At 41.3% G+C, this 121,896-nt stretch overlaps 4 protein-coding genes and 1 long non-coding RNA gene across 9 annotated transcripts in view; 3 read left to right on the forward strand and 2 right to left on the reverse strand.

Moving 5' to 3' along the window:
* LOC144529678 (thyroid hormone receptor alpha) overlaps positions 1 to 18,396 on the forward strand; it is a 106,349-nt gene extending 87,953 nt beyond the window's left edge. For all 4 annotated transcript variants that reach the window (XM_078268910.1, XM_078268908.1, XM_078268911.1 and 1 more), the window contains 6 exons: positions 1,875 to 1,996; positions 4,838 to 4,985; positions 6,678 to 6,883; positions 10,844 to 10,990; positions 14,452 to 14,710; positions 17,160 to 18,396. In XM_078268910.1, coding sequence (XP_078125036.1) covers positions 1,875 to 1,996; positions 4,838 to 4,985; positions 6,678 to 6,883; positions 10,844 to 10,990; positions 14,452 to 14,710; positions 17,160 to 17,410 — 1,133 coding nt within the window. In that variant the 3' untranslated portion in view covers positions 17,411 to 18,396. The remainder of the gene's footprint in view (positions 1 to 1,874; positions 1,997 to 4,837; positions 4,986 to 6,677; positions 6,884 to 10,843; positions 10,991 to 14,451; positions 14,711 to 17,159) is intronic.
* Positions 18,397 to 38,869: 20,473 nt separating this feature from the next.
* Positions 38,870 to 43,398, reverse strand: LOC144529679 (dual specificity protein phosphatase 3-like). The gene is made up of 3 exons (XM_078268913.1): positions 43,223 to 43,398; positions 40,025 to 40,257; positions 38,870 to 39,069 (listed from the first exon to the last, which is right to left on the reverse strand). The coding sequence occupies exons 1-3, from the start codon at positions 43,396 to 43,398 to the stop codon at positions 38,870 to 38,872; spliced, it is 609 nt and encodes a 202-aa protein (XP_078125039.1).
* Positions 43,399 to 46,734: 3,336 nt separating this feature from the next.
* On the reverse strand, positions 46,735 to 52,637 carry prl (prolactin). Its single transcript, XM_078269422.1, has 5 exons — positions 52,595 to 52,637; positions 50,601 to 50,713; positions 48,497 to 48,604; positions 47,786 to 47,968; positions 46,735 to 46,926 (listed from the first exon to the last, which is right to left on the reverse strand). Exons 1-5 carry the CDS (start codon positions 52,635 to 52,637, stop codon positions 46,735 to 46,737), a joined length of 639 nt encoding a protein of 212 aa, XP_078125548.1.
* Positions 52,638 to 59,267: 6,630 nt separating this feature from the next.
* On the forward strand, positions 59,268 to 73,635 carry LOC144530630 (uncharacterized). 2 transcript variants are annotated; one of them, XR_013503136.1, is made up of 4 exons: positions 59,268 to 59,425; positions 62,618 to 62,756; positions 71,647 to 71,758; positions 73,294 to 73,635. It is a non-coding gene; the product is annotated as an uncharacterized LOC144530630 (long non-coding RNA). The 2 variants fall into 2 exon arrangements; XR_013503137.1 differs by lacking the exon at positions 59,268 to 59,425 and adding an exon at positions 60,353 to 60,373.
* Positions 73,636 to 84,376: 10,741 nt separating this feature from the next.
* brsk1b (BR serine/threonine kinase 1b) lies at positions 84,377 to 121,589 on the forward strand. The gene is made up of 20 exons (XM_078270218.1): positions 84,377 to 85,113; positions 85,555 to 85,649; positions 89,133 to 89,218; positions 89,833 to 89,973; positions 93,750 to 93,866; positions 95,647 to 95,680; positions 95,811 to 95,879; positions 97,191 to 97,337; positions 100,737 to 100,768; positions 101,784 to 101,948; positions 103,773 to 103,870; positions 104,776 to 104,926; positions 105,948 to 106,008; positions 107,827 to 108,433; positions 109,242 to 109,290; positions 111,233 to 111,356; positions 112,911 to 113,012; positions 113,604 to 113,712; positions 114,582 to 114,668; positions 114,775 to 121,589. Exons 1-20 carry the CDS (start codon positions 85,026 to 85,028, stop codon positions 115,014 to 115,016), a joined length of 2,604 nt encoding a protein of 867 aa, XP_078126344.1. The 5' UTR covers positions 84,377 to 85,025; the 3' UTR covers positions 115,017 to 121,589.
* The last annotated feature ends 307 nt before the right edge of the window (positions 121,590 to 121,896 follow it).

Raw genomic sequence — 121,896 nt, forward strand, 5'->3', positions numbered from 1 at the left:
ATTGTTTGAAATGGTCTTTCCACCCAGACAGCAGTTAATAACTATGAAAGGGGAGAGAAAAAGATCTACCATTTTTAATATTCAGTGTTTGCTTGCCGGTGAAGTGAAATTGCGGCGCTTTCTTCGCTCTGATCTGAAGAGGCGACACAGCGGTCAAGGGTTAGATGGAGCGCTGATATTACATAATATATCTTTAATCAGAGATGAAAAAACTGATAGGTCCTTAAATTTAATAAGAGCCATCCTATTAAATCAAAGCAATCAATACTGTTAAACCCTATAAAACAAGGATGTATTTACGTACTAAACATTTTTATGTGACCTCCGGCTGAAGAATCCGCATTTGTTCACCTGATTATAATAACAATAATAGGCGTTTTTACTTGTGTGCTCACAAACATTACCTATCAGCGTAGGAAAATATCATGAATCATATGAATTTATTTGTTGTTTAGTGTTAAAAGCCCTGACAATCATTTTGAAAGGTTTCAATCCAATTCTTTTGTTTGTGTTTAAATCATGGATATGGCCTTAAGTTAAAAAATGGAAATAAGTTAACCAGTGACAGGTAAACGCAGTGTTTTCTTTAGTGCTGTACTAGTAGTATTAACTCTTTTTATAGGTTGGTGTGAATACAACATGTAGCCCTGTTTTATTGTTATTTTTCGACACATTTTGAAGCCAAATAAAGGGCAGGCCAAAGACTTGGTGAAAGTATATACAGCAAACAATGAAGCATTAGGCATTTGCCCTGTTCTTGAACTCTACAGTATATTTATCAAAGGTCGGGGGACTATATTTAAGAATGCTTTACAGAGACAATTTCAAAATAGTTAAATAAAAGTTCTTCCCTTTAAGTGTCCAATGATTAAGCAATTAATGCCTCTTAAACAGCAAAGCGCATATGAGACTATTGATGACTTGATAAATCACATTTATGCTTTGGTTAGAATTAGACACAAGGATTTATCCTACAAACTGTATATCAGCCCCATTGTACATTCTTCAAAAGAATATCAAAATTGAATCCTTGATTAAAGCCATATCAATATCATTCCAGTCTGTAGACCTTTTATTCTTACATTTGCTAACAACTTCAAAATTGTCTTTTTTATCAGCTGCTTTCAAAAACATTGAGCTTGGGTCGCTGTCAAAAAACTGCACAACCTTCCCTCTCCTCCTGGCTGTGAATTATTAATTCCTTCTGCCAGTTTTGGTCCCACACTTACAAAGAAATTGTTAAACCCATTAACCACATCATTCATATTGCAACAGTCCTATTATTGTCTATAAAATACTGAGGGTAGTTTATATTCATTGATCCATTACTCATAATATTATTTAACACATTCCATATGTCCTTGGTATAATGTTTACTATCATTTCATATTTAATAATCTTTCTTACATATCCTCATGATACTAGTCAATTTATTTTGGTATCTTTTGTACTGTTTTCTGCTTCTATAGTTCTGTATTGTATAAATTCTTTGTACAAGGTATTCTTTTCTTTTTTTGGCATGCATTTTGTAGTCCCTTTGTCATCCATCACTGTAAACCTCATAAGCTGTTATGATATCAGGTCTGTATGTGCATAAAAGTGCCAGTCTTAGATATGTTCTATCCTGGATCACAGTCTCTTGGGGCCCAATCCACAGGAGCTTCGTTAAGGCCCCTGTTATAACACTCAGCTCCCTTCCTTCCTCTCCTCCTCCACTCTTCCTTCCCTTCATTCCCGGCCCCCTCCCTCATCACTCAAACCCTTTATCATACCTCATCATGCTCACCGTCCAACCGATGTCCCTCGCTCTCTTTCTTTCTCTTTCTCCCATTCCACCCGGTCTTCCTCTTCAACCTCCTCCTCCTCTCCTATAGCTCTTAGTGTCTCTGTTCCAGGGTACATCCCCAGCTACCTGGAGAAAGATGAGCCGTGCGTGGTGTGTGGAGACAAGGCGACCGGCTACCACTACCGCTGCATCACCTGCGAGGGTTGCAAGGTACAGTACATCATCTCCCTGTTACTAAATGATCGTTGACACAGATGAGACTTGAGTTGACTGTTCCCAACCAGGGGTACTTGTACCCCAGGGGGTACTTCTGAACGTGCCAGAGGGTAGGGGGAAAGATTGTGGAGGAGCTCAACTAATTTGAAAAAGTAGACATTTTGATTTGATTAAAAGAAAATATCCGCTGTAACGTCCGCTGTAAACTAATGAATACATAAATGGTAGAAATAAATAGCAAGTATTAATGCATAAGCAGCTGCAATAGTTAGCTAAAAGTACTGACAAAACAGATCAAATAGTTGGCTAAAACTAATGAATAAATGGTAGAAATAAATAGCTAAAATTGCTGACTAAACAGTTCCAATAGTTAGCTAAAACTACTGACTAAACGGTTCAAATAGTTAGCTAAAGCTACTGTTAACTACTAAAAGTAGCCTAATGGATAAAGGGTTGAAACATTCAGCGCCACTCCCAAGTAGTAGTAGTAGTAGTAAGATTGCTGACCAAACCAACCTAAATATTGACAGTTTGGTTGTATGAAAAAAATATCCACTTTTATGTAATGAATTGTGTTAAAAAAACAAACATTGGGAATTGATTAAGTGGTACGTGAGTTCATCTGACAGGACTGTGGGGGCACCTCAGACCAAAAAGGTTGGGAACCACTGCAACAAACCACTCCCCCAATAGTGATTGTCCAATTCTAGCTTAGCATATTTAGGCCCTTTTTCAAAACCACAAATACACAATAAAGTCAGCTGGAGACTAATAAAACTAATAAAATCGGCAAAACCAGATTTGAAAGATGTGGCTCCAGCTCAAAATGTCTGTGACTATTTTGGAATTGCATCCTTGATGTTCCTTTTTGCTGTCACAGTACCACCCTTTGAACCTCGAGGCTAATCAACACTGGCAGAATTGTCTGAAGCTTTTTTTAGACATCCGTCTCACGGAACAAATTTACTTCAATTTCAACAAACATATCAGTTCATACCGCCTTTCAGAAGTGCCGTTGACACACAACAATGTGTGATGCTCTTAGGTGTTCAAGCTCCAAGTCTTTTGTTTTTGCACAGTATAGTCAAAGCTGAAGAGAAATGTGAAAAGTCCATTCAATAAAATGTATATTTTCATGAGCTGGTAACTAGAAGCTCCATACGAATATCAAAGATAGTAACAGGATTATATTGGTAAACAGAGGCCATGGCCAAATGAAATTGTGAATGCCTAGTCAGCTGACTGAGTTAAAACAGGAGGCAAGCTTATTAAAAAGTAATCTTCCTGTCTGAACTTCTGCTACGCATCATTTATTGTTGTGTCTAACTTAATTTTCCTGGTTGAATTAACCAATTAAAGGCCCTTACAATAGCCTTTTGTATTCGCTAGAATGGAGTTTGTAGGTTTTGACATGTCTCCGTCCGTATCTCAAAACTTTCTGTCTTCCCTACCCTGTCTGTGGTGCTCAGCCCCAGGCCCACTGGTTCTGACTGAATGTGTAAGGGTGAGTTAAAAGTGCGTCACAAATATATAGTTAAGTTTTAATAAAAGGATCAGTAATTTCCTATAACAGCTGGGCACTGTAGGATTTGGAAAACATGATTCAAACAGAAGTAAACAGCGAATTTTTGGGGGACTATTTTCAGCCACGGGGTAAATACACATTTTGTGTACTAGCCTAGTAGGCTATACATATGTGGGTTTGGCTCAAAATAAACTGCATTTCACACATCCACCATGCTTATTTTACCCAGTCTAGATTGATTTGCATACAGCTATTTTTTATACAGTTCAGTAGCCAGCTGTTTAAATAATAATTCAATATTTTGACAAATCCGCTTATTTGCTTTCTGGCGAAACGTGGAACGTCTATATACACGATGTTCCACTTCAGGGATTGCTCAGTTACCGACGGAAATTCCGCCGATGGTACCTCATTTCGGCCGGATGTCCGTTACCTTGGGCTTTCTTTGGGTTGGAATTTTAAACTCCGGTGCAGAGCACGTTTTTCTCCCATCCCGGAATGCTGTGTGGACTAGCCAGACCCTCCTCCGCAGCGCTGTGGAGGAAGGTCTGGCAATGCAAACGTTAGATGAGAAGATGGATACTACTCTTATATCGGTCTGTCAGTTAGCTTAGCACTATCTGAGCAGTTGCATGGCAAGTAGAGGAGACTCCTGGAAATGACATTGTAATGAAATAGTGCGGCACACAACCCCTCTGTCTCAACAGAGTTCAAGTCTTTGAAAGCTAATTTTGAACAGAAAACGGCTGCCTTGAAGTTAGAGAATGTCAGCAGTTGTTGCTGACTTGTCCGCTGAGCGGAGCTTTATTATCCAATGATTGGCGTCCCGTAGAGCACCCTGTCCCTGCTCTCTAAAAATGGCCTCTGCCGTACTCCTATGGAAAATGAGGCACACTGGAATCCTGCTGTGGTGTTATAAAGCAGAAATTAACTTCAGGGGATACACAAACCAAGAGAGTCCTATTGATATAGATACATGTTTTTCTTCCTTGCGGTGCAGTTTATATTTATGTATCCAGAAGGATTATACAAAATGGTGACTAAAATAGAGCCACTTTTCTTACCTGCCTCCCTGGCACATTCTGCTTAAACATGTCTTTGTAAACCACTTAATTAGTGTCATTCTAACTAATTCAAACTGCAATCATCAGCCTGCCATGTGATATAAGCCAATGAATGCACTTGTTTTATGCTAATCAAATCACAAAAAGACTTAATTGGTGGATTGCATTCTAAAATTATGGAGTTGCATGTTTCCCTCAATCTCTGACTGCTCGTTCTATCTCTGTGGTTTCCTTTGCTCTCTTCAGGGTTTCTTCCGCAGGACCATCCAGAAGAACCTCCATCCAGCTTACTCCTGTAAATATGAAGGCTGCTGCATCATTGACAAGATCACCCGCAACCAGTGCCAGCTGTGCCGCTTTAAGAAGTGCATCGCTGTGGGCATGGCCATGGACTGTGAGTTATTCAAAGCCCATGTATTCTTATTACTACCTGTATTTACTAAGAGATCCATGAGGTTAAGGCTGCTCCTGTCACTACGCAACTGTTGAAAACATATTAGAAATACTTTTAGCCATATAAGCAGGGTTATTATAGTAAACTAAAATGAAAATAAGCAGTGAGAAATATTTTGTAGTAAAAACAAAAAACTAAAACCTTCACAGAAGAACTCTAAACCCAACGCAGCAGTTTCCACTTATATTTAGGTTTATAATGACAGTTCCCTCGAGTGGCTGTAGTAATTATGACAGAAGCAAAGCAGAAAGTAATAAGTAATAATTTCCTTATGAGGAGACCGGTTGGGGCAGTGGATGGGTCAAACAAACACAGGACTCCCAGCCAGGAGACCGGCGTTCATGTTCTGTTTAAAAAAATAAAAGTTTTTTTTTTTTTTACTTTTACGGAACAAATGGAACAAACGGAGCTACGTCACATTCTTCGTGATGTGCGTAACCAGAAGTAAAGTAACGTCTGATTTTATTACGTAGTCCTGGTGCCTAAATATAAACGGGTAGTTATTGCCTAAACCTAATCAAACTGCAACCGTTTCACAACGTTAACGACGTGTTTCAAACTGCGACCTTACTGGTTTAGATATGAGGACAAAAGTCCTGTTGGTCATATTAGAGGGTAGGAATAAACAACCTATGTCGTCATATGGTTTGGAGGACTCATTGATGTAACTATGTGTACATAAAACATCTAGTGTTACGCAACACAAAGATGGGTTTCACATATTTTACATTTAAATTATTTTATATAATAATAGCTCTCTTCACAACAGAGTCCTTATATTTCCTTTTAGCATTCATATTACATCTGACATTTCATTCTGACTTCCCGTCAATATTTCACTGGATGTTTTAAAGACCATCCAGCTTCAGTTCTGATAATGTTGAATGTCTAGTAACATGTCTTTAATATGAATCTGTTCTGTTGTCCTATCAGGACCAAATTCACTGACAGTCACAGGTTTAGTCTGTGTTTCTGCAGGAAATGTGAGGTGCAAGTGATTGTATTTTTTAGTGATGTAAAATATGCACAAATCAGAGTGAAACAGGGTTTTTGCAGGGTCTTTAAAGTCTAAAATTTCAAAATGTTAGGCCTTAAAAAGTCTTAGATTTGCTGTAGTATTTTGTTCTAGGTCTTAAATAATTTTTAAACGGGTCTTAATTTTCCTAAGTCCATGTCACGCTACTCACGATCCCACGCTCATTGAAATGCTCCCGCAGCGCTTTAGAATAGAAAAATATGGTTTGCTGTATTACGACTACAAATGAGACCAACATGCAAGTTACTGTATCTTGCAGCCAATCAGCTTTCGTGTTATTGGCGCGAGTCTCTTTCGGATTGTACCGCGGACATAAAACAGATTTTATTCTTTAGGTATGGGCAAGTGCAAGTTTAGCGATACTTCGGTCTTAAATTTAATTTATTATGGTAGTATTAAATAGTCGTAAATTTGACTTGGTGAAACCTGCAGAAACCCTGGTAAGAGCAATCAAGTACTCTGATAGCAGAGTCCTGCGATTTAAAAATACTGAATGATTCATCCAGTCACAGTGCATAAATGACTGTTAGCCATGTCATTTAGCCTCGCTGCATTAACTTGTCTCGATGTTCTCTTCGCCCGTCCCCGCCGATCAGTGGTGTTGGACGACTCGAAGCGCGTGGCCAAGCGGCGTCTGATCGAGGAGAATCGACAGAAAAGAAAGCGGGAGGAGATGGTGCGGACGCTGCAGACGAGGCTGGAGCCAAACACGGCAGAGTGGGAGCTGATCAGGATGGTAACCGAGGCCCACCGGCAAACCAACGCCCAGGGCGCCAGCTGGAAACAGAAGCGCAAATTCCTGGTAAGCTTTTAGTTCGGAGCAGACAGCCTCCCGGCACAGCACTGTTGCGTAATAATGAATAGAAATGTTTGACAAACAAAGTCAATAGGTGGGACATGTTCGGTTCATGGGTGGCTTAGTATTAGTTTAGACTTAGTATTCTTTGCAGAAAGGTTTAACATCATGCTGGCCTGTATACCCTGTGATCTTCTCACGAACAAATATATTTCTTATGTCTCTTACTATCACCTTACATTATCAAATTCTCTTCCTCCCGCCCAAAGAGGTTTTAGCCAGCCCCAAAGGAAAATTCCCAGGCATGATGGAGAAAGACAGCAGCAACGAAATCCTGAATGGAGCTTTTTATTTATCAAAACTCCCGGACGGCTCGTACACAAGTCGAAAGCCATACGCACATTGTGTAAAGCCGAGTTAAAATATCACCGAAGCATGTCAAGCTTGAGCTACCACCTAGCAGCTACCACCTTGAGCTACCACCTGCAGTAGCGGTGGCCGAAGCGGGCAGCGGCCAGAGCGGGCGATCACGGTGAAACGCGAACGGGGGCTGGAGTATAACCTAGCTAGGTGGCAAGCTAACGCTAGCCGGCCACCTGTTCCATCAATCCTGCTTGCAAGTGTCCGCTGTCCTGTGTTAACACGGTGCAGAAATGAGCTGCTCATTAACCGGTGATCACTGGACGTCAGTGAGTAATCAACATTATTTAGGAGTTACTAAACACTATATTGACTCTAGTAAGGATAGGGATTTTTAGTTTTTTAGTTAGGTACTTGGAGGAATTGTGCAATAATGACAGATTCACACATTTTTCTTTTGTTTACAGTAAATAAATAATTACAAATCTTAAAATCAAGTTCATAAAGTAACTTTCTTTGCATTCATTTGATTCCCAATCAAGATACACTGCTAAGAATTGCTTTCGATTGTTAATATGTACTTAAAAACATGTTCTGAAATGCAAGATAAAATTTTTATCGTGATAAAATATGCGATTAATCACGATTAACTATAGAACTTCAGCGATTAATCGCGATTTAAAAAAAAATATATCGTTTGACAGCCCTAGTTTTTATGAAACTTTTTGGAAGGGTGTAGCATGGGCCACGGAAGAACCCATTACATTTTGGAGCTGATCCGAATAACGGGGCAGATACACAAACGATTTGTAACTTTCGTTAACATAGCGAGATAGGGCATTTGTGCTGCATTCATGTGGTGTCTGAGAAAATGAGTTCCCCGACTGGGAGAGTTCATTAACATTGTGAAAAAGGGCATGCCTTGGCGGCGATCCATTCTAGTTCCAAAATGTTCCACCCACATTATGTTCAAAGTTGCTTTCACTTCAAAAACCAAGCGAATGCATGAAAGAAGGCGACTACTTTTCATTTTCAAAAGAAAGCATTTTGACAGCACTCCTTTTTATCAGCAACTCGCTCTGTGCCGTCCCATGTGAATCGGTGCCACGAGCACATGCACATGTCTACACCACAGATACCTTCAGACACTGTCAGATGACAGTTACCAGGCAACCAAGGCAAAGATACTTTAAAAGGAGATGACTGTTTGTCTGCACCAATCACCAACTTCCACATGAAATAAGGCAAAATTACAAAACATTCAATCACATTTCTACAATTGTAGATTACACGTGTCAAACTCTGCCCCTTGCAGGTTTTTATCCAGCCCGCATATCAACTTAGTTTCACAATAAATTGAATCTAGTTGTGCGCCAAACCCCAAAAGACAGGAAACTGTTTTTCAAACTGTAATTACGTGACACTCAAAGCAGAAATAGCAGATTTGCCGACTTTGAAGCTCAGAAATTCCCCAAGAAGCAGAGAGTTTTCACATTCAGGCTGTGAAAATGGTTGCTCTGAGTCGGCTGTGTGGAAGCCTGCTTTTAAAAACGTCATCATTGTTTTGCTTGATTTGCTATGGAACTTTTTTGCTGACTTCTGTAAAAATGCGACAAAAGTCGGTAGAAAAGTGTCAGAGAAAGCAAGAAAAATGACGAAAAATGCTACAAATGGCACAAAAAAAAGCGACATGCAGTGATACAGTCAAAGATATTTGACTTTTCTCAATAAAAGCATGTCAATAAACTCTACATGTTTGGCCCTTGATGTGATTTTCATTGTCAGTACCTAATTTAATAGATGTTACAGCTTTTTTTTATTTTTTTTATATTTAATTTGGTTCGTCATCCATCATAACATCTTGCTGATGACCCCCCCCCCCCCAAGTTCAAAACCAGGTAGAGTTACTGTATATTCAGTTCAATTCAAAACACTTTATTTATCCTAAAGTTAACTTTAAACTCCAGTTGCATCGAGCAACATTAACCGGAACCTGTGAGCAACGTTACAGCCTGAAAATGGCAAGTACCAATGAAAATTTGGATTGTGTAACAAGGCGGCTGGGTTCTTTCAGGGTAATGATTGTAAAGATTTACAAAGAATATGTTTAAGGCATTTCCTCTCTAACTGGGACGTTTTGGGAGCGATTGGTGGGATTGTGAAGAACAAAATACACACGGTGATACTCTGGTAAGAGCAAATGAGGTTTAACCATGCATCCAGCTAATTTAAATAGCTCACGTTACTGTATTGTGTGAACAGTTAACCTCATTTAATAGTGTATGTGGCTTTTTCTTTTGCGGGGTGCAAATGTTCCACTAAAAAACAAGTTCCTTCCCGACCGACGATTGTGATAGGTTTAAAGAAATGCAAACAACCCAGAGCATTTTTTCTCATTTCAGGAATGTTGTGTGAAAAGCAAGAATAAACACCCTTGCAGTCATTCAATCAACCAACATGTCAGTAGCAGCAGATCAACAAATGGGTAGCCCGGGCAAGAGCAGCGAAGCACATACAGGTTGCCGGAAATAGGCTAAAAAATATATATATATACACACACACACACACACACACACACATACACAATATATAATATAATACAACAATAAAACCAACTTAAGAAGTAAATAAATACATAAATCAAAGCATTATGCTTCCTATACCTGCATATTGATATTCATATAATATGCTACTATTGCAACAACCTTCTAAACTGACTACACATGTCCACTTCGTACTGCAACATGGCTCTTCTAATCGTCTTTACATTACCCTGTCTTACCATCTGAAGTCTTTAGGGCTGCCCCCTCTCAGTCCATTAGTCGACTAAGAGTTTCAGATATTCTGGCCAATAAACAAGCAACCGTTTCAATATTGTGACGTGTGTTTACAGTGTTTGGTGCGTTTGACAAAGTCCAGTGTGAAAGCCAACCAAACCAAATGAGAAATGAAGCCATGTTGCAACTTCACCCCCGAATCGTCTGCCGAACTATAGGTGTGAAAAGGCCCTTAGTCGACGAGAATTTCTTTAGTCGTTTTTTTTTTTTTTATGCTTTTTCATGCCATATGACTTATTTCCAAGAAACTTATGAGCACGTTTCTGGTAAACATGACTCTTTGTGGAGAAACTGAGTTGTACAGATGGTAAATGGACTGCATTAATATTGCACTTTTCTCGTCTTAAACGCCCACTCAAAGCACACAGATCTGTCTATTAAATTGAAATTGATTAGTCGACAAAGTCTTGAGTGTTGCGGCGCCCTGGTAGCTCACCTGATTGAGCGTGCGCCCCATGTACTAAGGCTCAGTCCTTACCACAACGGCCGTGGGTTCAATTTCAACCCACGTCCCTTTGCTGCATGTTGTCCCCCCTTTCCTTTGCTGAGCCAAAAAGCCCCCACGCAAACATTATCAAATGTCAGGCTTTTCTTCTAATAGTCGGTGTTTCAGTTCAGCCTTGGACAAACGTAATGTTAAACAAATGTAAAGAAATTCTAAACTCAAAGGTCAACTCACAAGTTATCATTCAGCAAACTTGCTCAAATCTATGATTCATTTATATTTTCCATGAATGGTTGTGTGAACCGCGTGATGTCTTGTTTCCAGTCGGATGACATCGGCCAGGGTCCGATGCTGGCCACCTCCGAAGGAGATAAGGTGGACCTGGAAGCCTTCGGCGAGTTTACCAAGATCATGACCCCCGCCATCACGCGCGTCGTCGACTTTGCCAAGAAATTGCCCATGTTCTCAGAGGTAGGTTCAGTGGCTGGGTGGTTTAAACCTTTTTAACACTCATGTTTCTCTGCTCTAATATAAGCTGTGCCACCCCGGGCCTCCCTTCTAGCCCCGCCCCTAACTGAGTTACTGCAGTCAAGTAACCTAGTGTTACTTCCAGGCCAAGGGGCACATCATTACCTGTACCTGTTTTTGTATCTTGTTGTTTGCACCTTGTGTTTCATTCGTTTGTATTGCACCGGGATCCAGGGAAACCCAATTGTGTTCCTCTATGTACTGTACTGTATACAGATGGATGACATTTAAGTCTCTGTTGTCTAACTACCTCTTCTGGGATTACAGGTTAAGTTTGAAAGCCAAAGCCAAGTTAATTAATAGCACATCCACTGTGTAGAGCTCAACAGTGACCGCCCACTTTTTGAACGGCTCTAGTTCCGGAAGTGATTTTCCCCGTTCAGTTGCTCCATTGACGTTTCATTAAATGCTTATATAAAGCGTTTTAAGCCTGGAACCAAGCCAACCAGCTACAAGATGAATCATGACCATAAAACATTTGGCGCAAAAAAAAAAAAAAAAGTCAAAGGTACAAGACTGAACAGAACAAGGTTATTATAGTTTAGCATTTTTCATTAGTTTTTATTTTCATTTCGGTTTTCAAATTTGATTAGTTTTAATTAGTTTTTAAAGCGGGTTTGCTAGTTTAGTTTGGTTTTTATTTTTTGAAAAAGCTTAGTTTTAGTGTTTATTAGTTTTAGTCTTTTTTTGTAATATGGGTTATTTGTCGGAGGATTCAAAAAGATCAGAAAAAGAAACAAAAACATCATACAATTTTAGAAATATGTATTCACAATGTATTCAACAATAACACCAGTACATAAATGTAGCCTACATATGGTCATAAATATGTAAACAGTCTACACAAGACGCAGTATGTGCAAAATGTGTAAGTGACGTGTTCCAGGAAAAAACCTAAATAGCCAACAGACTAAAGAAGACATGAACAGGTGTTTTAAACTTTGGTTTGAGTAAAGTGGTGAACTTTTTGAAGTCTATCGACTCACACAGTTGTGTAGACATCCCAATATTAATCCACATACCAACCCTCGCTTCCTCCCGCTTTTGGTGTTCCTGCGTATTTACTAACCAGCAGCTATCGGGTCGCCGGTGAAAGCCCTCCTGTAGTGTTCTCTGTCCTGCTGTTGTCTCCGTCATGCTGCCTGGCCCTGTACCCATACATCCATGCCCTGTACCGGGGTTAGCTTCTGTTTCGGGGGAAAGGGGGCTTTGCGTTCTCCTTTACCTTGTTAAGGTAAGCTAGGTTAGCCTCCTAGCTTGTGTGCGCTTCTCAAATGTACTTTCAAATTCGTGTGATTTTTCCCTGTAATAAATTGTCCACATATTTTACCACCTTCCACTGCGAGGCGCTTTTATCTGACACAGTCATAATCAAATAGGACTGCCGCTTTCTTCCGACTTTCGGTACCGCCATGATGCCAGGCGAGAGGCACGGAGCCACAGACATGTTGTGTTCAATTTGACGTGGAATGTCGGAATTTCTGGGTTCCCAGTCGGAAACTATACATGTCTACGGGAAATGTCATGGTCGGAAAGATAGAACATTATTTGCTCTAAAAACTGAGGACATTTACTCGATAATTTTATTTTAGTTAGTTTTGCAGACAGACATTACAGTTTTAGTTTAGTTATCTTTTTTTTTTTTTTTTGTAATGCCTCGTTTTTAGTTTTATTCCAGTTAACGACAATATTTTTTCCCACCTAGTTTTCGTTATTTCATTCGTTTTCGTTAACGATTCTAACCTTGGAACAGAAGCGATCATAAATTTCCGTGCTAGCAGCTCGCTCTTGCCGTTCTGAGGTTCGCTGGCTGCACTAAACATTTCCATGGTAACAGCAAGCTTCACTAATCAGAAGTCACTGTTATGCTTAGGATTGTGGGTAGTGTTGTTCTTCTCTATGACATCATGAATAAAATACTATAAAACGCGTCTTTCTTAAAACAAGGTTGGTTTCATACAGACTTGTGGCTTCTAAAGGGGCATAAACCTTCATTTCACAAGCTCTTAGGTCGTGGTAAGGGTCTACCTTGGATAGATTGGAATAATCAAAATTCTTATAGGGAAAGAATAAATGGGATTTTCCCTTCACACCACATATTTGGTATAGTATAGTATTCCCCCGAACACGTGGAAGACAGCTAACGGCCTTCCTAGATGTTACTATATCAGAGTGTAGGGTAACGTTAGCAAGTATGTTTTTGGATTTGAAGAAGTTTATACTCAGTTTATACGCCCCACCCAAACCTTCGGGATTGTTCAGGTGCTGCCGGAAAATCCGCCTGTTGTACCATTATTTAGGCCAGATTGTGTTGGCATTTTAAAAACCAGAGCACGTTTCTCCCCCATCCCAAAATGCTGTGTGGACTAGCCAGACCCTCCTCCACAGCACTGTGGAGGAAGGTCTGGCAATGTGAGACTAACTCTACACTGCAACCCAAGAACATGCTGTTTCTTTGTGTCCATGTATTCTACATGGTGAGGATGCTGGGACATGCAGCTTTACCATCAGTCTTTTGAGCACAGAGTCAAGTGCATGTTAGGAGCCTTTAACAGGGTTCTCATTGAAAACGAGTCCATATCAAAGGCAGCAAAAAGTTTAAAAAAACAATCTCTGGTTCCTTTGTGGTCATTTTTTAATGCACTTTATTGTTCAACTTTGGACTCTTAAATAAAAGACCAACACCAAGTAGGGAAAGCAGGCAGTGATTTCGGACACTGTTGATTGGGTACTTCCTCTTCCTGCAGCCTTTGTCATGCTGCTTGTCAGCGCTTATTGCACCAAAACATAATGAACCCCTTTCCCATCTTTCCACCTCTCTCTCGCTCTCTCGCTCTCTCTCTCTCTCTCTCTCTCTCTCTCTCTCTCTCTAAGGATGTGATGACTCATCGCTCACTGATATTGCTCTGCTCTCTACAGAAACGTGTGCGTCCTCGTCTGCGTTTTCACCAGACTGAGTGCAGCCCTCATGTATAATGTAGGGGCAGTTACATAAAGTGTGGCAGGGGATTTGTTTAGAAAACAGAAATAGAAAATAAGCTTTTCTTTACAAGGAGGTACTCCAAGATAGCAGCACAGCAGGCTGTAAAAGTTAACATCAACACATTAATCCTTCATACAGGTTATTTGGTGAACCGGGTTCGCGAACAGTTGCCTATTTACACATCCAGCAACAATAGGAGTGCAGCTTTTGCATTCACTTGGAGTCATGTTTCTGGCCGCCTGAATCCAATATACGCTCTCCTTTTTGCTTTGTTTTGGTCTCCTCTAAGTTGTTTGGTGTAACAACCAGTAACAGAAGTGTTTTCAATCAGTAGCGGCCTTTTAGATTGAAATTCTGTCCATGTCATTTTCTTGTTGATCCATTATTTCCTGATGACCTGGTGTGTTCCGGTGTTTCCCAGCTGCTTTGTGAAGACCAGATCATCCTGCTGAAAGGCTGCTGCATGGAGATCATGTCGTTGCGCGCCGCCGTGCGCTACGATCCGGACAGCGAGACGCTGACGCTCAACGGCGAGATGGCTGTGAAGCGCGAGCAGCTGAAGAACGGCGGGTTGGGCGTGGTGTCGGACGCCATCTTTGATTTGGGCAAGAGCCTGGCTCAGTTTAACCTGGATGACTCGGAGGTGGCTCTGATGCAGGCGGTGCTGCTCATGAGCTCAGGTGAGGAATAAATAATTGGTGTCACATGGTGCTCATGGAGAGACTTAAAGATCTCGATATTTAAACTAACCTAGTTTTCTTATTCACGTTCCCGTTACTTCTGATGTTGTTGCTGACAATCGTGGTCGTACAAGTTTTAGTATTTTGGGTCTCTGATTCTCACATCGCTTCTTTACAGTAGAGGTTTGAATCTTCACTGATCTCCCGATTCGATTACGATTATCAGGTCTTCAATTCGATATCTCGATGCATCACGATGCTTCAAAATAATTTTTTCTATTAAAGCCATATAGGATATTTGACTTGACAAACTTGCATTGTCAAGTGCAATGCCCAAGCTGCAATACGTAACTTCAGACTGGAATGATGAAGTGTTTGGGTTAATTTCTTTAAGGTAGCTCCCACGAAGGTTTACCTATTCTGGATTAGTCATATGCCACCCTACTTTTAACCAGCAAATCTATTGTGCTGTATTGGAATAACTGACCCAGACAACTATTTAACAAAAACGGTACTGTTTACTGAACAATAACTTAAATGTACAAATAATATTTAGCTGTTAGATTGAATAACAAAAAAAAACATAACACAAATCACACCCTTCAAATATGCTAACTGCAATATTTCTTCAAATGATATTACACACAACTACCCCTTTACCCGTTTCTCTATCAGTTTCCACTTATAACACTCCAGCTACACAAAATGATTCCTCCTTACAGCAGTTTCAATGTAAAACTTACTCAAACCCTATTAAACCACTGTGTTAACACACACCTACCCACCCACACACGGCGAGAGAAAACAGTTGCGGGCCTGACGGTAGCTTGTGTGGACGTGCAGCAGCCAGCAGGACGTTATCTTCAGTGAAGCAAACACACAGAAATCCAAGTTACAGTTAGCTGTTAGTCCAAGAAACGCAGCTCAAACACGAAAACCAGTCACCAGCTACGGCAAAGTCCTCTTCAGCAAGGAAACGCGCTGTCGTCCTCTCCAGTCCAAAATCAGCGTCCTCCGAATCAGCAACTCTCCGCCGTTAGCTCCAACTTTAGCTAGTCCGTTAGCTCCAACTTTAGCCAGGCACACTAGCACATTTGTTCTAAACCACTGCTGTTAGACAGGAAAAGTGCCGTAGTGTAGCTACACCTCTTCAGCTTCGTTATTCCACTTAGATCTTTTCCAAGCTAACTAGTGTCTCTCGATGTTTCTCAGTGTTTTCTTTCCTCTTCTCGATTTGTGATTCTCTCCACTCTCCCGTGTCTCCGCTCAGCCGTTTTGTGTGTGTGTTTGTTTGTTTGTGTGTCTGCCTGTCTCCGTCTGTCTTTCTGTGTGTGTGTGTGTGTGTGTGTGTGTGTGTGTGAGAAACGGGTTAGGTTAGAGAATGTTATTTTTCATTTGAATGTTTATGCTGCGGCCGGAAAATTAACGAGCAACGTCAATGCGTTATAATCGATTATGGTGGGCCACTGTATCGATGCAGCATCGTCCATGTCCACATCCCAATGCATCGATTATTTGATTAATTTCAACACCTCTACTTTATAGTCAGCAGAGTTTTCCTCTAGCTTAGAACAAAAGAAACTGGCAAATACAGAATAAAATATTGAATAGCTGACACATAAATAATACAAGGAGAGAAGGCTTTGCTGCTTTAAAAGGGCCCATATAATGCTTATTTGCAGGTTCATATTTGTATTTTGGGTTTCTACTAGATGTTTGCAAGCTTTAATGTTCAAAAAAACATATTTTTCCTCCTGTCTGTCTGAATATACCTGTATTTACCCTCTGTCTGAAACACTCCATTTTAGCGTACCTGTCTCTTAAAGCCCCCCCTCCCGATTGGTCAGGGTTTCCAGGTCTTGTGCATCTGCGCTCTCTCTGAGTCTCTGCACGGTCATTGCAGCCGGGGAATGACTGCACCGGGGAATGGCACTGTAGTGGCTCTTTCTACCTATATATATATATATATATATATATATATAGTTGTGACATGGAAATCTCACTTTTTACAATATGGTACCTTTAGCTGATTCATTCATTTTTTATATTATATCTCCTTATAGGGCTGCTCGATTCTAGAAAGAATCATGATCATGATTATTTTGCTCAATATTGAAATCACAATTATTTAACACATTTACTCATTGACTTTTGGAAAGATGTTGCAATTATTGAACTTAAAAAAAAACTGTGAAAAAGTTAAACAAAACAATGAAAACACCTTAAACTGTTTTTGTGATCATTAGGAGCTGAAATCATAATTGTGATAATTAACAATTTTGGTCAATTGCACAGCCCTATCTTCTCATGGTTGTTAGGGTCATCTCATCACAAGACAAGAATACAACTAGATATTAAGCTTTTTTTTTAAGAGAGTTACTTTCTGCTCCAAGATGAGGTGGAAATGTTGCAGAAAATTTAACTCTTCCTCTCTTTCTTCTCGCCCCAGACCGGTCGGGGCTGACCAGTACGGAGAAGATAGAGCAGTGCCAAGAGGCCTACCTGCTGGCGTTCGAGCACTACATCAACTACCGCAAGCACAGCATTCCCCACTTCTGGCCCAAACTGCTGATGAAGGTGACGGACCTGCGCATGATCGGAGCTTGCCACGTCAGCCGCTTTCTCCATATGAAGGTGGAGTGTCCCAACGAACTCTTTCCCCCGCTCTTCCTGGAGGTCTTCGAGGATCAGGAAGTGTGACTCGAAGAAGGTTAAAAAGCATGGCACCCCTTAAAAAGAACCCTGGAAGGAAATAAATTAGGGGGTGTCTGTGGCAGAGGTGGAAGTATGGGGTAAGAACAAGAGTGGGGGAAAAAAAACTGGATTTTTTTTTTTATTTTTTCAGGGGAAACATGAAGCCCTGTAAACTTCTTTTTGTCCCTTTTTTTCTGTAACACCCTCAAAAGGTCCAGCACCTCCCACCAGCAAACACACATCGACATCACAGATTTAGATTCCTGACACACTGCCGTGAACGGACAGTGCAAACATATGCAAACACAAATCTCGTCCGTTAACTCCTCTTGCACCTCAGCTGTACTCTGCGCCTACACAATTGCAAACGGAGGGGCTTGTTTATGTCTCTACGCCCTCCACACCCACCTCGCACCTCAAAATAGTTTCTCTATTTTTTATTTTTTTTTACTTCTGGGACCTGACCATTAGCTCCTTAGACGACCCCCCCCCCTCCCACTGCCGTCTCCCATGCATCTGCGCGACTACAGTGGCGCCCTCCTTCCGCCCCGTGCAATTCAATATGAATCGATTGACTAACAGATTAATATCAACACCTTATACCTTTTCATGCAAAATGGATAGAGACTAGAGCTTAAAGTGATGCAGCTATAGGCTACATAGGAAGTGTTCCCACTACTTTTATTGCACAGTGTCACTGACTGTACTTACTCATTAACACACACAAGTAATCTAGAGCTAGTATACCTCTCCGACACATACCTCTTGTTTTCATTACCTCTCACACACACACACACACACACACACACACACACACGCATATTACACCCAGTTGTGTTTTGATGTATTACCTCAGTTGTTTTGTTCCTCATCTCTTCCTCCTCCTCAATAACGACTGGGCCGCACTACACTTCCTCTCTCTGTGTGTGTGTGTGTGTGTGTGTGTGTGTGTGTGTGTGTGTGTGTGTGTGTGTGTGTGTGTGTGTGTGTGTGCATGCGTGCGTGTGATTACGTCTTCACATCGGAGCCCCTGGCCTGTTAATCCCACTGTAGCCCGCCTCCTCACCTTCCGCTGTCTTGTGATAGGTTCAGCACTGGCAGATGGAGGTGGTGCTGGCGGTAGGAGGGGGTGTTGTCACTTACCTCTGCAGGACCTCCCTCACCTGTACCTGTGTTCAAGTCCTGCTTGAAACCGACAGATTCTACCTCACCTCTCATCATCTCAGTGCAGCTGCCCCTCTTTCTGCAACACACTGACATGAACACACATATATACAGTGTGTATATATATATATATATACAGTATATCTTTGCCACCATAGACCCGTTGCGTGTGCTGCTCTGCCGACAGACAGTACAGCAGGTCTTTAAAACGGGCCGTGGATCAACATTTGACAGCTGACATGGCAGACATTTTCTCCCCTTTTTCCATTTTTATCACACACCACGAGGGACCAAGAGTCACTTTGGATTCAGCTTTTTTATTTAGTGACATCACAGTGTGCCGATTGAACTTAAAGGAAACTGTCAGAAGACAGCTGGAAGCTGGGACTCCAGTGGAAGCCATTGTGGTCCGATTGGGTCAAGCCAACAGACTGTTGTGGGTGGTGACTGGGAGAGGAATAAAAGCAGCAAGTGAGTCAGCAGGATTGGCCTGTGGATATGGTTTCATCCCGACCGAGGGGTGGGAAACGGCGAGCCAAGGACTTGTTGCGTGTGCCGCTGTGATTTAGGCTACGCCAGCAGCAAAACCACCACACGTAAAATGGACACTTGTTTCTCGCGCATACAGTACATCTCCAGATCCTTCCATCGCCGTCGCAGCAGAAAAGGACACCAAGAAACTTTAGAAGTTTGTGAGCAACGGCCCAGAAACAGTACAATATGAATTGAACACTGCTGAAATAAGCTCCACCAACCATATCCCAAATTGCCATCCACTACAAATAACTATCAGGTTTTTTTCTGTTGCACTAAAACTACAATGTCTGTATCTGTATTAGTAGCCCTGAACCCTCTTTCCCTGACATCTTTTCCTGTTCCTGCCTGTCTTTAGCAGTCTTAACAATATTCTCTGAAATCTCTCACACGCACATAAAAACCCCACACGGTCCATTATCTCTTTATTACCTGTTGAAACCAACAGGGACTGTGAGACCTGGCCTTCAGGTGCCACAACTCTGTGTTACTTATCTACGTTGCAAGGTTTTAAAAATAGAACCATCAGCACTGATAATACGTACAGGGATAAACACACACACACACACACACACACAGCAATATGTCGATCAAGCAGTACAGTGTCACCCCAGCCGTCTCCAGGCCTGCTGTTTTCACACCGTACTTTGCTCACTATCACTGTGAATGAAAGCCATTCTGCAACCGGGTCATGGCTCAGACAGGGTACCGCTGGCTTAGTAACTCTGACATGTCAAAAATGTGCCTCACAGAGGTCGCTAATACAAATAAACAGAAGCATATATTTATATATATGTGTGTGTGTGTGTGTGTGTGTGTGTGTGTGTGTGTGTCTATATACATATATATATATATATATATATATATATATATATATATATACATAAGGGCTGTCAATCGATTAAAAAATGTTATCTAATTAATTACATACTCTTTGATTAATTAATCGAAATTAATCGCATACATAATTAACGGTGCCTGAACCGATACTTTTTAAGAAAGTAAAAAAAAGAAAAGAAAAAAAAAGGGTACTAAACAACAGTTGGTGACATTAAAGAACGGCTTGTTTATTGCTAAGGCCATATGGTCAAAATGAAATGATTTAATAATAATGTATAACAATAACAATAACTTATTTCACTAGTAAATTGCTGTTGAACCATCAGATGGGAAAAGGACATTTACAATAACTTCAAATGCACCACGAGGCTGTAGTTTACCAGTTTCATTGAACGCACCGTCTGTGTTGTTTCTCCGACGGCAGCTGCAGATTGTTACATCCCGGTGTTGAATTCTCTACAGTAAAACACAGTCACACTTTACACCGTTTAACGTTAGCTGTCAGCATTTTAACCGTGTTTAATCCAGCTACTAGCTAGCAGTAGGCTAACGTTAGCTGCTGTCGAGTATAGTGTTAACTAGCGTCATGTGCAGCGGTGTTTGTGTTTCAGAGCATCAGAGAGAAGCGCAGACATATCAGTGGCACCAGATTTCGGTAGCCAGGGTTGGCAGGAAGAAGATTTTTACAAGTAAATGTTCCAATTAATGATCCAGGCAGAACATTCTCGTCTCCCTCCTTCATTTTACAGTCCAATCCGGGTCAAAGGTCAATATGTAATGGCTTAATCTGCGTTATATTTTTTAATGCGTTATTTTGACAGCCCATATATATATATATATATATATATATATATATATATATATATATATATATATATATATATATATATATATATATATATATATAAATGTTGGTTATTGTGTGTGGCATTCAAGCTATCAGTGGTAGAATTTACGCTATCAGCTCAAATCGGATCATGAATCCGTCATGCAGCAGAGGCTGTCAGAACTCCGTCTCCCCCCAACCGTATTAATATCTGTAAAATAATATGTATGCATAGTTTGCAGTTGACGTCATATTTGCATTATGATGCTTGTTTTGCCTTGTGGATGATCACCAACTAACCCCTTCAAAGTTGATCCCACCTTTTGCACACCTCTTAATCACTTCAGATAGCACAAGAAGTACCTTAAGCGGAGATAACTATTTTGGGAGTACAGATGTGAGATCAGATCTGGTCCGCATAGCTCAGTGGATTGAGATTGAAGATTAGAGCTGGTGGCACAGCTGCTCTGACTCTCTCTCTCTCTCTCTCTCTCTCTCTCTCTCTCTCTCTCGCGCTCTCTCTCTTGCTTTCTTTCTTTCTTTCTTTCAGCCAAATGATCACTGGAGAAATCCTCCCCCATGTCCTCTTATAAAAACCTACCACACCAGCACCACAGAGCACACTGCCTTCAGCCATGATCAGTTGCACCAGCATAGCAGAGAGACAGACCAATAGTCCCCATCCTCCTCACCTAAACACCATTTTTAACCTGGACATCACTGCTAGCTATGACAATGCTGTGTTCAGACAGCAGGCAAATCCAATTAGTGCTTCATCTGATGGCATAATGCAGTTTTTAAATTGCTTGGACACTATGTTCTTTTACTGTCTATACGACCTTGTTGTCAAAGTGACAAGGCCATGCGGCACACGGTGACGAAGAACGCGTTTTCCGCATGACAGACGACTCAAGATGCTTCAACAAACTAATGACATGGAGTGCTCATTCCAACTTGAATGGCTTCATTGCCTCCTTGCAGTGCATTCATGAGAGAAGGCATTTATGAAAGTTGTTTTTTTCTTTTTCCTATAAGGGATATTTAAATTCAAACTAGAAAACTGGATTTGCTCTGCGTGTTTGAGCATAGCCTTGGTGGTGGTACAGGGTGCAATTTTGCAGCCAAAGCCACAGAGTCAAAAACCGACACCACGCCACCGGTTGAGGCTAGAAGGGGTACAGCTAGGGCATCAACAGTTAAGTTTAGGCACCAAAACGACTATAAGTTTAGGGGAAAGATCAGGGTTTGGATTCAAACACTCCAGAGGAACAAACACGCGTTTCCTGGTTGAAAGTACTAAAGGTCCCATGGCATGAAAATTTCACTTTATTTTTATTTATTTTTTTATTCACGTTTTTTTTAACATTAATATGAGTTCCCCCAGCCTGCCTATGGTCCCCCAGTGGCTAGAAATGGCGATAGGTGTAAACCGAGCCCTGGGTATCCTGCTCTGCCTTTGAGAAAATGAAAGCTCAGATGAGACGATTTGGAATCTTCCCTTTATGACATCATAAGGGGAAAGGTTACCTCCCCTTTCTCTGCTTTGCCCACCCATGGGAGAGAGAGAGACATCATGGCTTTCAAACGAGCAAAGTGGCAGTTGGTCAAGGCCACACCCCCACTCTCCACCTTGCCCCCCCCCCCCTCTCTCCTCCTCAATAGAATTTAAAGCTACAGACACAGAAGTGGCACATCCTAAGGAAAGCTCATTGTGGGACTGGCTCTAGTGGCTGTAATTCTGCACCAAGGCTGAATTATTAGGGGACCACTAAGGTCTATATAAAAGAGACTTCAGATGCAGTATTAGGGGACCACTAAGGCCTATATAAAAGGGACTTCAGATACAGTATTAGGGGACCACTAAGGCCTATATAAAAGAGACTTCAGATACAGTATTAGGGGACCACTAAGGTCTATATAAAAGAGACTTCAGATACAGTATTAGGGGACCACTAAGGCCTATATAAAAGAGACTTCAGATACAGTATTAGGGGACCACTAAGGTCTATATAAAAGAGACTTCAGATACAGTATTAGGGGACCACTAAGGCCTATATAAAAGAGACTTCAGATACAGTATTAGGGGACCACTAAGGCCTATATAAAAGAGACTTCAGATACAGTATTAGGGGACCACTAAGGCCTATATAAAAGAGACTTCAGATACAGTATTAGGGGACCACTAAGGCCTATATAAAAGCATCAAAGAGCACCATGTCATGGGACCTTTAAGATCATATTGTTATATAAGATTAGATTAAACCGAAAAGTCGCCGTCTTTCCGCACAGAGACCACAGAATTGTGTTCTCTCTCTGAACTGTCTCTGAGATTAAAGTTAGGGTTAAGATTTATGTTCCGTTTACAATAAAACGAAAATGTGAACTTGATGCTAAGCTCTGCTGCTACTGCAGCATGGCACAAAACTATAACAACCACTCCGAAGCAGTTCAACAGTCATGCAACTCTTTTCAATAAAATTAACTACTACTACTTTTATTACGTACCCAGGGAAAACATCCCTAAATCAACAACATCCTCTCCCACATATCTTTTCCCGTCCTTCCACTTCCACCCCAACGTTCCCATTCTAGTCCCTAGTTTCCAATCCTAACCCCTAATTTACAACCCAATCCCAGTACCCTTTCTGTATTTATTTCACTCTGTCCTCTTATTATGCAACTCCTCCTTCCTTCCCACACACACACACACACACACACACACACACACCCACCCAAAGAAACCTGTCCCCAACTCATGCTAGCACTCTTTGGTGGAGATGGTCGACGATCCCTGCAGGAATATGTCTACACGTGGAATGTAAAATACTGAAATTGTACGATTAAAGACACGATGTGAAGTTCCACACTCATGTTGTTTTTGATGTTGTCGATGTTGTTTTCGTTGTGCACCAAGTGTTCATTGTTCTGCTAATGCTAAGGGTGGATGCGTTTGCATGTGGGGGGGTTAAAAAACCTTGAGCGTGTGACAGACTGCTACTGAGATGTCCTTTTTCTTTAATATAGTACGTTTTATAAAAGACTTGTGGTGCGAGGACTGAAAACCCCAAGCGATCTAAAGCGAGAGATGAAGTGACTTTTTCTCTCTCTCCGATTTTTTTTATTATGTGGTTATTAATTTGATTTTCTTGGTAAGTGAATGTCTGTCTATCTGTGTTGATGCTTTACTGTGATAAAGTGGCTGTATATGCATTTTCAGAACATCGTTGGTGTCGTAGCTAGTTCTCAAATGTCACCCAATGGCCAGGGTTTCAATCACCGTCAGCTCAGCTGAAAACTAAGTCCGCAGAGATCTTTAAAACGGCCTGCTTTTCCATTTCTGGGAAATGTAATCAGATTTAGCATTTGAACTTTTTTTAGTTGCCTTATTCTGGTGTTATCTGTAATGAAATGTGTTATACATTCATAAAAACATCCATTTTACGGAATAGGCCCATTGGTCACATTACATTATCTGATGAGTTTTTCAGCGCTAGCTCTGCAATGTTTATGCTAGCACTTTAATATACGCTATGCTATCATAGGCGACTTGCGTTATTCCAAGTATAACCTTTTAGGAACACAAATTTGCGAGTGGTTTGGATTCATACTTTAGATTTTTCCGAAATTACTTCTAAACAAAATCCGCAAGTTTTGAAGCCTGCGTTTGGGTATTTCCGCCGTTTTTGTCAGCCTCCACCACCGCTGCCTGTGATAGGCTGAGACACTGGAAACAGACCCTAAGTACTCACTTCGTTTTTGAGCCTTGAATTCTTACCAAAGCAAAGGTTATCGTCGTTTTTCCTAAAAGACGCAATCGTTTTCCTTAAATCTAGTTTCTATCAGCGATTAGAGGAGCCGCAGCTAACTCGCTAATCAGCTGCTAATTATAATAATACCTAATACGTAAACGGAACAAATTACACTCCCTATCATGTGGTAGTTTAATGTCAATTCAGGTTCAAGGAGCATAGCTTTTTGGCATATGATATAGCTGGAACTGAATCAGGAACTGGAAATCAATGTTTTGTTGTATTTGCTCACACATTTAAGCAATGAGCTTGTCTACAAACATGATTTCTTTACACAAATTACGTTGTGTGTCCTGCCGATGAAGAACCAGTCACAAGGCTTCCTCAACAGCTCACGTTCACACATAACAAGACAACATATTGTTTACATGCATACAAACCCTTGCACATTTCTTAGTCTGATGGCTGATCCCATCTCTCATACTGGGTAAGGTGGATCAGTGGGCCAAAGTCCCATAGAAGGGGTGTCATTTCCTCTAAAGAAACTATCGCTAACCTCACAGAACATTTCAAGTACAGTTTCACTTAATACTTTCACAATGACGGAAGGACTGTTTGAACATTATTGGTGTGGTGTTAGGGGTTGAACGTTGTGTTTCATGTTTTGAGTACAGGGTCACTAATCGGGCTGGGTACCGAATTCAATGCTTTTTAGGCACCGACCAAATTGCCTCTAAAGTATTGAGGATTAAAAAAAATGCCTCATGATTCAATACAAAGTTTCCACACCTAAGGAGTAAAGTTCATCAGTGTCAGGGAGCCAATAAGCATGCAGCATGCTTCTACTAAGATCTAATAATGCTGCTGATTGGCTGTCTAACGTTACACCTCGTAGAGGCTCATAGGAAAAACTCTACGTAACAGAGACGGGGCTCACGTAGTAGGAGCTGAAAAATGAATACAATTATTTTTGGGCTTTTCTGCCTTTAATTGACAGGACAGCTAGGTGAGAAAGGGGAGAGAGAGGGGGAAGACATGCAGGAAATCGTCGCAGGTCGGACTCCAACCCTGGACCTCTGCGTCGAGGCATAAGCCTCTCAGTACATGTGCACCTGCTCCACCCACTGGTCCAACCCGACCACAAATAAAATGATTTTTGAACGATACCCATCCCCAGTCACTGAATACTTCCACCATTACCTTTGTTTTTCTTAGGGACTGTACAACAATTATTGTTGTGGGGAGTTGAACCTTATGTTTTACTTTTGTACCATTTTAATATAGGCTTTGCCAAATCCATTATCCAGTTAGTTGAAGTGAGAGTAAATGATGCTGAATCTTGCTTTCCACAGTTGCTTGGGCTGTATTACTTGCTAAGTTCATACTCCTCCTGATCTGGCTCAATAGAAAACAACACCACCAATGTCCTGACCTAAGCTTTTAGACTTGGCCAAATCTGACCTTAGACCAGGGCTCATGTTGCGATGTATAAATCTGCCATATATTAATCTCAATTGCGTGACAAGAATATTTGCTTTTGATGGGAAAGAAAAGGCTCACCATCGAGTAGAGAAACAAAACAAAATCACAAAATAGAAACCAAAAGAAGTGCTTTGTGCCAGTGTAGGCTAAAGGAGGCAGAGTGCTCAGTTTCAAGCAAAAGAAAATCACCAGCGGTTGCAAGACAAAATATGAAACAGGACCCCCCCAGTGGTCTAAGAAGGATTCAAATTTAGCCCCGAATTCTTCGAATAAAAACTGGCGGCTTGAATAGTTTTTGTTGGAACAATTCAGTTTGGAGATCCTGGACCAAGCCTGAAACAGGAAAACGCTCAAAATGTGTTGCAGAGGGAGCGCAGGTTCGAATCCAACCTGCTGCCCTTTGCTGCGTGTGCCCCAGCCCCCAAGAAACAGCTTTGAAGAGAGACGTTATCTTCTTTGAGCCTTCAAATCTCCTCAAGTGCAAATATGCAATCACACACTTCTGTATGTGTACTTTATCACAGGCCAGTACATTGTGCCTTGAACAAGAAAGGTTTAGGACCCAACGTCCCAAACTACTATTCCCATGACAACAATGTCCTCTCTTGTTTTTGTTCTTTGCTTCCTGCAGCTCCCTTTCACAGTGACTTGTTGCAGTAGCACACAACCCGGACCTAATTAGCATATATCCGAGCGACATCATGTGAGGCCCTGCACACGCAGTAGGCTATTTCCTGTTTGAGAAGCGGCCATAATTTTTTGGCACAGCACAGTGTTGAATGTAAAGCTGAGTGAGGTTGAAGGACCCCCAGACGAGAGTTTGATAGTGTATTTCATAATGCTGTTTGGGGGTTTGTCATGGGCACGGTTGTTGTATGTCTTGTTTTTCTGTGACAAATCATTCATGGCACAATCAGAGAATGGCATCTCAATGGCTCAAAGCTGTTTGCGTTTGTGGCTGACATTCATTTTCAACAGTATAAAATGATTTGATATCAATTTGCCTACGTTGCCTTTTGTGCAGCTGCATGAGAATCTGACTTTCAGTACGCTCCGTAGGCCCAACAGCATCACACGTTTCATCGGTCGATAAAATAAAGTATATCTGAAAGATTGTATTTTCAGGGTGCTGTAGCCTTAAAACGAGAAACTGATTTGAGAACATATGCTAATCACGTCACATTGATTTTATTTACATATTGACACTCTGTATTGATGCTGCACATATTTTCTAATAGGAGAATTCGGTCGATTTCAACACGTAGCTTTGTTGTTAGAGTGCTGTCAGTAGTGAGAAAAACTAAAACAATCGCTGTTGCCTACACCATGTTATCCTCCTGCTAGCATTAGCACCCAGGAAGCTGAAACAGGGCACGTTTTAAACATGCTTTTAGCCTCTTAACATGTTCGAAATGTCATTAGTGCCTACTCACGTGAAGTGATTCCTTCCGAGTGAACACAGTGAATCTGACTGCAGTAGATGTGAAAGAAATGCATACAAGTTTTGCTAATTCAGCTATGTTTAGTTCCGGTGTTGAGACGGCAAGACTTAGGGACCGTCTTCATACTACAACACCGAAAAGAGATACAAAAGTATTTTCAAAAATAGGCATATACTTATTTTTTTAAAGTAAGTGCTGTAGTGCAACTAGCAGGAGACAAGTTGTAATTGAGTTTGGAGAGTTTGGAGACTACCTTATTTAATCATTCAATTAATAAATATTTTTGTTGTATCTCTTTTCGGTGTTGTAGGATGTCCCTCGCCTTGCAAAACTCAATTGGTTTCGTGAAACCAATACACTGGTAAGAGCAAATGAGGTTTAACCATGTATCCAGCTAATTTAAACAGCTCAGGTTACTGTATAGTGTGAACAGTTCACTTTATTGAATATTTAATGTGGCGTTTTCTTTTGCGGGGTGCAAATGTTCCACCTATACAAGTTCCTTCCTGTGACTATTTAGCAGAGCCAACGTCGCTGCGTCTGGAGTTTAGCGCCGCCCAAGACGATTGTGATTGGTTTAAAGGAATGCAAACAACCCAGAGCGCTTTTTTCTCCTATCCCAGAATGTATGTGTGGTGTAGCCAGACCTTACTCCACAGCGGTGTGAAGATTGGTCTGGCAAACGGGACAAGAAAAACCATGAGAAACAGCCCCATACCAAAAGTGTTTTCCCTGTCCATTATGTGGATTATGCTACATAATCATACATTATGTAAAATAAATAATACATTCTCTGTTGCTACAGAGAATAATACAGTAACTATAGCTGCTGAACCCCGTTTTAAGTCTAAGACGACTTGACTGGTCCAACACATAGTTTGGTTAAACGTAATACTACAAACAGATAATATGACTGCAGCCTTTTCCATTCAGACATCAGTTCTGACATAATCAGACAAATATTGAATATATAATATTATTGAATGTAATGCTCCCAATAATTGTACCGTATACGGTGTGCACAGTCTATGGGTTTTTATGGTTCAATTTTCCTAAATTTAGAAAAAGACTACTAAATCATTTCACACTCTGAAAGTCATGAAAGCCAGTTGATGTCAATTTAGTTTTAGCGAAGTTGTGGAGGTAATGATGTAACACTGAGCAGCAACAATGACCCCCCCCCCCCCCTCCTCCATCCTCTCCCCTTCCAAAAAACACAGAAGGGCACAGCTAGTACGGAGCAGACATGCCACATACTGGCGTGTGTGTATGTGTGTGTGTGTGTGTGTGTGTGTGTGTGTGTGTGTGTGTGTGTGTGTGCGTGTGACATCCATTACAGATTGTTCCCCTCCACTAAAGACAAAGTGCTTTCAGCAAGGCTCTAAAAATAGAACAGTAAGTTTTGATGATGATGTTCATATCTACTGACATTCCATTCCTTTTTATATATATTTATTTCCTTATAATTTTGATCCTTTTCCCCTGTTATCCAAAGTAGAGCACATGCTTTCACCCACATTCTTGAATCTGATTCACATGTTGCTATGCTAAGAAGACAGGATTTAATTACAAAACATGTTTTATCGTCATGTTTGCAGTTGGTAAGACACAATTATTATCCCTCTTCTGAGATCAATATATTATCTGAAGTTAGAACCTTAATGGGACAAAACCCATTATCTACTGAAATGCTCAATGCTAATGTTGTTGCTAATCCTCCAGTTTCCCCCTTTGGTTTCCCCTTAAAGGAACAGCTTTGACATTGTGGGAAATACACTTATTCCTTTTCTTGCCAAGATTCCATTAAGAAGATAGATAGCACTATCATGTCTGTATGGTAAATATGAAGCTCATATCAGCAGCCAGTTAGCTTAGCATAAAAACTGGAAACAGCTAGCCTGACTCTGTCCAAATGTAACAAACACCTGCCTACCAGCACACTTTAAAGTCCCCATATTATTTTTAAAAAATCACTTTTTCTGGGATTTGGGGTGTTATTTTGTGTCTCTGGTGCCTCCACGCACATACAAACTTTGAAAAAACCCATCCATGCTGTTTTGAGTGAGATACGGGTTTCTGAATGTGTCCTGCCTTCAGTCTCCAGGTGAGCTGTTCAATATCTGTACGGCTTTCTACGTAACTAACCGAGACGAGGGGCCTAGGGGGCTAACCGTTAGCATGGTAGCGCTAGAATGCTAGCTCATTCTCAATGGCAAAACACTGCTACAACACACACAAACTCACCCTAATCTACAAAATAAATTGTATAGAACTACTTACATGTCCCTGTTCTGCAGGTATTCTACGCAAAGTTGGAAGTGCGCCCTCGTTTAGAAGAAGTCTCCCAGCTTGCCTTGTACTGGCCGAAGTTGGAGAAACAGCTAGCTAGCTCATGTAATCCTTACCTAGCTACTGCGCATGTGCGACTGACAACAAAGATGTTACAGAAGTTGAGAGGTCTCACTCTGTAGCTAAAACAGAGACCTGAACACAGTGTGAAAAGAGGAGCTGCAGCAATGTGCAGTACAACAAAAATATGGTGTTTTTTGAAAATTAAACCATGTAAACCTATTCTGATACAATCTCAAAATACAATTATGAACCTGAAAATGAGCATAATATGGCCACTTTAAAAGCTCACAAATTCAATTTGTTGGTTTGAGAGCGAATTAAACAGACGAGATATAACGTGTTAATTAGTGAGGCGGGACCGGTTTGAACAATGTTGGCTGCACAGATTGAATTTGTAGTGACCGGGCCACCGGTGGGCTCAGCTAGAGCTTTAAGAGGCTGAAAAATAGATCTACCAGTTAGAAACGAATACCGAGGATCTACATGGTGCCTCATTCTTCATTACACACACACACACACACACACACACACATCGGACTCCATCTAAACCCTCACACAGCTGCCCCAGCCCCCATGGATTCATTCATGCAGACTGGTGTTATGTAACAGAGTTTTACCCTCGTCTGCTAACAGACATGACCTTGCGTCAACTCCATGCTTCAGACCAGGACACAGATGGAGAGGGAGGGAGGGAGAGAGAGAGAGAGAGAGAGAGAGAGAGAGAGAGAAAAAAAAACCCTGTGGAATGCACACTCTCTCACACACACACACACACCTTTTAAAAGACCCTTGGCAGAATGTTAGGGATTAAGAGGGAAGCAACAGAGGGGCTGGAACAGTACCAGTGAATGGTGTTTGTTTTGATGGCGAACCATCCACCATGCTGAGGGCGTTGACAACTTTCAAAGAGATTAAGTTGCACATTTTAAACATTTGCTTTGTGGGTTGTATGTAGATCAGAAGACAGTGGTTATGAGGCTTTAGCATAAAGGGGGAAGTCCATCGCTGCAGCTCAGACATATGTAGTGGTTGTATTTGACAGCAGCATGCTAAAATCAAATGTTTTTCGGTAACTCTTTATAATAGTGGTGCATGAATTATCATGAATTCATGCATGAAAAAGCATGAATTCATGCTTCTGAATCAAGGATTCATAGTATCTCATGCACTCGATGGTGTTTTAAGCCCCCACCATCGACTTCAAGGCACCTAACCCTAACCCTAGTGCCTTCCATGCAGCAATGCCTGGAAGACGACTTTGGGGGCTCATGCAGGACTTTAAGCAGGAACAATACGTTCATTAAGGCATCAATTAAGGTATTTCAATCATGGTTTCTGAGTATTTAATGATGCCCATGTCTTCTTCAAAAAACTGACCAGTCATAGCAGTGACTATATATATTCTGAAGAATTGTGGTGTGGTAATCACGATTAAGTAAACACTACTACTTCATTATATCATCATGTTTGTGGCCATTCAAATAACGTGCTGACCTAGTCCATCTTTAACATTGATAAATCATTTATCAATTATTATTCAATTACCAGGTCAGCGCTGTATTTGAAGGGCCACAAACATGATGAAGTAATGAAGTTGTAGTGTTTACTTAATCGTGATTACAAAACCACAATTTCAGTTTCTTTAGACTGTCACTTTAACTACAGATTTACCTTTGAAGAAGACATGAACACCATTAATAAATCAGAACTCGTGATTAATTGAAATACCTTAATTGATGCATTAATGAACATATTTTTTCTGCTTAGTCACGCATGAGATACTATGAATCCTTGTACATTACTGATAGTTCATGAAGTACTACATGAATGCGTTCATGCTTTTTCGTGCATGAATTCATGATAATTCATGTACCAATATTATAAATTGTGACCTCATTTTTCTGGTAATATATGCATACAGTACATGTGATGGATATGATAAATGGGATGGAACTCATCTTTAAAAAAACAAATGTACAGTAATGGCCATGACAAACCTAATGAATGGGAGATCAGATGATTATGATGATTGTGATGTTTGATAGATGCAATGCTTGTTACGGATGTGATGCTTGTGAATGAAAAGTCCTAACAGGAAGAGGAAATGGCTTACACATTTTGCCAACGAGGCCTTTGGACTTTTTGTTGATAGTATACTATGTTCAAGACCGTGTGACAGTATTTCTTTTTTAATTTACTCTTAGTCTCTAGAGGACTTTCTGTTTCATGTTCCTTGTTTCATAGTGTTTGAGTTTCCTGTGCCTGCGCTGTGTGTACCTTATGTGTCCCTGTAGCCGTGTCCAGCATGTCTTCTCTTCTACACCTGTTTTGCGTCTAGCCTCGTCAGCCTGCCTTCGTGTTGCCAGTCCTCGTTGTCTTATTGGCCAATCACTGTTTCCCTCCATATTCCAGTTCCCTGATCACTCCAGCTGTGCCTTGTCTTGTGATTAGCTCTTTGTGCATTTATTCTGTGTGCTCCCTTCGTCTGGTGTCAGTCTGTCGTCGTTCTACCTGTTTCTAGTGTTTCACTGTTTCCCAGTGTTCCTGGTTTTCCCCTGTTTTTGATTGGTTACCTGCTTGGACTGTACGTTTATTTAAGTCATTAAACCACTAGTCTGGATCAATGGAAGTACATTTCCAGGATAAAGCCTGACAGGCCTTCGCCCCGCCCCTTCCGCTCTCAGTGTGTTGCCGTTCTCAAAATCCCTTCGCTACGGGAAACGACAACAAACTTTTAAATAATAAATATTATTTAAAACCTATAATACGAAAGAGCACAGCTAAAAGAATAGTGCATCAGTGCAAGTGCAGAGGACAGACTTAAGTCTGCGAGTTCATAAGCCTCGTAGCCTCTGGGAAGAAGCTGCACTTTAGCCTTGTTTTGGCTTTAAGGCTGCGCAGCCTTCTGCCTGAGGGTAGAGGGATGAACAGTTTAACCCAGGATGGGTGTGTGCCGGATGAGTGGGATCCTTCATGATACCTGAAGCCCTGCTTCTGCACCTGTTGATGTAAATGTCCTCCAAGGAAGGGAGGCTGCTGTTTATGTTCCGAGCAGTTTAAACTACTCGTTGCAGCGCCTTGCTGTCAGGCGCAGAGCAGTTTCCATACCGGACACTGATGGAGGATGTCGGTGTGTGCTCTCCACCACACACCGGTAAAAGGAGGTCAGGACAGCAGGGCCAAGGCCGGTCCGCTTCTGCCTCCTCAAAGTCCAGGCGTTGGTGGGCCTTCTTTATGATGTTGGTTGCCCACGTGACGTCGTTGGAGACGTGCAGCCCCAGGTATTTAAAGGTGGACACCGTCTCCACAGCTTGTTTGGGTTAACCCCTAAAAACACTACATACTACCCTTCCCATGATGCAACTAATATGGACAAGTACACATTTCTGTTCCCAATTATCCTCAACAGTAGTTTTAGCCGTAATTAAAGCTTCTAGTATTTTTACAATATTGTGATGCGGATGGAACTTGCAATTGGTGACGCTGCTGATCTTAGCACTGGTACAACTATAGTAGTCCGACAGCTCCCTCTACAGGACAAAGTGCTTACTAACATCTATAATACGTGTTAAATGTTTAGATCGAGAAGTAACCTACTGTTTAGTGAACTCATATCAGACAAGACAAAAGACAGTGGCCTCGGTCAACAATCTGGAACTCAGCAGGGGCAGAGCCAGGCACTGTAAACATTCGGGGCTCAGCCCCAACATGCTCCATTTACGGCAGCTAGATGCACTATTTTTCAAACCATTTTATGATTGAATGCTTAAAAATCAGTACATTATTTGGGAAAAACATGATAGTTGCCAAGGAACAGAATCATCCTGTAGAACCGACTTCCTGTGTAGTATTTAATTGTTCTCCAACTATCTTTATCATTCTGAAACCAGAACACAACAAATGTTGATAACTCTATTTCACTTCTGCCATCTAAAAAGAGGCAAACATTGTCTGATTGGTGACTATTTTTAAGTTACATAACAGCTTTACTAATCTTTCTAATCCGTACGATTTCACAGAATGAATGGCGATTTTTTTGCTCCATTGATTTGCCGCTGCAGTCAGAGACTCGGTGGAAATGACACAAGGTTGAAGTTATTTTAAACATTTTCGTGGCTTTTGAGAAAACCTCAATAGCAACCTGCAACTACAAATAGTTTGTTTTCAAGAAACTCAGTTGTGTCATCTTCAGTTTATTACTGAATGTACGAAAAAGAGAACGACAACAATCACCAGTGTCATTAGATAAAGTGCAATTCATATAAGCAGTCTCATTATCTGTGGGACTCAATGAAAGTTTGCTGACATGACCAATACATCACATCCTACTCAGTAATGCACATGATGGTTCACAAGTTACAGGCTTAATAATGCACGTTGTGACAGTTAACAATAATGCACAATATGACTCCGTAAATGCATATAGACACATAGTTGTGCTAACCAAGGAATATAAACATTTTGGCTCACAGTTGTATTACAAAGCATGCTGCTGTACAATATAAAACGGCATAAACTTTGACAAAAAAACACTAATGTTTACACACTAATGTGCAAAAGGTGTTGACTGTGAAGTTCTCCAATAATGTGTAAGTTACTGGCAAACAAATCTCACTTTCTGGCAGTGCTGAAATTACAATCAGAGGTTTAAGTGGCTTGGTTCCACTCACTGGAGCATTTGGCATGATGTCACAGGTCATGTGCCCTCATTACACAGCAGGTGTCTAGAATGAGAAGAGCTCCATGCAAATGTTGGGTGGACAATAATGTTAACCTCAAAGGAAATTCTTTATTAGGAATAACCCCTTGAGATGTAGCATCTCGTTTTCAAGGGGGTCCTTGTCTGATGTAAGACTGTGAGAGACATGTCCGCTCCCAAAGCTGAATAAAGGAATTGGTTGTTTTGGGGAAATAGACTTACCAAGAGTTAGATGAGAAGATGGATACCGCACTCATGTCTGTACATTAAATATGAAGCTACAGCTAGCTTAGCACAAAGACTTGAAACAGTAAGAAATAGCTACCCTGGCTCTGTCCATAGGTAACCAGCACCTGTAAAGCTCACTAATAAACACATCCTATTTTTTTTGTTCAATCTCATGCACGGTAAAAATGACAAGATGTGTTTTTTTTTCGGGGGGTTATTGAAGTTACTGTGCCATTAGTCTATATCCACGATGTTCCTCACGATGCCGCCAGAAATTCCGCCTGATGTCCCTCTTTTCAGTTGTGTGTCTGTTACCTTCCTCTTTCTTTGTGTTGGCGTTCTAAACTCTGGTGGATTTCTGAGGACTATGGTTAACTGCTCCTCAGATCTCTGCAGGGTAAATCCAGACAGCTAGCTAGACTATCTGTCCAATCTGAGTTTTCTGTTAACGACTAAAACAACCTTTGAACGTACACATGTCCCACCAAAACAAGTTCCTTCCCGAGGCTATTTAGCAGAGGCACCGGGGCTCTTTCTGGAGCTTAGCGCCGCCCAAGACAATTGTGATTGGTTAACAGAAATACCAATAAACCAGAGCACGTTTCTCTCCCATCCAGGAATGCTGTGTGGACTAGCCAGACCCTTCTCCGCAGCTCTGTGGAGGAAGGTCTGGGAAGGCGAGACTAGGCCTAAATATTCAGGCCCGACCCGAGCCCGGACCACAGCAGCAGTTTTGGGTCCGAGCTAGTGATTGCTAAATGAAACCTCATGAAGCTTCATGAAGCATTTTCTTTATTTTCTGAGCCGACTAGATGGCGCTCTCTGTTCAAAGGGTTGAAAGCACACTGAGGGGGCTTTCACACCTACCTTGTTTGGTCCGGACTTTCAGACTTTTCAGTTTGATCCGAACCAAAATTATAAGTGTGAAACCTCTCCCGGACCATGGTCCGGACCAAGCAGCCGAAATTTGGTCCAACCAAAAGAGGTGGTCTCGGTCCGGATCAAACTGAACCATGGTCCGGTTCGTTTATAGTGTGAAAGCATTTTTTGATGGTTCGTACTGTTCGTGCCAGATTGACCAACACAACCACGTTGGCTGACTTGCGACAAATGCTGGTTGAAGAATGGGATGCCATCCCACAGCAGTGTGTGACCAGGCTGGTGACCAGCATGAGGAGGAGGTGCCAGGCTGTTGTGGCTGTGTATGGTTCTTCCACACGCTACTGAGGCTTCTGTTTGTGAAATGAATAAATTGTTAAATTGCCAACATGTCTTGTTTCTTCAAACTTCAATCATCCAATCCACCAAACGAGTCAATGGCAGAATAAGCTGTTTGGCATTGGCAGAGATGATTTGGCAAATTTTTTATGGGCGCAACCCACAAATGCATGTTCCTTACAAATGGGGCACCATTTGAAAGGTAACTAAACAGGCTTTCCAACGGTATAAGATTTATTGCCAAAAAGCATTGTTACTACAGAGAAATAATCTACCAAACACAAATGTCCTTACTTTTTGTGCTAAGTTTATGTTTACAACAATTTGTGATTGTTAACACCTAATAGGCAAACGCTTTTCTTCATGCTGGTTTTGTCACAAACAGTATTAAAGTTCGGACCGATAACGAGGACATTAAGTGTAACGATTGCGCGAGAGCTTAACGGCTGTATTTCCAGACTTTGACATTTGATGATATATGCACAGTATTAAAGAAGGATATTTAGTAATTTACACTGTGTTCTGCTGTTATCTAATGCTAGGGTATTTGATGCTATCCTGTATTCCATGGAGTCGGGCCATCTCCTCCTCCTGTGCGCCGTAGCGGTGAGACGGCACCGATTAAATATTAAGAACTAATTTTTATTTAAGCTTTAAGTTGGATTTTTTTATGGAACAATATCACTCAGAAGTGCAAATAACACTGCTGGATTTAATCTTCATGACAACGTGGATGATATGGCGTGAAAATATGTGCGTGAGGTAAAAGATTTACGAGTAATTGTTTTTCCCACATTTACTTTCTGCAGTCTGACTTCAGTTCACCACCTCACCATCTGCGTCGCCAATTCCCATTGTCTCCAAAATGTGCGTACGCTAGGGTTGGGCGGTATCCAAATTTTGATACCGTCAAACCTCCTCCCTATTTTACCGCGGTATACGGTATTACCGTGACTAATTAAAAATTATGACGCAAGGCTCAGACGGCGTCACCAAACTGTTGGCTTGTGCACCGTTCAGAAACTGAATACCAATACTGAAACAATCATAACATAAGAACAACTTACAAAAAACTACTTTCTCCTCCACACTGTCACGTGATGACAACCACACATAATTACATAAATTGTGCGGGGCAGACGTGTGCTGGGGGGGGGCAGCACTGCTGCCGGTTGGCGAGGAAAATCCTGTCTGCCTCCACAGCCAGCGCCCGATAGTCTCTGAAGGAAGAGAGGGGGGAGCAGGCCAGTGCGGTGTGCACGGGTGCTGGAAGCTGCCGCAGGAAAATGTGGGCGAAGACGAATGAGGGATCTGCCGCGCCCAGCACAGCCAGCATCCTCTCTATTAACTCGGACGGCTTGCTGTCGCCAAGGCCGTTCAGGGACAGCAGGCGGTCTGCTTTCAAAGAGTTCCAACGGAATGTTTTGAGTGCGTTGTACTGTACTTGCCGTTAGCCTGAGGAGCCTCTAACAGCGCCATAGCCCTGGCTGTTGCTATTTTTAGACCCCGTGGTTTACCGTATTACCGCCCAACCCTAGCGTACGCATGGGTCAGAGTTTGCGTGGAGGACCGCACAATCTGACGTCAAGTTAGTTTTTTTATAAATCACAACCTTTGCGTGGGAAGTGGCATACGCACATTTTCAGCCCCGTTTTGTGCGTACGCCACGTTTATAAATGAGACCCCTGGTGAATGCAGTGCACCTGGATTTTAACCTCACAATGTGTAACTAATCAAATTTCGATTTCGGCTCCTAACGATCAAAAAAACAACGTAACCAAGAAAAACGATTATTTTGCACGTTGCGTTTTGCAAGTAAACTCTCATTTTGTCTTGTGTTCTGAAGGGGATTTCAAAAAGTTCAACCGGAAAAGTATTAAGGGAAAATGTCCCAGTTTAAGGTGCTTTTACTGTTGATTTGTTTAACTGTTTTACTGTTTCTTAAAGTTAAGTTCAATAAATGCAATATCTTCCCAAAAGTCAATGAGTAATTGTGTTTAAATAATCGTGATTTCAATATTGACCAAAATAATTGTGATTATGATGTGATTATGGTTTCCATAATCGAGCAGCCCTATCACATCTACAGTACGTATGATCAGCACATGGCATCACCAATGTTTGTTTGAGCACAACAACAAAAATCCAACCTTTAAGGACACCAATTTTCTTTGTGAATGAATAATGTATCGTAAATAAATAAATGTTTTTCCTTAAAATACAGGGGGCATAAGTAAGTACACCCCTATGTTAAATTCCCATAGAGGCCGGCAGAATTTTATTTTTTAAAGGCCAGTTATTTCATGGATCCAGGATACTATGCATCCTGATAAAGTTCCCTTGGCCTTTGTAATTAAAATAGCCCCACATCATCACATACCCTTCACCATACCTAGAGATTGGCATGGTTTTATTTCAGTTAGCCTAATAGCTGGTTTGATTTGCATTGAGAGATGATTTTATGGAAAGTACCCCATGCCAATCTCTAGTTATTAGAGATTTAACATAGAGGTGTACTTACTTATGTCCCCTATATTTTAAGGAAGAACATTTATTTATTTACAATACATTATTCATTCACAAAGAAAATTGGTGTCCTTAAAGACTGGATTTTTCCTCATTTTTTTATTCCTCTTTTTAGTCAACTTTAGCATGGGTGTCCTAATTTTTTCACAGGACTGTATGTGTCACAGATTTGTGTGTGTGTGTGTACAGCAAGATGTATTATTTTGTACTATACATACACTCAGTGCTGTCAGCCTTAGTCTTAGAGAGTCTTAGTCTTTCATTCTCCAACTATCCTCCCCTCCAGAACATCCCCTCACAGATCTGCAGCTTGATAAACGTGTAAAACAAGTGAAAGAGAGTGATGTGCAGTTAAGCATATTTTTGTTCCCTCTTACGGACCGTCTTTCTGCCTTCTCGTCTGCCTCATTTGTTTTCCTCAGAAGCCAGCCTCTGGTTCAGGCGACAGAGCTGCCGAAGGAAGCCGTCGTTGGGTCCGATCTCTCTTCTGTGCCGCACCGTGGCCAGAGCGCTGTGGACGTCCATGTTCTGATGAAGCATCAGGTAGGCTATGACTAAGGTAGGCGAGCGGCTGTAGCCTTCCCTGCAATGAACGTACACTTTACCTGCAGAAGTAAAGAAAACCAACCGTTGCACACGTTTGACCAAATCCACAACATTGGCATCTGAGTTATTACACTTGAGTTTAATGCCACATTCATTTAATTTTTGGGGCCACTTCAAGGGTAGTGGGGAAAAGCTCAACATTGTCTTATTACAACCTTGTAAAGTCGTTATGGCTGAAGTGTTAGCAAAACCAGGGCCTATTTACAGATTCAGCAGACACAGAGGAACATAAACCTTCATTTGGAGATGGAATTCATTCATTTTGTGTTTCCGGTCATAGGTCCAATATTAATTCTCCTTTCCTTTAAAGGGCCCATATTATGCTCACTTTAATGTTTATGCTTATATTTTGGGTTTCTACTAGAAAATGTTTTAAATGCTTGTGTGTGTGTGTGTGTGTGTGTGTGTGTGTGTGTGTGTGTGTGTGTGTATAATCAGTTCTTCGATCATTCTTGTGCTGTCCCACTACCTTCTGCAGTTTATATAAAACAGCTGCACTATTTATTTTTCTGCTTTGCATTGCAGCAGCATACGCGGCACACTTTTTGGAGTGTAGTTCACTATTCCCGACTGAACACCCATATATTACATATCGTCGCTGTCGGGCAGAAGTCTTGTATCTCCATATTTCATCATTTAAATTTTTTTCTTTATAAATGAATGCTATTGGTCACCCTTTATGTCTGTGGTTTTTACAAATACTGTATTTAATCAGCGATGAGGCGATTTCATCTGACTTTGTCGAAGGTAAATAGCTCAAGAAAATGTTTTCAAATTAGCCTTTTTTGTTTTCCTGAAAAAGCAAGGGTTTTGGACATACAAGGGTTTCGCCCGACAGCGACGATTTTTAAAGCGTTCTTGTACTTAAGATACAGGTTAAGTACAGTATAAAAGCTATGTTTTGTCAATGTGGTTTATGACCTTCAGTTAATTTCAGATCTGTTATCCTCTGACCTTTCCCATTTTTGTATGCCAGTGCCTTCTCTATGAAGTCTGCCGCCTCTTCAAAGTAAACGCTGATGTCGAAGTGGTCAGTGTCGCTGGCTGGTACGCCGTGGTAGGTGATTCCCGAGCCGGCATAGAACTCAGCGTTGGTGTTGACGTGCATGAAGGAGTTTCCCTCGGCGGCATTCAGGACGTGGGTGATGCCCCTACGTTTGAGACGCATCACGTTCATCGCCACAAACCTGCAGCGGATTGGTGAGCAAAACAAATACACACCATAGCCTTTACTTTGCTCAGACTGCTAATGCTGAGCAGGGTTGGGTGTTGTTTGGGTTTTTTCTAGGGCTGGGCAATATATCGATATTATATCGATATCATGATATGAGACTAGATATTGTCTTAGATTTTGGATATCGTGATATGAGATAAGTGTTGTCTTTTCCTGGTTTTAAAGGCTGTATAACAGTAAAGTGATGTACTTTTCTGAACTTACCAGACTGTTCTAGCTGTTCTATTATTAGCCTTTTCCCCACTTAGACATTATATCCACATTACTGATGATTATTTATCTAAAATCTAAGTGGGAAGATATTTTGTTAAAGCACCAATTGTCAGCCCTAGAATATCGCCGCAATATCGATATCGAGGTATTTGGTCAAGAATATCGTGATATATGATTTTCTCCATATCGCCCAGCCCTAGTTTTTTTCCGATACTGGTTTTAAAATGGTGCCGATGCCTACACAGTGCCAGAACCAATCATCAGCCTGCGACATTAAGGAACGGCTTGTTTATTGCTAAGGCCATTTGGTCTGTAAATGTAAATGATTTATTAAAATCGTGATAGCAATAACTTATAACAATAACTTAAATCACCAGTAAATTGCTCTTAAATGACAAAAACAGATGAGAAAATGGTACTTTACAATAACTTTGAATGCACAACGAGGTGTACTAGTTTCAAGTAAACGCACCATTTAGTCCCGTCTGATGGCAGACAACAGCAGGGATCATAATTACTAATTTTGCCTCCTCAGATGGATACTTGATGTTGAAGAAGACAGTGTGCGGTTGGTTTTTATACCAGGTAGGCTTTGTCAAATGTGGTTTTCACACATCGTTACAAGATTGCACGATGGCAATAATATGTCGCATGTAGGACACAAAATGGTGTTCCATTTTTTTTGTGAACAATGTGTTTATTCAGCATTGAATAAACACAAGCGAGATCTGATGCTTCTCACTGTGAAACTGCTGTACTTCTTGGCACCTCCTGCCTTTTTATATATAGAGAGCTAAAAATAGAGTTGCTGCGCACTGGTGCTAGTAGTATGTCACGCCTCCACAAAAAAAAGTCTGCCAGGCTTTCAGACTACGAAGTGGAACCAGGACAGACACATCAAAAAAAAAAAAGCACCAGATCAGAGGGAACGATGCGTGGGTGCATGCTCTCTTCACTAGGCTTCACAGAGCTGTGCCAATGCATTTTTGTATTTGTGAGGACGCTTGCTGCAATATGACTGACACATGTGCTTCTGCTCTGTCCATTATGACTCCGTTTGGGAGGTGGGCGGAATAATGGAGGCTCTAGAGAGGTTTTCTCTCCGAAAATACACTGCCAAGACTATCTGTGCTGGTGGAGAGTTTCTCTTTTAAAGGAGAATTCCGGCCAATTTTTACACTAATCTTGATCGCTATAACTACGCGAGTACTTTTCGATAGAAAAAACCCTGACCCGAATCAGTGCAGGTAACACGGAGAAGCTGCAGCTACGTACTACAAGCGTCCCCTGAGCTAAAATGGCAGTGGTCAGGGCAAGTTTTAGAGTGCCTTTGTGCCTCTTAACAGACTCAAAATGCAATTAATATGTCTGTGCCACATGAACAGGGCCCTTACGTGTCAACAAGATGCGTTTTCAACTCAGACATTGTTTAAATTCACCTACCCTGGTCCTTGTATCGATCCTGCCGGTAGCTAGGGTGCTAATGATCTCTTAATTACTTAAGTTATATAAGTTTTATTCAATATATTCAAGTTTCATTCCATATATATTAAACCTTCACACACACACACACACACACACACACACACACACACACACATATATATATATATATATATATGACATAAATGCAGTTTCAATCTCCCCATTTCTACCACATACATGATGAAACCATGATCACTGCTAGATGCCAATCAATCCTAAACACACGCCCCTTTAAGACTATTCAACATTGCAACCTATATAGGCTCCAACCACATTTTAATCACATATACTTAAATATGTATCCTGGTGCGACAGCTTTTCTTTATTATGACTATGTGCATTTTGATCCGTAACATGTTTTTCCTGTATATGAAGTTATATATTGTTCATATTGTTGGCCTATGGTGCCATGATGTGATTAGTATATGATACTTGATTGATTCAGTGAATAGTGTCAGTCTGCAGTGTGACCTGATTGGTCCTCGTGGGTCAACCAACCTGTTTAGGATGGTCTCTCCTTTTGTCTGTAAAATGGCCTGATAAAGGTGTGCAGGAGTCTGTAAAAATCAACAGGGGACCATCAGGTTGGGCTATTTGTGGATCCTCCATCCTTGCCAGCTCTGCCTCCCTCTGTTTCTGCTCTATTTGGCTTTTTCATAACATTCCTCCACCTCTTCAAAAATTAAACGAGTCTCTCTGTCTGACAGAGCCCTCACGGCTCCAGTTGCCTCCATGTCTTCATGGTCTGTTAGCAGACAGTCACACTTAAACAGGGAAATAAAACATAAAGCCTACATATGTAGGCTACATATAATGACCATACTGTAAATCATGGCATTAATTTGCCTGATAACGTCTAGGATCCTACAGCATGGTGTTCTTGTTAAAAGACACATAATTGTGCCTTAAATGATTTAAATGGTGATTCCTTACTGCAGGTTGATATATTTTTACATCTTTTGTGGCATGATATAATAATAACCCTGTTCGGACACACATAGTTTGCTTTAATTAACAGCATGCAGGATAGCCTAATTAGTGGTTATTAAATTGGAATGTATTGTTGCACACAAGGAGATATAGGCTAGGCTAGTATCCATGGTGATTGTTTTACTGCGTGCCCTGAATAGGAGAAGACATGTTTACTGTATGATCATAACGTATCTATGTGGAGAGAAAAAATAGGAGTTATGAAAAGCTGGATCACAACAGCGACTCACGCATTGCCGACGTAGATCTTGGGGTAAACCTCGTGGAAGTGTTCGGTCGGCCAGCTGTAGAAGCCGCTGTCGTCCGTCAACAAATCGTTGAGCTGCTGGACGGTCACCTCGAAGCTCGACATGTCCGGTCGGTCCGGAGCCGCGGTCTTCACCTGTTGGTTGGGTTTGTTCTTCATTCCCGAAGACTGAAGTACCGTTAACTCCGACAGCAGGCACACACACAGGTGGATATGGTAAATGTGCCAAACAGGTGTCGGTTGACCGGAGTGAAGACTGCTCCGCTCTCCGAGCGCCCCCAGCGCGGCTCAGCACCGGGAGCTAGTTTAGGGGAAAGCTAAACCCACAAGCAGGGCCGGTCTGGGCTTTTGCAGGGCCCTGGGTCAGGGGTTCCCAACCAAGGGGGCTCAAAATGATTAAAGAGACAAGAAAGGAAAAAATAAAGACCCAGCAGCAGCGATTCCCGGATTTTTTTAAGTTGGGTGGCACAGGGGAGACCAATAGTGTGTGTGTGTGTGTGTGTGTGTGTGTGTGTGTGTGTGTGTGTGTGTGGGTGTGTGTTGGGGTTACAACATAGCTGCAGCATAGAAAATATCAGAAAGAATAGAACAATGTAATTCTGCTAAATAAAACATCACATTCATTATTCATTTCATCTGTTTTCATTTTAAACAAATTGAATATCCGAATACAATACACATTTCCTATAGGCTCAGTCTGCTACTTTTATTAAAAAATAAAAAAAAATAAAAAAATTCCAGTGCTGGTTCCATTATATCAGAATTTTGGATAGTCTTCATGGAAACATTAGTTGGTCATGTGACAAGGGCTAGGAAAATTGGCAGAACAGACAAGACAAGACAAGTGACAGTACTCCAATGGAAGTAGATCCAATGGAAATCACAATTGTCAGATTGACAAGCTGGTACCACCCCGTGCCCCCCTTCTAGCTCCGCCCCTGGGGCCCAGACACAATGTTTTACAATAAGTTCCGGGTAGAGAACTCCTGCGTCCCGTTCATATAATTTAACACCGCTGAGCGAACGCGGGCAAGAACCAACAGTCTCTTTGATGGTGATCATAAGTTACACCGGGCTGTTCTCATGAACCGTTCGTATATACGAAAAGCGATGCCCTGTCATTTGTATGTGTTCCGTGTATTGATTACTATTTGCACCGCATTGACCGCCGCTGAATAACACCACGAAGAGCTGTGTAGGTAGTAGATCGGAGTGGATGGGTCCATACTAAAACACAGGACTCATGTCCCAGGAGAAGTTAAGGGGAAATCACAAAACTTTTACCAAGGAAATGGGGTTTTGTGTCTGGAGTACTACTTAAGGGGATGGATGCACCGATACCGATGCCAGTATCGGGTATCAGTCCGATGCCGTGTGCATTTACTCATACTTGTAGTCATAAAATTACTTCGATACTACCACACCCGATACCACCTCATAGCAATGTGACAATAACTTCTAATTTTCTCGGCTAAAATTAACTGTAAAGACTGGTGACTGGTCGTCACGTGACCGGCCGGCGGACGCCTTAATTTCGTAGGATATCATACGAATTGTTGTGCATACATTTTCGTACAATATCATACCAACCCCTTCATGAGAATGTGTTGCTTTAAGTGATTTCCAGCCCTACTAATAATCTAGTGAACGTGTGCTTTTGATTTAAATATTGCATTTCCATAAGTGAGTGGCAAGTCGGTGGGCTCACAAGAAACAGACAAAGAATTTTACTGTGCAAGAGATGATTTTCTTTTTATTTATTAATGTGCAGATTTGAAAGAAACATTGAAATTGATAAGCATCGCTTCCAAAAGGCTTTCAAGAAAGTGTATTTAAATCTAAAGTGCAATCAGTCAAGCATTAGTCGGGAGGAGAAAATTACTCTCCATTGAAGCCTGTGTAAAGAATGGTTTGAAGAGAGGCTGCTGGAGGGATTTCATATGTCACACCCTGCCACACCACACCCTGTGTCATCACACATACAAAGCTTCAGTAGAAGGACAAGAAGGAGTCACAGGAGAGATAACACACCAGTATAGCACGGTTTGTGCAGCCCGTTCTCTTTCCCAACTCGTCAAATGCGGACGCTTGGTCAGTGGCTCTCAGCGTCGCGTACCGACTCACATAGCACCCTTTAGCGTCGGTTTGCAACGCACCGGGCATAGCAGTAGCTAGACCGCGGCGCTGTAAGATGACGTAGCATTAAGAGCGACAACGATAGCGAGTAGTATGAAAGACCAAAAATCCGCGTAAAGCCGGATTTATGCTTCTGCGGGGGCTCCACGCTTACACCGTAGCCTACGTAAGTGGACTGAAGTTTCTGCTGGTGCGCTGGTGTCTGCGTCGTTCTAGCATATCTCTTTTAAGAGAGTTGCAGTGCCGGCGTGTGTGTGTGTGTGTGTGTACGTGGGGAGTGTGTGTTGGAGCGAGTGAGAGTGACGGGGATTTGGGTCTGAGTGAGTACCGACTAGCGGCATAATGAGAGAAACAAAGTGTCTCCTCTATGCTTTCTGACCACGGTGGGAAGTCTGTAGCAGGAAAAGTGAACTCTCTCCCTGATTTCATGATGTTGAACCAGGAAATGAGTTGGGGGAAATGCAGTGCTACCAAGCCAGGGCAGAGCATACCAATCAATTATTTGAGAGGTGCATGTCAGGCTACGGCGTAGGGTCCGTATCTACGTACATATCGACGTACGTACCTACTGCGTGGATTCAACGCAGAAGCATAAATTGGGCTTAAGAAGGTTGGTTGGGGTGGTGGATGGGTCAAACAACACAGGACTTTCACCCAGGAGACCAGGGTTTGTGTCCCGTTCTCGTCCCGCGTGTCACAGAAACGTACATTTAATAACCCTACCCACAGTCTTGTCCTAAACCTAACCGTCCCGTTTTTGTGCCGCATGCCAGTTAAACTTACGTCCCGTCCCAGAGCGTCAAAAAGTGACGCCAAGGGTCTCGACCAAGCGCGTCTAAAAATGACGCCAAAAGGCTAGACGCTAAAGAGACTGTTTGTGTCAGTAACAAACGCCAAAGGCACCTGACCAAGCGTCGCTTTTTTGACGCGCTGGGAGTGAGAATGTGTCGTTTGTGACCACAATAAGGTCAGTCCAAAATGCCAGACCAGCTGGAAACATCTGTGTCTGAGCCGTGCTTTGTCCACATTAGCAAAACTGGACAACAGTAGAAGCTGTTAGGTTTACCCCTTACCTGAAATGTCTTAACCTGTAACTTTTTGCCCTTCTTTGCCAAATATACAAGGGAAATGTTTCTATCAAAATCAATAAGAGCTAAAACGCCATTATATGACTAAAAAAGTGTTTCAAAATAGGATTTTCTGTGTGGGCCATGTAACTCCTCCTTCTCTTCACCTTCTGGAAGCTCAGAATGCCAACTAGTAATTAGGATAATACAGCAGATTCAAAGCGTGCTAATGTTAATATAGTTGGTAGGTCAATACAAGCTTTGAGAGAAATCATGCCGGCCGCCTCACTCTTCAGCACATCTCCGGTTGCAATTTTGCTGCCCGGCAGCGCAGGATTTTCAGGAAGCTGTCGATCTTGTGGGAGTCGCGGCGGAAGCAGGACAACAGGAAATTGAAGTTGATCAATTTGGAAATCCTGTCCTCGCCGATGTCATTGCCCCCTCTGTAGGGCAGCGAGGCGATGGTCTGAGCCGCCGGACCCATCTGGCAGAGACGAGAGGCAGAGAAAGTGAGACAACTTGGGTTATAGTTTTAAAACTTTTTATATTAAAGCCCCTATTATACTCCTTTTCAGAGTCGTATTTGCCCCCTTGGGGTCTACTAGAATAGGTTTACATGCTTTGATGTTCAAAAACACATGATGTTTCTCACACTGCTCAATGCTGCGTTTATCGGTGTTTTAAGCCCCCAACGTCTCCTTCCAGGCAGCACTGCCTGGAAGGCACTAGGATTAGGCAATGGTTATGGTTAGGGTTATGGTTAGAGTTAGGTGCCTTGAAGTGAACGGTCGCAGCGCTGCCTGGAAGGAGACGTTGGGGGCTTAAAACACCATCGAGCCAATGCTGCAATACCTCTGCCTGAAACACTCTGTCTGAGCTCATGACCCGCCTTCCTGAGAAGCCCAGTCTGCCCTGATTGGTCAGCCAAATTCAAACAAGCCACTGGGTAGGCTGTGCTTGCTCAGGCAGCACCAATGGGCAGAAAATATGAAAAACTGGGCTGGCATTCCCTATCATTGACATCACTAATGGAGGAATTTCAAACAGAAATGTGGGCTAGCCGTTTTATGCAGTTGAGAAAAAGTGCTGTCTGTTAAAGAGAAAGCTCCATTTGGAGAATAATTTGTTTTTTTTAATTATTATTCTTTATACATCTATTACATGCACGGACAACTATAGACCACACTAAAAGACGGGACAAATAAAAATAAATTAAAAGTACAATAGGGGCTCTAGTTATTTTATTTTTTATTTAGCTTTAGCTTTTATTTATTTTAGTTTAGTTTTGAAGTTTTTTTTTTTAAATGATTGGAAAAGCAAAACAAGGATTGGTCTTCCCACACCTTGCCAGATAGGATGTCCAGGCCGTCTCCTAGGTTCTTGGAGTGCTCCTGCAGCTCCTGGATCTTGTTGGATATGCTGCTCTGGGCCGGGTGAGGCAGGGTGTTAGCAGAGGTGGAGAGGAGCGCCAGGGGGTCTTCCCAGGCTTGGAGCAAGGAGCGAGCCAATGACAACAGGTCTGACTCCTGGAAGAAGAAGTCAAACCGATAGCAATAAGATGATACAATTAGCTGAAGGGTAAAAGTGCACACAGAGCTTTTTCCTTAGCCTACGTAGCATATCTCCTTAAGAGAATAGCAGACTCGCTCTGCTGACTGGCTTTTACTTCATGTTCCACAAGCTCGCTCTGAACTTTTTACATTTAACTTTGGCTCACCTGACTCCTGGAACAAACTACAGCACTTCCTTCAAATCCGTGGTGGAATGTAGTACTGTACATAAGTACAAATGTTGAAGTACTTGGGTCGTTTCTTTTTATGCCACTTTCTACTTCTATTCCACTACATTTCAGAGAGAAATATTGTACTTTTTACTGTGCTAAATAAATATTCTGCTAAGATTTTCTTTATATTTTAATATGCTTACTGACTTTTTTCTCAGAATTCTGACTTTAAACTCAGAAGTCAAATAAAATGTTCACATGGCCCTAATCCTCTTCCGTAGTTTTGACTCATGCATGTTAGCAATCGAAAAAAAAAGATACATTTACTCACTGATACTTGAAGAGCCTGGTACTTGTCAATGGGTGTCTGCAGAGAGGCGGTGTGGCACATTGAGGGGCGGGGCATGATCACCCGGTCTATAGGAGGGAAGTGAGAATCCTAGGAGGGGGGCAGAGGAGGATGATTATTATATATTTTGCCTCATGTATTTTATTCCCGCTGCGCTGAATACATGAAAAAACTGGACTAGCATGCAAGTAAAAGGTGGTATAACGCTACTCAGAATGAATGTGGTTATCTGCTGAATAGGGCATGGGGCGAGGGAAATATTTGTACTTTTTACTCCATTACATTCATCTGACAGCTTTAGTTACTACTTCGATTAGATTACATTCAACTTCATTGTCATTGCACATGTCACAAGTACAGAACAAAGAAATGTAGTTGGTGTCTAACCAGAAGTGCTTAAGCAGTGATTAAACATATTAAATAGCATGTGCTACAGTATAAACAGAGTGCAAGGCATGAATGATATATAGATACTGTATGTGTCTATATGAGTGTCTATTATTACAGGTATGTACAGGCTATGAACAGGCGATGACTATGGTTATACAGAATAAATAACTATACAGTATGTACAGTGGTGCAAATTCTGAGTGTTGGAGGGCTTATACAATATGTACAGCAATTATACAAGATGTACAGTAGTGCAAGAGGAATGATTTACAGTGCATTTTAGTTGAGTGTAGTTGGTTCAGTCTATGGGGGTGGGGGGGGGGGGTTGGTGGGTATGTGTGTGGGGTGTCGGTGGGCAGAGTTCAGTAGAACGACAACTGTAGTTACTTTACAAATTGAGATGTTTGCACATAAAACACATGTAGTTTATAAAATACGATGTTTCATTATAAAATTAAACTACCCAACAATATTAGCCTGACAAGCCAGACCCACATCAAGATGTTGGGTCTGGGAACACACCATTGGCAGGGCTCAATCCGAGGGGCGGGATAAACGGTTGTCTTTTAAATTCCCTCCGCACGCAATAGGATAGCGCTACAACCAACCAGAGCAACGAAGAAGGTAGCAGAGGTAATTGATAGATTAAAGCTTTTGCCGTATCCGGTCGGCAAAACTCCGAACACATCTTGCTTTTTTAAGAATGACTTCAGTGCCGTTCTTTGTTCTTAACTCCAAGTCTTCCAGAGTCGCAGCCAAAGCCAAGACCGCTGTTCGCCAGCAGCAGCCATCTTCTTTGTTTTCAAGTAGCAGGGAATTCACGCGGAACCGTCGTAACTCTATGTTAAGCCCGCCCACCGACTCTGTACATGATGTGATTGGCCCGGCTAGTGTTTGGCTTTTCCAGCTCGCAAGCCAACGAAGAGTTGCTAGACCCCCTGGCTGCAAATTACTATTATTATATTTGCTGCCGATAGGGTGCGTCTAGATTTCTAGGCTACAACAATATACAAGTACAGCTGAAATGATTAGCCGACTAAACACCTTGCTTCAAACATGTGCTGCACAACATACTGTAGACGTGTGTAGCAGGCCTGCCATGGATGTGACCTACACACGGACTTTGAAGGCTGCTCTGATTTTATCACCTGTAAGGTATCGCGTCCTCAGACAGACATCCAACCGACCGTCCACTTCCTGGTGTTGTCTTACACAGTGGTGGGATGTAACTAAGTACATTTACTCTATTACTGTATACTTTGGAGTTCTTGTTCTTTACCTGGCTCTTTCCTTTAATGCCACTTTCTACTTCTAGTCCACTGCATTTCAATTCAATTAAGATTTTTGCACACAAAAACATAGTTTTTTTTAAAACTATATATAGGCCTACAAGTCCAGCTGAAATGATTAGCTGATTAAACACTTAGTTGATTAACAGAACTGTTTGGATCCTTTCCAGTTTCTAAAACGTGAGGATTTTTCTGCATTGAGTACTTTTACTTGTAATACTTAAAGTACATTTTCCTGATGATACTTACATACTTTTACCGAAGTAACATTCTCAACGCAGGACTTCAACTTGTAACAGAGTATATTTACAGTGTGGTGTTAGTACTTTTACTGAAGTGAAGGATCTGAATACTTCAACCACTAGCACACACACACACACACACACACACACACCCCAGGTACTGACCAGGTCATGGCTGAGGGTGGTGCTGAGGGAGTGTAGTATGTCGGAGCGCTCAGAGGCTCGGTCCAGCAGGTCGTTGATGGCGACGGCCCTGCACGCTTCCACCATATACAGCACTGTGGAGCACGGATACAGAGACGTGTTATTTTTTCAACTGTTTAAAGTCATCTGTGTTTGTAAAGCCAAATGTCACACACAGTCTCTTCAGAGGCTTTACAGATCCCAATCAGAAACAGCCCACACTGTGGGAACTGAAAGGGGTTGGCGCTGTAAAGTTAAGTGTTAATTCTAGAAAGAAAACAGGACTGAACAGGTGTAGGCTGAATCCTAAGCTTATTACACCTTCCCTTTTTAATGTCATTTTAGTAAGTGTTAGTACTGGATTAGTTTAGCCTGTTCTAAGTAGCAGCTGTAACAGAGTTGCATGACACTTCAGTGTCTTCTACACCCCATTTCATTTGATGTTTTTTAAAGGATTTAATGAATGAATTTTGTTGGATTAAAAAGCATAATTACTAACTCTTTTAATGGTGACGATAGCCCGACCAATACTAGATTTTGGAGGCTGATAGAGCACAATGAGTTAAAATAAATCCAATATCGATATATATTGGCCGATATTCTTTTTGTGTATGTTTTACATGAGGACATAATAAAATATTAAAACATATGTGTTAAAAGCATCCCTTAAATCTGGTTATTAAAACTGTGATTGATACATGTGATCGATATGGACTAAACGGGACATTTTACAGTGCAAAAAAACCTCTGTGGCATTTTTTTATACTGCAGTTTTTTAGTTACTTATCAGCTGCAGATGCATGAATTCTGAGTTTTTGCAGATTTCCCACTGATTTTACACAAATAAAAATAAATGAAAATAAAACTCAGAATGTTAACACATCTCCACCCCAAACAGAAAAATGATCTGCTAAATTCCGCAGATTTTCATTGTGGTTCACCACTGAAAATTGTAAAAAAAAGAAAAAATAATAATAATATCTGCATATTCCATTTGGGTCTGCTTATCAGCTGACACATACAGTCCTGTGAATAAATTAGGACACCCATGCTAAAGTTAAGGAATAAAAAAATCATCTTTAGGAAATTGATCTTAATGCCTTAATTAAAAAAAATGAGGAAAAATCCAATCTTTAAGGACACCAATTTTCTTTGTGAATGAATAATGTATTGTAAATAAATAAATGTTCTTCCTTAAAATATAGGGGGCATAAGTAAGTACACCCCTATGTTAAATCTCTAATAACTAGAGATTGGCATGGGGTACTTTCCATAAAATCATCTCTCAATGCAAATCAAACCAGCTATTAGGCTAACTGAAATAAAACCATGCCAATCTCTAGGTATGGTGAAGAGTATGTGATGATGTGGGGCTATTTTAATTCCAAAGGCCAAGGGAACTTTATCAGGATGCATAGTATCCTGGATCCATGAAATAACTGGCCTTTAAAAATAAACATCTGCCTGCCTCTATGGGAATTTAACATAGGGGTGTACTTACTTATGCCCCCTGTATTTTAAGGAAGAACATTTATTTATTTACGATACATTATTCATTCCCAAAGAAAATTGGTGTCCTTAAAGGTTGGATTTTTCCTCATTTTTTTAATTAAGGCATTAAGATCAATTTGCAAAAAAAATTGTTATTCCTCTTTTTAGTCAACTTTAGCATGGGTGTCCTAATTTGTTAACATGACTGTATTCTTTTCACTAATATACTGTGTCTGTGATGAGCTAATATTGGTCGATATAAAGGTGCTAAGTTATTACACAATGTTTAAAATCTCTGATATGAGCAGCAGAACATGTACAGTTTGATTAAATATTACACACTCTGGTTTTCATTTATCAGAAATCTATTAACATTGTAAAAAAATATATATACCTGTGTATATATACATTTCTTATTATTTTAGTGTAATAGCATTGTACAGATCCCACACAAAGAAATGCAAGATGTTCCAGGCTCATCTCACCTGTCATGAAGATTTTGCTTCCATTGGTTTTTCTGTGAGCCATCTCTCTTCTTCTGCCTCCCGTTTGTTGGCCTTTGCTTCTTTATCTCGGTGCTGTCTCTTCCTCTTTCTCCACTCTGCCTCGATTATATAGCTCCTTGGCCTCCACTGGTTTGGTTATGCAGCAGTGTTTACTGATTGTTTAGCCCCATTCATAATGAGAAACATAGGGAAGGAGATTTAAATGGATGCAACAAGGTGTGTGTGTGTGTGTGGGTGTGTGTGTGTGTGTGTGTGTGTGTGTGTGTGTGTGTGTGTGTGTGGGGTTCCTCCCAGGTGTTAATTAGACGGATGAATATAAACACTGATGTTCACACCCTGCTGAGTGCTAATGCTATGTCTTAATTCATTACATCATCATTTGATGGTTAAATTACTGATGACCTTTGAGTCTATTACTGACCTGATCTTTCCAACTTACCCCACCTGCTACCTGTATTCTCAAACCTGCAGCCGGAAAATCCTTTTCCAAAAAGTTTTTTTTTTCCCCTCCAGACATGCCAATATGAACAGAGAATATACATCTGTCATATTTCATTGCTGTTTAATTGTTCCATATGGGCTTTTAAGGGAGACACTACACTGTAAACCTTTGATGTAAATTTACAGCTAAAATCTCACAGTATCTTACTGTTTTAATTAGTGCTGTCAAACAATTAAAATATTTAATCCCGATTAATCGCATTAATGTCATAGTTAACTCGCAATTAATCGCACATTTTTCTCTATTCTAAATGTCCCTTGATTTCTTTTTGTTCCATTATTTTTTTTTCATTTTAATGCTCTTATCAACATGATACAACGATACTTTTAAAACGGTGCCGGCACCGAAATCTGCGTTGCTATTCGGTCCGGTAGATAACGGTCTTTAAGGCACCGGTGCCTTCCCCCCCCCCAAATAAAAACTCTTCGGATCTACACGATTCACGTGGATGACATTTTCCCATTTAAAAATGGCGATTTCCACCGAAAAGCAACTAGTTTGCAGGTATGTACTACTCTTTGGCCGGCTCGCAAGCCCAAACAAGTGTGTCTGTTGTTTTGTTTCCGGTCTAGCTAGATCCGGTGTGGTTTTGTAGTTTTTCTAACGTTACTTGTTGTTGCAACAGCATGTGAAAAAAACTACAAAGTTTGCTACGCCAAAAAGAATGTTAGTCTCGCGATAAAAAAATTGACGGCGTTAAAATGGGTTTGCGATAACGGCGTTAATTACGCGTTTAACTGACAGCACAAGTTTTAATGTAATACAGGACCATACTGTAAATGGCAATGCATTCTAAGAGGAAATAAAAATATTACAGCACTATCTGCGAATGTTATGTATTACAGGTATTTACTGTTAATACCAATGCATCTTGGGAAAATGAAGGAAAAGGCGGGAATTACACTGCAACCAGTATATTACTGTAAATTAAAATAATACAGTGAGACACTATGTCTATTTACAGTAAAATACCTTAAAATTTAAAAACCGTATGCTTACTGTAAATTGCTGGCGAAGCTGCTGCCATTATATTCACGTTTACGGTGAAAAGTTTTACAGTGCATAGGCAAAACCACAATTTTTCAATTTTGAGTTTGTTGGGCTATTTTGATTTAGTAACATGTCTTCTTTCAGACTTTTGCGGAAAAAAATCATCCAAAATACACATTAAGGTGTTTATTTTACCCCATGTTGTCTATTTGGGCCCGTACATTTCTCCTAAATTCACCCAGTTAGCATTAGATAATGCCTCATTTGCATATATTTAAACATATTTAAACAAACTTGTAATACAAAAATAATTGTCTTCATGTAGGGTGACCAGACGTCCCGAAAAAATTCGGCACAGTCCCGAAATCCAAGCAGTTGTCCCGAATCCCGAATCCTGCCCTAACTGTCATGAAAATTAGAGCAAAGTCTTAAGAGCAGATTCTCGAGTAGTTATAGTCTGATAGAACATTAAAAACTGTTCATGGTGATTGAGGACTGGGTAGGGAAATACCCCTGGGTTACTGCAGTTTTACGTGATGCAATCAAAGCGTTTTGCAAACTCAAAAAAGAGTGGCATGCACAGCAGATAAATTAGATACACGCAATGGACAAATATATAGACACTAACATTTCCCCCCCTCTTTTGTCCCTTTTTCTTTTATCTTCTCCAACTATTAGTGCACCTACAGACACCAGTTGTGGTTAAACAACCCTTTTTAAAATTGGCAGAAGACAGACTACTGTAGGTGATGAGGAGCTCAACGGGGGCGTCTGCTGGACATGCGTGGAATGGCAGGTCCAAAATGTCCCTGCAAGCTAGACAATGGAATAAATACAATTAGTGACCTTTATAAAGATGGTGTATTCATGTCATTCACTGACTTAGTCCATAAGTACAGATTGGAAGAGAAAGGAGACTTTTGGAAATACTTCCAAATCAGACACTGTGTGATGAAAAAGTTTCAGTCAGGTGAAGTGGGTAACCCAATTGTTGACTATCTTGACAACCTGTTTAACCATTAGGCGTCAACATTTTACAAAAGCTCAATTTATTTAACTAGTAGCATATGTGACAATTTGAGATTAATTTGGCAGAGAGACCTTGCTTGTGCAATTGACATGGATACATATAAACAGATTATGGCTAATAATGGTAAATATATCAAGGAAGCTAGGGGGAAATGTATTCAGTATAAAATATTGCACCGGTACTACTGGACGCCAAATAGGCTTTTCAAAATAGGACTAATAATTACCAACACATGTTGGAAATGTAAAACAGAGATGGGCACCTTTTTGCATCTCATTTGGGAATGCTCTATGGTCAAACCGTTTTGGCATAACATATTGGAATTCTTAGGGACATGGGCAGGACTAATAATGGCAATATCTCCAAGACTATGCCTTTTGGGAGATAAAACAGAAACGCCAACCCTGACAAAAATGAGTGAGACAGCACTTATGAGGTTATGCTGGCTAGGATAAGGGGCAAAGAGCCTGGGACTCTGGGGATTTGGGATTACTTTATGGTCCACCTGACCTCTAACTAGTAGCCTGATTATGGGACTGTAACCAGATTTTTATGGCATCTCTGTTTAATTTACTGATATTTTGTTTGATTGTTTTATTTAACTAATACTACTGTACTTTCTGTCTGCTCAGGCTGTACATTTTTTAATTTGTCACACTCCTTGTGACCAGGATATCTTGTGATTTGACTGAAATGTTATTTCACTATCTGACCTCTTCGTCATATTTGTCTTCTGTGAGCTGTACCATATGAGCTGTTGTTTGTCATATTTGCAAATAAAAATTTAAAATAACAAAATAAAAATGTCCCTGCAAGAGAGCCCACAGGGAAAACAGAGGAAGAGGACAGAATAGAGACAGAGAAGACACACACAACTGAGACACAACTACTTATTGTGCATTACTGTGACATTGCATGCAGAAAATGTCATGGTAAATATCTGGTTCTTTTGGCAGCAAAACATTTTTTTTTTTTTACCAGTATCTCCTCTCTTTTACTATAATGGGATTGAACATATTATTGAATGATTTGTAACAAAACACAGAAATGACCATAAAGCATTGATATACATCAAACAAGGACATGTTAAATGTTTTCTATGCTATATGAACTTTGCATGAAGAAATATATAGATCCCTTTTGTTCAGTTTTTCCATCATAAAGTACTAGCGCAATACTAGTAAAATCCAGATAAAAAATAGACATATATATATATATATATATATATATATATATATATATATAGCAGCAACCGGTATAATAAAAAATAAGCCCTAAACGGACACTAATGTCCTATGTACAAACACTAAGAAACACCTTAGAAATAAAAAATCCAACCAATAAATAGCTTAGCAATCAGAATTGCCTTTTGAAAATGTCTGCAGTATCATGACCCTCATCATAGACTTCAGACTTCTGAAACATGTCTTTAGTTCAAAATCATATGCAAGTCATGAAGCATCAAGCTGATGAAACAATATGAATTGTGTTTTTCTAGCTGTTAAAGAGGACCCCCAACCGAACATTAGAGTTAAGTGAATCATTGTTCAGAAAGTTACACATCAACTGTCCTCTCAACGTCGGACACAGATTATCTTGTTCAGGAGCCGAGAGGTCACCATGTGTGCTATACATTTCCCATGACACCTTGCTTCAAACATGTGCTGCACAACATACTGTAGACGTGCGTAGCAGGCCTGCCATGTGTGTCAGAATCAGAAACGCTTTATTGCCAAGTACGTTTTTTACATATACAAGGAATTTGTTTTGGTGTGTTTGGTGTGCATGTCACACATTCTCTAAAATAAGTTAAACAAACAGGTTAATATAAGTATAAATATATGTATACATATATATATATATATATATATATATATATATATACACACACACACAGAATGTATTAAAAATAAGAGAGCAAGAATTAAGATAAAAAGAGCAGAACAGTAGATTAAGTACAGTGGCATGACGAGCCAGAGGTGTAGTGTGGAGAGAGTCAGGGTGGTTTCCGGGCCTTGTTAATAAGGCTAGTGGCGGAGGGGAAAAAACTGTCCTTATGACGTGAGGTTTTGGTCCTGATGGACCTCAGCCTCCTGCCAGAGGGGAGTGGCTCAAAGAGTTTGTTGCCGGGGTGGGAGGGGTCAGCCACAATCTTTCCAGAGCGCTTCAGAGTCCTGGTGGCGTAAAGGTCCTGGAGCGGCGGCAGATTGCAGCCAATCACCTTCTCAGCTGACCGAATGACACGCTGCAGTCTGCCCTTGTCCTTGGCTGTGCTAGCAGCGTACCAGATGGTGATGGAGGATGTGAGGATGGACTCAATGATGACTGTGTAGAAGTGCACCATCATTGTCTTTGGCAGGTTGAATTTCTTCAGCTGTGAGTCGGAGATGTCTTTCCCCAGCTTCACATGTTGCTTCCTGTCAGAAAGGAAGTCAGTGATCCACCTGCAGGTGGAGTCAGGCACACCAAGCTGGGAGAGTTTCTCCTGAAGCAGAGCCGGGATGATGGTGTTAAAGGCAGAGCTGAAGTCCACAAACAGGATCCTGGCGTAGGTTCCTGTGGAGTCCAGGTGCCGGAGGATGTAGTGGAGGGCCAGGTTGACTGCATCGTCTACAGACCTATTGGCTCTGTAGGCAAACTGCAGGGGGTCCAGGAGGGGGTCGGTGATGGCTTTGAGGTGTGAAAGCACAAGGCGCTCAAAGGACTTCATAACAACAGAGGTCAGGGCGACGGGTCTGAAGTCATTAAGTCCTGTGGTCCTTGGCTTCTTGGGAACAGGGATGATTGTTGAGGTCTTGAAGCAGGCTGGCACGTGGCATGTCTCCAGTGAGGTGTTGAAAATGTCTGTGAACACTGGAGACAGTTGATCAGCGCAGTGCTTCAAGCTGGATGGGGAGACAGCATCCGGTCCAGCAGCTTTCCTGGGGTTCTGTCTCCTGAACAGTCTGTTGACGTCTTTCTCATTGATGGAGAGAGTCGTCACTGAGGTGGGTGGGTGGGTGGAGGGGGGACCTTTAAGGTGGGGGAGGTGGAGGTGGAGGTGATGCACTGTAGCTGGAGCTGTTGGGAGGTGTCGTGGGATCTACACACGGACTTTGAAGGCTGCTCTGCTTTCATCACCTGTAAGGTACTGCGTCCACAGACAGACACCCACCCCTCTGTCCACTTCCTGGTGTTGTCTTACACAGTGGTGGAATGTAACTAAGTACATCTACTCAAGTACTGTACTTAAGTACAAATTTGAAGTCCTTGTTCTTTACTTGGTTCTTTTCTTTTTATGCCACTTTCTACTTCTACTCCACTGCATTTCAGAGAGAAATATTGTAGTTTTTTACTCCATTACATTCATCTCCTAGTTTTAGTTACTTACTTAAAATACAATGTTCTATTATACTGTAAATTAAACTATATAAAGGCCTACAAGTCCAGCTGAAATGATTAGCTGATTAATCATTTAGTTGATTGACAGAACTGTTTGGATCCTTTCCAGTTTCTAAAACGTGAGTATTTTTCTGCATTGAGTACTTTTACTTTTAATACTTTAAGTACATTTTCTTGATCATACTTACATACTTTTACTTAAGTAATGTTTTCAATGATGGGCTTTTACTTGTGAAAGAGTATTTTGACAGTGTGGTATTTTTATTATTTGTAAAGCAAAAATAAAGGTGTGTCTGTGTTTTGGGTGTTTATGTGCATGTTTCTCATTGATATGCGTATGATAAGACCCTCATGCTTCATGCTGACTTTGCACACTATATACAGTACCTGTTCAGAGACTGATGATAAGGAAATGAGGGTTAAAATGAAGAAATGGCTGTGTGGAAACAATGTGAGAACCACAGGAGCCATATCTCACTTTTTATAGGCTGAGTTGTCGACCTTGCCTTGCCGCAGTACACCACAGACAGGCAGACATGTATGTTACATCACACAGTAAAGCCCTTCCCCCACCCCTTCTCAATGCCTATATTTGTTTAACCCTCATGGAATCTCAAACAGGCATATCTTCTTTTTTTAGTCTGTTGATTTCTCCACCCAAGCTTGCTTACCATTCTTTTTTCTTCTTATTCTTATTTCCCCCTCACAGGCTGTTTCAGCCCCTGGCAGTGCACATACCACAAGCACACACACATGCACACACGGCCATAAACCTAGAGCAACACACCCCCTTTCAGTGATATCAGTAGAGCTGTTGCAACACACTGAATTGACATTTTCTGCACACCCTTCTTAGACACTTTTTGAGCTGTCTAACTCAGGACCAAGACGTCCCATCTGCAGATAGGTAGGAATTCATGGGTTTTGTTTTCTGAATTCATTCTCATATGCTGGGTTTGTGCACAGGAAGCCACTTGTGTTACAGAAAGTACATAATGTTCCTTCTTGTCTCTGTGCACATGGACTCACAAGGAGGTGTGGAATGAGCTTCCCATTGAAAGGCATTTCTATAGGCTTCAGAGAAAAGCTTGTTTTTGTGTTGCTCTTAAAACTTCTTTACAGAACCTGTATGATTTGGAGACCATGTGCTTTGATGAATAGTCTAGTGTTTTATGATATTTTTTTCATACATAGTATCACTTTTACACTTTTTTCTTACTTAGGCTAATTATATCTTATATGTAGCACACTATATATATATATATATATATATATATATATAAAATGTATCATTTGGTCCTAATTTGTGTCTGCTTTATCTTGGGTCCTCATGCCAGAGAATGTATGCATGAGCGAGCATTATTCCTGTAAGAGGAGATGAGAAGAGTTTTTCCATGCAGGACGTTAATTGGTTGACAGTTTATGCTAATGTAATTTAGCCACTTCTGAACACTCTTTTTTTCCTCTTTGAGGAATTTGAATGAGTAACTATTTTAGGAAACAGCAGAGTTGTGCTATCATACATATGTGTTGAGCAAGGGTTAAAATACTTTTGAAAAGAGGGGGGGAGTAGTCTGTTGTTGGTTAGCCTTAGCTATTCCTATTTGCAATATTGTTACAGTTAGTCTTAGCCATAACTATAGCCTACTAGCAATTGCCGTTAGCCTACACTATTAGCGATAGGCTAATGTCTTTGGAAGCAGCCTGAGGTTGGAAGGCTCACACGGGTGCATTCGCTCAGGACTACATATCCCACAAGTCATAGGTTCCATTAAATTATCAGAGTTTTAAAGGTGTGTGTAGCGGCTGGAAGAGTCGCACGACACAGAGAGCTGTTGCGCTGTTGTTGAGAGAGGTGAGACGCCAGGAAAGTAAAAACATAAGCGATTTAAATTGATTTGAATTAAAGCTCTCTGGGTTTAGAAGGAGAGAATAGATGTGAGCGCTAGTAGGCTGTGAGTAGAGTTTTATATTCGGAAAGCAAAGAAGTTAATGAGTGTGCATTTCTGTACACAACAAATCAATACTAGTTTGTAGCCAGTCAGACCCGTTGTGCAGTTTGTTGCATAACATAGTGTCCGTAATGTGTCGCAGTGACGGTGGAAGAGAACCTTCGGTCATAATTAGGGCTTCATCCTGTTAAAGGGTCAGTTCACCCAAATCAGTTTGATCGTTTCCATGTGCAGAGCATGAGGTACAGAAACTTATGGCAGAATCCGAATGATATTGAGGCAAACTAATTCCACTTGTGCTCCAAGCATTGACAAATATTTAATATTTTTAAAATTAAAATGCAATGTGTTACGTTTGGTGGTTTCTGGTCTGATAACGGGCTCAGATGGAGAGAAAAAACTGTAGTAGCTTACTTCATATTAGCAGCTGAGGTCTAAATCTCATAAAAAAACAAAAACAAACTCCAAACTGAAAATTACATTCTTATTGTAATACAGATGTCTGGGTCCAAACTAGAGCTGAAAAGATTAGCAGTTTTATACATCAGTCAATGGACAGAAAAATAACACAATTTTAACAACTGATTAATTGTTTTAATGATTTTCTGTGCAAAAAGTGAAAAAGCTGAAAATTCTCCACTTACAGCCTCTCAAATGAGAAGCTTTTCTGTTCTCAGTTTCGTGTCATTTTAATACTGAATATCTCCGGGAAGTTAATTAGGATTAGCAGTTCTTTCAATATTTTGTTTGACATTGTATAGACTGACAAAAATAATCATCAGAATGACTGATAAGTTAGTTGTAGCCCTAGGCCAAACTTTTCTAAAAGTTGACGATGACCTTGGAAAAGCTCCAGTTAGTTCCTACAAGAACACATGGCTCAATGTGCCCTCTGCTCCTATTTGTGGTTGAATGAATAAATGCGGCATACAATAGCCTATGTGCTACTATGTTACGTTACTATGCTGACCGTGAAAGTCAAATGCTTCTTCACGTTGTTCAGCTGCCCCAAACCTTCTTGCTGCATTCCCTTCCCTGACCTTTTGCAGCATGGCTGCAATGTGCTGTGATGAAGACTGCAGTGGCAGCAGGACGCTGTAAGATTTGCACAAAGCTGCCACTAGGTGGTACAAGTCAATAGACAGATGACATGTTGGAGGACACACACTCATCCAACTCATGCATCACTTTGTGCACGGGCTGTGAAATGAATGAACATCTGTAGTTTTAAAATCATGAGTGTTTCTCCTCTACTGTTAACACATGTAGTATTTGGTGAGCTCAAGTCAATGTAGATACCAGTGTTGAGCTTCTGCATGCCTGAGCTGTAGCCTAAATTTGGGTAGGAACTAGCGTTGAGTAGGGCTGCAACTAATTATTTTCCTAGTCGAGTTGTCGATTCTTTTCTCGTTTAATGGATTAGTTGGTTGGTCTATAAAATATCAGAAAATTGTGAAACATGTCGACCAGTGTTTCTCAAAGCCCAAGATGACGTCCTCAAATGTCTTGTTTTGTCCACACCTCGAAGAGATTCAGTTTACTGTCAAAGAGGAGAGAAGAAACCAGAAAATATTCACATTTAACAAGCTGCAATCAGAGAAATCTCCCCGGGGCACCTGGAATGCACACCTGGTTGAGCAAGGCTCAGTCCTTACTGCAGCAGCCGTGGCTTCAATTCTGACCCACGACCCTTTGCTGCATGTCATTCCCCCCTCTCTCCCACTTTCCTGTCTTCAGCTGTCATATCTAACTAAGGCCTAAAATGCTCCAAAAATCTTTAAAAAAAAATATCACACAAACGATTAATTTATTGTCAAAATAGTTATGTAATTTGATAGTTGATAACTAATCGATTTAATCTTTGCAGCTCCAGTGTTGAGGTAGTACTGGACATCAAGGAACCTCAACCTAGCCCCCTTTTGTCCTTGTTGTCCAATCTTCTGCCTTTGTACTTCAGTCTGGGTCACTGCCCCTTCACTCTTGGCCGCCCCCACCCCCGGACCGCTGTGTACACACATGTACTGCACACTCACATGTTTATCTCCTCCCACCTCCCCCAGTGCGCCCTCCCCTTTCACAAACTCACTCTCAACTCCACTGTCTCTCTTTTTCCCTCTCTGTCTCTCTTGGTGGCTCTTGGTCCATAGGCCGGAAGACGGGAACAGGACAGGACACGCACCTTCGACACCACACCGCAGACATGTCAGACTCCGAGACCGCCGCCGCCCCCGCCGAGGCCCCCGTCCCCGCTGCTTGTGCCGCCATCAAGGCTGACCTGGACAAATGGTAGGTGATTGTGTGCATGAGGTGTAAATGTGTTCCTTCCATCTTTTGTGCAGCCTTCAGTGAAGGTCCAGTTCTTCATCGTGACACGAAACTCGGTGAGCACATAGGAAGCTCTTGCAATCGCCGGTCCGCCTCGGTTTTATTTATTTTTTTAACCCGAGTTCTCCTCTGCCTTCAAGAGTTGCCTTCAAACACTCGTATTTTGTTTGCTGAGATGTTGAGCAGCTGAAGGTGGAGAAGCCCTGAGCAAAAACCTTACCGTTGAATCGTTTGCTTGAACGTTGAAGCTAACAAGCTGTCCCAACACCTCCACAGATGCGCAGTATCACAATCAAGCTTAGAGCAAATCACTGAGCTGCTTCAACCTTGCACTGGTCTAATGGCGATTTAAATTGGAAGACGGCAGCATCACAAAATGCGCCATGTTAAAATGGAGTCTCTTCGGAGGACGTTGAGGTTGGCGCTGAATGAATGAAGATGTAACTGAATTGGACATCCTAGCTGGCTGCAGGGGGAAAGGTTATGAAAACTTGGGGTACCCTATGAAGGGGAGAGTGATTTGGGGATTAATGGTGTGTGGCAGTGGGGGGATGTTTGATGCTCATCCGTACGCATGGATGAAAACTGGGAATCTGCTTGCGTCACTAGCCTCCCTTTCCCCAGAATGCCTTGCGTTGGCTCGTTCCGTTTGTCCCCGCCGTCTCCTGTCAGCAGTCAAGGACACAAGCTCTGCAATTTTTGGGGGGTTTGTGTGGAGGGTCATTAAGCTGGATCAAATGGATTTCATGACTAGTGATCTCTTGAGGGATAATGTGATATTGTATTTTAGCCTTCTTTTCTTCTTCTTCTTTTTTTGTTTGTATTTGTGCAGAGTTGACACATTTTCTGATAGTAAAAGCTGTCCAGTCTGTTCCAGCCAGACTGTCGGGCCTTGATAAGGTGGCGGTGGGTGTGTGAAGCCTTTAGATAAGACAGCAGGTTGAGGTGGAGGAGGGAGGCTTGGCAGGGCGAAGCGTGAGTGTTTGGCGGCTAATTATGTGCAACAGTTTGGCGAGTGACAACTTTGACCCCCTTTTTTTTCATTTGAATTACAGGCTGAGAGTTTGACATGTTACTTTGACAGGTCTATGTTTCAATTATATGAATATAATTGAGCCATCATTGATGAATAACTCTAGCTGCTCTTTTGTAAAAGCTGCAGACATTGACAGTCATGGTGAGAGGCCATGCCATTTACTGTGCCTTGTTAAAGTCCCATAAGGCCTATACTGGGAACTCTGGCCAAGGTCGGCACTCTATAGGGGGTTTTAAAGCACAGTACAATGGCTTTATGGTGATAAGGTGGTCTCATGCTACATGTCATGCTTTCAGGTGATAGGTCATGTGGGCCATTACATACTGTACAGACAGTAGCCGAACATGAACACTTGAACGGTGGAAAGTCCAGTGGCACTAACACTAGCAAATGGGTCCTTTTTTAAAGGGGAGCTACGCCCACTTTCATAATTCATACAAGACAGTCCAGATTTATTAGTAAACGTGACCAAAACTGCGTGGAAACGCTCCATAGTCAATGAATTGTGAAAGATGTTCTAGATGACACTGAGAGACACCCAGAGGAATGTTCTATATGGGGACATTTTTTTATTTCACAGCTGAGAACACTACAATAGGATAAAGTGGCCACAGTGACCCCTCACAGAATAGTAATGGATAATTGGATCCTGGCTCTGTATCCCAGCTTCCTCTGGTGCCACAAAGGCTTTTCACAACTTATTTCACATAAGCACAACCCTACTGCTGAGCTAGACATCCCTTGGCTAACCGTGTTCCCAAGATTCTTTTGTTACTGCTTTGGGCAGGTGCCAGTCAAACAAGCTTCTTTGCTCCTGCATATAACCGTGTGCTGAATGGAGATGCAAAGGCAATCCGGACACACTGCTGGCCTTTCAGGACCTTCCATCCAACCTCGCCACGCTTCAAGCCAACTGTAGATTTAACATGGCTGCCTCTGTGTAATAAATATCCCAGCCCCTATGTATTTATAGACTGTGGATAAATGGGTGTACGAGTGAGACTCTTATGTGCAGGATACCATGTAATGTCCCCGGCCATAGATCATGTTACTGCTCCACCTGACACCTGCTTCTTTTAACCAGGCCAGCCAAGTAAGCAACAGCCTCGCATGCCCGCTCAGCTACACAGAAACCTACTATATGGAGGCGGCCATGTTGTTTTTAGGCCCATCATGTTGTGGTGATAAACACTCAGCCAGTTGTACTGTATGGAGGCGGCCATGTTGTTTTTAGGCCCATCATGTTGTGGTGATAAGCATTTCTAAGATCACTCTAGGTCAGATTTGATCATTTCCCCACAGTTTCAGGACAAGCTTGTATGTATGTATGTCTGTCTGTCTAATAAAATCTTTTATTTAAATAGTAGCAGTAGTTATGACCTTGTCAAGGTCACTCTAGCAAAGTTACACAGAGGTGAAGTGTGAGCAACAGGCTACAAGCATGTGTGGGACAAGCATTGCATGGCTTTAAATTGTTACATTTACAGTATATAAACAGTTTTAAGTCCTTTTTTTTCTAGTAAGTAAAAATTCTCTGATTCCAGCCTCATAAATGTAACTATTTTCTAGTTTCTTCTCTCCTCTGTGACAGTAAACTGAATATCTTTGGAGTTGTGGACAAAACAAGACATTTGAGGACATCATCTTGGGCTTTGGGAAACACTTGATTCATCATTTTATGACCAAACAACTTATCGATTTAATCAAGAAAATAATCAGCAATAAAAGTAATCGTACAAAACCAATACATTTGTTTTATTTAAAAATGGGACCAATTGTGTTTTCAAACTTTTGGTAACTTTGGTTTATTCTTGATGCGCTGCAAGACTGTCTTTTGTCTGTAATTGAGTCTTACTTTCTTCTGCAGTGCAGTATGAGTATTTCAGCTAGTTTTTTAATGAAAATCGACTCGTTTCAAATATTTAATTAATATTTATTTTATATAGTTATATAGATCTATAATGCCCATGCTGACATACAGTACAGTTTTTGACTTGTTGAGCTTTTAGTTCTTTGCTAATATTTACCATGAATATTTTGCCAACTCCTTTAGCTAACGTGGTGGTGGTGAGCCTGTGTACTTTGAGACTCCAGGCTCTTTCACAAGAGTGGAACTTAAGCACACAGCCCCTTCCCCCTTTCTTTGACCTACACACACACACACACTCTGTCTCTGTTACTGATTGCCTGCAGTTGTATGTGCAGACATGCCTGTACATTCTTTCCTGTGGAAACCATGCTGCTTTTCCTTCTGGAATTTGGTGACTCGGCAGAAGTCAGAAATTTGAGTGCTGTAGTTGTGTCCCGGTGGCTGCAATGTGCCAACAGGGTTCATTCACACTAAATCGGTCGGTGCGGCGATTCGCCGCAGGGCTGTGCGGTGATGGGAGCATCACTAAATGGCCCATTAGTGTAACGTTCTTTTGTGTTCCTTAACCCCCCAGTGTATCACAGGTAGACTACGTTTCAAAGTTATTGTTTTCCGCCGGATCGTTTATAGATCTCGACATTCCTAACAGCACTTGAAAGCAGCTTAATTTCACCACGGAGCAATTGTGCTTTTGTTGTTGCAGGAAACAGTCAGCTGTTAGACTTCTGGGCAGTTCAGTGCTTATTTCATTTTTAACCCTAAAAGTTTTTAACTTTTCGTGACAGTGCTAGAGACGGGGATGTTTACTGTACAGGGCTTTCAAACCGCCTTAAAAAAACGGACTGACAAGTCTGATCGCCGGTTACATGATTGGCCACCGCAGGATGACGTTGGGTTGCGTTTCTCCAAAAGTTGAATCTGTCGCAACTTTTCATCGCAGGCCGCTGCGTTCTTTCTTCAGCTCCCCCCATGAGGCCCCTACGGCCGCAACCTAAACGCCGGTGTTGTAGTACTCAAGATGGGTCTTGGTCGTAAGACCCCTTTTTGAAGGTCTCGGAATCGACTGCATTTTTATTCGATCATGGATAAAGAGGACTCTGGATTTTATTTCAAGATCGGTCAAGACCACAAGTTGCACCAGTGTTTCCTAATCCAAACAAAGATGGTACATGAAAATTAAACGTCAAAGCTCAATTTGTGCAACGTAAAATAGAAATATAAGTTTGATTGATGTTGCATACAAGTATTTTTGATCACCTGGGATTTTCAAAGATGTCGGTATTTATTTAAAAAAAAAAAAAACCCGATGGGGCGACCTCTAGCTCACCCAGTAAGAGTCCTTTGCAGCTGCCCGGGTTCGAGTCCAACCTGCGGCCCTTTGCTGTGTGTCATCCCGCATCTCTCTCCCACCTTTACTGTCTATTCACTGTCACTATCAAATAAAGGGAAAAGCCCCCAAAAAATAATCTAAAACAAAAACGGATGGGTTAAGAGGAGTTCTTTTATGGCGAATGAAAGGCTTGCTCCCACCAAGTAGGTCATCGAATCAAATCGAAGCATTGACGGCGATGCTGCTGCCAGTTCTGCCGTTGTTTACCTTTTTCTTCTTCTTCTAGTCCGTAGAAAGAGTAACGTCTGTAGCCTTTGCTCATTAGCCCCTCCGCTGTTCAGGAGAAGACTGCAACTAGTGTCGCGAGCACCAGCGCGGGTATGAATAGTCACGGCGATCCCATGACGTCACATTTGCACGCGCCAGCTAGGCTGCGTCTAGTATATAAGACACTTACGGCAGTGGCTCTCAACCTGGGGTTAGTTTAACATTAACACAACATATTTCTGCTACACATTGTTATGCAAACTGTTTGGGGGGGGGGGGTTTACACATACATAGACATTGCTTTGTTTTAATTAACAGGGTCACAAACCCCAAAGTTTGGGGAAACCCTGTCCTAAGACGCCCAGGGATACTTATTATTGATTCTTGTGTGCTCCCCACTAGATGATGCCACTGCACACTCAGCCTTAATCACTTATGATCTCCTCACTGATATTTTGCCTCTACATTATCTTTTAGTGCTTGCACCTGCTCAGTGATCTATTATGCATATGTTTGTCCCGGAGGACGGACTACAGCCAGTTTAGTCTAAATAATTCAGCCTTTATTTCCTGATAGTGTCCAAGACGAGAGGACAATCTTTCACTCCACCAGAGTGGTGATCAGTGGGACCTGGACATGCAGACATCACTGCCTCAAGAAGCATGAAGTTGGTTTGGATTACAAATCATGCCGGTGATCCACCAGTTAGATGATCTCACTGGCCGAGTCTAGATTGACTGCCGAGGCCGAGGTTCATTCATATTTAAACAGCCTCTTGTGCGAACTACTGTTAAAAGTATGTTTATTTCAGTTTGTGGGGTGACCTAATGGAATGGACTAAACAATGAAATCAAACAGAGCCATATTATAGTTGAAAAATAGATTAAAGAAAACCATACTTGACCAAAATAGAAAGGAAGAGACCTAAACATAGGAGATAAATGGTAATGTAAGTGTATTGTTGTATATTGTGTAATTTATTGTATGACCTAAAAACACATTTTAGTTTTTTTAATATATTGTAAAGTAGGGGCAGGATTTCATAAGCATCATGCTTCTGCCTGCTCCTTCTCCAACTTATCCTTTTATTTGTTCTTTGTTAAATTCTGATTTGTCTACGTTTTTGTCTATTTTGTTTTCATAACATGTGGTTGATGGTTCAAGATAAATAAAGAGTTTACATCTCAAATTAGAAGCTGTTTAATCGAATAGGCATGAGTCTGGATTGGATGTGCCACTGGTCGCCATGACAACCCAGCTTTGCCCCATGACCCTGTAACATGAGCTCGTTCAGTTGTGCGTTCTCTCTCTCAGGAGACAGCGTGATGGATGCGGTGGTGATGTCATCGCATTAGTCAACTTTTTGCCAAGGAAATGGCAGACTTGTGTTGAAATGTAAATCAGCAGTAGCAAAAAAACGCTAATAAGTCATTCAGTTGTCATTGGCTAACCATCGACGTGGCAGGTAGATTGTCAGTTCCCCCTCCCCCCCCGCCAATGGCAAAATTCACCCACATTTGGCGTGTAGTTGGGTGTTAATTTCAAGGCCTGCATGTCTGCGTACGTATCAGGACTGTGTAGATTTGAAAATGTTGACTCGGATGAGAATCTGTAGCATTAATGATATTCATTTTGAATTAAAGAACTGCTTTTATTTTTGAAAAATGCTAATTTACAAGAGCCTGTATTTTCAGTTTTGCATAATAAAGCCCCAACTGGTTAGATGACATTTGACTGGCAGTTTTCGTTGAGCTACTCTAGCGTGGCAAACACACTGTTGCTATGATTCCTCCCTTCAGTTCAGTCAGCTCCTCTCGGGATCGGGGTTGAGAAGTACATACATGTGTTGTGGTGGACCAGTGGTACTATGGCAGGATTATCTGACAACGTACCCTCTGGGTTAGACCTGCCGCTGCACTGATGTTGATGTCATCAGTGCACTGCGTCAGTCATAAGCACTTATTGACTCTGTACACACACACACACACACACACACACACACACACACACACACACACACACAAATGCATGCTGGCAGTGACACAAACTCAGTGGCTCCCATTTCCACACACACTTCGCTCCATCCCATCTGTCAAAGTAAAGCGCGGAGTGTTAATCTGCGGCAGCCAGCTGTGTGTTACATCACTAACCGGCACCAGGCCACAATACAAAGAGATAAAGCAGCAGAGATGACCCTGTGTAAGCTAGTGTATTAAACCGGTTGTGATGCTGTAATGTGATGGTGGTTCCACCCTTTTTAGATATGCAGAGTAGATTCTATTGTGTGTTTTTTTTTAAACGATCACACAAGGCTGAAACCTGTAATCATCGAGGTGTGTTCTCAGGTCTTGGGAAGTACTTTGGAATAAGGTGTATTATGGCTCCAGAGGGAGTAGTGTGAAATCTGAGATAAATATTGCTCTAAGTGATGTCACTTGCTGGTCGAGTTGCATTGTGGGTAGCATGGGCGCCGGCTTTTAGCAAGGGAGAAGAATGTGTAAAGTAAGAGACTATCTCTGGTTCTGCAGCATCACTTTTGATTGGTTAAACTTTTCTGTTTTAAACTGTCAATTGTGGGTCCAACAGTGTTACAAGAATGCAATGCATAATCTTTCCATCCTGAATGATTTGGCATTTTTTAACGCCATTTTTTTCTGAATGATTCAGTGTATTTCCTGTTACATCACAATAAAAAAAACTGTTTTACACCCTAAAGTAGCAGCAGTAGGAAATGTTTGGTTAGCAGTCCCTTAATACAGTTCATACAGCTGCAGGAGAGTGAACAGTAAACGGTGAGGCTGATAATGTATATAATAATAATAATAATAATAATGTATGTAATCTGAATCTTGCCTCAGAATGGCAGACTCCGCCACTAACAATGAAAACTACAATACAGAGAGGTAATTACCGAATGTTTATACATTGAATGTCTATTGTTGATCCCGTGAAAAGACCAGCCTTATCCTTTTTAAATGAGTTCTTAAAGATATTGGATAAGTAGCAAATCTGTTACTGTAATGGTGAGCAGGGGCTGCTTTAATGTTTAAATTGAGCCACAGTGGAGGGATAGATGTTTACGAGATGAGGATTGCTCCCCTGGGTTGACGAGGGATTGGAGGCAAAGCTGAACAGAGGGATGTTGGGATGGCATGAAGTGATAGGCGGAGCCAACGGATGGCTTTACATTCATGTATGATGGAGCCCCTCCTCCTGTGGGCTCTTCCTCTCCCCTCCGTGTCTCACCATCTCTGTATGATCACGCAACCTCCTCCCTCCCTTTCTGGTGTCCTATCAAACGGATGGCTTCTTCCACATGGCTTTCTGTATCCCTCCCTCTGGCCCCCTCTCTTTCTCCCTCCCTCTCTCCCTTCCTTTCGCTCCATCACCCTAATGCACTGTGGCAATGTCTGCTGTGTTTGCTCCTGCATGGGAGGCCTGAAATAGTTAGCCGGCATTCTCACTTTCTCTCTCACTTTCATCCCCTTTAGTAGCATCCTTCTTTCGTGCTTTCATTTTTCTGTCTTTGTTAGCCATTGCATTTCTAAATTTAAAGAAAAGTTGTCATTTTGGAAAGAATTTCACTAGGTATCCATTCATTTTGGAACTTGGAGTGGCTAGGTCTGGGTATCGAATTCACTACTTTTTAGGCACCGACGGAATTGCCTCTAAAGTATCGACAAATGCCTCGTCATTCAATACCAAATTTCAATACCATCGGCACCAGTGAGCCAATAAGCATGCAGCTTGCTTCTACCAAGCTCTAATAATGCTGCTGATTGGCTGTCTAACGTTACACCTCGTAGAGACAGGCAGGAAAAACTGTTACACACACACACACACACACACACACACACACACAGAGACGGTGCCCACGTAGTAGGAGCTGAAAAATAAAATACAAAGATTTGTACCGTAATGTTGTAAATTCTTTTTGTTAAAATGGATTTCATGAAACTGGTATTGAGAAAAGTATCGAAATAACTGTATTGCTACCGGTATCGTCATTTGTTTTGAACGATACCCAGCCCTGAGAGTGGCTGTGATCAGAGACGCCTAGAACCCTGACAGCATTAGTCACTTTCCATGTCTTTATATAATCAAGAGGAAGACATTTTCTTCACTTTTTTTTTTTTCTGCCATTAAAACCTGTTGGCACACGAAACACGCATCTGTTTTGTCAACAGAAATAGTCCACTGCTGCTGACTAAAGCGCTTCGTCCTTCCTCTATCTGTTTCCTGATCACATGTCCTCTTTGTGAGGAGGTGACATGAAATGCTAAGGTATTTAAAATGTGGATTATCTGACCGTGATCTAACAGTAATCATTAATCTCCCTTCCTTCCAGTGTGGCCGAGAAGGGAGCCGAGGGCTGCAAAGATCTGATCGAGGCCTTTGCTGCTTGCGTGAAGAGTGCAGCTGAGGGGACGTCATGAGGAGTCGCCCTCCACCCTCCGAATGTAAGGATGTTACAGCATGCATTCATTCATTCATTCATTCATTCATTCATAGTCGACAAAGAGCAATTCAGGTCAGCCAATGATGCTATTTCTGTGACTTGAAAACGAATAGTCTCAATCGCAGCAGAAAAGTGTCACCAAAGTGAAATCCTTACAGAGCAACATGTGTAGGTGTAAATAATAAAATGAATGATGGCTGAATTCCAGTTAACTGCTTCAGTTTTATGCTGGCTCACTACTTAAAAACAAGTCAAAATAACAAACAAACAAATAAAAAGATCTCACCCCTTTAGTGGTATGTGCGGATAGTTTTCAATTTTATTTATTTACAATTTTTCTCTGAATAACTTGCTGGAAACTGTTTCACTCCAATAATAACTGAATCATCTACCAGGGCAATGAGATTTTATTTTTTTTTTATTTTTTTTAAATGCCATTTTACAATGCATTGAGCTCCACAAATGTAAATCCAATCACCTCAATCGTATTAGAGTAGAAGTAAACCAAAACCACTACAACATACCTAAAAAACCAAAAACGAAGCTGAAAAAGGCTCATCCAAGGACGACCCATTATATATTGAGAGAGAGCTCTCGATGCACTTCTAGTCTTTGTGTCCATATGCGGAAGTACAGTCTGTAGTTTGAGCAACAGCTGTGGAGCCAGAGAAAATCTGATAAATCTGATGGATGAAGCTGGGAGATGAGCACGGAGATCTGGCTGCTGGCAGGATGGAGTTAAGTTTACCATAGTTCATTTACACGCACTACCCACGTTGTTGTGACACAAAGCTGGTTGGAAATCGGCTAAGTATCCCTTTTAATGCCAGGTGTAAAATGCACGCAGAACGCATTGTCATCCTTCCACACATTGTGACCATATTCTTAAGAAAAATATCCGCCCAGCTAGTTGAAAAGTCAACTAACTCCGCCTCTTCCTGTTAGCTCAACCAAGCCCACCGAAAGTTCCAAGTAGTAGCAGAAGGTAGCGGGTGTTTCATGATTTAAAAAATGGATGACGCCCGTCCATGGCATTGCTTGACATGGGAGGGTCCATGCATGTTGACAAGTCTGCCAGCCCCTGACCAACTCATTTGCATATTAAAATCTGATCACAATACAGGCAGAATTGAGATAATGAGAACTCCCTGAATACCAGGTGTAAATGCATAGTTGATTGCAGATTTGGGCTGAAACAGCTATTTTGTAAATGTCGTGTTTTGTCGGACCAAAAGTCCCAAAGGTATTCAGTTTACTATCACATATGACAAAGAGAAGCAACAAATCGTACTGTTTGAGAAACTGGAACCTGAACCACTATATTTACTTGAAAATGCCTTGAATGATGAATCGACTGTTACAGTAGATGCTGATTCTTTTTTCTGTCAAACTACAATCTACTAATCGATACTTTATCATTTCAGCTCTAACTTTTGATAATGTATCCGGCTCACATGTGGTACATTTGGGCCTAAAAGTGCATCTTCACTCATTCCTTGTTTACCGCCATCTCCTCTCTCCTGTCCTCTCTTCCAGGTCCACTGCACTGAGTCCTCCAAATTCCCAGCATTCCCTTCTGCACAACAGCACTGGACTGAATGATGATGAGGATGATGATGATCATGGCGTGACAAACTCTGTTGATTCTTGCTGTATTTGGGATATGGTGGCAGTAACTACAGTTCCCCTCTTCCCTCCCCCCAGGCTAATCTGGTGTCCCCTCAGTCTTACCGCCATTCCCCTTCTCCCTCTACGGCTGACATGCAGAACATCCACTTGTAGACAATTCCATAGAGCGGAACTGTAATGTAAATGGTCGACATAAATACTTATAAATGGAAATAAAAGTATAAAAACAAATTGTTTTTTGTTTCAATATTTGGCTGGCGGACGTCTACTTTCTTGGAATATGGATGAATGAACCCTGAAACATAGTCATAGTGTTGCCTTGTATGTCTGAACCATTTTGATGTTTCGGAGTATGGATATATTTTGTTCCCAAGGAAAATAGACTAAAAGAAAACAATTCACAATGTGTTTTTTAACTTAACCTTTATAGTATTCTTGTATGAACTTGAAGGGGCTGAATCTGAAGTCAAAGTAGCTTCGACAGGCCTCGAGGCAACCAAAGAGTAAATTACGCAAGCCTCTACATAACTCTGCCGATAGCAACCCAGAGATGTTTGTGCTCATCTAATGATTAATGAAACGAAACTTCAAGAAGCTGTGGCAAAGCGCTTTCTTCACTCAATTATCTGTCTGTTCCTTATTTAGGAATGACAGAGTGTTGGACGGTGACATTTCATCATCCTATTGAGCTTACATTCTTCAAACTAGTGGGATACTAAGTCAATGCATTAAAATTAATATTTTATCTTTTAACTGAAATGAAACGTCTTCATGATGACTGATAATGCATTGAAGGGAAGTTTTGCTGTGCATCATTCAGAAGAATACTTCGCACATCTACAACGTGAGACAGGTTGGACGGGGATCAGCTGGGGACGATAATGTCAAAAATTGCAGAGCTCATTGCAAATCAGTCTGTTGTAAATTGAGGAATAAAAGAAAATTCCACTGTGCAAGGTTATTAGCTAAATACTGCCTAAAGAAACAGAGTAAGAGATGATGCTCTGCACACACACACACACACACACACACACAAACAGATTCAACAAGATGCAGGCAGACATCAATACGTATCAGCTGACGGTTTGGCTGTCCTAATCCAGCCCCAGAGAGTACATTTGAACTACTTTTGGCATCACACCCACACACTCCCATATTAGCCTGCCCTCTGCTTTCAGTCAGTTAGAGCCTTGCTGTCAGAGGTGTGGATTTAAAGGCCATGTGCATGTTTGTAACACCTAAAAGCCATATATACCGTCGTGTACAAAGGTCTGCAGTCACTCAAAAAATGGAAAAATAAAATGTATCAGAGGAGTGAGTATAATGTGAAAAAGTGGATTATAAACGCCTTATACGGTGAAATTAACAGTCATGTTTTTCAATACACTTAATTTCCATGTTTTCCCCCAATTAGTCCTGCATTCAATTTCCAAATTTAAAAATATATCTCAATATAAAAAGTAATAGTTTTAGGTATGATTTGTCTCATATTTTAAACGACCACAAGAGGAAGTACATTTCCAGTGTATTTTGTATTGTCAAATAATACAGTTGTAATGACCTGCACTGTACAGAATGTGATCAGATGGTGTCCCATTAGACAGCCCATGTGTGCACATGTGATATAACTCTGTGCATTTGTGTACACAGCATTTATGACCTGTGCAAACAGGCATGCTATGTTTCCAGGAATGTTCCTCTGCTATCAACATGTGAAAAAGCACACTGTGTACATCCCGACACACACACATACTATAAGGATACTTGGACACAGAACAATTACATTCAACTGAAGCCAGATTCTTATCTTCAGCTTTATCTTTACAAGGACCCCTGTTGAACACAACAAAAGTGCTAACATCAATCAGTAATTTGCACACACAGAGACACACTTTGCACAATACTGTAGGTTACACGGCAGCACATTTTGCAGTTACATGAACACAGTGACAGACTGCTCAGCCCTGGACATCAGATATGCCTGAGGAAGATTACCCTGGCGGGGGAGGAGGTACAGCATTTCTGCCGCCTGCAGAGAGCCTAAAGGGCAAGGGTAAGGGGTAAGGGCAGGTAGCTGTGTGTGTGTGTGTGTGTGTGTGTGTGTGTGTGTGTGTGTGTGTGTGTGTATCGAAGTCATTCAATACCATAATTCCATACCTAAGGAGTAAATATCATCAGCGCCAGTGAGCCAATAAGCATGCAGTGTGTTTCTACCAAGATCTAATAATGCTGCCGATTGGCTGTCTAACGTTACACCTCGTAGTGGCACGCAGGAAAAACTCTACGTTACGCGCAGAGAAAGGGCTCACGTAGTAGGAGCTGAAACATACATTTTAAGATTTCTGCCGTAATATTGTAATTTCTTTATATTAAAATTGATTTCATAGAACTGGTATCGAAAAATGTATCGTTCAGGAACCACGGTAAAGTCACGGTATCGGTACCAGTATCGAAACTTTTTGAACGATACCCAGCCCTAATTATGACGCAGCAATCTTATCGAAAACATAATTTCAGGTTTTTGTACTGCAATGCAGCTAGCAGCTACTGATGACAACCGACAACATAGCTACTTCTTAGTATTGTTGGGTGCTGTTGTATCACCTTCTATTCCTTATACTAGAGGACTCTGAAAAGACTTTGGAAAGACTAAAGTGTGACACCATCTCACATCTAAAGACAATCTGTCATAATAGCCGCTTTCCGACCGGAGGGTTCCTAGAACATAATGTTCCTACAACCATTTTTTTCTCGTGTTCCGACTGGACTAACTTGGGGATTATTAAAGGGATACTTCACCGATTTAGCATTAAGCTTTGTATCAGCAGAAACACAGTAGTATTTTTGAATGACCGTGCTTCCCTCCCTCATGTCCCCCTGAGAGGAGAGATCTCTGTATTGTGGATCTGGAAAAAATTATACCGATGACGCAAAAATCGTCGTTTTACGTTATCGGTAGAAATTTTTCCAGAGGCAATGGACTACAGCCAGTACTTCCGCATAGCCCATAGGGGGTTGGACTGTTGGCTTTTTCCAGAGATTGCCAAGGTAAAAACGAGTGTCAGCCATCTTGAATCATCACTTCGCTTCTCAGCAGAAACAGATTTATTCATCACGAAGGAAATTATGTGCATTCAAACTAGCGCACACATGTACCACAGGGATACATTGCTAGCCGGTAAGGGGATATCCTCAGCGGTGTGCGGAAAGCGGGACGAGGGTAGGAGTTGGAGCTAGGTGGAAAGCTAACGCTAGCCGGCCACCTGTGCCAGGCTTCACCTGCTACGGAGACCAGCACCTCAGCCTGCGGTGCCGCTAGCCGGAATACTTGACAGGCTTCGCCTGCTACGGAGACCAGCACATCCGCCTGCGGTGTTGCTCGATGCCGCTAACCGGTAAGGGGGTATCCTCAGCGGTGAAACGTGGAGGATGTCCCTAGCTCATACTTCTAGCTCATATGCAGGAGTATAAGCTAGGTAGAAAGCTAACGCTAGCCGGCCACCTGTCCCATAAATCCTGCTTGCAAGTGTCTCTTTGGGCAACAAACTGGACTACATACAACTTCAACGAAACTCCCAACGCAAGTTCAGAGACTGCTGTGTTTTTGTTGTTGTGGAAACATGGCTGAACAACAGTGCTGCTCTGTCACCGGGTAAAACTAGCTAGTGGAGGTGGGCTTTTTTAACACGGACTGTTGCAGAAATGGGGGTGCTTGTATCCAACTAACTGCTAACTGCTGGTGGAGTTTGTGACTGTTAGATGAGACCATTCTACATTCCACGCAAATTTACGGCTGTGTTTATACTCTGTTTACAGCCTACCAAGCGCTAATGCTAGTATGTGTTAGCTGAACTTTATGGAGCATATAATGTGTTTCGTATGTCGTTTTTATATAATGTCGTTTTTATATATTTGAATTGTGTAACCACTTGAGCCACGGTGAAACGTTTCATGTATATGGTTGAAATGACAATAAAACACAGTTGAATTGAGTTGACCGTCTCACTGTCTGTCTGTCTGTAAACGGTAGGCGTGGCTTGGGAGTGGACTCAGAGCAGCGAAGCAAGTGCATTCTGGGATATGGTGTCTTTCATCCACATGAGCCAAAAACACATTTCCTGGCTTTTCTCGGCATAGAGGGCACCAATTTCAATTTTCTTTTCACATTTATACTACATAAGTGACCCAATTTAAAGATATATTCAGCTTTCCAGCGGTGAAATATCCCTTTAAGTTCCTCTGACCACAGTTCCTGTAACTCTTTCAGCTCCTACTTCAGGGCAGGGTCTTTTCCCTTTTCCGCACAGTGGTGTTTAGATGGCTGTGTTATAATAACAAAAGGTCAGTTCCTATGGTCACTTGGCCAGTGTGAATGCAAATGGTAAAAATCGGTTTTGGGGGAGAGTAGTAGGTAGAACTGTTTAGAAGTGGACTGTTCCTATAACTACGTTCCTGTAACTACTTGGTCGGAAAGAGGCTAATTGTCAGGGTTTTGGTATTTTGTTCTATTATGTTCTGTTTCCTGTTTTATTTTGTAGTCTGTCTTGTCTCCCTTGTCTTGTGTAGTTTACTTCCGGTCTTTGTTTGTTTCCCGCCTTTTTTGATTGTTCTGCCCCACCCTGATTTGTTCCACCTGTTGTATCATCTGTCCCTTGTTAGTGTTCATTACCTGGTGTATTTAGTTCCTGTTCTGTCTTTGTCTCTTGTCGGATCATTGTTCATTCTGTTTGCTGTTTATTCTGTTGCATGTCAGTGCTGTTCTGTATCTTTGTGTCCTGACCTGTTGTGGCTACTCTTGTCCTGCTTCCTGGTACGCTTGCCTTGTATTTATTTGTCGAGTAAGTTTTGCCTACCTTTGGACTCTTTTGTTTGTAGTTTTGTTAATAAATTTTGAACTGCATTTGGGTCCAAGCCTCACTAATTCCAGCTGAAACGTGACATTAATGTCACTGAAGTCACAGACTATAAGACTTCGCTACCAAGACTTAAAACTTGCAATAATATCAAACACGTTTGATTTTGTCAGAGCATTAAGACTGACCGAAGACAGCTCGGACTGAGTTTTAGCACCACCAAATACCAAAGGATTGAGATGACAGGGCCGCGCCCCAACTCTAGTAAGACTCATGATTTCCTTCCCATATTGGAAAGTTGCAACAGTGGAAAATTTGATTTGTCGTTTGGATTAAGGTCGGCATAAAACTGTTACGGTATTTTGACAGCTGATTATTGTATTCGTTTTAGTTGTGATCTAATGTCAAATACATCTAAATACCTGCACCAGAAGCAGTCTTCTTTATATTTGCAGTTTTAGCCCTTGTTCAGAGAAGATCAGAGGTCACTTATTCACAGAAGATCAGAGGTCGCTCTCCAAGTTTAGGAGAGGGGGAGGTCACAGTTCAGCCTCAGAATAAGTACCCTTAGTGTTGGTCGGGGTTAAAGTATCACCTATAGAAACTCTAAACGTGCTGAACCACCTTATCTGTTGACCCTGACCAAAAAGTCACCATTTGTTTTATTAAAAGCCATTTGTGTCTCAGTAGATCACCTAGCAAACCAAATACATGTATTACATGTCTTGTTGTTCAAGTTTACTCATTTTTTTTCTTTCTTTTTTTTTTTCTTTTTCATACCATAGCAATAACATGTATGTTTGAAAATGGCCGTAGTTCCTCTTTAATAGCTGTGTTCAAAACTGTCCCCCCTATTCACTCTATTCACTATTCCCTTTAGTGAACTATATATGGAATGACCAAACGAGTCCTTTGGCTTCTTCTTCTCATCCATGAAAACGGCCGCATTGCATTGTGGTATGCGGGAATAAAATGTAGGGTACGTCGTATGTACACTCAGATGAGCTGTGCATTGTGGGTATTTTATAGAGGACTTTATAGAGTGAATGAAATGAACACCACTACAAAATGGCGAACACACTATATAGTGCACTATTTCCGTGATAGGGAACGGTTTCCAATACACCTATATACTGTATTTAGTTGCTTTCCACCACTGTTGTCAAGTAAGCCTATCTACCTAACACCTTATACCAAGACAAACTAAAAAAGGCACGCCACTTTATCACATATTGGTTGTCACTAACATCTAATAACGGAGAAACACTGGGTCCAGACACACAAAGACGGGAACAGTCTTGACACTACATTGTTCTTGGTTAGGCATGAAGAACTACAGTTAACACATTTATAAGTATTTGTTATAATCTCACAACTAACACCTTTATGGAAGAGGATTAGGGCAACGTGAAAAAATCTATTGAGTTCTGACTTTATTCTCAGAATTCTGACTTTTAAAAAAAAAAACTAAAACTACAATTTTTTTTTGACTTTTAAAAAAAGTCAGCATTCTGAGAATAAAGTCAGAACTAAAATACATTTTTCACATGTAGCCCTAATCCTTTTCCGAACACCTTGCTGTGCTCATTACATAGTTGGGGGAAAAAATGATAGCTCATACAGTAGCGTGGCAGCACCATCCTGTGGTTAGAAAATGCACTTACATTAGCAGGTACCACAACTTTACTGGTTCCTCTGTGGAGATTTTAGCACGTTCCAAATAACAGCATGTTTCTGAGTTCTTTTTTATGAGAATATAAACCATACCTAGACATCTTTTATTAATACTGTGATGCTCATAGAGTGTAAAAATAAAGTAATGCGAAAAGAGATGAAAAACTAGATTTCTGTGACACAAAACTATGTTTGTGTCTCATAACTTTGTCTCTAATTTTTGCTTGTCAGTGTGTAGAATCACACGGAGATACACTCACAGGCATGGAGTCACATACTCTCACATGGCCCCGTTAGATAATCTGAGCTACATCAACTTGACTGCATCAAGAGATTAAAGGGATAAAGATTTGGGAGTGAGCGTCATACAGATATTACAATGTGAACCTTAATCACAGCGTACAGCGATGCAGCACCTAGTGGTTTTATAGATAGATGATCTGTCCCAGGGATCAGCAGCTGTTCATCAGCTGAGTGTTTTTTAATATGTATTTTCATTTTTCTGTTTTATTGAAAGAGAAGCACTATTGCATACAAAGCATATAAAGCTTGTCACATTTACAAGCTGGGGGGTATAACATGAGTTTTTTTTAATGTTTTATTATGTGAAGTGTTTCCTAATCATTATGTCACACATGAGATAAAAACTACTTTATCCGGGGTCATGCTCCATTTAATGGCTAGATGCACTATTTTTCAAGCCATTTGATAATAGAATGCCTAAAAATCTGTACATTGTTTGGGAAAAACATAATAATAAAAGGAAAACAATCATCCTATTTTCATCATTCTGAAACCAAAGCACAGCAAATGTTGAGGATGACTCATTTTCACTCCTGCCACCTAAAAAGGGGCAAGGATTGTCTGTTACAATTTTTTTTAAGTTACATAATGTAGGCTTAAACATCATTATTTATCTTGTAGTAGAGTTCACAGAATAAATAGATATTTCCCCAGTAACAGAACTTTTGCTCCATTGATTTGCTGGTACAGTCAGAGAGACTGAGGGGAAATGACACAAAGTGGTCCAAGTAATATATGCCCGTAACGTGTACTGAAGCAGCTCATCACATGACATGGTTAAGATACATTTGAGTCAAATAATTGAGGACTGCTTGATTTAAAGATCCCAAATCATACTCATTTTCAGGTTCATACTTGTGTTTTGGGTTTCTAGATAGATAGATACTTTATTGATCCCCAAGGGAAAATTCAAGGTCACAGTAGTTTAATCACACACAACATTCACATACATCACAAACAGGATGATAAAAAAAAGCAAATCCACATGAATATTATGGACAATAAAATAAAAAATACAAAATAAATAAAATAAAAAATCCACATGAATGTACTAAGGGATGTATAAGCATGAGACGCTTGCAGTGACAGGGCAGGAACTGACCCTGTGATTCAGTATGAGAGTGTGTGTCATGGTGGTAGTGCAAATAGGTCCAATAGTGCAAGGATAAAGTGTAGAGACCAGCATTAAATATGGACAATATAAGAGAATAATGTAAACATGGTAATATAAAAACTATAGCAGTGCAAGGAAGTGTAAAAAGGACAGCATTAAATATGGGCATTATAAGCATTAAGCATCTACTGGAACATGTTGACATGCTCAAAAAACATTCTTTTTCTCATACTGTCTGTCTGAATATACCTCTATTCACCATCTGTCTGAAACACTCCGTTTAAGCGCCTGTCTCTTTAAACCTCCCCCCCGAAAAAGCCCAGTCTGTTCTGATTGGTCATGGTTTCCAGGTCTTCCGCATCTCCCCTCTCAAATTCTCTGCACCGTTATTGCAGCCGGGGAATGACTGTAACGGCACTGTAGCAGCACTTTCTACCTATATAGTATAGTTGTGACCTCACAACTGTACAGAAGTCCTGACGGCTCATTAAAAAGGTACAGTTTCTGAGTACGGGCTGCGTACATTTCTCTATGAATTGAGCATTTTGATATTTTCACAGTTTTTTATGTAGCACCTCAACCTGCTTTATGATTTAAAAAAAGATATGGAAATCTCACTTTTTACAACATGGGACCTTTAATACCTTCGACCATATAATCATGCTCTTAAAATAAGTTCTTCTGGATTCCTCATCTATAGTGTTGTGGTGTAATTAATGTTGTCAAACAGACCAGACTTACATCCCATGACAATGATGAACATGCCTACAACCTTAAATGTTGGTCTTACGGAAAACAGAGCGATATAACTTTCCTGCTTTAGCTTTCACTATAGGCCTACTAACACTTTAAGGTCCAGTGTGTAACGTGTTTAGTTGTTCATTATCAAAATCTGTGTTGCTATTAGAAGCACTTTTCTGGTGAGCGCTGAGCGTTACTGCGCAGCCTCCAACTGAGCTCGAAGACATAGATGTGACGTGAGCAACCTGTCTGAAAGTTTTAAGTCTTCTGGTAGCTGTGCCAAGAGAAATCTCAATTATTCCCAATTTTGCAGAGACGGAGAGCGTAAGTATATGTAAGGAGATAACATAGGCACAGGCTAATTATTGCTAACTAAAATGCTAGTTAACATTAGTAATTAAACGTAAACAGCAAATGTGTGTCGAAACTGCCTGCGAGCTTCTCCTGTAATGTACGGTAATTCCTCTACTGTGTGACAGTAAGTCACTTGGTTATGACACAATTGTTAGCCTATTTTTACAAAAACGCCTGCTACGGAGCCATAACGTGAGAAACAAGGTAATGGAGCCTTTTATACATTGTCGTGTTTCTTTAGAAATAAATGGACAAATTGAGTCTTTAAACGCTTCAGATGTAAAGTTATTAGCTGTCAAAGTGGTGCCAAAATGAATGGCAGTCAATGGAACGCTAACGGGAGGTGATGGCTTGATAGCATCAAAATGGCGCCATAGGAGCTATGCGTTCCGAGGAGAAGCTTCCCCCTTGGGGTAGACGCTCCATATTCATGCGCCATCTTGAAAGACGTTAGCCGGTAAGGGACATACAGGCCATACTGCTCCACCTTTTGCGTTTTCGCTGTCACATGATAAACTCACATTTCTGCTAATGCTGCTAATGGGTATCGTGGCTTCCCGGCCCCGGCAAGTTTGAAGAAGGAAACGTGGAGGACCACACATATTCAAAATCCAAATTTCATGAACAGGAGTCTTCTTCTTCGCCCAGAAAAAGATAAAGGATATTGAAAAGAGCAAGAGACCGGCTTTTTGAAGCGTGAAGGCTACCGTAGCTGTAATACGTACTTTGAACTGCGTGGTGCGAGAGAGTTGATTGCGATATATGATTTAAACGCTAGATGGGAGAAATTGCTACACATTGGACCTTTAACAACTTCAATGCTTACTTCTCCTCTGCTCCGCACACTATGCTACTCTTATAACTACTCTTATAACTTAATCAGTCAACACAACACACGCTACAAATAGCCTACAGGATTCAAACACCATGTTTGAAACACATATACAGAAAAACGTAAATGTATACAGAAAAAAAAACAGTGTCATCAAAAATTGAGATATTTTAGAGCTCCCCTTTAAATTTCTTAAATGAAATGAGGCGTTGTGGGTCGAACCAAAAAAAGAGTCCAGCCAATAAAGGGTGGGGCGAGGGGAAAAGCGGAACCCGGATGCTGATGCTGACCGATGAAGAGAAGGAAGCTAAAGAGAGAGAGAGAGAGAGAGAGAGAGAGAGAGAGAGAGAGAGAGAGAGAGTGAGTGAAAGGTGTCGGGGGGGGAGAGAGAACCGGGGGTATTACGGGTAGCAGCAGCGGAGTGGAAGAGGCCAGCCCGTGAATGGTGGACACTCCTGTGGGTGCGGGCAACTTCTGACAACCTGAAAGATTATTTTCTGCAAGGCGTTTCTTTTTTTCTTCAACAGCCAAGCGCCGGCTTGAGGGAGGAGATGCGGTGATATCATGAGCATAGCCGGCCAGAGAGAGAGAAAGAGAGAGAGAGAGAGAGAGAGAGAGAGAGAGAGAGAGAGAGAGAGAGAGAGAAGGAGGGAGGGAGGGAGGAGAGACGGGGAGTCGGCTACCACCAGGCCAGCTGAGGATGCTTGTTGTTTCTAGAAACAGGATTCATCACCGGGCCGAGCGCTGATCCTCCTCCGGCACATCGAGCGCTCCTCTCCCCGCTGCAGCCGTCCTGACCGCGGGGAGCAGTTCGCCTGTCTGGCCCTGTCTGCCCGACGCTGTTTGCCTTCTTCTTTTTTTTTGATGCTCTCCCCCCTCTTCCTCTATTTCCTGATGCAGGGCCGGGGAGGGGTGAGCCAAAGTGTGCACCGGATATTGGAAAACCCATTCTTCTTGCTGATGCTGTTGTGATAATAGATCATTATCTGGACAACGCCGCATCTTGCACAGAAAGCCACATCCTGACCGAAACGAGGCCCCGGCTGGCTTGAGAAGAAGAAGAAAAAAAGGGGGGGGGGAATGTAGCCTATGAGCTTGGAAGCATTATGGAAACATTTTTGGACGGTAGTAGCAGCAGCAGCAGCAGCAGCAGCAGTGAGGAGGGGGTCCCTGATATCGATCAGAGAATGGATTCAATCAGGCCATTCTGACTTGGGATATTTGAGACTGTGCCCTTACAGGAATCAATCTGTGGCAAATGTAGCCCTCAGGTCTGAATGAGATCTTTTTTTCCTGCTCCACTTTTGGCCAGCTGCATAAGCTACATAGGATCAATCAGCTTTAAACTACTGTTATTTATAGCAGGAGGGTGGTGGATTTGATGGGACTACATCTCCCATCACCGGCACCGGTCAAACCTCAAACGTCGTCTTGTTTCGGATCTTTTCTACCTTGCCTCTGAATAATGCTGCTTTCTGTGCTGTAGTGAAAGAGACACAAACCGAGACTGGGACATATGCTGCTTTATTCTACAGGCCTTGTAGAGTGTAAAACTGGGCCGGTTCTCACTCCCAGCACGGACCTGGCAAACAAGTGCATGGGAGTAGCCTGCAGGGCCCGGCTTTAGATCACGACCAGTCCTCCGCGCCTCTCCTCTCCGCCGCCGTGTAGCCGCCCGGGATATGTGCGTTACGGCATTACGCACGGAGCAGGAGCGACCGCTATCTTGATCTGCCTATCAGGAATAGGATTTCACCTTTGGGAAAGGATGAGCAGCAAGGAGCTGACGGTGGGCCAGTCCAGCCAGTATGTGGGGCCTTATCGGCTGGAGAAGACCCTCGGGAAGGGACAGACAGGTAGGGAACAAACTAAATTACCTCGAGTCCCTCTCCTGTAGCCAGGCAAACAGGACGTCTGCAAGGTGCATCACCTGATTCCAGCATTCAGAATCACTGTAGCACATGATATTCAGAGGTATTCAGAGCATGGTTTGATCCGTGTGCAAGTCTTATTATCTCCCATGCTTTTTATGCTTTTTATTCTGCTCTAACCTTATGTCAAGATGTTATCAAATGAATTATTCTTTAGAAGACATGGGGAGGAGAAGACACCACAGCAGGCCCCTTAAATATTCCAATCAGTCTTTCTATGAACTGAGTTTGGTAATTGTTTGTGACAATGTCCGTAAAGCTTTTTGAATTATTGATGACATCCCTCCCTTTTCTGTTTTCACGCTGCATGATGATTTGTGATATTTCTCCCCCCCCCCCTTCTCTCTCTCCGTGTGTGTCTCTCAGGACTGGTGAAGTTGGGTGTCCACTGTATAACAGGACAGAAGGTGGCCATAAAGATTGTCAACCGAGAGAAACTCTCCGAATCAGTTCTAATGAAGGTACAGTATTTATAATTGACCTCATCTACTTATCCATGTGTCTATCTGCCTACGAGCTGTCTCTTTACTGTGTCTATAATCACTCTGACTGTCATTATGGTGGCTACGAAGCTCAAATGATTGCCAGCTTGCACTCTCCAGCCTGCAGAAATAGCAACAGAATTGAAGTCTTTTATTTTAGTCAAGAAAAGCCTGTCTGTGTGCTGTAACTTGGAGCACCCGAGTGTGTGGGCACTCGCTGCTTCTGTATATCGAACAATAGAGATGATTTCATTCTGCTAATTAAGCCCTCAGATGAAGGCTAACTGCAGCGGAAACACACAGGCCTGAAATTAAATTGAAATTGCTTTTTATGTTTGCTGATTACAAGTTGCAGCTTTGTGGAAGTATCTCTTTTCAAAATACAGCAGGTTGCACCAGGACAACTTTGGGCACAAGCAAGTGCTGTGTCACGGTGTCATGTGTTTTAGTGTATACATGCCTCAGTATCTCAATAACGCAGATTCTGAAGACAATCCAGAGAAATGCGTGTGTGTTTTCAGATTTCATTCGTTGGCCAGACGACAGTGCGTGAATAAATGTCTCAACTGTATTTTCAAGTCCATCTTATGGCAACTCTCACATGCCCTTATGTAGGTTAAAGCAGTGGTTTTCAAAGTGAAGGTCCTTGAGAGGGTTCCCAAGGGGGCTCCCAGCAAAAAGCGGAATCATTTATTTCCACTATATTTCCATCTTTAAGTAACACAATGATATAAATCATGAATATTTTGGTGATTGATTTCATACACTTTCTATAATAAAACATCTAAAAGCAAAAATCCTATACCAGATGGGGGTCTGATTTGTGCCAGTTTAGGGGTCCTTGGCGTGACAAGGTTTGGGAACCACTGCAGGTTAATGGGTTATTGGTCACTGTGATCTTTCCTCCTCTCCATACAAGGCATGAATAGATCTCATCCCTTCTGTAAAAGATGTGGGACAAAATCCACAGTCCTTGTTCATGCAAAAAGGCATTTTAAAGAAAAAAACCTTTGTGTGGATGTCTTTAAAACAGCTGTTTTCATTATTCACTTTTCTTTGGTGCAGATAAGTCTGAGACTTGACATTACAGATGTAGAAGGTGCTTGTTTTGACTAGCTATATATAGCTTAATCAATCAAATAGATAATGTCCATCTGTCATATCTTTAAACCTGCATTAATTGATTTTTGGAGGCAGCACAAACAGTGGCATAATGTAATATTTTAAAGTCGATATGGCTGAGCAACTTAGCAACTAAGCTTAGTGTTAGCGAGCGGTTGCCTACAGTATTTACACATCTACGTAGCAGACACGGAGCAACATTGGCATTCATTTGAGTTCATTTTTTGTGCCACCTGGAGAATGTGAGTCCAATATTTAGCTAGTCTTTTAGCTCTGTTTTGGTCTCCACTAGCTCCTGAGGGAAGTATCTGGCTCTTTAGCAGCTAAATGCTCCACTATGTTCAACAGCTAGTAACTAACTGTGTCTGCCTGCTGTTTAGTGCTGAGCAGGCAGTGTACAGTGGGTTTATAGAGCTTTTTTGCTGACTCGTGATGTAAATGAGAGGAGAGCGAACCAAAACAGTAAAGTTACAGGCCCGGGAAACCAAAACGACAAACTGAAAGATGCTAAAACTCCCCCTTAAAACAGAGGGGCCTACATAGTTGGTGATAATTCTCTGTAGGTTTGTCACTATTGTCATGTTTCCACCGTACGGTATACGGCTCTGCTCAATTCGACACAATTCCATTCTTTACCCGTAGCCTACTTTTCTTTTTTTCATTTTCCACTGCGGATCCCCTCAGTGTAGGCGGGATTCTCAGCTGATCGGCATAGGGACGTCACATGAAACTGCTGACATCATCTTCAAGCGACACTCGCTGAATCCTTTCATCAGCAACCATCAGAGGAACGTCTGCAACTTATCAATTGTATGATGTAGTTACCCGGCGTAGTGTACGCCATAGGTTGGCGGGCTGCCACTTTTTAAAATCTGGGTTGAGTGAATAAAAAAAGTGTGGTTGCTATTGATGGTAGCTTGGCTATTTAAACATGGCAGGTGCAGGATGTCCCGTGTTGCGGTAGTGACAATTCTCTCTGACCAATCAGTGGTCTGCCGTGTTTTAACCTTTTAGTATTTAGAAACCTAGACTGTGGTGGTACCAAAAAAAGGACCAAGTAGACCTGTACTAACCACAACTTTTGCCAATGGAAAAGCGAAAATAAATGTTGACGAGCTGAACTCAAATTGACTGCTTGTTGGAAACTCGATAAATGAATGACACCTTTCACATAGCTATTTGGTTCATTGTTCATGGAAAAATATTGATTAGTGCAGCTTGAAGTAGGTTATCTATAGGTCTTGGCTAGCTTTCTGTACAGGCCTGCACTTAAAGGGACAGTTCACCCCAAAATCAAAAATACACATTTAGTTACATGTTAGTAAGTTGCCCAGTGTTGGAGATATGGGCCATAGAGATGTCTGCCTTCTCTCCAATATAATAGAACTAGATGGCACTCTGCTTGTGGTGCCTTAAATTGCCAAAAAATAAATTGCAAATAAAAAAGCAATGTCTCTTTTCAGAAAACATGACCAGGTTACTCAAAGATAGTCCACAGACCTGGTTAGCAGTTTCTTGTAGGAACTATTTTCCTAGTCACCTAGGTTTTCCTAGGAACTTACTTTCTACCGAACTACACCTAACAACCGTATCACCGCCCAGTAGAAAGCAAACTCATGGATGATAGGCTCGTGCCATGGATGTATATGGCTCGTACTCATCACAGCGCGATATGTAAACATTAATGGCGTCCTTCTCGGCTGAGCTGTAGCATTATCTAGCTCAGTTGAGCCATATATACATACACACACATATATATATATATATATATTTATATATGTATATATATATATATTTATATATGTATATATATATATATATATATATATATATATATATATATATATATATATATATATATATATATATATATATGCAGGTGAGCTAGCAGTATTGGTTAGCTATAAACCTATGCTATAGAGTTGATAGTTTATGGAGATTAGTTTATGTATAAATGTAGGCTATATATCAATGGTATACACTAATCTCCATAAGCTAGTAATGTCAGACCAGTGCAGTGATACGGTTTATAGCCTATTTATACAAATTCTGCCCATAACTTTAACCTGTCTACAACGGTAACGTTAACTTCTTCAACAACTTGTTTGTGCTTCTAAATGAACACTAAAGAATTTAACAATAACATATTTCAATACTGTCTCCGTCTGCTCCGCATTTAACCTAACTCTGCCTGTATACTGGCTTCCTCCCTCTCTCTGCCTTACATCATATGTACCTTCCTCTTCCTCCTGACATTTCAATCTACATCATTTTTAACCTCGTTCCTGCTCCCTCTCTCTTAACCTTTCTCCACGTCTCTCCCTCCCTCTGTCTCTCCAGGTGGAGAGAGAAATAGCTATTCTTAAACTAATAGAGCACCCTCACGTTCTGAAGCTGCATGATGTCTATGAGAATAACAAATACCTGTGAGTATCTCTTTATCATTCTGCTTTCTGCTGACTTTCTTAAAAAATAAATAAAATAGGCTCTGTAAGACAAAACTGAAATCGTACTAGGGCTGCACAATATATCATTCTTTTTAATCATAATCGCAATGTAAACTGCCGCAATACACACATCGCTAAAGGCTGTGACGTATCGCGAAAGACACTCTGTTTGTGTTTTCTTTATTGTGTTAGTTGAAAGAAAATATTAGTAGAAAACGGCACTTTATAATGTAACCTATTGTTTTTTTTAGTAGTGCATTTTATATTCAATTCAGTGTTATGAAAATGATTTCCTTTCATTTGTTTTAAATTCAACAAGCATTTGTTGTATTTTAGCAGAATAATGAAAGCAGCAGAAAGGCAGAACTGAGTTCACTTTAATATCTGTGTATTTATTGCATTATTATCGTTATCGCAATATGCAACGTTATTGCATATTGCATATTTTCCTCATATCAGCCCTAGATCATACACACATGATGTTTGAGTTTTTATGTACTGCAGAAGCATCCGTGACTTTTGTGCATAAATGTTTCTCTTACCTCACCTGTGTTTTCATCTCTCTGCCCTCTCGACCCTCCTGTGTCTCCCAGGTACCTGGTTTTGGAGCATGTGTCTGGCGGAGAGTTATTTGACTACCTGGTGAAGAAGGGCAGGCTGACCCCCAAAGAAGCCAGGAAGTTCTTCAGACAAATCATCTCCGCCCTTGACTTCTGCCACAGTCACTCCATATGGTCTGTGACATTTGTGTTGTTGTTCCATTTCCAGTTTTTTTTCTTTTAAAAGGTATAGTAAGTGATGTTAATCCAATACACTTTTTTTTGGTCAAATAGCTCTCTCTTTTCTGTGTGCGCTGAAAAAAATAACTCGGTGTTAAAACACAGCCCTGGCTGTGTAAATGGAAAACAAACAGAACAGAGTGCACGACGCACAAAACACTATTCCAGCCAATCGGCAACAGGCGGCGACAGTTGATGGTAGTGGGGGAAGGCAGCATGTGAATGTTTATTTGGTAACACTTTACTTGAAGTTTTCTACATAAGAGTGACATGACACTGTCATGACACATGAACCCTAACCCTAGCTTGTCATGACAAAAACCAAATGACACTTAATGACAGAAGCGTTATGTCAGATACCTTCAAGTAAAGTGTAACCAATACTTCGGTTACACTTTACTTGAAGGTATCTACATAAGAGTGACATGACACTGTCATGACAGTGTCATAAACATTATAAACAAGTCATAAACGTTTATGACATAACGCTTATGTCATTAAGTGTCATTTGGTTTTTGTCATGACAAGTTAGGGTTAGGGTTAGAGTTAGGGTTGACATGACATGACATGTCATGACAGACATGACACAGTCATGACAGTGTCATGTGTTCATGACAGCGTCATGTCACTCTTATGTAGATACCTTCAAGTAAAGTGTAAGCGTTTATTTTTTTTGGACAAAAAACAACAACATACAAAACTCTCGTAGAGGAAAGAAAATATACATCAGTAGAGGCTGCGTGAGATTCGCTCACTGCACCTTTAACTTCTCATCGCTAATTCCTTACTGATTTACCTAATGACTTGACATTATTCATTTGCATTTGTCCCAAACGATAACTGAACTATCTTATTTTTTTTTTGAGTTAATGGTCTGGAACCAGAAACAGGAATTAAATTAAAAAACTACAACTTTCACCAAATTATGTATTTCAATTCCATTTTATTTATAGTATCAAATCATAACAAGAGTTATCTCAAGACACTTTACAGATAGAGTAGGTCTAGACCACACTCTATAATTTACAAAGACCCAACAATTACCTACGAGCAAGCATTTGGCGATGAAAAACTTTTAGGCAGAAACCTTGGACAGACCCAGGCTCTTTGTGGGCGGCATCTGGCGCTGCCGGTTAGGACACAGACACTGATACGGATATACACTGTAAAACATTACAGACCCATTTAGTTATGACCACTTATTTGTTATTTTTAACTGAACGAGCTTATACAAGTTGTGAATTTTGAACTCAACTTTATGAGTTTTTGAAAGTTATTTTTTTACATTGGATTACAATTACAATTACATTGGGTTGACTATTTACATTTTTTGTCAGATATGTATGTGTTGATTGAACCTGGGTATGTAAGTTAAGTTATCAGTTGAAAAAAAAAGCGGTTGTGTGTGTTGCAACAAAAAAAGTCTTCTTTCACGGCAAAGTTAAAGCATGGACACAATAAATGAATTATACACCGCAGATAAGTGATGTAGCCTATTCAAATTTCAACTCAAATATAACACGTGTTGTGGTAAACAAGAAAGCACTAGTCCCACCGGCGGAGGGAGAACCTGTCAACGGCTTGTCAATTGTGAATTTGGCATTTCACTCTTCTCAAATTGAAATGGAAAGTACTCTTCAAAAGTCAAACGTTTAGCTGCGCCCACATTGAGCCCAACCCCGATCTGCGTACTGCAGTCAGGTGCAATCGGTTCATTGGCTGGTCAATTCCCATGATGTAAATTTGCTGAAAAGTTTGCAGTTTGTTCGAAATACAAATGTAACTTTATGAATTCCATTTATTAAACGTGTCTGCTTAGAATGTAGTGTTTTGTTGCCTGGTAATTGTCATTGTTGTGCTGGTTTCCATTTGTAACCATGAGTTAAGTGACTGTTATGTTTGATAAGAAGAGCTGGAGTATTGCAGCGCTAGACTTTGAGCAGTAATAGGCTTCCTTCAGCCATTATTCCGCTGTGTGTCACTTCACTAGCGGCACTTTTATGTCAAGTGACGCAAGATCGGCGGCTTTAGAGGGGCCCCTATTTTGCACGGGGCCCTGGCACCAAAGCACCCACGCTATCTCTGCTATAAATGTTGTTTTAACTTGAAACTGTGAGTTGTAATAAAGCAGAAAAGTATGTCTGTTATACTAGGCAAGATTTCTTGCATTATTAAAGAAAATAAGTTGTTTTAACTTAAAGTATGACGTTAAACCAAGTAATAAAATGTTAAATCAACTAAAAGAACAACTTTAACAAAACTAGAACACTGTAGTTACATCAAGCTCATTAACTTTAATTTCTAAGTTGAAACAAAGGCAGTCTTCAAGTTGAGTGAACTTCGATTTTCAAGGCAGCAGGTGAACTTGCATTTCCAAGTTAAACTACCATGACATTTCTTACAGTGTACAGATATAGAGAAATATGATTCATAATAATTATAGCAGTTAGAATGATGAACAGTGGCAATTATAGTAACAATAAAGATAGTGGAACTATGACTACAAACAATAGTTGTAGCAGTTCAGGGCTTTGCGGGGCGATGCAGGGCATTGCGGGACATAGTAGGGCGTAGCAGGGCGTAGCAGGGCGTAGCAGGAGCACAGCAGGGCATCGAGCAAGACCACTGCAACCTCATATAGTATAGACGTAGGAGTCTGTATGATGGCAAGCATTCTTTACCCTTAGAATAATCATTTGTAAATCAATTACTGAAAACATTTTTTGTTTCTCGCACGCCTCCAAAGTGAACAAAGAATCCAAAAAGTGATAGTAAGTGTAGTAATATGGGTCTGCATCCATGTGGCCCCCTTTTCCTTTAACTCATCTAGAACTTTCTCTGCTTTTGGATTCTTCATTCACTGAGGAAGCATGCGAAGAAAAACTTTTTTTTCTTCTTCACTTTAATCACTTCATCAGGGTGAAGTATTCCTTCAAAAACGTGTTTGGTGGAAAAGGTTTGGTTTGATCATAAAACATTCGGATAAGCATCCACATGTAAACTGTAATAGTGTAACTAATAGTATAACTGAAACCCACGCGAGTCTCCACTGTGTACTCTGTGTTTTGGATGGAGAAATATTGCATACGATTTTGACGACCACTCAGATAACTTCTTTCTTTTGAACTCAGAAGTTTGTTCTATACTTTACATGTTATGTGGAAGTCCACCAAGGTAGCCGCGTTCTATTTACCTCGCAACTCGGTTTTAACGAGGTCAAAGTCGTAAACACGCCCCCTGACCTCGGATTTACGAGCTCGGAACTCGAGTCGTACAACCTCGCAGTAGCACGAATTCAAAATCCAACATAGCTATTGTGAAAAGCTGCAGTAACATAAAGTTATAAGCACTTCTGTCTTATTTGCGTTACTAAATCAGTCGTTCACACAGGCATGCTCAACTTCTATCTGTGGACATGTTACGCTGTTTGCATGAACAAAAAAAAGGCGTAATGCGTTGTTATCAACTGGTATTGCTAACAATAACTAACCGGGCTAGAGCTAATGAAAACAATGAAAATGCGACTTATAGAACGCATTCAACTCGGGTATGACGTCATTCCCAGCTCCGGCTTCCGAGTTCCGAGGTAAATAGAACGCAAAGCTTTAGTTGCTGTTTATGGTCTGGAAAAATACTTCCATTGAGTGTGTCTTTGTGTGTGTGTGTGTGTGTGTGTGTGTGTGTGTGTGTGTGTGTGTGTGTTTGTGTGTGTGTGTGTGTGTGTGCCACAGTCACAGAGACCTGAAGCCAGAGAATCTTCTCCTGGATGAGAAGAATAACATCAGGGTAGCAGACTTTGGCATGGCGTCGCTTCAAGTCGGGGACAGCCTGTTGGAAACCAGTTGTGGGTGAGTTCTGGGCAGTAGCGGAAGAAGTATTCAGAACCTTAAGTAAAGTACTTAAGTAAAAGTACTAATACCAAACAGTAAAAATACTGTGTTACAAGTAAAAGTCCTGCATTGAAAATGTTACCTGAGTAAAAAATATGTAAGTATCATCAGGAAAATGTACCACTAAGTATTAAAAGTACTCGATGCAGAAAAATCCTCACATTTTAGAAACTAGAAACGGTCACAACTGTTCTGTGTTTAATCGTCTAATCATGTCAGCTGTACTTGCAGGCCGTTATATTAATTTATAATGAAACGTCTTATTATTAAACTACACATGTTAGTGTGCAAAAAATTCTAATTTGTAAAGTAACGAGAAACTACAGCTGTCAGATTAATGTAGTGGAGTAGAAGTACAGTAATTCTCTCTGAAATGTAACGGAGTATAAGTAGAAAGTGATTGAGCATGAAAAGTACCTCAAGTTTGTACTTAAGTACCGTACTTGAGTAAATGTACTTACATGTTACATTCCACCACTGGTTCTGGGTTACATGGGTTAAGATTAGCTTGTATTTATATGTGTGACTTCATACCATCATTAAAGGTGCAGTAGGTAAGACTTATGAAACTAACTTTCTGTCATCGGTCGGAAAGCGGCTAATCACCGATCATGCACACGCATCCATTCTCCCTTGTGGGGGGAGGGGCTTAGGAGACCGTTTTGGGCTTTAGCAGAAAGGGGGGGGAGGGACTGAGAAGTTGTCGATGTTCAAATTTTTTCAAAAGTTCTGGATCTTCGCAATCCTACCTACAGCACCTTTTAATTGTCTTATTTTTATGACCGCACTGTATTGTAATTTAAATACAAAGATAATATGTACAATATGCTCCTTAAATGTTACACATGTCATTTTTTTACAACTCTATTAGATGGCTCTGTTAATCTTAATCTTACAATAGGATCAGATGAAAAATAAGAAGCCCTCTCCCTCGGGAACTCCCTAGCCATACACATCAGTGGCTGTACTGACCCAGACACATTCAGATCTCTCATCAATTCAATTCAATTTTTCTTTATAGTATCAACTCATAACAAGAGTTATCTCGAGACACTTTACAGATAGAGTAGGTCTAGACCACACGCTATAATTAACAAAGACCCAACAATTTCCCACGAGCATTTGATGCAACAGTGGCGAGGAAAAAGTTCCTCAAAATCATCATCTCTTTAGAATAGCCTTCATCCTCCAATAGTATCACATTTCATCTAGTGTTAGTTGCTGGTTTGGTTGTTTCATTTGCTTATTAACTGCTTGTTTTTGTGTTGGTTTTATTGCTTGACTTGTTGTTTTTAATGTGCTTAATATGCTGGTTTTATTGTAACGTATCTTTTAGTACTATGAAAAACGCTATATAAATAAGCTAAGTATTATTATTAAGATGCAAGTGATAGCTGATCTTAGTGTTAAAATGAAATAACATGGTCAATTATATACACAAAGTGTGCAGAACATTAGGAACATCCGCTGAAGGCTCTATTGCTTTACATAATCTATGGTTTTGTTCATTAAAAGCTTAACACATTTTTATACATCAGGTGGGTTTAACGGATAAAATTAGTAGGGGATTGTAGCTTCGGCCACGATTCACTACTTCAGTTAATTCCATTAATAAAAAAGCAGGTGTTCTCAGTTTTTGTACATTGTTTTAACATACATCTGCACTCTCTACCTTTTATTTAAGTGTATGGATGTGTCTGGTTAAATCATTTAATAATAACCTCTGCTTTCTTTACAGATCCCCACATTATGCTTGCCCAGAGGTCATAAGGGTAAGTTACATCCGAGGTGTGTGTGTGTGTGTGTGTGTGTGTGTGTGTGTGTGTGTGTGTGTGTGTGTGTGTGTGTGTGTGTGTGTGTGTGTGGCTAATGCTACCCTGTCCTTGCACGTTTGTGTATTAGGGGGAGAAGTACGATGGTCGCAGAGCAGATGTTTGGAGTTGTGGAGTCATCCTCTTTGCTCTTCTTGTGGTAAGAAGATCCTTCTTATTTTCTATTCTTTTTTCTTTTTTTTCTTCTTCCCTCGGTATTGTTTTTTTTTTTAGTCATGTAGAACAATAATCACATTGAACCTAATAGTGTTCTCTCAAGCCAGACTGTCAGCTCTACCTTAGTCTATATCCACGACGTTCTACTTCCAGGATTGCTCCGGTGCTGCAGGAAATTCCGCCGGATGCATGTCTTTTTGCCAATGTCCGTTACCTTCCAGTCTGAGTTTTCTGTTGCATGACTAAAAAAACCTTTGAACGTACACATGTTCCACCAAAACAAGTTCCTTCCCGAGGCTATTTTGCAGCGGCTCCTTGCAGAGCTTAGCGTCGCCCATGACAATTGTGATTGGTTTAAAGAAATGCCAATAAACCCGAGCACGTTTTTCTCCCCTCCCGGAATGCTGTGTGGACTAGCCAGACCCTCCTCCACAACGCTGTGGAGGAAGGTCTGGCAATGCGAGACCAGCTCTACCTAAGCTTACTGGCTGCTAGTGGTAGGAAAACAAATATGTCGCGTGATATGTTTTGTTTTACCCAAAATGTTGAGCTATTCCTTTAGCTATAGCTAGAGTTTAACCCATAGACTGTAAATTAATGGACAGAGCATGTGTGACGTCACCCATTGGTTTGTGGAGATCTGCTATGAGTTGTCGAGTTTGCCGTTACGGGCGCAGCCACCCCGGTTGCGGATGTGACGATTTTAGACGAGAGGGAGGAGTGAGGGAGGAACTGCTTACACTCTACGTTACGTTACACACTTTCACTGGCAATCACATCATAGCCACGCCCTAAAACACCCCCTGCTTTATCGCCGATTTTAAAATCAACAAGACCATAATTCAAAAAAAGGAACATCATTCTGTGTTGCAGAAGAGTTAAAACTAGCGACTGAGACCATAAACTCATTATGAAGATGTTTACTGAGGTAATAAATCAAGTGAGAAGTGGGTCACTTTCTCATAGACTTCTACAGAAACCGACCTCCTTTTGCAACCGCATGTGTCTCCCCCTGCTGGAATTCAGATAGAATGCAGGTTTAAGGCACTTCAGCATTTGCAGCACTTTGCTGAACTGGATGCGTTGTCCATTAATATTAACAGTCTATGGTATAACCCAATGTTTGATTGACACACAAAACAACCTACCCCAGATGTTATATGGTGCTACTTTTATAAAAATGAGTGATACAACACTTTAACTATTTTCATCTCTTTGTATCTCTCTCATTTCTATTTCTCATCCTATTTTATCTTCTTGCTGTCTCTCTCCATCTTCTTCCATCCCTTCCCAGGGTGCCTTGCCCTTTGACCATGATAACCTGCGGCAGCTTCTAGAGAAAGTGAAGAGCGGGGTATTCCACATGCCTCACTTTATACCTCCTGACTGTCAAGCTTTGCTTAAAGGAATGATAGAGGTCAACCCCGACAAGAGACTCACGGTGAGCACGGAGGGCCAACGGGGCTTAAACAGGGAGAGGACAAAACTAGCTATTTAACTGCTGTACAGAAAATAGAAAATGTAATGATTAAGAGCAGGGGTTTTACGAAGCAGATGAGATACACGTTTCTCCAAAAACAGTCTCTATATTGGATTTGGAACATGTAGCTTTAGCCTCAGTCTTTTAGCAGATGGCATGTAGGTAGCCACCAAGTTCACCTGTAAGTCACCTGAAAGCAATAAAAAGTCAGCCAGGCACAGTGTTTTCAACCAACTCATGTAACTAAAGTTAGCTTGGTTAGCTAGCTAGCTACAGCTGATCAAATCTCAGCGGCAGCTGTCATTTAAGATGGCAAAATCGTTGGTCGCCGTCTAGAAATGAGAAGACTTTTGACTGCCTCTGTTTGAAATAAATGACCCATTGTTTTAAAAAATGAATAGGCATTTTTAGGTGTTAAATCTGCCTTTTATCATTCTAAACTGCATATGAATGGAGAAGCAGCAGTAACTAAGGAAAGCAGGGCTTACCAACCAGTCAATTGTTGCCACTCACATTGCACCACATCAGTTTCCACAGCATATGAAGCATAAACCAGACATTTTCGAAGGGAGGAATTAACAAAAAGGAAAGACCCAGCCCCCAGGCTTTGCTTCAAGATGTGACAGAAATTGACCCTGGCAGAAGACCTAACAGAGGGAAGAGGAAGGAAATGAGGAAGGTGGAAAAAGCAGAACAGAGGAATGGGCCTTAGGTATTGCTTAAAAGCAGGAGTGGAGTCAGCCATGACAGGGCAGAGTTTTTATTTCCGTCCTCGAAAGCAAGTTCGCAGTTTATTTGGAGACAAGACTCATGGAAACAAGCGGCTTCATCAGCGGCTGTAAAGAAGGTGGGAGGCACTGAGGGTGAAAGAGACGAGGACCTCTCTTTCTTTTTCACCTAAATGCCAGCTTTCCCTTCTGAAAGCAAGGCTTGAAAAGAGACTGGCGGCTCAGAGGGAGATAGAGGGTGGGGGGGGTGACTGAATAAATGAATGACTGAGTGAATGGACAGCTAGAAGAAATTCCACTGCACTCGGGTTATAAAGAGAAGCTGGGATATAGCAGGCATGTGGAGTGGAAATGAATTCATGCTTAAGAGGCAGAGAGATGGAGGCAGCTGTGATAATGTGGTTTGCAGAGACTGCTGACAGAGAGAAAGCCTGGTCAGTTAGTCATTCGGCTACAACAGAGCAGATTTAATCAAAGCTGTGGCTTCGCCTGATGAGCTGTTGATTAATGGAGCCTGAAACCAGGTCACACTGTCTGTCTCTCTCTCTCTTTCTCTCTCGTCTCTGTCTGTCTGCTAGTTGCCTCCATGGACAACACCACCACACAAGTAGACAGATTTCAGTCCGGTTCAAAAGTTTATCTGTAGCTATAGCAAGCAGAACATTAGAGGATGAACCCACACATCTTTAATTTTGCCCTTCTCATCATATTCATATCAGTTAGAAAAGGGGAAGTGTCTCCTCTGTGCTGCATACAGTACTTTAAAAGCAAGTTAACAAATGCAAAGCTCTCACTGCCTACAGCTGCTTGCTAGTTTCCTCTCTGCGTACAGTATTCACAGCAAGCCCACTTTTGGCTTTTTACATGCACAAGAGATACTTTGCAGTATTGATGCAATGCAGATCATGGATGTATTATAAGAACTGGATACAGCGTTCGAGGCAGAGCCTCGTTCATTCCTATGAGAGTTGCTCAGTGGCGCATGAAGCCATCGTAGAGCCAAAAATTCCCCGGATGATTGTCATGGCTTCCGCATTATGCAGCCCATAGAGTGGGAGCACTAGAGACTTCTGCAGGCCGAACCGGCGCTTTCCGGTTTAGCGCTCCGCTAACTTGAATGGGGATTAAATTATTTAATTGTGCGGCTCTTCTAGACTTGCCAAATGTTATCGGACGGAATTAATCAAATTTTGATAGTGAAACGGGTCATTTCATGGGGGTTCTCGAGCTAAAACAAAAATGTATCTGTAATGTAACTGATTTACAGACATCTTTTTCGCTATGTAAGTCTATGAGAAAAAGTCTTTTTGGGCCAGAGAGCATCACATGATGGGCTGGGAGTTGTAATTCCAATGTTTGGCCGCTATGTTCAATTTGCTTTAAAAGCCGTCGCACTTTCTGGGGGCCTGATGCAGATAGGGGATTAGTGTATAATGTACTGGGGGATTTAGGACTGGACTGTAATGATACTGAATGTAGAAACAAGAGTCTACAGCCACGTAAGACCAGTATGCTAACATGATCACGTTGACAACACTAACATGCTGATGTTTAGCAAGTGCAATGTTTGCCATCCTATTTTAGCTTTAAGCTCTTGTGAAGAAAATGGCCTCTTCTGGAGAGTCCATCATGTTTCTTTAATCCTCCGTGTCCTCAAACAACTGTGTGGAGGAGGGGTGGGGGTGATGGGTGATCACGGAAGGCTTGTATCATGTGGATGTGCCAACAGTTTAGTTGTCATTACTTAGAATTCCTCATGGGGGCGAAAGAAACTACGCACTATAGCTTTAATATGAACGTTTTTATAATCACCTCTCCTGAACTATTGCACTTTGCATATATTGTATGTCAGCGTGACCGGGACATAGCTTTTTATCAGTCTGTGGAGACATTATCCAATCTCAAAGAATTGTTTTATGGAGATAACGGCGCACGCACACTGACGATACAGGCCAAAAACTCAGTTTTGCCTGTCCACACCTCAACGCTGAAAACAGAGTTCCTGAAAATCTTCAGCCTGGCCAGAGTTTCCCAAAAGATCTGTTCTCAGTGACCTAAAACACAGTTTGACTGTGGAACAAAGGCAAGACACAAATGGGGAACGTCATTAGTTTTGCAGGTATTTGATCATCACCCAAAGAATTAAGAAAGACAAAATTGCCTTCATACCTGATGATGGCACTACATGAAAAGTTGAGTAACAAGGTTACAATTCATGTCTGCCAATTTCATGGCAATCCATTCAATATTTGTCGAGATATTTCAGTCTCGACCAAAGTCATGGACCGTCCATCCATAGAGCCATGGCTAGAAAACTGTGTCAAACAAAATCAGCGTGCACGGTCCGTAGAGAAAGTTCCTAGGAGCACACTGAGACGGGTCAATTCCTGAAACACGTTTATTATTTTCTGACCATCACTGTGCAAAAGAGCAGCTAAATTGGTAGCTTTAGACTTCCATAAGAAAACAATTCTGGTAGTCCGAAGGTTTTTTGTTTTACACAGATTTGTTCAGTTGGACCGCAGATGCTTTATCTTTGTTGATGTGTCATTGTAGGGTTAAATCAGTTGTAAATATGGTAAAATGCTTTGATGAATGCTGTAATATTGTCTTCTATTTTTGTCGATTACAGCTAGAAGCAATACAGAAACACCCCTGGTACCAGTAAGTACCACATTTTTCTTACTTTTTTCTGGCTTCCTCTGCATGTTCCCTTTTTCCTTCTCCACCCAAGCCACTATTACCCACACCCCCTTGTTTTATATATATATATGTATATATATATATATATAGTCTTCCTCTTGTTAATTTCAACCATGTCAAATAGTAACTTAACATTATGTTAATCATAGATTAAAAGCGATAATGTGCGTTATTAGTACTAAAGTAACACAGCGGTACTTGGCTACCCCGACCACATTTGTGTGGACTAGACAGACCCTCCTCAGCAGCGCTGTGAAGGAAGGTCTGGCAGTCTATGCAAGACTACTAATAACACAATATAACAAATTGAAAAAAACTATTTCTCATGCAGTGGGAAGGTGAGGAAGTTACCTTTTGTAGAGCCGATGGAAATTCTATTTGATTTAAACTCATGCAGTTAATATCAAATTAGCGGTGGGGGGAATTTAAGGTATTCAGAAAAGTGGTAGGGACATATCCCCACCGTTCCTACCATACATTATACCCATGGAGCAACCACCTTTTTGAGGACACGTGAAAACTTCAAAATTCACAAGTGCGGTATTCACTGATGTTTAAAGACTCAGGCGCTAAAACGGAGCATTTCAGACAAAAATTACAAAAAATAATGTGTGTGTTTTTTAACATTAAAGCATGTAAATAAGCGTAATATGGGACCTTAAAAAATGAGTTCAAAAAGTTTCCCCAGAGAAAACACAAAATGTTCCAATGAAATCTACATCATAAAAGTCTAGGGAGACAAATGCTGGACTGAGTAGGTACTGGACCAAGGCCAAAACCAGCCGGATACTTTGTCAAACCAACATCTATCATACCGCACTGTAATATCAAACTGGGAAAAGTTCTCCCTCAGTGGACATTAAACCTGTGTAATGTTGGACACCATTGACCATCAGTGTTTGCTGTTAACTTTGAGATGTTTCTAACATTTGTTAATTGCACGCACTAATCACATGCGTGGACTTTTTCCTATCAGGGGTGGTCGTAATGAGCCTTGCCCAGAGCAGCCGCCCCCTCGCCGGGTGTGTGTGAAGAGGATCCTGTCCTTAACAGACCTGGACCCTGATGTCCTGGAGAGCATGTACTCCTTAGGGTGCTTCAGAGACCGGGTCAAACTCACACAGGACCTTACAAGTGAGGAGTGAGTAAATATAACCCATCAAACATTTCCACTTTGACTAGATGGCAATACACCGATGTGCACCACTGTTGATAAGTATATGTTGGAATATATGACAGGAAGAACGTCAAACAGTTTTATAAATCTGCTTTATGTCCAACTGCATAATATAGTATATATTAATGGACAAATGAAAGAATTGAAGAATGCAATCATTAAACAAGTAGCACTAACATGTGTGCTTGCACGCATGCTGTAAACCAAATGCATAATTGTTGGTGTAGTTAATTTGATTTCTCTCTCACAATGTCTCTCTCTCTCTCATTCTCTTTTTTGCCTCATTGTGGCCAGTCAATTACTTAAATCATTAGTCTGCCTGGCATGGCAGGAACAAGAGCAACAATGGCTCTTTTATCTCTCTCCACCCACCCGTTGTGTCTCCCTTTCTCTGACAAACGGAGGGTTCCTTACTACCCACAACAGCAGTAGCACAAGCGTTTTAGCACCTTTTAGCTCACCGTTTTGGTTTTCTGGCCCGCAACTTTACTGTTTTGAGTGAGTCTCACAGCTCACATCATACTCTTTACCAGCCACAAAAAACAGTTTGGACAGATTCAAGAAAGATGGTACATCTAATTTTATCGGTACACTTAGGCATCAATTAGAGCCACGTTGTTATTTGCTTATTTTTTGGAATGGAGTGCCGCTGATACAGACACCAGCTCAGAGCGAGACTGTGCAGCCTTCGAGCGGTTCATTACCTGCTTTAATCTTCTTTTCAACTTAATTTTCTTGACTCCATCCGTCTAGTTTGTGCTAGCTAAATCCCAGGACCAGCAGCTCCCTGACAACATCCACGGATGTCGCCCGCGGGATCCCAATGCAGTCCCTGCTCGATGGTGTTTTTTGCCTCCAACGGCGCCTTCCAGGCAGCTAACCCTAACCTTAACCCTAAACATAACCATTGTCGCGCTGCCTGGGAGGAGACGTTGGGGGCAAAAAACACCAAAGAGCGCAGCCCCCTATGCCCTAGTCCATATTCACGACGTTCCACTTCCAGGATTGCTCCGGTGCGACAGGAAACTCTGCCAGATGTCCTTCTTTTCGGCCGGATATCTGTTACCTTCGGCTTTCTTTGTGTTGTAATTTTAAACTCCGGTGGATTTCTGAGGACTATGGTTAACTGCTCCTCAGATCTCTGCAGGGTAAATCCAGACAGCTAGCTAGACTATCTGTCCAATCTGAGTTTTCTGTTGCACAACAACAATTGTTTTTGAACGTACACGTTCCACCAAAACAAGTTCCTTCCTGAGGCTATTCTACAGCGGCACCGGGGCTCAGACCGGTGCATAGCGCCGTTCATGACGATTGTGATTGGTTTAAAGAAGTGGCAATAAACCAGAGCACGTTTTTCTCCCCTCCCGGAATGCTGTGTGGACTAGCCAGACCCTCCTCCGCAGCGCTGTGGAGGAAGGTCTGGCAAAGCGAGACTACCTATGTTAATGAAAGTGAAAAATAATTAGTGTGTCTGCCCCTGTGATTCAAATCTACTCCGAAATGTAATTCCAACAGACAAAACGAGCCGAAAAACATAACCTAATAATTTAGTAACAATTTATCAAATATTACTTACAATATGACGTGACTGGACCACCACTCACAATGTGTTGCCATTATTTACTGTACATGTGTACTTCCAGGATGGTGCCAGCCGTAGTTGTCAGGAGACTTGTGATCCTGACAAAGCCTCTTGTTCTTTCCTGTATTCTCCGATTCTGTGAGCAAAAAGCTTTCTGTGTGTCTCCTCTCTTTATGACCTGTGTCTCTTTGCATCGTGATCTTTAGGGAGAACCAGGAGAAGATGATCTACTACCTCCTATTGGACAGGAAGGAGCGATACCCCAGCTGTGAAGATGAGGATCTGCCTCCAAGAAATGACCTAGGTGAGAACCAAGGTCTTACCAAGAACAATGAGACAAAAGCTTGATTATGAAAGCAAATGTTACTTCTACTATGAACTGTCTGAACTAGAGCCCGACCGATATATCGGCGGGCCGATATTAGGCATTTTCCAAACTATCGGTATCGGCATTAATGACCGATAAATGAATATTTAAAAAATAAAATAAAAACGGACGAAACACCCTTCAACCATGTTATGAGTGTTGGCGTTGCATAGTTTGTCCACCAGAGGGCGCTCTACAACGTCCCTGTTGATACACTCTTGGATTTTTTGTTTGTTATTGTGTTTTTGTTCAAAGGACTTTAAGTTTCATATCTTAGGTTTGTATTTTTATACATTTTATTTATCAGAACTTTCATATATTTTGATGTTCCTCTTTTCTGTTGTGACAATAAAACACAGAAGTTTATTTTTAAACTGCATTATCATATTATTTTAGTGAGGACTCATAAATAACTACAAATAACTAATGTTAGAGAAATCTGTTTATGTTTTGTTACGCGTTTCTGGATTTGTTTTTTAAAATATATATCGGCCGATATATCGGGATATCGGATTTTTAAATCACCAAATATTTGTATCGACATCGGCCTTAAAAATCCTTTATCGGTCGGGCTCTAGTCTGAATTATGTGTAGATTTTAAAAAAATACTGTATTGTCTTTAATACACGAGCAATTAACATCGCAAAAGAAAAAAATCATCTTGAGACTGGGCTTCATTCATATAGAAGCAACACTGTATATAGGTAGAGTACGCATACAATTACCTAAATCTGTAGCTATAAAGATTTTGCATGGGGGGGAGTGATGAATCAGTGGATTTTTGAAATGGATGAAATTCTTATTTTCTATTTTATTTTTTACTAATGTTATTGACCTCCAAGACCCACCCAGGAAGCGTGTGGACTCCCCCATGTTGACGCGTCATGGCCGCTGTCGTCCAGAGAGGAAGAGCCTGGAGGTCCTCAGTGTCACAGAACAGGGGTCTCCCACCCCGCCTCGCAGGGCCCTGGACACTAATGCACACAGCCAGAGGTAAGAAACCAGCACTGACATATGACATTTTTTTAATTGATGGAGACTGTGGACAGCCAAGTTAAAGGGTAACTTTGGGTTTTTTGTTTTTGTGTGTAAGTGACTGATTTGGTCCAGTATTGAGCGTGAACGCTGTGAAAGGCAGCCGCAGACCGGGCTGCAATGTAACCCTATACATTATGACACTATGGAAATGATCCCTACAGAGTAAAATCTGCTTTGTATAACCAGAAACATCTCTGAGATGGCTATCGCTAAACCCACCAGACTCCATTTAAAAAAACAATACTTTTAGCGTGTATAGAGCCAACATATTTTCACGTGTAAATCGGTAAACTATGTGTTTGTTTCAAACAAAACTAGAGTTGGGATTGTTGGAAAAGTGGAAAGACAAACCGAAACGGCTTTTCATAGTTTTATTTAATGTCTGTCGATTTTGAATGAAGTGTATGAAGTATTTTAAGTTGATAAAATTACAGTTTATCTACTGGTGGCTTTAGCGAACGCAGTTTCTCGGATGGTTTTATGTTTAAAAAAAAAAAGGATCTTACTCTTTAACAGAAAGGTCGACCTCCTTAGAAATCCTTTCCATAATGTTGTCAGACACTTTTAATAACAATCTGAGCCTGTCAGTGGCAAAAACTGCACTTTTATGGACGATAATTGACAATGAACATTTGCCCTATAGGATTTTTTTAGGATCACTTTTAGTGGAAAAAAATCGAGGGTGCGCAATTGCCCCATTGGGTTACATTGCAGCCCGGTTCGCGACGGCCCGGTTTACTGCATTCTTGCTCAATACTGGTAGCCTGGAAATCCAGACCAAAGATTTTTGTTCACATCAGTCTATTAGACCCAAATGCATGGGGACATATGGTCCAGGTTGCAAGGTAACAAGCTCAATAGCAAACTCAACCTTAGAGCAAACTAGAATTATAAACTACAGAATATTTTTTGATTGTTGCACCTGAAAGTCCCATTCGCCTCAATGACTGTTGTTGTTTGTTGCTGTCTTCAAAAGGTCTCGTTCAGTCAGTGGAGCGTCCACAGGCCTGTCCTCCAGTCCTCTCAGCAGTCCCAGGGTAAGAACTTCACTCTACTCTCTTCAGCAGGAAGTGTGCATTTAGTTTCCATGCTTATTGTGTTTCCACAACAATGTTAGTGAGTAAATCTACTGAAATGGCCACCACACCATAACAGAGGAGTGGGATGCGTCAGATGAGAATGCAGAGGTTTAGTCACGTATGTCATGACTGTTAAAAAACAATGGGAATCTGTATATATTTGCTAAGCGCAAACCAGTACAGAAGGTATCGATAAATTGCTGGGGGAGGGTCATGCCTTTTTTCCAAATTGTTTTGGAGGGTCACAGAATTTTTTTTACTGGCGAGGGGAGGGTCATGTCTTTTTTGGCTAAAGGTCCCAAAACTCCTCCGGTGGCCCCTTAAATAAATAACGAACAGTCCCTTATCAATCTTTTAATCCAAGTCTTGGCAAGGGTATTTTCCCGAAAAGTCGCACTATACCTTTAACAAACATATAATGCAACCATCTTGGAGTTACATTTGCTTAGCCTACTTGGAATTAGACAGCTTTCTGGTGTGCATTAGGACTGTAAGGTTAAGGCTGACCTAAGCACACTCTACACAAACGATTTTTATGCATAGAGTAGGACACATTGATTGCAAAAAACAATAAATGCTTTTTCACTTCTGTTGGGGGTACGTCTTCCTTTTATGTCTGCACATACAGTAAAGATCACTTCAGAAATTGTTAGAGTTAACTCAGACTTTCCCCGTCATATTTCCCCTCCTTATATTGTACACATTGTATGTACAATGTAAGCACATTTGAGGGATTAGGGTGATCATATTTTTGTAATTGTCAACAAATCCCATGAAAAAACAAAAACAAACAAAGAATGAATTGAACTACCTAAGTTTTTTTTATTTATTTCTGTGTATTAAAAGCCTGATAAATGTTATTCTTCTGTGCCATAGAGCTTCATTGTTGTCCAAAAAGTATTGAAACACACCAATGAGTGGGGTAACGCGTTCCTTTATATCCATGGACATTGGGTGCTGTGGTTTATTTTAAATCAATCCCACATACACCATTCTGCTGCTTTAAATAATAACTAAGGTACCAAATGTGCATTCATCCGCAGCTGAAAATATTCCCTAATAATTGCACTATTTTCTAGTAATCGTTGATAAAAACTACAGTGTCCAGTTGTTACTAAACTAAACATATGCATCTTCAATAGGGACCAGTGAGTTTTGGAGTTAAGTTTATTCTTTGTAACTGTTGAGAAAAATATAGAATAATTCCAGCCTAATCCTTCAATTTGTAATCCAGAAGGCAACATATTTTTTGTTTATCAATTGCAGTCAATTGGTCTTTGTTAGCTCTCTGTAGTGTTGTGTGTTGTGGATCTTTTTCCTATTGAACATAGAGAATATAAAGTCAACAAATATGTATTATCAGCAGCTTCAATTTATAAATATGAGTTTTTGCCATCAAAACCACCAAAACAAATTTCCTGTGGTGCTGTGTTTTTGTGTGATAACCCTTGCTCGGACTGTCACTGCTAGCTATGCTTTTCCATCATACTGTCACATTCTCAGTCATACACATTTTCATTTCATAGACACGCCATGCTGCCTCAGACAAAAGTCTGTGTGCACATGTTGACATGGACAAAAAGGGACTAAAACATAACTCGCATAACTATACCCAAGAATAGAGATGCACCAAATCCATCTTCCCTTTGGTGCATCTGATCTAGGCTTGTTGAAGAACCCTTTCCATTAAGTCATAATTCATGACCATTGCTCTCTCTCTCATCTGTCCATCCCTCTTTCCCTCCTTCTCCCCATCTCTCTCTGTCTGCCCATCAGAGCCCGGTCTTCACTTTCAGCCAATCAGAAGTCACCTCCGCTCCTTCCTCCAAAGACCCCAAACCAGGAAGTGCCACCACCTCTCGGCCTACCCGCCCAGCGCCCGACCCAAAAACACAGACCCTGCCCTCAAAGGGCCCCGCCGACCGGCCCCAACTCCACTCCATGAAGTCCCTCCCTCTGCAGACTCCACGCTCCCCTTCCCCATCCCCCTCTCCACTCCTCTCCCCCATCCCACGCTTCTTCAACTTCCCCTCTCCGTCTGTCTTTAAGTCCAAGAACGTCCACTCGTCCTCTAACTCCTCTGCCACCCCTCCTCCTGTGTCGCAGGTCACGCCGCAGGGCTCGCCGCTGCCCACCCCGCTGGGCACGCCTGTGCACCAAATCCAACACCCTTCCTCCACCACCCCTCCCTCCTCTTCCTCCTCGTCTTCTTCTTCCAGAGCGGACGGAGCCGGCGGGGCCTCGATGTCGCTGACGCCGCCCTCCAGCCCGGGCGGCAGTGGCAGTCTGGCCGGCTCGAGCTCCGCCCACTGGAGAACAAGACTCAACTCGTTCAAAAACAACCTTCTGGGCTCGCCACGCTTCCATCGGCGCAAACTGCAAGGTGAGTGAGGTCGAAAAAGGTTTAAACCAGAGGTGCCCAAACTCTTTCATATAAAGGGCCAAATTGTATCTGGATGGAAGGCAACGAGCCAAAAATAAATGTTGATGTTAAAGAATACTGTAATTCTTGTAATTCATCACAGATAAAACTTGTGTTGGGAAATTGTGCTTTACATTGCCGTAAAACTCAGATTAAGTACTTTTTAGCTGCAGAGAAAAGGCATGAGCATGTCAAATGCCATGGCGGGCCAAAACAAAGGGCCCCACATTGGGAAGGCTTGGTTTAAACCAGAGATCTTCAACAGGGGGTCCTCAGAGTTACTGTAGGGGGTGCGCCAAATTATGGTATAATGTATAATAATTTATATTAATTATATAATATTTTGTCAAAAATGTAAATGTCTTAACACAAATCCAACATATTATTAGCAGGTTATTAGGTTTAAACAAACACACAGTAAGTGATGGTGGTGTGAATCCTCCCCACTGATTGGTTGAGATAATACAACCCAAAAAATCTGCAGGATGAAGTAAGATGTTTCTCCATCAGTGTGAACTTGATGTTCACCTAACAGCTTAAAAAAAACAGAGTTCTCCTACTCTGTATTCACATCCAAGATACAATCTATTATTACCATAAACTACCACATGTCCCAGTCTGGAGCCTGTGGCTGTGTTGACTAATGGCAGTGATAATCTGTAATTAGGGCAATTAGATTAGAGCATGCCATCAAGATTCACTGCCTGTTTCCTTTTTTTTTCCTCTCTCTCCTTTCTCTCTCTCTTTGTCTCCCTTTTTCTTTTTTTAGTCCCCACATCAGAGGACATGTCCAGTTTGACTCCAGAGTCCAGCCCAGAGTAAGTCCACACATGTCTTAGTTTGTCTTTCTCTACTTTCTACAGTTAATTCGTTGACAAAACAATGTCATCACAAGGTCCATTCAGTAGCATTTAGAGCTTTCGGGCTTCAATCTTTAGGACAGAGATTTCTTTTGTCAACTACTGTTTCCAAAATCGAGATAGAACTTTCCATTTCAGTTTAACAACTTTGGTTTCAGTTTCATGATCCTAGTAGCATAGAAGCATAGGATACTGTAATTCATTCCCGAGCTCAGTACTTAAGTCTTCATCTTGGGAGTTATACCATCTTTAAGGGACAGTTTTGATTTTTTTAAGTGGGGTTGTATAAGGTACCTACATTACCTACTGTAGATGGAAGTTGGCACGCCCCCCCAGTTTGTAGAAGCAAATCTGAGTACCGACACAGAAGCTAAGCAAACATATTTTAGCCACCTAAAAAAAGGCCCACCTTAAAAAAAGCAATATTTAGAATATTTTCACCGCTTTACATCTGGTGAATCCAAACATCCTTTTAAAACACCAGTAACACAAACTAACTAACCCATCGAGGCAGTGGTAGACCGGCAACCTTACTGTTTTTGTCAAAAGAGTCTGGTGGCTTTGAAGAGAGCACAGAACGGCTTCAGTTCCTCCGTCGGTAAGGGCTGTCAGACGGCAAGGTAGAGCAGTGAAAATATTCTAAATATGGCGCGTGCCCATCAAGGGTCTAGACTTGTTGACGCCCAATATGGCCGTTAATATTCCAGAATTCAGCCATATAAAACAAGTTCCGGACATATGTTTTGAATAGCCATTTAATAGCCTACATTTAAACAACAATAATACACAAAAAAGAAAAAAAACGCCATCATCCAAATTCCAAATAAAGCAATTACGAAACTGTAAATCTAAGTAAAGCACTGCAATGGGGGGAAAGTCCTTCAACACAATCAGAACTGGACTTTCACTGTCAGCGCTAGGCTACGGTTCTGGCACGACACCGGCACCACTCACTGCCAGCATCCCCCTCCTCCCTTATATTTAACAAATAATGGAAAACTGCATTATTATCACTGGTCAGAAAAATCTGCATTAACTGATTGCTATCAGCTTTTCCATTCCTGCTTCAGAATCACTGGCTCATTCACCAGCTTATTGACTACCAGCTGACAAGTAACCTCCAATCAAATCCATACCAGTGACACTTTCACTATTCATTTCATTTCATGCCGTTAGCTCCACCACCCCAATCTCCTGGAATTATTTAGTTAAGGTTAAATGTTCATGTATGTGTTTGTTAAGGGGGCATTGGTTCTCCCATGCAGAATTTGTGACTGCCAAATGTAACCAAAATGCTATAAATAGTGTCAGTTCCTTGACGTGAGTGTCTCTGACTGAACTCTGTCAGTCATTATATGCCAGTTTAAAATAACTTTTTGTATACTAGTTAATTTGTACTCATAATTAGGGCTGGTTACCGAATTCAATACTTTTCAGGCACCTTCCCAATTGCCTCTGTAGTATCGAGTATAAAAATGCCCCGTCATTCAATTTGAAATTTTAATACCTAAGGAGCAAATCTCATCAGCATCCGTGAGCCAATAAGCATGCAGCATGCTTTTACTAAGATCTATTAATGCGTGTGATTGGCTGTCTAACATTACACCGTCGTAGAGACAGGCAGGAAAAACTCAGACAGACATACACAGAGACGCTCACGTAGTAGGAGCTGAAAAATAAATTAAAGGATTGTGCCGTAATGTTTAATGTTGTAATTTTGTTTTGTCAAAATGGATTTCATTAAAATTTGGTATCGGAAAAAAAAGTATCCCTCAGGAACCGGTATCAAACTAAGAGTATTGGTATTCGTACCGGTATGGAACATTTCTGAACGATACCCAGCCCTACTCATTAAGGATGTGGGAATGGATCTAATCTGTTTCAAACACTTAATTTGCAGACTGGCTAAGAAGTCCTGGTTCGGCAACTTCATCAGCCTGGAGAAGGAGGAGCAGATCTTTGTTATGATTCGAGACAAGCCACTCAGCTCCATCAAGGCTGACATCGTCCATGCTTTTCTCTCAGTGAGTACAATCGAGCTTAAAAAAAGAGGTTAAATAAGACAGCATTACTATATAATACCCTTTGTGGCGTTAAAGGCAATAGTGGACATATCTTCAACGCCAGGACCCATGGTAGAAAATCACTTCTCGGGGTCCCTCAGTCAGAACAAAAAAAGATGTCGGACTTTGATGATGTCGTGAAGTAGCGTGGGATCATGGGAGTTGTAGTCTAAAATCTATCTGACGTGACTCAGGCAGAAATAATTATCATGGATGAGTTAATGTATTAAAGTTTTGTTTCACGTTACGTTTCGTTATGTTTATTACTTAATGTCATTTCATTTTAATGAAATAGCCACAGTGTTATCTCTTTGTGGTGGCAACAAGTGTAACATGAATGAGCAAGCTAGCTAGCTAACTAGCCAGCCATTAAATGAGTAAAATGTAAGAACTCGATGCTATATCCACACACTTTTTTTGCCAGATGAGTGACAACTTTGTTTGGCTCATTTTAGCATGAAAGCATAGTGGAATTAGCAAGCTTACTAGCAAGCCGTGTGTCCCCAGACCTGCCCTTCTCCCGGCAAAAGTCTCCTAACAGTGGATAGAGGCAGAGGGACAGTGGGGTGCGCAAGCTAGCTAACTTACCATAACATGACTCGACTATCCATACACCTACAGTTTTGTCTATATCCACAACGTTCCACTTGCGGGGTTGCTCCGTTGCCGCCGGAAATTCCACCGGATGTCCCTTATTTTCTTCCCGAGGCTATTTTGCAGCGGCACCGTGGCTCCGTGCGGCGCTTAGCACCACCCTTGACGATTGTGATTAGTTTAAAGAAATGCCAATAAACCAGAACACATTTTTTTCCCATCCCAGAATGTTGTGTTTACTAGCCAGACCCTCCTCCACAGCGCTGTGAAGGAAGGTCTGGCAATGCGAGACTACTGTTTTGCTAACGTTATGTGGCAAATTCAATCGTGGGGTAGCCCTGCGCTGTTATCCGTGGTCAAAACAATCATGATAAAAATAACTTTATATGTGTGTTGAACATTGTTGTAATAACGCTACACTGTATCATGTCCTTGCCGCTGTATGAGTAGGCCTATTATAAGCTAAGCCACACGACCCCTACCGATAACACCAAAGGTAAACCATATAACCTTAATATTAACTGTCATTTATAAAGTAAGGTAACGTCAGGTTAAGCAGCACATATAATTCTGTAACGTATCTAAAGGAACTGTATCTAGCTAGCTAGCAAGCTCAACATATTTTGTGGGAGAGAGGGTGCTGCTATACTAACGCTGGCTAGGTTACACAATGATTTACATAACCTTATAACCTAAACCAAGCTTTCAGAGGAGCTGCAGAAAGTGCACAGATGACGGGAAGAGTTTCCCCACGATCTACGTAGTTTATTATGCCGTGAATCATGTCAGGCTGCTCTATAGTCCTGAGTCCTGAATCAAAAACTAAGACCGGAAAAGTAGTATAATAGCTGCTCTTTGAAGGCACAGATTGAGTATTTGATCTTTTTCACTGAGTGTCACCCTTTTCTTTTGCCTCTCCAGATCCCATCCCTGAGCCACAGTGTGGTGTCTCAGAACAGTTTCCGGGCAGAGTACAAGTCCTCTGGCGGCCCCTCGGTCTTCCAGAAGCCCGTCAAGTTCCAAGTACTGTTACATTTTTACCCTCTTCAGCCCTGAGAAACAACACTCCTAACTCAATCTTTACAAATTAAAAAAAAAAAAACATTTAAACCCACAGAGGTTTATATCAAATTGTAGTCAACGTCTCAGTGCTCCCTGTGAATATTTTGATTGTTTCAATGTAAGCATCATGGAAATTCAATAGCGTCACTACAAAATGTACATCTAATAGCATGCAATCCAAAACTTTTGAAGCAGCTTTAGCTAAAATTTAAGCAGCATTTATGAATGTTTGATGTATGATGCTTGTTCATATAATAATACAAATATACATACACCCTTGTAGTCAAATCACATTTGACTTTATATTGCATGTTCTTTTGTTCTGCTTTGGATTTACAGTTACATAGGTTAACAACTGAGAGCATTTAAGTAATGTTACAGCTTTATGCTTGAAGCCACTATGTGTAAAATTGGAAAATGTACAACTTTAGTGCCCCCCAGTCCCAGTGGTAGTATTAAAAGCAGTTCCAGATCCAACCCAGGGACACCGAGATTAAAAAAGCACTGAGAGAAACACACAAACTAATAATACATGGTCCTTCTCTCCTGTAGGTGGACATTGCTTTCTCTGAGGGAGAGAGGGCACGAGAGAGGGAACGAGCAGAGGGGGAAGGGAAACGAGAGATGGGCATCTACAGCGTCACCTTCACTCTAATAACAGGTAGGAGAGTGTTTATGGGGAAGAGAGAGAGAGTGAATGTAGAGCTTCATCCTGTGTGTGTGTGTGTGTGTGTGTGTGTGTGTGTGTGTCAGTTAAAAGTATTCGTCGATATGAGACACACTCTTCTTTTGAAAAATCCTACATATATCTTTAAAAAGATCCTAGAATATATGGAACATGATGCTGAAAGTATGGACTCTGGTCTTCAAATTCTTCTCATTTCAGTTTTAGTGTTTATTTTCCATTTTTGTCCTTGTACAATGTAACTAAGTACATTTACTCACTGTACTTAAGCAAGGTACTTGCACTTTACTTGAGTCATTCCTTTTCATGCCACTTTCTACTTCTACTCTGCTACATTTTAGAGGGAAATATTGTACTTCTTACTCCACTACATTTATCGGACAGATTTAGTTACTTTACAAATTAAGAGTTTTGCACACAAAAAAAACACACTAAGTTTATAAAATACTATGTTTTATTATAAATGTAACTATCCAACAATATACAGGCCTACAAGTCCATCTGAAATGATTAGCAGATTAAACACAGAACAGTTTGGAACGTTTACAGTTTCTAAAATGTGAGGATTTTCTGCATTGAGTACTTTTACTTTTAATACTTTAAGTACATTTCCCTCATGATACTTACATACTTTTACTTAAGTAACATTTTCAATGCAGGACTTTTACTTGTAACAGAGTATTTTTTTACAATGTGGTATTAGTACTTTTACTTAAGTAAAGGATCTGAATACTTCTTCCACCACAAAATTGGAGTTTTAATTTTCACAGTTTTAGACTTAAAAAAAAACAAAAAAACGGGCAACCTGACAATGAGTGACGAGATCATCCTCTCTTTTCTATTAGGTCCCAGTCGCAGATTCAAGAGAGTGGTGGAAACAATCCAGGCTCAGCTCCTGAGTACTCACGATCAGCCTTCTGTGCAGGCACTGGCTGGTAAGAAGCAAACACACACACACACACACACACACACACACACAAACTACACGTACCAGTAGTTTAGTTGTTTGTTTCACGTCCTCTCTCGCCGATTTTACCTCTGGCCCCCCAGATGAGAAGAACGGTCAGCTTTCCCGACAGCCCAGCACGCCTTCGCGTCAGACCTCCCGGCGTTCCGAAAGCGGATCGGAGCGGGGAGAGAAGGAACGCGCGGCAGACGGAGGGAGCGGAAGCAGCGCCGGCGGCGGCAGCAGCAGCGGGACCGCCTTACAAAGGCAGGGCTCGGGGAAAGACAAGACCAGACTCCTCTCGTCGTCCAACGGGACACAGTCTCATCCCTGAAGAGAATGTTGTGGAAGAGAGGCAATGGGTCACCTGCCTGGCCTTTTTTCTCTTCCTTCCCTCAATCTTACCCATGTTATTTCCTTCACTATTTCATTTCTTCCTGCCTTGCTTTCTACCATTATTCCAAAGCAATGGGATGGAAGAGGAGGGGGAAGTTTTTTTCCCTGAAGCTGATTTTGGGACGGAGAATTGCCCACAAATAGCTGATTTTAGCAGAAATGGATACTTGTGGGGGTGGCAGAGGCAGATTGAGCTGATCTCTAATCGGCCTTCATAGGCAGATTCACCCCCGGGGGGAGCCCGAAAACAAGATGTCCCAAAAAGTCCCCAGCATACCAGGAAAAGCTCACACACGTCGTTCACCCCGTTCCGACGAATCAAGAAAGCACATAACCTTCCCACCAACCTATCACATGCAGCACATAGTTCAAATCCAACAGGAAACCTCCATCAGTCGGTCACAATGGCCCAGGAAGATACTGGCCAATGACGTAAGTCCCGTAAGTCATTCTCTTTTATCATTTCCTGACCAGCCAACTGTCACCTGGAACATCACATGTCCTCAACACTAACCTGACCCAAACAGGAAAACCTTCTCTCCTCTCTCTTCTCCTCACTTTCTAATTCAAGACAAATAGTGTCTTGTGTCTTCTCAAGCAATGCAACAAAATGAGGATTTGTCTTTTGAGAAAGAATCACAGGAAGAGTCTTGATTTGGACTTGATTGTTAAAGTGGATTTTATCTGTAGATAATTAGCAAACGTAACGCTGTACTTTAACAATCAAGGAGTCTGAGAGAAGAGAAAGAAATGACGGAGAATGGATCTGACATGGTCTCCGTTCTGTAGCCCCACAGCGAGGGGGAATATCAAAACGAGACAGACAAGACAACTTTTCCTCGAGTGTTTGAGAAGCATAAATTCCCACAATTATTTCTGAATTACACTGAAGCTATGACACCGCATTGCCTTTAATGGAGGAGAACAAGTGGATAGCTAGGTAGATTTAGCCCCATTTGGAGGACACTAGTCACACCACAGGTAGAATGTCTCACAAGTGAAATCTCCCGCCGGAGGAGAGGGAGATGAATAGATAGATAGAGACTAAACAGAGGATAGTTAGCAGCAGGTATCCATTGGGTAGCAAAGGAAGGACAAGAGAAAAACTAGCAGCAAAAATGTAGAGCTGACTTAGAGATGGCAGTGATAGCCAGTTCTGTTAGGTGAGGATCTTTTTCCAAGTCTCTCTTAATTCAACATTCATACGCCATATGTACATTAAAAGAGTTATAGTTTGCTGTATATTCTCCTGTACATGCTGGCTGTGAAAGAATCCCTCCCAAGTGTGACTCCACTGTAAAAGATAGGGAACAAAGTCCACAGGCAAGCTAATATGCGGCGTTAGCAGTCTGAGCTAGCCTAACTGACGTTCGGTATACCACGCATGATTTTTTTCTGTACTTTTAGCTCAATGCTATGTATATAGCTATCAAGTGCATTCTTAAAGCTATAGTGCGTAGTTTCTGTCTCCGCCATGAGGAATTTCTAAGTAATGACAACAAAACTGTCGGCGCATCCACATGACGCAAGCCTTAAGGCCGTTGTACAGTGACCGCGTCCGAGCTTGCGCGCGACAAAGCGGAAACAGGAAGCCTGAACGAGCTTGAGCGCAACCGGATGCCAGGACTCTCAGAGTGATTGCAAGTCTCTCTTATAAACTTACCGGGTTAAGATGAGTTATTTTATGGTGAATGTAAGGCTTGATCCTACGAAGTAGGTCATCGAATCAATTCGAATCATTGACGGCAATGCTACTGCCAGTTCTGCCGTTGTTTACCTTTTACTTGTTCTTCTAGTCCGTAGAAATAGCAAAGTCGGTAGTCTTTCCTCATTAGCGCCACCTCGGTTCAGGAGAAGACTGCAACTAGTGTTGCGACCACCACGCGCGAGTATAAACAGTTACGGCGCTCCCATGACGTCACACTGGCGCTCGACAGGTCGGCTGCGGCTAGCATACCGCACGTTTGAACTGATTGCGCACCACCCCCACCCCTCCTCCACACAGCTTCTTGTAGCCAAGGAGGACACGGAGGATTAAAGAAACATGATGGATGATGTAAAATCCGACATTGAGCACCCCCATATAGCCAAAATGGCATGATCCTCGTTTCATAAAGCCTCTGCGAAGATTCGACTGTGAGATTATCATTCGAATCAGGCTCCTTCGATCGAAGCATAGAATATTTCAACTATTCTGGGTCACCCCTATAGAAAATAGTTGCGCACTATGGCTTTAAGACCCCTTTAAAGGTCCCCGTTTTAAAAAGAGTCCGTCTGAGTTTTCTGCCAACTCATGGAGCTACCGCTAGCTTAATTAGCAAGCTAGTTTACAGCTGATAAAATCTGCCAGTCACAGTTGTAATTTCAGCTGGCAAAATTGACAGTCGCTAGCTAGTAAATAATAGGCCCACTTTTATCTACCTCTATCTAATATCATAGACCCATTGTGTCAAGACTGACTCAGTATTTCAGGTGGTAAATCTGCCACCATTACCATTGTAAAGTGCATATGTGTCGTGTGCATTTTTGTACTGTGGTATTTTGTCTCCTATCTCTCATGTTGGAGTCACTTGTTGTCATGTTGGAGAAAGGACCACTTCACGGCCAGTATGGAGAGGAGGAATTATTACAGTGACCAATAACTCTTTCAGTGTACATATGGGCCTGTGAGTATTGTATGAAGGACTTGAGAAAGGTCCAAACGCATCTTTTAACTGAGACAAGATTTCAAGTCCATGGAATGATAGTAATTGAAGATGATGGAAAAGTGGAGTTAGAATAAATAGGCTGGCAGCCGACCCACAATTAGGCAACCCGAAACCCTTCCTATGTTCCTTTTTTGTTTGACAATAGATGCATAAGGATGCAGGGTGACACCAAAGCCCCAACAAAAGCCTCAGCCCTTTGCTGCCTCTCTGAAAGGAAAGATGGAGGGAGGACAGGTGGAAATGAACAAATGATGTACTTTTCACAAAAGGGAAAAAAGAGAAAAGCAAGAAAGAAAAAGAACTCTGGTGTGTCTGTTGTCATAAAAACACTGCACACATACTGCCTGGATGGGGGGGGAATGAAGCCACACATAAAGAATGAAATTTAGCTTGTTAGATTTTTTTACTTTCCATACCTTTTTTTCTACTCTGCTCCTGTCTTTCTGTGTGTGTGTGTGTGTGTGTGTGTGTGTGTGTGTGTGTTTTATGTTTCTGTGTTTGCCACCAGCAAAATAGAGGGCGGCGCCAACCACGTGAATGTCAAAAACTCTCGAAATGATTGCAAGAGTGTAAACAAATTTTGGTTTCCACATATTTATTGACAATGTATTTATGTATTTATGTATTTATTTATTTGCCATGTATTTGTTGAAAGCAGGAGATGGGTCGAGACAGGGAAATGTCACTTTTAAAGATGTCTGACACCGCAGAGCACACCAGCGTTCCCTGAGAAAACCTGAAAAACAACCCCGCTCCGATCTTCTTTAACAAAGAAGAAACTTGTGTGCTGCAAAAATACCTCCAAGCTTTACGTTGTGTTTATTTATTTTTTTACACCCGTTTGGTTTTTGTTTTGTTCGTTTAGCACCGTCGTCTACCATAGCTGTTCACATTTTTATGACGACTAAAATTCCACACACGCAGCGAGAGATAAGCTTGATGTCGAGGACTTTTTGCCTTCAAACAAACGACCCTAACCACCGGGTATTTATCAAGTGCTGAGTTTATTCACTCCTTCAGGCATCTGTTTAGTCACACCTAAGGCAAAAGTGAGCAGGAATGGGAAGCGGCTGAACTCGTTATTAGATCGTCTGTGTCTGCATGTACGTAGGAAACTGATTGACTCTGGTGATCCCCTTGACATCGAGCACAGTCATCCGGTCAATGTTCAAATGCGTCCCAATACTTTTGGTTTATATGACCTGCAAAAACAACACATTTCCATCAGCCTCAGCTGTACTTTGTGTCCAGAGCTAACTAGCAAACGATAGCATGCTTACAAGTTAAACTAAGAAGGTGAACATGGCTAACACGATACCTGCCAAACCGCAGCTAGCATTTAGCTCAAAGCACCGCTGTGGCTAAGTACAGCCTCACAGAGCTGCTAGCATGGCTGTAGACTGGAATGCTAGATCATTTATTAACAGTGACTGCAAAACACAAATATCATATTCATTCCCTGGGAAACTGCGTTTATTCATGCCAACCAACGCACACATTACACATTCCCACTTTGCTCTTCACACTGCACTGAAGCTGCTGAACAAGAATGGAAAACAAACGACATTCTTTTGCAGTTATAACGGCCAGGTTTTAAGTCTTTCACAAATTCCTGGAAAACTGGAAAGTGTAGGTAGCAATTGTACTTCAACATCCAAGAATCTGTCTACACACGTTACACACACATTAACATCCCAGTGCAAACTGAACTTTTCCCGAATATCCTGACATAATATCTGACAAGTGCATCGTAGCCACAGTTGAGTTTTGGAACACATTTAGGAAGCTCTGAGAAAACCATTGGCTTGGTGGACATAATCAAGAAAGATTTTCCATCTGCGCTGGTTTAACAGTAGATTCAAAATGTGTTTTCCCCCCTATCTCATGTAATCAGAGGTTTTCTTTTCCCCATCCTGGTGCTCAAAGTGGAGCAGTTTGGAGAACCCAGCAGTTCGGCCACACACATCTGAAAAGTCAAAGGTCAGGGATTTTTAGGGGCACTTTCACACCTTGCCTCGTTTAGTTCGGTTGAATCGAACTAGAGTTTGTTTGACCCACTAGTTCAGTTCACCCTCGGTGAAATAGTTAAGGCCACGTCCACACGTACCAAAACAATCTTTTTTTTACCCGTCTTGCCTGGATTAGTTTCAAGAATAGTTATGTCCAAACGGATCCACTTGTATATGACTCAACGCGCTACTTCATATTCCAGGCCTATAGGCGCCGCTGTTTCTGCTACAGAAATTCACCAAAAAATGGAGAAGAGTATTGTCACTTCCACTTCCCATCATAACATGACTAGCTAGACTAACGTTCTCTTAATACATCCATGGACTATAATAACTTTCACCATTGCTCATTTTATAAAGGCCTCCGCAAGAAAACATATCTTTGTTTACATTGTATAATGTGCTGTTGGATTGCTTTTTATTTTGCAATTCTGTCTGCCATGACTGACATGATTGCAGCGCGCTAGCTGGCAGAGCTAACGTTAGCTCTGCTAACTAGCTAACATTGGCAGTCAAACAAACATCAATGATCCAATGTCTTTTTGATAATCTACACGTTTTTCTTGCAGTAGCCTTTCTACAATAAGCCGTGCTGAAAGTTATTATAATCCGTTCAAGGAGTTGATAAGCAGACAGATTAGCTAGTTATTTGATAAGTTGTCTACTTCCACTTTATAAACAGATAACCATAGCAGTTAACGTTAACGTAACGTAGCTGCTTTAGCGACGTGTGTTTGCATCAAAAAGCGTCTCCGTGTGGATAGCCCCTTAGTCACCAACTGATTCGGACCAAAGCAAACTATAGGTGTGAAAACGCCCTAAAGTTACACACATACTTAACAGTTTTTTCCCCCGAGTCAACTTCACGTTACATCCACTTTAGTAACAAAGAAGCAACTTAAAGGATATGAATGAAAAGAGGAAAGAAAGAATGGCAAAAATGCTCCAGATTTTGCTCTACTTTGAGCAAAGTTTGCATCAAACTCCATTCAAAGACACAAGGGCACCCTTGGCACATTTGCGGTTGAGAGACTCCCCTGCTCTCACTCAAAACTCTCCTATTGAAAGAAATCTCACCCCTCCCTCCCTCATTTCTCCTTTACACCCCCTTCCACCCATTCACTTTACATTTTCTACCCCCCCCAATTCCTCCTCTTTGTATCTCTTGAATACTTCTCCACACCCATTCTTGCCCCAACTGCACATATCTCCCCCTCCCCCCGTATATAATCGTCCCCTCATCCCCTCCCCTTGTATACATTTTATACACTGTATACTTCGACACAGACGCTGTATACGTTTGTATACACTGTGTGCGTGCCTGTCTCCGTCTCCATTGTATGCCATCCATATCTATGTAGCGTTCACTATCTTTTATCGACACTGTAGTCGCCGTACCACTCTTCCTCTCATCGTTATTGCTCATTCTTCTTCCGCAGTAAGAATTGTACGACTATAATCTCTTGTGTCCCGCCCGTGTTCCCCTTCCCACCTGACCCCGCCACACCCCACCCACATGACCCTCAACCCCCATCCATCCACCCACCCAACCACCCATCTTGTAAACCTCCAATCCACACAGTAGAAGGAGGAATTTGTGACGTCAGAAGCAACAACAAAAAAAAATGGAGGGAGGTGTGTGGGGGAGGGTGGGTCGAGAAAAACAGCTAATTATTGATGATGATGACGACAACGACGAAGAGAAATGTCTGTAGTATAATTACAAAAAAAGGAAAAGTGCACTATTATGACAATGATTATTATTGCCTGTGAGAAATACTGCCCAATAAACAACAATGGAAATATATATATATGGGTGTTTGTGTTTCATTGTACACTCATATCAATGCTTAGTAATTATACTTGGTAGCAAAATGATTATTATAGGCTGGTTCTTCTGATTCATATGAAGACTTTGAGCACAGAGCCGTAGCAAGGATTCTCTGAAACCAAAAATAGGGTATTACAAGCATCACCAATGGTATGAAACCATGAAAAGGGACACACTTCCTGTCTCCTAAAGTGGGCGTGGCCTTGTCTGAAAGTAGTGAATGTCATGTGGATGGATGAAAAGTTATATTTTCATATTGTATTAATATTT

This window comes from Sander vitreus, chromosome 15, assembly GCF_031162955.1.
Source record: "Sander vitreus isolate 19-12246 chromosome 15, sanVit1, whole genome shotgun sequence".
Classification (NCBI taxonomy): Eukaryota; Metazoa; Chordata; class Actinopteri; order Perciformes; family Percidae; genus Sander; species Sander vitreus.

What these genes read in the sequence shown, in the direction of transcription:
- LOC144529679 (XM_078268913.1), bottom strand. Translation starts at nt 43,398, where the DNA reads ATGAAGAACAAACCCAACCAACAGGTGAAGACCGCGGCTCCGGACCGA. An exon ending in AAGATCTACGTCGGCAATGC is followed by an intron (nt 40,258 to 43,222) that starts GTGAGTCGCTGT and finishes AATCCGCTGCAG; the next exon opens with GTTTGTGGCGATGAACGTGA. An exon ending in GGCATACAAAAATGGGAAAG is followed by an intron (nt 39,070 to 40,024) that starts GTCAGAGGATAA and finishes TTACTTCTGCAG; the next exon opens with GTAAAGTGTACGTTCATTGC.
- prl (XM_078269422.1), bottom strand. Translation starts at nt 52,637, where the DNA reads ATGGCTCACAGAAAAACCAATGGAAGCAAAATCTTCATGACAG. An exon ending in CCACCCTCAGCCATGACCTG is followed by an intron (nt 48,605 to 50,600) that starts GTCAGTACCTGG and finishes CCCCCCTCCTAG; the next exon opens with GATTCTCACTTCCCTCCTAT. An exon ending in ACCAGGCTCTTCAAGTATCA is followed by an intron (nt 47,969 to 48,496) that starts GTGAGTAAATGT and finishes TTCTTCTTCCAG; the next exon opens with GAGTCAGACCTGTTGTCATT.
- brsk1b (XM_078270218.1), top strand. Translation starts at nt 85,026, where the DNA reads ATGAGCAGCAAGGAGCTGACGGTGGGCCAGTCCAGCCAGTATGTGGGG. An exon ending in CTGTTGGAAACCAGTTGTGG is followed by an intron (nt 93,867 to 95,646) that starts GTGAGTTCTGGG and finishes CTTTCTTTACAG; the next exon opens with ATCCCCACATTATGCTTGCC. An exon ending in AGAAGCCCGTCAAGTTCCAA is followed by an intron (nt 113,013 to 113,603) that starts GTACTGTTACAT and finishes TCTCTCCTGTAG; the next exon opens with GTGGACATTGCTTTCTCTGA.